The 144179-nt window shown below is 41.0% G+C and overlaps 1 protein-coding gene across 2 annotated transcripts; it reads left to right on the forward strand.

Annotated features, from left to right (window-relative positions):
- Window positions 1-2248: 2248 nt before the first annotated feature.
- Window positions 2249-65282, forward strand: ELAVL4 (ELAV like RNA binding protein 4; the record flags this gene model as incomplete). 2 transcript variants are annotated; one of them, XM_082484534.1, is made up of 7 exons in its annotated part: window positions 2249-2365; window positions 24556-24796; window positions 48144-48247; window positions 58384-58537; window positions 58921-59146; window positions 60539-60577; window positions 64934-65282. In XM_082484534.1, 7 exons carry the CDS (start codon window positions 2249-2251, stop codon window positions 65280-65282), a joined length of 1230 nt encoding a protein of 409 aa, XP_082340660.1. The 2 variants fall into 2 exon arrangements, with proteins under 2 accessions (XP_082340660.1, XP_082340661.1); XM_082484535.1 differs by having other exon boundaries at window positions 64955-65282.
- Between the last annotated feature and the right edge of the window lie 78897 nt (window positions 65283-144179).

Below are 144179 nucleotides of genomic sequence, written 5' to 3' on the forward strand. Positions count from 1 at the left end.
GTTTCATATTGATTGGATGGATTTGCCTCGGGGTAAGAGGAGTGTGGGTCCTTAAAGATGCACTTCTAGATATTTGGTTTTTTACTGTTGTTTGAAACAAAAAAGTATAGTTATAAAACACTCCTCTGTAAAACAGAGGAGCATGTGGTAATCAAAGCACTGAAGTTACCTGGAAATAAAAAGTCCTTAAATAGATTATCACAAAGACCAAAAAGCCAAGAATCCTTATTTACTAAATGATTATGTTTTTATATTAGAAGAAAGTGACACTTTTAATTAGTGTTCAAGGCATATGGTGAATGAGAAAATAAGCTTATTTCATGCAAACAGAAATCGATGCAAATAACCTTTCTCCTCATATAAAAAGGGATGACTTGAAACTCAATACATATTCAAGAAGGTTAAGTCATTACTGCATCGCTTTAATATTAGTTAAAGGCCAACAAAGAAAATCACTACTCTGCATATACTTACTCAGCAAGGATTGCCATAAGTGAAAGAATTAGGCGATAGTACTTTGTAGGTGACAAATCTGAAGAAGCCCTTGTCCGTAGAATGCTTTTATTCTTTTAACCTCAGTAAATAACTTTTTGGGTTCTGCCATAATGCAGGTAGTTGCCAGAGATGCTTTAATTCTCCAGCGATTCGTCCCAGCTGGTAAAGACATTTTGTGATGCTCTGTTATTGTTCTTTCTCACGCCTCTGTGTTGTGCTTCCGTCTTGTAAATGCTGTTTGTAAATCCTTCGGTATGAAATGACTTTTCAAATGTGTTTGTACAGCACCTAACACAAAGATCCCAATCTCATTCAAGCCTCTGGGTGTTGCTGTAGAGCGTTGAGTGAATTCATTATTTTTTTTTCCCTAAAGTAATGGAAGTATTCCTTGAGACATTTGACCTTTAAAGCACATTTAAAAACCCCCAAACCTTTAATAGCTTCCAGACTTGTAGCAGTGGGGACAGTTTGGTAACTTGGGACTTTGGGTGCTGTTGAAAACTGGATCCTTTCCATGTATTTCAATCTTGAGCTCCGATGCGTGCAACAGTGGTTTCATAAGTGAATTTAAGCCAAAATACGTCATAGCAGTATCTTATCAAGTTGTCTTCAAATTTGCTTGAAGGTAGAGTTCATATTTTCTAACAGACGCTACCCACATGTGAATTATTTACATGCTGAATTTTGTGTTTTCGTGAAAGAACACTGTCGTGCTGAACTTAATGCTAATTTTGTTTCTTCTGCACTACAGACCATTTCCATGGGCGTGCTTTCCCTTTTAATTACGTCTTGTTCTCAGAACTGATTGGACTTTATCATTTAGTGCATTTTTGCTGAATGAAATGCTCCTGTATAAATTTTAAGGTCCCTTTAAAAAAAAAAAGTGGTAAAAGTGAGGTGATTTTAGGTTTGGTGGGTTTTTTTGTGTGGGCTTGCTTCTTGGGGGGGAAAGGGCATAAAACAGTGCCAAATATTTATTTTCTTCCTCATGCTTGATAAGTGTAGGGGGGATTTCTGCTGTATATCACAACCAGCAGCTATTCCAAGAAAAAAAAAATCTTTTAAGATGGTTACTTGAATCTGTGTACACTGCCCACCTGGTGGTTATGGAGTGAACTGTTACTTTAAAGAATAGTTTAAACAACAGCCATGTTTGGGGCAGGCTAATCTTGCAAAGAGAGCAGTACATATAACAGGAGTCTACAGTGTGATAAGGGGAAAATTCAGCTCACTGACTAGATGTTTTAATGTGCGAACTCTAGGGAAATAACATATTGACTATTCTGTTGTGCGCAAGAAAATTGAAGAACCCTTTGCAGACAGAGGGCTTGCAAAGGATTCTTTCTGTTTCTCTTAACCAAAATCTGTGGCAAGATGTTTGAAATCAGCAGGACGCTTAATGCTGCTTTGTTAAATAATGAGGTAATATTTTGTCACTTTTTCTGGGCAGCATCTGGGTTTTTTTGTCCTTTTTCATATGTTTGTGGAGGATTCAGTTTAATCTTGTGAAAGTAAGAGATTTGGGGGAGAGGAAAAAAAAAATCATTCTTCAATTTATTATTTTTTTTTTCCTTTTGATGCTTTTGGAGAATTGGGTTGTCTTTTATTTGCGGTTTCAATCGGCTGCTGTTGCCTAGGACATTATGCCACGTAAGGCTTCTAAACTGCACAGAGTAGGTAGTTATTAACGCTGAATTGGCTTCTGGTATAGTCCATCTGGGCTCTGTATGAGAGAGCTTGCTAGCGGCTACTGATGCTAAGATACCCGCAACCTTTGGGATGTATGCGTGGTGGAGAGGGGCTCAGTGATATGAGATCACTTCTTTTAAGGGAAACTGTCATTAATGAGTCAAGAAACTGCTCATTTATGGTAAGGAGAGGGAGGGAAAGGGGGGGGGGTTGGGGAGCAACCCTGTGATTTCATTTTTTTGATACTGGATTAGCTGTTTAAGACAAGTTTTCTTTTTGTGGGGATGGAAGATTGCATTAAAAAATGTGCTTTGCTCAGGGGCTGGCTGGCTGATGCTGGAGAGAGGCTGTTACTGAGAATCTGATGCTTTACAAATGTGTCACAACCGTGGTGCGGTGGTCAGTCCCTTACCCCGACAGATAAATGGTACTGTTGGAAACACGAGAATAAGGTTGACTTTTTCAACAATAGGATTCTGCCTTTGTCTTTACGGAGAGAGGCCTCTGAGGACGTTTGAGCGTTTGTTTTAGCGTTCCTCGGAAAGGCTGCGTGTGTGGGGTGCTTTTGGGGAAAGTGGTCAGTGTGCAGAGTACCTGCATTTATAGATGGATAAGAGCTAATTGTTTTTCCTTAGAGGAGCGGCGTGCAATTATTGTTTCGGAAAAAATGGCTGAATCTTTTGATATGCGTAGCGAGTTTATAGTAACAAAGTAGGCTGAAGTTGTAAAGACTTAAAAATAATTTCTGGATGCCTTCTTCGGTGTCGTTAACCCCTGAAGAGACCTTAAGTAAAAATTTGCATTACAAATCTAACTTTAATATTCGGTGTATATTTGCACAAGAATGTATGGTAATATACTAGCTCGGTAGCATTTTGATGCTTGTGTGTTCAGTCTAATAGGTCACTTAAATATTTGAGTTAGGAAATCTATCTTAGGAGCTAGTTTAATCTTGACTAGTTTTAACCAAGCTACAAACATGCTCGGAAAGATGCATGGTGAGAGAAATCCTCTGCAGCCTTTTACATTGTTCATATTTTAATTGAATTCGGTGCTCATTCCACAGATGGATTCCGTGATGTCTTTAAATGTGATTTTTCTCCTTGCTTGGTCTGTTTGTGGCTAGATTTTATAAGCTTACTATATTTTGTATGTTTTATTGGTGTGTTTAGTCTGTGTGTGTGTGCTTGAGTGTGTCTGTGGTTTAAAGAAATTGAAAATGTACAGAATGTCAGTTTAGAGCTTAGCAGTTCAGAAGGCATATTTACACTTTAAAAAAAAAAATAAAACTTCTAGAACAATGATTTATCTGACTATGTATTTTTGAAATGGTTTTGGTGGTTTGTAGCCAGATTTTCTTTCTCCAAGACAGAGCTAAGTGAGCTTATAGCATGGCCCATCCTATCTGTCTCTGGTTTTAGCTCTTACGTTTTAAAAACGCTTGCAATGATACCGAGTTTCTAAAAAACCTATCTGGCTGTTGAAATGAAAGTGTGAATGGTAAAATTAAATTATTCCTATGTATGGAAATAGAGTAATACTTGGTTGCTTTAGTTGAGATGAACGTAAATTCAAGGTTAGTTGCGGTGACGGGGTGCCATGCCTTCTTACGTTGGCCGAAACGTGCTTTAGGAAAATAAGTCCCAAGTAAGAGAAAGAAATGATTGCTTCCCAACTTGTGACAAATTTTAATAAACTTGCTGTGGTCGGCAGAGGGTAAAATACTGCTGTTTGGAGGTGAAGTCTTGTTAGTTTGTTGGTGGCAGTGAGCGCGGGATTAATGTGTGCATTGTTAAGTTAAGCATGTTCCTCTCTAAGGCTGGGGGGAGGGGGGAAATTTCTTTTAAATGCCCAAAGTTTGCTGTTTTATTTCCTGTAGAGCTGAAGAATAATGAAGCGAGGTGGTGAAATAATTCTGAAATACTACTGTCGTTTGGGGGGAGCGCTCTGATAAATAGGTGTCTGCTGTGCCTTAGCGTCAAGTAGCAACAATATCAAATCCACTTCTAAGAAAAAAAAAAAAAGGTATTTTAAAAAAAAAAAAAAAACTCACAGGGCCGAAGGAAGGAAAGGTGGGTTGATTATTAAAATCGGTAGTACCTGAAAATAAATGCAGCTTTAAATGCACGTCGAAGTGCTTTTGTTGTGCCTTTAAGCCTAGAGGCAGATCATTAAATATGCATTTCTCCGGAAAGCAACTGTCGAAAAAGATAAGGTAGTTAAAATACGCCGGACCTGGGAGCCGGGCGCGCAGGAGGTAAGAAGATGTAGGCACTGAAGCATGGCCGAGGTATGACATCGCTGCGGCCGAGGGCTCCTGCGCCGGTGGGGTGGGAAGAGGTAAAAAAAAAAAATTAAAAAAAGAAACAAATAAAAATGGAAAATAAAATAAAAAAGAGGGATGCGTGTTGTTTCTTCAACCGGCCCTTAATTACTAGACACAAGCAGCAGTTCAGAAATCTGGTCTCTGTTGTTGTAGAGGTCACCAAATCATTAACATTGTCAATCTGGCAGCGGCTAATTTCAATAGCACCTGATGTCGCAACGCCCCCCCCCCCCCCCCCCCCCCCCCCCTTTCCTTCCCGCCCGCCTCCCCCCACACACCCCCACACCCCCCTTTCCGCGCGGCGGCGGCGGCCAATCAGCGCCCGGCGCCGGCTGACAGATGGTGCCATAAATGGCTGCGGAGGGGAGAGGCCGCCCGCCAGTGCCAGCAGGGCCGCGCGCCGCTCCGCGCTGCCTCGCGCTGCTCCGCTTCCCCTCCGCTCCGCTCCGCCCGCCGCGGCCGCACCGCGCACCGCCGCACCCCAGCCGGCACTAAAAGACAGGAGAAAACCCTTCCCCTCCCCCCCCCAAAAAAAAAGAAAATATATATTATTTATTATTATTAATTATTCTCGCTGCACAAACGTCTAGCAGTGTGCTTTGTGGATCTTTTTTTTTTAAAAAAAAAAAAAAATAAAAACTCCCTGAAACCTTTAGCAAAAATCTGTAGAAGAGTTGAAGCCTTTCAAGACCCAATATTTGCCATTAAGAATGGTTATGGTAGGTATTAGTAGATTTAAAATCTGATCGTAGCGGGTTTATATAGAGGTAGATGTAGATGCTAACATACAGATTTTCCCCGGTTCTGCATCATTCTGAGTCTGTGTTTTTTTCACATGAATTTAGTTTTCTGCTACTGATTTGTTTGTACATGATCTCTCCCTTTCCTCCCCCCCCTCCTCTCTCCCCCTCTCTCTCTGCTCTCTCTTTCATATTTAATGTGTGCGTATCCTTTAATAAAGGATGTACTTTGTCATTTTAAGGTAATTGCGATTTCTCTCAGAATAAAGAAAAAAGCTCGCTTCTAATGCGAGGCTGGTATGTGGCTAACAGAAATGCAAAAGGAAGAAGAGGCTTTTTTCTTTTTTAAGTGGCGGAGGGTGTGGGGGGGGAGTTAATTTCCACATTGACATTTTGGAGGTACAAATGCAGAGCAAAATCCTGGGGGGGGGGGGGGGAGTGGTGGTGATGGAAAAAAAAAAAAAAAGCCTGGAGATTGGTAATTTTCTTTTGGTGGACTGCGCAATAGGTATGGTAATTTTAAAAGAGGGTGATTTATATGAGCTTCAGTAAATGCTGCATATTGTATTTCAAAGAGTTTCCTGTCATGACCTCATAAAAAGAGGAGGAGGCTTGTATGTGTTGCAGCGCCTAGTATATGTCGATTTTGTTGCATCGTTGGGCAGCCGCGCTGTAAGAAGGAATGTCAGCTTTTACATAACGCTCTTTTTGCTTTTGACTCTGTGAGGGGCTGTAAGGGTCCATCTTTGTGATCACAGATGGAGTGGAATGGCTTGAAAATGGTAAGTGAACGGGGGAGAGCCTGCTCGTGGGGTTTTGTCTCGCTTCTCGCGTGCCTCGCGAATTTCTTTTGTTCGGGGCGGCGGATCGTGAGTCATAAAATAAAATTAGAGCCTTGTTTATTTTTTTTGTGGGGGGGATATGTCTGCCTATGTGTGTGTATATATCTATATATCTATTTAATGTGTCTAACTGTGATGGCACTTGACGGCGTTTCCATTGAACGTTGCATTTCAGTGGGGCGAGGATGGTCTCTGCTGACAGTCACGGTGTCGTTGTACCGTACCGCGTGTGCCTGGCGGAGCAGGCAGCCCATGATGCCTTTTAATCTCCGCTTCTATTACACCAGCCTTAAATACAAACCTAATAATCGCCTCTAGAATTCAGGTATTGCGTTTCCAATGGAGCCGGTGCCGTAGCGGGATGGATGGGATGGATGGATGGTGGGGTGGATGGAAGGGTGTGTTTTTTGTGTCGGGGTGGGGGCTGGGGTGGTGGTGGTGGTGGTGGGGGAGCCGTGTTGTTTTGTGCTTTTTTAAATGCCGGGAGAAGTCAAAGCCATTTATGCGAAAAAATAGTATTTCTATTTTTAGACGATATTCTCCTGGCAGAGCCGCGCTCATCTCGTCCCCTCTTTTGTGCTTTCCTTACAGATTGTGCAAAATGGCATGATCAAATACAACTGCCGGGGACTTTGGGGCGACCCGGGGTGGGGGCTGGGACCCAACCCGCACAATACCCATCCCTCCTGCCAGCCCCACGGGATGCTGGGGAGGGGGTGTCCCCATCCATCCATCCATCCGTTCCCCCCCCCCCCTTCCCCCTTAATTTAACGTTTTGCAGACTTTTGCTGCGGATATTTATTATAACCGGGGAAACAAAGCGACGGTCTTTTCCCATTCTTACAGGATTGTCTTTGTCTGGCTGCTTGTTTTGATGGGTGTAAAACAAATAAGATTAGACTGAGCAGCCGAACTGAAAGCGATAGCTGGGAGGAAAAGCCAATGAAAGGTTGCCGGGGAAACGAGCATAGGGGAAGCTGAGTGGGGGAGCAGGTGGCAATCATGTGGGAATACTGCAAACAGTGTAAAAAAAAAAAAAAAAAAAAAATCTAAAAAAAAAAAAGAAAAAAGGAAAAAACCCCAAACCAGGGGCTACCTCGATTATCTCTGCTGTTCTTTGTGGCAGTCACAACTTTAATTATTCTTTATAAATAGGTGTTAATTACATTTCTGGCTCAGGCTTACAGTGATTTCTAGAAATCTGGTTTTAAGCATCTGTTCTTTCTCCTCTGCAAAAGAAGGGTTATCTTTCTCTTTTTTTTTTTTTGCCTTTCCCCCTCCCTGCTGTGAAATTGTACGTGCAAAAAATTGCAAGGAATCCTGTGAGGCAGTATAAAAAAAAATGTAAATTATATTGAATGAAGTTGACAGAGGTATAATAGTGAACTCCCACAGCTGATAGCTTCTGCAAATCATTTCTTAGAATTTTCCAGCAAATGTCCCTATGAGAACAGTAGGTAGAATGAATTTACCCTAAGCAGTGATTTTGTGTTAAGTGATATTGGTATTTTTACAAAATCAGATGGTTATATGGCAGAATAATCAGTTCAGGGGAGTTCACCATATCCTAGGGTTTATGTGCTGAGCGGAATTTATGGGAATAATGAGATTATATTCTCCTCTTCGTCTCCAGCCCCACCTTTAGCCACAGTCTGTTGCATATCTGCTGGAGCAATATCCACTTCCAATGTCGGGCTCCTTGTGGCAACTTTACTTTTTAAACTGTGGCTGAATATTTTGCCAATTGTGACGGTCTCTCACTGTAGTGGCAAACAATAATGGGAAACAGCAGAAGTGCATCTTTAAACAAGGCTATTGGTGCTAGAAGCGCTAAAAAAGCGTAGTAGACTAGTAAGTGATAGACAGTAGTGTAAAAGATAGAAAAATGTGGTTGCCCAGAAAATGCTCATCTACCACACATCAGGAGGCACAAGAGAAGCAAAGCAAGAATACAGAACACGCCTTCCTTTCTGTCTTCAGATTTTCAGATATTTCTACTTTCTTCTTTTCTCTGGTGCAGGATTACTTTGCATGCAAGTTCTGGCAGGAATGATCGTGCTTAGTTTAAATAGGAATAAAAAGAAATTAAATCCCCCTTTTAATTTGCTTTGTTTTAAGTATTGCTTCTGCTGCAGCTCTTTTCTGTGAAGAAGTAATTGAATGGCCCTCTGAAAACTGCACTGCTTTACAATGGGGGCAGGGGGGATCCTTGAAGGGTGTGTGTGTGTGTGTAAAATTCTGTATTTTACAGTCTGTGCATGTGCAGAGAGATGTATTCTGACATGCATTGTAGTTGTACGTGAGAGTAAAATAATTTTTCCTCTGTCCAAAACAGAGATACTGTGTTCTAAATCCGTTAACTTAGTCATGACAATAAATAAGGGTGCCTTTTATTATACACAGCTGCATTGTTTGTTTTAAGAGCCATCAGCTAGTAGTTACATTTTCATTTTCTGTTCAATTTGGTGTTTCTACAAAGATTTTAAAATAATGTAATCCTTGTTTTATGGCGCACGTGTTCCTCCCCCGATCTTCCTCTTTTCTTTGTTTTAAGCTTATATTAATGAATACAGCCTGCATGTACATAGTGACATTTTCTTTTTGCGTATAAAAGATTGCATTGTAGATCCTCATGTAGAAAAATAGCTATTAAGTTAGCGAAATTTAATTTGGGCTGCTACGGATAATAAAGATCAAAATGTTAAAACCTCTTTCTGCTCAAACAAAAAGGTGGAGAGAAAGTGGTTGTCCTTAGATAGACATGACAGTTTTTTGTTTTGTTTTGTTTTTTTTTTAAATTGTTGTCTTGGTGAACTACTAGTGAGAAAGGATGAAATTTTATAATTGGATATTGATGCAAGGTGAATACCAGCCATCAGCTTAAAATCCTATCCCTGTGTACTCTACTCATCAAGTTCCCACGTTAGATGCAGGGATGCCTCTCCACTGGTGATGGGCTTGGTTGCCTCCTTTGCTTTCTTCCTCTCTATTAATTTTACCTTTTTGAGCTCTCTCAAAGTGAGCCCGAGCTGTTGTGACAAAGGATGGTTACAATGAGCTCGAAGGGGTATACTTAAAAATCCCGTTTGAATGGGTTTGGAATAGTCTTCATCATCTTTATTTGGTCCTGTTAAATATTGTGACTCTATTGAGAGAAAATCCAGTTGCGTTGATCTTGCATATATTTAATGTATTAATTTTTTTTGAAATAACATCTTCTAGGTTACAGTGAATTTTTTTTTTCTTCAACCTTCCTACTTGGTATGCTGGGAGTGTACTAATTAAATGCAGGTTATTTTCTGTGTAATTGTCGTACTGTTGGTACATAACCTAGAGCCGCTCCACACCCCGAGGATTTTTCAAAAGAAAATAAAGTGCGATTGTGTCCCATGTTCTGGCAGGGGGGTTTGCTGTTTTCCTTGGGAACTTGCACTTCCGAAATAATTTCAGCAAACACCCCAGGCAAGAAATGGGCAGTGGCAGAGAATATTATAGCAAGAGGGAGAGAGATGCAGATAACTTGACAAATCCACTTGTCTGTTTTGGCAATCTGTGTCCACTAGACAACTCATTTACATGCCTGGACACATTAAAATGTACATTTGTTTGTCTGTGGGACAGCTGACTGGATACACTCCGATGCACTGGCAAATACTGCAATGCAGTATTTTTTTCAATGTCATTGGGGTTTTTTGGGGGAGAAGTGGGCGCAAACAGTCGTTTTGCAAGCGAGACGATGTTAAAAAGCATGGTACCTCTGGAAAGGATAGCCCAGATTTTGCAAAATTTGCTAATCTGCGATGGAAAGTCACCCCTCCCCCATTGCCCTCCTCTCCCTCTCTTGCTCTTTCCCCCTTTCTTTCCCAGTAGGATGGAGCGAGAGATGGGTATGCATGTATTTTCCTGTGCGTGTTCATGCGTGTGTATCTTCCCTTCTCATTTGAATGGACTTTAAGGAAAATGCTGGGATTTGTATGAGAAGGGAAAGGGCGTTCGTGTAATGCCATACTTCCCAATTGTTGGTGTAAATGCCCAGTTACCAGCCGCGTAGGACTTCCCAGTAACTTTAAAAGCAAGGTACATTTCTCAGTTTCGAAATAATTTTGCAAAGAGTGGGGTAGCATTTCAGTTCAAGTACAATAGATTTAATCCTGAAAAAAAATCGGCATTTAATGGGGGGGACCTGTACCTCGCTTTAGCTGTTGCGTTTGCATATGTTTAACCATTTGAGAGAACGTAAAGTGATGATGTTGGAGAAACATATTCAATGACTGTTTGCTTGCTTGCTTTTTTTTCCCCTCAAATGATCAATCTTTGCTCTCTAAAATACTGGAATATTTTAGGTGCAGGGGGCTTTTGTAGGTCACTAGCTTTACAGCAAGAAGAAGAAAGGAGGGAGAAAAGGTCTCAATGTGTCAGAGGCAGTAATTGTCTAAAATTAGCCATCTAGAAAAGGCAGGAAAGGCTTGGAGGAAAGAGAAGGAGGCACAAGTATGTGAAACGGCACTGTGCTAGTCGGGGAGATAATGAGTGATAAATTTGAACTGGTGCAGTGGTGTGATGCCCATTAATTTCTCAGAACCTTGACTTTGTAGGTTTGTTACTTACTTTGTTGTTCACACCTCTAATTATAACCAGTTTTGGATGATAGCTTGGGGCACTGAAGATGAGACCTTTTGTTTGTTGTTTACTTAAATAAGTATTCAGACGGAGTTTGCAATAGCGTTGGAACATCAGTGTTAGAAACTAAATGCTTTCAGACGAGATTATAATAAGAATGCCGTTAATTTTTTGCAGCCACCTAGCATTGTCCGATTTGTAGCATTTATGTTGCTTGCATAAATTCATTAAGAACTAGCTCAATAAAACCAGTGTTGGGTTAATCTTTATCTTCTGTAACAATAATGCATGTTTTCCCTAGCCGTTCTGGAGCTCCTAATGCATGTTGCTTCTTTAGGGCCCCCAAAAGTAGGGAGGAAGTTGAGAGTCTGTCTTACCTATTGTTCTAGCCTGGGTTGTGTCTTAGGTGAGGACTTTCACCTCGATGAAGAAGAAAATCTGTAAAAGTGAGGAAATGCTGTGAACCAGTTCGGAATGCTTAATTAAACGGGACAGAAAGGCGGGGTATTAAGAGAAAAATTAATTAAAAAAACGGATGGCTAAACCTTTGTATGTCCTTTTGGGAAATGGTTTAGTTGCACAGTAAAATGCGAAGGCTGGCTTTGACAATGTTTAGAGTCATGATGTATATAAAATTCTGTAGTACGCCTTTGTTGCTAAGGCACACAATTGCGTCAGTGATGCTGTTGTGATGGGAAATTATATGTCCTTGAATTCTAAAAAAAAGTATAATTTATTCTTTTAATATTACACTTTTTTATTGGTATAAAAGTGCTTATACATTATGGTTGGTATTTTTGCTAGTCTGGAGCCATGTGCCAGTATTTTTTTTTTATTTTTTTTTTTTTCAGAATTGGGTTGGCAGTATATTTGGCTTTTGAGCATCCTGAAGTCTTGGAGGTAGAGGTGATATGATAATGCATGTTTGTTTCAAAACAGACGTAAATGCCTATGGGAGGTGGTTCTGTCATTCGCAGTGCTTCAAGAAGGTTCCATGCGTAGTGCGTCTCTGTCCACGTAAGTGATTTTCGGTGTTGGCAGAGGGCAGTGATGCCACTGGAGCCTTTCCAGTAGTGTAAGTCCTTCAGATCCAGCCACTCCGCTGCGTTCACCGAGCCGTGCAAGAAAACCAAAGAGCTCCCTCTGGTTTTCACTTCCTCAGGGACGTTTGATGAGAACGTCCCATCTGACCCTCCATGTAGAGACCAAAAGATTGCTTCTGGAGCAGGTAACCGCACTGCCCTTGGGCCCTCTCTGTTGGCCTGTAGTTGCATGCACGCTCGTTTGGAGTAGCTGATGGTTTGCTTGTTTTTTGTTTTTTTTTTTTTTCCTGAGCATTGCAAAGTACTTACTGCCAGGTTGAGTACTGTTGGAGAGCTTTTGTAGGGACATGAGGGATGAAGGAAGCTTGTCCTTCTTACTTTTCCTCTCTTTATCAGTCGCTCATTACTGCATACTGGAGAACTAGCCAAGACAGCAATACTCGCAATTTATAATTTAAGGTAGATCTGACTCCTCTTGTAACGCTATGTCTAATTGCTCAGCGAGGATGTGGAATTCGTGGAACCGGCTCTGTCCCCTTGTCTCTCCTGCTGCAGGTCAGGACAGTTGCCAGGAGTCCACGCTTCTCATTGCTATTGAAAGCAAAACTGATATTTGTGACTTTGAGAATAGTTATTGCTAGACTACACTTCCGCAGGAGATTTTTGCACTGGGGATTTTTTTAATATGTGGGTTAATTTAAACTCTATGTCCGATCTGCTTAAAGTGTGTGGAAGTCAACCTGTTCATAGCAGTTCTGGTTTGAGAGAGTCATAGTAACCACGTGGGCAAAATACTGATGGGCCTTCTGCTGAGGTGGATGGTAATCTGGGGAGGAGGCTGTGCATTTTCTCAGTCCTCCTAAGCTGACATGGAGACTCCCATAACCGTCAGCAGTTTGATGTTAGATAATATAAAATTCACAAATCAATGGCATGAAACAGCCTGTGTTTAAGTCACTACTCTGTTGTGAAGTGTTAATGCATTCTGCATTTGGGAGCAGACGTATTTGGGGGTTGTGGTTTGTTTTTTTTTTTACTTGATTGAAGGGTTTATAAATGTGACTATTAATTGTGGTACTTCTATTTATCTTCTGCTGGTCATCCCTGATCTCTGACTGTTTGTTCTATGATGTGCAGAGCTTGTGGGCAAAGGCTTGTCCTGTTGTTTTTGTAGAGCAGAAGGCACAGTCATGACACCGTAGAAGTAATAATGCATGTAAACAAATGCTCCTTAAATAAAAATAATTCTAATACTGTTCCCTGTATATCTTTGTTCCAAAGGAAGTTACTGGCAGTAGATGAGTAGGGGGAAGTTGATTTTTAGCAGAAAGCGTGAATGCTGGAAATTCTTCCTAGTATGTGTGTGCCAGCTATACTGTGGCAGTGTTGCTGTCGATTCCCTTCCTGTGAGAGCAGCTGTTCAGGGAATTAATCTCTTTGCTTGATGCTGAGGGTCCTGAAAAATTCAGTGCGCAACTACGGTGGTGGCTGTGGCCATTTTTAGCGTGACCGTTGATGGGAACTAACTCCACGATCCAGCGCAGTAGCATATTGTTCTTTAGACTAACTGGGCCAGGACAAAATTACCATTTTCTGTATTTCCTGTGCTCTGTGAGAGATTCCAGAGTGCACTTCAGAATTTGACATTGTGTTTGATAATTTATAGAGCACAGTTTATATTTAACTGTAGACACACTAATCCAAGGAAAGAGTAGTATATTTTTAGAACCCTTTTCTTATTGTCTGTGCTTGTCATTACCCAACTCCTGAAAGAAGTGCTCACTAAATGTTGATGCTCACTGGGGTAGAAATTGTTGCGTTTAATTTCCACCGTTAGTCTTTGCAAAAATGAACGTTGTTTTGTGTGCTGTTCTTCTGGTTATCGAGAAGCTTTGCAGCCATATGTAGCCATTGCGGACGCTGCAGGAGCCATGTTCTCCTCCAGCATTTCAACACCAGGCTGGAATGGGACACCTGGATGGAATGCCCCACTGGTCAGGGATGCTTAGGTGATGTATTGCTTTTAGTAATGACACAATGTCACTTCTGTCATCTTGAGTCCTTCTCCTTTGAGGTGACACACACGGATGGAGTGGATCCAGCTCTTAAGTTTTAAAAAGTCCGCTTATGACTGCTGAGGGTGGTCAGGTAAAGGTAGCAAATAGAAAGGGCGGTCACTTGATTATTTTGACTCTGTTAATACTCAAGTAAGCTCTTCTTACGTGTTTAGGCTGTTAGGACATTTCTGCCTAGAAGTCTCTAACGTTGCCGTTTTTCCAGTTGCCCGTTGACGTCTAATCAAAGCATCACCTCTGGGTGTTGCGGGGGGACAGCAGGGGTGGCCTGGGTCCCAACCTGCCACAAGCCCCTGTGCCCGAGCAGGGGCCACTGTCGGCAGGGCTCCCGCTGGCTGCTGTGGCACAATTGTGGTTTAACACAAGACTACGTTATCCATGAGGTCTGCTCATTTTTAAGAGGAGTTTTGAAGGATTTTTAGTTCCTGGGTGTTCAGGGGGTGTGTGTTTATTTGAATATGATTTTGGTGAGTTTGAATAAGATTTTATTTTGAAATTTTAGGAGGCACCTTTAGTAATTGGAATAAGGAGGGTGTTTGATTTGGCCTGTGGCGTGTTTCCCATCCTCAGTACAGAGATTAATAGAGTTTATGTCCGGGATACATTATTAGGATCTGTTAGCCCGATCTGTGACAGATACATGCATATGTACGTGATATTTTGTCCTTTATTGATGAGTGATGTATTATTAATCTGTGGTAATGGGTCTTTGAGCTTAGCATAGATGCTTTTATGCATGAGGTCATTTGAATTGAGGTATTACTGAGCTATTTATCCCGTACAGTGCATTAAAACTTATTCTCATTTTAGCCATTGTGTAGGTACTCCTTTTGTAGGGGCAGCTGTTTGCCCTGATGGTCTCACAACCAGAAGGTAACTCCTGATCACTTTTCCACCAGAATTTTCTAAAGTCTTCAACTTCTATTACCTGTTCATGACCTATAAGATGGTGATGGCTGTATTACTTCAGAGCAGTTCTTGCTTCTGTAGCAGACCTGTGGTAGACAAAGCTAGAATGAATACCTACATTGCATGAAAAGATTATTTCCATAAGCGATATTAGTGTGGTACAGGGCTGTAGGTTTACAGGTGAATTGTAGAAAAGCTGTAAATTTCTTTTTTTTTTTTTTTTTTTTTTTTTACTAATCCAGTTCAGATTTAAGAGAAACGTTGCTGTTACTTTGCAGTAAGCTAACATTTCTAATGATGGAGATGGAAACTATGATGTTCAGCTAGGTCCTATTTTTGGGGTCTCTCTTAGACCTGCAAGCAGCAGTATCCATAGAGATGTTGTTTCCAGCAGTCAAGATGTACACATGTTGATTAGTGTTTCCTAATTGCATTTACCAGTGTGTCTTCATTAAGGTCCTCTGAGGACAAAGCCTTAAAATATCTTGGTTGTGGCCTTGGTTTTGCTAGGCCATCCATTCCTGCCTAATACAAGCCTATCTTTGCATAAAAAAATGCACAGGCAACATTTTCAGAAGAACTTAAGGATTTGGTGCTGAAATCCCATTGCAGTGAACATTAATGAATCTTAAATCGCTTAAGGGCTCCTGAAAATTGTAGCTTTCGTTTCTACAATTTCAGTAGAAGTAACAGTGGTGGGGGGTTGGATGTTCTTGGGCTTCATGGAGAGCCTGCTCGGTCCTTGCTTTGCTTTGCCTTTTGATAAGTAGATGTTTTTAGGTTTCAGTATGGCTTGTAGTACAGCTTTCACTGTCTCAGCTCTCGGGTTGCAAATGATTCTAGATTATTTTCTTAAAGGGAAAAACGTAAAGTGGAATTGTGACAGGTCTACAGCAGCTGAAGACTTGCAGCTGTCTCCTTCTTACATGAACATGTACGTACCTGTGGGAATCTGTGTGTCAGTACACAGTGCAACATACGTACTCCCGAGTCAGTCATACAATTCAGTTATAGATTTGTAATATATAACTCAGTAATACAGCCAGTAAACTAAACAAGTAGGTAGTGAGTAGGAAACAAAACTCGGAGCTAAAAATAAAATTTAGAAAGTAACCAAAAATACAAAAAGACTCTCAAACTCCTTTGCTTTTCATTTCAGCATATTTTTAGGCTGTATGTCCTTTAGTCTGTGGATCTGTCTTAGATGTTGGTCTCTACCATATTCTTGTATTAGTAGTATTATTATCTAGTATCCAGGCCTTTGAGAAGCCCTCTCCAATCTTTCAGGATTTGCCTCATAGACTTAATGTTTTTGGTGTGTTTCTTTTTTTATCACCCTGCTAGCACAGATTTTAAATATGGCTTTTGTTAGTCACAGCCTCTTTTTCAAGAGGTACAGGCAGTCACTGGGAGACCTCTTGCCTTTGTGGTATCTGCCTAATAAAATGCAATCCATGGAGAAAAAGAAGATGTTTTCATCAAATTTTGGCTTGGAGCATCAGTCAGAGAAAGATGTCATCTTATTGTTGAGGTTGTTTTTTTTTCTGACTCCTCCTGTCTTTGTATGCATCTCGAAAGAACAAGAGTAGATCCAGATGAAAAGCCAGGAGAGAATAAGGAGCAATCCAGAATGATGAAATAAATAAAATAAAGCCCTTGTAAAATTTTAGGTACAGAGTTGCCTGGTACAAATTTGGCAGAAGTAGAAGAGTGATTGAAGAAGAAATAGATGTTCCTTCAGAAGGCAGAGCCTGACCATGTTGCCTTTGTTCAGGTTTAAAAATGGTACAGAGCTTTGAGTGGAGATGGCTGGTGACCCCTGGGGACACGGGCGGGCAGGAGCCACTGATGGCCATGTCCCAGCACAGAAGTAGGACACCCCCCTCCCACTGGCCTTTGTTACAGTTGGTGGCATGTGGGACACAAGGGCCTGTAAGGGGTTTTAAACTGAGCTAATTGTGTAACCCATCTAATAGACTGGGGATGCATCTGTTTTTTCCTCTCTGGGTGTTTCTGATGATGGCTTTCTCCACAGCCATGTTCCAAAGTGGTGTCTGAATGCCCTGAGATCAAGGCTGTATTCTCCCATATCTTCATGTGTAAATTATGATTAATGGCAGAAATGGTTACGAGCAAATTCTGGTGAAACCAGTCTGACTGAAGAAGGGATAGCTGGCTGGCTTTCTAGAAGTAAGTTTGTCTTAGGGAACCTAGAGGATGACCCTGATAATGGGGGCAAGTAGGAAACTTCTGTGACAGTCACCTATTATACTAATTTTCTCCACTTACTGTTTTAATAATGCTGTTGAGCATACTTGCTGTAGACTTTCATAAGACGTTTGGAGAACACTGAAGAGTAGAGCCAAGCACCTCTGAGGTTTCAAACTTGCATGGTTTCTCCATAGTCATCACAAGAAGTGAAGAAGCTGGAAATGGTGATTTTAAATGAAGCCCAGTAGAAATTCATAAAGAACCTCAAATACCATGAGTTGAGGTAGTACATAGATAGAGCTATAACTGTGTTCTGCTTCTGGAAGAGTGGCTTTGTCCTTACAAATGTGCAGTGCAGCACTTCTATCGTGCTTCCCAGAAATTGCTTTGCATGGAGTGCTTGAGATCGTATTTACTCCCCACACACATCTACTCCCCAGTCCTCTGGGCTTTGGGGAGTGCTGCGCTCTATGTATGCTAATTGTACTTCTCCAATTTCTCATACCCTTCCTGCAGGTACTCTGGGAATGAGACCATATAAAGTATGTGATACATTGCCTTTGTTCCTGTCTTGTGTGTCGTTATTGTGGAGGATGGTTTCCTCTACTGATACCTTAGTAGGTATTGGTGTTGAAATGGTTGACTTCGTGTCTCCTTTTTTTCCCCCCACTCATTCCCTTTGGTCCTTGAAATCAAAGGCAATACTGTAGAGTCCATACTTCATGGCAACAGAAGATAAGTTTATCTGAAACTCTCAAAAGAAAAAAAAAATGCCATTTGGAGCATCATAATACTACTTTGCTTTTTGAAAAAGTTGTTAGGAGTGGTGACCTTATCACTGGGCCAGGGCTGAGGATAGGGTGGTGTGTTAGGGACCTGTCCCAGCTTACTGTATAACTTCAGCAGTTTGGCTGGATACTTTCCTCTGGTTTGATTTTTCCCTTCTGCAAAACTTGGCATAAAAGTAACAGGTTTTGCCTTTCTGTTTGTTGTCGCTGTGTTGGTCCAGCGGCAGTCCCAGCCCTTACTGCCCATGTGTACAGTATCTAGCACAACCCGGTGCTGGTATCGGTTAGGTGTCGTTCAGGCACTGCTGTGATAACAAGTAGTACTGCCAATAAACTTTGCATTCATTTCACTGCAGATTGGGGATAGAATACTTTGTTACAGCATATTCATGCGAAAGCCCGTAATGGACTTAGATCAGGATAAATTTAGCTATTAAAGAAAACAATTTTGTCCTTTACACTTGAACTGAAGCTTGCCTCTTAAAACGAGTGCATTTGTGGTCTTCTCCATTTGGATCACTTGTGTGCTCTGTGCAATTATTGTGGCACCCGTAAATGGGAACTTGCTGAAAATGTTTGAATGCCGTTTCAACCTGAGCGCAGCGCACTCTGAAACCAAGATTTTGTGAGAAGACTGTATCCCTGCTGCGAGAGCCGGAGACTGCTAATTTTCAGGGCTGAGACTTTCAGCTACATCTATATTTAAAATATTAAATATGACTTACTCGAAGGAAGGTGGAGATGGAGCGTGTAGAAGTGTGTATGAGTGGGGAGCACGTCAAAATATGGAGGGTTAGATAATGATTTGTTTCTGGGATATTGGATTTGCCTCCAGGCAGATCTACTCAAAAGTTTCATTTTCCTCCTTTATTTCATGTTCATGATGTATTTATTAGGTAAATAATAGCAAAGTCTAGTTGTGCAGTACATAGGCTTTAATAAAAACGTAATTGACAGTGAAATTTGACAGTTGTGTTACAGAGAAGAAATCTGTAGTGGAGCTGCACAGCATCGTTTGCCTCTCCTACGGCCACTCCAGAGAGAAGCCCACATAATGTGTACATGAGGCTCAGGTGCTGCCCCTACTTCTCACTCCGGATGGAGTTGAGGTTTTGAAACCCATGAATACTTAAAATCACTTATTTTGAATGCCCCTATGGGAAGAAGACATGATCTGTCCTGAAGACTTTATGGTCCGGTGCTTCATTCTGCAAAAACGCAGAGGTGTGCTTCATTCCCCCAAATGCTGGGCTGGGGGATCTGGTATGGGATGTGTCAGTATGGTCCACTCCACACCTGCAGACTGACCTTCTGGCTTTGGCATGGCTGTTCAGGTACAGATCATCAGGTGGGAGGAGGGCTGTGGATGGATGGGTCAGGCACCTCCTCTAAATTGAACTTTTCTACAGGTGAGAGAAGTTCTTGTGGGACTGAGATGTGTGCTGTGCTGACTCCATTTGACAGAGCAGATATGCTGGAGTTACAGCCTGTTTCTCATTATAGAAGGAAAACCTTTGAATCCATGCCTTTTTTTGAGAGAGAGGTTTTGTTTGTTTCCCCTTTTGTCATCCTTGTTCTGTGGAGATGGCTATGGGACCTCTGCCATGGCACCATTTGTTTTCACTTGTGAAAGCAAACAACTTGCAATGCTAATTAAAGAGCCTTTTTAGATAAAGTAAGAGCTTTGCATTATTTATCTAAATTCTTTTTTATGGGAGAGTGTTCCGAGTTTGTTCATTAATGAACACTTAGAAATAATATAAAATTAGACCTCATGAATTCTTCATGTGATGTAATTTACCACGATCGTTTTTCTTGGCATTTAGGTGCTGTGAACAGTTCATTATTCATAGATAACTTTTTTGACTTCCGAGTCCTCAAAATGGATATGTCTGCGTGAATTCTCCATAGCTCTTAAAATTTTTTCAGATATTTGATGGTAGGAAAAGATTTTTTTGTGGTGTATTTAAAACACTTCTATTTAGTGCTTATAAATAACACTTATTCTTAAGATTTTTTTAATTGTTACAGATTTTTCCATACATATCAAACTAATTTCTGTTTATTGTGGAATATGGGCAGTGTAGTATATATAATTCAGTTAACAAGAACGGGTGCTAATTATTTGCTAAATACAAGTTCCTTTCAGTGTATGTATGTGACAGTCTTTCAATGTGCAGACCTTCTTTTAGGCTGCTGAGAACAAATTTTGTAAATATAAAGCACGTATATTTACATTTATTGAGCCATTGGCTATTGTTTATGCATGCAGTAGGGAGATAAGACTGTTAATCGGTCTGTGGGTAGTTTTCTAAATGATTCATTAACTGTGCTTTGTAATAGTAGATGGATGTCACATAGTTACTGTAATAACTGAAGATTAATGTCAGTTACTTTAGCTTGTTTAAGCATTGTAATAGTTGTGTTTATCCATACAGGTATTCTTTGCATTATTGTTGGAGCTGATATTTCAGCAGGAGTAAACTGAAATTGAATTAATTGTAAAAAAAAAAAAAAATGACAGAAGTATTTCTGAACTATTACTCGTAATGTAGGAGTTGCCATAATGGATATTTGTTGCTGATATTTTGTAGGAGGGGTTATACCAAGCCTTTTGGTAAGCAGTGTTTTGCAAAACACTGGCAAAGCTTATGCTGAGCATATTCCAGAGCAGCAAAGCATTTCTTTGTGAAATCTGTCAAACGAAAGTACATTGTACTTTGCTGATGCATTACCATACTGAGAAAAGTAGTACATCGAGAAGTCATTTTTAAAAGCAGCAGTCTGGTGAAATACATCCAGAATTTGAAATATGGGTTGCCTTTAACTTACAAAATTGCAGTCTTGAAATTCTGTCACAGATAGTATTTTCTTTCTATGTTATAAAAATAGAATAGTCAAATTATTGGTGGCTAAATTATCAATGTCTATCAACAGTAACTGCAATTTATTTTTCTTCAAAGATACTGTTATCCTGTGTTGCAGTGTTGGGCGTCTGGCAAGTCGTTACCAAAAAAAAAAAACCAAAACAAAATGCCTCTTTCTACCAGTAGCATGTGAATGTCATCACACATGATGATTTTACTGTAATAAGACCGGTAGTAGCTGCCCAAATTGGGTCAGGGAAGGTCTGTAAAAGCATAGGTGCTGTTAATTTTAAGTGGCATGTATAGAGGTGTAATATTAATCTGCAAGGGATAAGAGTATATTTCGTTCAAAAGAAATGAATGTTGGGGTTAAGTCACTATTAGATTTTCCACATTTATTTTGCCTGTATCCAAATAAGCCCTTGATGAGTTAGGCAGGCTTAGTCTCCTTTAATATTTTTGTAGAATTGATTTGCAGCCCAATGCTGTCTCGTTAAAAAAGTTATTATCAGTAATTAAAACATAATGAAAGCTAGCTGTGTGCCCAGGAAACTAGAGTATCTATTTCAAAAACGTTCATATTGAGATACAGGTATTGAATTCAAAATCTAAATCTTAGTGTGTGTGGGTAGGAAAAAAGCAAATGGCATGCTGAAATCTATTCTTCGAATAAATAAGGTTACTCTTATGTAATGTGCTGACTGATGTGGGATCAACAACTTCTTAATCTTAAAAACAGTCATCGGCAATAAATGTGCCGGTGCATGCACACCGAACTCCCGACAGTGGATTTGAGCTTCAGACGTGTGGGGGAGAGGACAGAATGTTTGGAGATAGAGCTGGGACTTACCTTTTTGTTACCCTTAGTAATTGAAGTCTTTACTAATGATGCGAATCAGTATGTACATCTAAAATGAGTAGTAGTCCTTTGTGCCTGTAAGAACTTTGAATGCAAGATCTGGTACGCAACTGCTTTTGCACAGAAATAACTCTGTAAATGGAGACTTGGAATTATGCAGTAAAAAAATTATATCTGAAATACTGTATGAGATGTCTTTCATGGAAAGAGGGAAATGCTGAAGAAATATTATCTTTTATATAGCAAATTGATTTTCAGTAACCTACAACTTTGCAATAATTTGAAGGGCAAATAAGTGCCTTGATTTTTCCCTTCAACCATTGAAAAATCAGGACAACCTACTTGCAGTTGGGTGAGAGTAGCTAGGAAGAAAACCTGGCACCTGGTGCGACATTAGTTTATGCCAAGTTATGTTGGTGGAGTATTAGATGAGGAAATCTGCTGGTTCGAGAGCAGATCTTGAGAGCAGTGTACTCTTGATGTTCTGAATGTGTTAAATATCTGAGTTGAATTCTGTTTATTTTCTTGGTGTGGAAGGTAAGCATGCTGAAAATGTAACTAAAGAGTGCAAAATGCGTAAGTAGGACACCAGCCAGCTCCAAATTTTGTTTTCTTTCACAGATTTTAAAAGATCCAGGGTTATTGTTTACGGTGGGGGACTGTAGATAGCTTTTGTCTGGTGCTAATAATAGATGATGTACCTTCCTCAGTGCGTTGTGCTGAAGTCCTGCTTCTGCTGTAACTGAGTCCAGTGCTGTGGTATTCCTGTCGGCTTTAGAAGGGCAGCCCTTAAAATTGCAGTTTACCTTGTTGGAAAGGATATGGTCAGATGATTTAAATGCACACAGAAAGATGCAGTTAACCACATCAGCTGCTTCACCCGTCTTCTGACGAGTCGTTGTCAGAACTGCAATTTTTTTCCCCCCAATTTTAATCAAGTTGATGTCGATACAGCATAAATGAGCACCCGGTGCTCAGCTGAAGTGCGTTGGCTGTGGGGTGCAAACCCCTGACCCTGCAGCAGAGCTTAGGGTTGGTGTCGGCGTTTGGGGTGATGGAGGAGCGGAGCTCAAAGGATGATCCTCCAGCTGGAATCCTCAGCCAAATGGATTTCAGCAGCGTCTGAAGCATTTAGTACATGTGAGTAAATACACGTAGGGTAAATCAGATTGCGAAAAGGAAGTACGGCTGATACTGGGTAAAAGGGAAAGTCTTGAAGGCGTGTATGGGGCTGGTAGAGCCTGGTGGGGGATGTCGGCAGTGCTGGGCGCCGTGTGGCTGGTAAAACTGGCAGAGGGATTCTGGTTTGGAGGTGCCGATTTCTTTCAAGAAGGTACAATTTTCATGGAGTTTACTTTCAAAACGGTTCTGCTGTGTGGTTTAAGGCCGTTCTGTTAAGAGCAATGTGCCAAGGCTGCTTTTTACTTGAAAATGGTTAAACCAAGTAGGTATTCCTGAGCTTGATAATCAAAAATAATGGGAATTCAAAACTTTATTTCCATTGATAAAAAAGGAGGGTTATTGCCTAAATGAGGCATTAAACTAACACTGGAGCATTTCAATTAAAAAAAAAAAAAGACCGAAATATAACCTATTTAGTCTGAACCACCCTAATGTAGTTAATTTTAGGACACCCTTTTTTTTGGTGTGTCGTTTCCCCCCCCCTCCCAATCCTGAATTACAGGCCTAATTTGTCACAACGTGTACCTCCCTAGATTTTTAAAAAAGACAGCAAATTAAGTCTTGAGTAATTACAATAATTGCAGGATCGGATGAACACAAGGTTCAGAGCGTGTGGTGTCTCAGCCCTCGGTTCTCCCCACGCTTGTCCCTGTCCCGGGGCAGGGGAGTCCCTTGCCCAGGACAGCAGTTCGTGTCATTGACTCTCCGGGTCTTTGATGGAGGGAGGCTGAGCCCGTGCGAGGGATGCTCTTGTGATAAGAGACAGCGGTGAAGCTGCACATTGCAGACTTTTGTAGTAGACAGCAAAAGCCACCATTTGCACTGCTTAAATTTATCCCCATTTGAGACTAAGGTGATGTCCTTCCCTTGCCAGCACTGGTGATAGAAAAGACAGGCTGGAAGCTGTAGGAAAGGCACATACCTATATAGAAAAGGCTTGATGTACCCAGGTTTCAGGTTTTTCTGCTTCCTTTGTCTGCCTGTGCAGTTTTCAGATGAAAACTTGCATTCTTCGGTCCTCAGCCTGCAGATAAACATGCAGGCAGCTTTACTCATGTGACCGGTGGCACTGGTGACAATGGGGCTACTGTCCTGCACGCGCTTTGCCAGGCTGGATTCTTATTTGTCGTTTTTTGGAAAGGTCTATTTGGGTCTCTTCTGTGAAAATTGGGGTTTTGGGTTTCAAGGTAGATGTGCTTGTTAAAATTCCAGGCTGCACCTGTGCCTGATAAGCCTTTCTTTGATTAAACCTTTTCAATTCCAGTAAATATCTGAAGACCTTTGTATCTCTGAAGATTGCAAATCCAGGGCTTTATTATTTAAAGAAGTGTCAGTTCGTTAGTGAAAAATATAACTGGAGAATATAGGTCATCACTGGAACCAGTAAATGGTATGTCTTGGGACACTGAGGTTATTAATTGAAGGCAATCTGAATGATGATACGTTGGAGATCGACTGTGCCTGGTTAATGTTGTTGTCATTGCACTCTGTGATACAGTTATTAAATAGGTAAAATATTTTACCTGTTCATATAGAGCCATACACATACTTCATCTGATTTAATGGAACTATAATTTTAATTATGATTATTACCTTAAATTATAATTAAATTTATGTGGTTTAAATTTACATTTGTGAAAATGGCTGCGTGATGAAAGCAGAAATCAGCTTCGCATTAACAAAAAAGATATTTTTTTTGAACTGCATCTTAGTATATGCTCACAGCCAAAGACTAGCATGACCTACTTTGCAACAATAACAGAGGAATCAAGCCGGGTTTTTTTGTTGAAGTATCTAAATTGGCCATGAATGCTACCTACTCATTCGTTTGTAAGTATCTTTAAAAATAGCTATTGTATCTATGAAACTTAAGGGTTTTTTCCCCCCTTCTTCTCTTATTTTGATGTAGATAATTAGCACCATGGAGCCTCAGGTGTCGAATGGCCCTACTTCCAATACAACCAATGGACCCTCCAGCAACAGTAGAAACTGCCCTTCCCCCATGCAGACAGGGGCTGCTACAGATGACAGCAAAACCAACCTCATAGTCAACTATTTACCCCAGAACATGACCCAGGAGGAGTTCCGGAGTCTCTTTGGGAGCATTGGTGAAATCGAATCCTGCAAGCTCGTGAGAGACAAAATTACAGGTAAGCGTTTTGTATGGTTGACCTCTGTATTTATGAGGGTCAGTTCACAGTTGGGGTCAGCAAAACCTTGGTGCTTATATTGCAAGTGCTTAGCGCAGGGAATACTGCAAATACAGCGGTGTAAACTTCAGGTGGCAAACCTTCAGTTTTCAGTGATGCACACTGGATCTCAAACAACTGTCAGAGAAGCCCATCGTCTTTCAGCCTCCATACAGGTCTCAGTACAGATGAGTGTATGAACATGGCCAGTCTGCATGTGTGTAGCACCGTGCAGCTTCTTGCGGTGGAGCTCAGATGATGGCATTACTTTCCTGATCATTCTGGTTTTTATTTAATGCTGACTTAAGTTGTGGGAGGGTAGTCTAAATGGCTTGAGCCAACTGACCATTCCTAATTCTTTCTTCTGAACCTCACCGTACCTTCATCAAATTTTTGCATGTTAACGGCACTGTAAGGTCAAGATGGTTCTACACATCCATTGCGGCTTATCTACCACAGCGTTCTGGAACAACAGTGGTCTGTAGCTGGGAGCAACTGCTTTGGACTTCACTTGGACATTTGTGGATACTGTTTCATGAAGTCCATTCCCTGAAAACATTTTAATTTCCCATAATCCTTTTCCACATGAAGTGACACCCGTTGGTGTAGGTGCCTTCAGAATAAGAGAAGCCTCCCATTACAGATACTGCCTCAAAGAGGAGAGAGATGTCTGCACCCTGGGCAGAAGGATGTGTGGAGGGGCGCAGGCGCACTGAGCGTACTCCGTATCCTCGCTGCCAGGAATTCACCGATGCACAAGAAGACAGTGGGGTGAACAATCAGCTTTTATAGCTTGCTTTATTGGTTAGTTTTATAGGTTGTGTGTCTACTCGCACCGTAGGTGGGGAACAGCTGAAATTTCACTGCTGTTCAGTGCATCACCAGCGCTGTTATGTTTAGCACAGAGCAGCGGCCTTGGGGAGGAAAAAGGTTCCAGAAAAGGAGCCGTCTCCTCTCGGATGCACTCCTGGCAGCTTGGGTGTGCGCTCTGTGGAGAGAGGCACCGTGCAAAGATGAGGAATTAAAACACAAATCTTCATACCTACTTCCATAACAGCCTGGCAGCCGTTGTATTGGCAGCATTAGGATGATCTGCTTAGTGCTTTTAAACATGCAATGCTTCTTTTTTATTTACTTCCTGACATATAGCAATGTTCTGGCTGAACACGAGGCACATAACAAATGGCAGTAGCTGCAGGGCAGCTCAAGTCCTCAGAAGTGTAGTCCAGCAGAGCTTTCTTTAGCACGTTGACCATGATGTATCTATTTCAGCATATCTTCTGACTGGGACACAGCTTCAGGGATATTAAAAGGAAGAAGACTGAAAAATGGAATTGACTTTTATTTATTCTTTATTTTTTTCTACTTAAAGGAAAACAAATTGTTTTAACCTCTCACTCAAAAAGTTTCCATGCAGATAACTGAAGTCCACTTCTTTTATAAGCATAGCTGGCCCACTGTCCCTGTGTGACATGCCACCTTTGATATCTGCCACCAGACCAGTTTAGCTCCACAGCGTTGGTTTTTCTCTTTTACTCTGAAGACAATCTGAGAAATTAAATTGGAGGTTATTGAGTTATTTCAGACAGAAGTGAATACCGAACCCTCATCTGCAGGAGTCTAGTGTGCCTGCCTTGACTTCTGATCGTGGCAGGTCCTGTGTGTCATGAGCTCTTTTGCTTCCCATACCCATGAAATTCATGGTGATTTCCTTGGGATATAATTTCAAGACTAAAGATATTCAGTGTTGTTTTCACAGAGAATTGGCCGTCCTTGGACGGAGAGCCATTACTTCATCGGCAAGAACAGTGTTCTCTTTGTTTCATTCTATCTCCAGGCTTTTGTCTCTGTATTTGAAGATATTAGAAATTTGCTATATGATCTTCTGACATATTCTTGGGTAGTTTTTTGCCTATGCTTTTTCTTTCCATGCAAAATGCATAAATCTTTATGATCAGTAAAATAATTTTAAAGAACCATTTAAAAAAAACTTACACAGATGCTTTGAGGAAGTCACCCCTAAGTGATTGAGGAGCCTACACGTGGTTTTAAAAAGTGATACAAGTACAAAAGAACCAAATTCGCAAAAGAAGAATTGTCCTCCGAAGCCTCTGTGCCATTTTGGAAAACAGAATTTAATCTGCCAAGGTTTTGGGGGCCTGTTATCAAGGCATTGTGCAACATTACTAAATTTTAGGATGAGTGTTCATTCCTCACGTTGAATTCGGAGCTAGCAAATCGAATGCAGTCCTCAGCCAGAAGCAGCCCATATTTTTAAAGGTTCTTAGAATGTTGAGAGTAGCAAAATGGAAATGCACTGAGGTCATATCGAGCTCATCTTTCCGGATTGTCATGTAAGTGTGTTCTTCATTAGGCTTTCTGGGGTTTTATGGTTTTTTGGGAGGGGAGGGGTGGAAGTATGCCAGTAAGCTGTTACAGGAATGTTGGGCCTTTCAGGGGTTCTCTGCTTTTTTTCATTAAAAATCAATGCAGATTTTTTGACAGTGAGAGCTGTCTTGCAGAAGAAACAGTACATTCTTAAGCTATTCTCGCTGAACTGATGAAGGTTTGAAACAACTTAGGTTTTGTCTGCTTTTTGATATTTTTTTTTTCATTGTTTTTGTTCAAAATATTGTGTTTATAATAAATCTCAGCTAAGTGTGTGCTTTTGTAGTATGCCTCTAAACAAATGTTGGAGCTCTTTCTGCTAAACATACGGGTTGCCTTCATAGATAGTAAGTTTGTCTCCTTCCTGCTAAAATATCAGGTAAATCAAGAAAAGACAATAAAAAGGTAACCGCAGAGAGAGGTTGCTTCTAGAAAAACAGAAAAGGCCATAAGCCAAGTCATCATGAAATAGTTACCCTGGCAAAACCATATTAGAAACTCTTGAATGTGTTTCTGAAGCTCGATAGGATTGAATTGGTTGCGTAAAAGATTCAATTTCCCCTGTCCGGTCAAAGAATTGCACGGATTTTGTGAAATAGCGTTTAGGCTCCCAAAACACTTTTTTCAAGGAGTTTAAAGCTAAACAAAGTCTGTTAAACATACAGGATCCCTTTGAGAGAATTTATGATCCAAACTTTTATTAACCCTAAAATGGATTAAACAGTACATCAGGAATAATCAACTGCTCCAAGTCTTTTTGCAGTCTTCGAACAGTAGTAGGGTTTTTTGAGAAAATTGATTCGTGATGTTACCCCTCGCTTTGGAAAGACACATGTTTAAACAAGCATATTCCTTTACTAAAAAAAATATGCTAATTTGGTAGTACACTGTGCTGAGTTGAATAGGAATGACAGCTTCTAAGACAGCCTTTAATTTGGTATTCAAAACCAAAATTGTAAACTTCGGTTTTGTTTGGTAGCTTCTCAGAACAGGCAGGATATACAGTAGCATTTTTAAAAGATGCTAATGACTTGAAAGAGGAGATGGAAGTCAGGCATACATTTTAATTATGGGGGAGGGGTTGCAATAGGAAAAAATGAGGTTTTTCACTGCAGAGATTTTAAGGGAATGAGACAAGGAAAAACAGACTGAAGATAGTTGCCTTCATTTGGCAGGGGTGTTTAATAAAAGCAGAACTTGTGGTTGTAAAGTGTGCTTATTAAATTCTTCATTTACACTACCTAATTAATTCTAGCATTTTAAATTAACAGTGAAACTGGTCCCTGCTGTACCATTTCATAGCTACAGCATATTTCGTCCAACAACCCAGTTGTTCAGGTTTAATCAGCTGCTCTCAAAAAATGAGAAGGAACTTGAGTTAAAAAATGAAATGGCATAAATGTTTTGGAGCAGCGTTAGATGAAGGGAGGTGACTTCATGGAGGAAGACCATGGCTTCAGATGGATGTGAGGCTTGGCGCTTACAAGTAATGATAAGCTGTACTGTATTGCAGATGTTCTTTATTTCTTGTTTTGTCCAAAGAAAGCCAGTGGTAAATATCTTCCTGACTTGGAAGATGAGGGCTTGAATTCATCAAAAAATTTTGAGAGAAGAAATGCTGATTTTTTCTTTTTTTTTTTTTTTTTTTTGTCCTGTCGGTGTAGTGTCCATCAGACACTAACTGCTGCTGGCCCAGTGAGTCGTCCTTGTCAACATAGTTTGTGTGTGGGAGATGTTGTTTGTAATTTTAATTGATTTGGTGGCCTTAGCTGAGCTCTTAAGAATTAGATTTTTTTTGTTTCTGTAGCCTACACAGGAATTCACATCTCTAACTCTTCAAATGCTTGGTATCTAAAATCTTTGGATCTCAGATCATCTTTCATATCTTACAATGATCCAGGCGCACCGTAAAGCAGAATATTTATTGATATAGGATTTCTGTGCATCACTTATCACGGAGTTTGCATATTCCTGCTGCGTGGTACAATTTGGTGTTCCTTGCGTGCATAAACAGGAACTTCATTGCTCTTCTGCCCAAAAAGCAACTCTGTTCTTCAATTGCTCCTTTTGAATTTGCAATTACTTTAAGATTATGTACAGAGATTTACGTCTTTCATTTTTATTTCAGGTATTTATAATAGTACTGATACAGACTTAAATTAAATCTGCAGTTCAGAAATAATTGTGGCATTGTAAGTGTGATATAAATATTGATGATCCCAGTGAAAATCCAGGACAGGCAAGCTATTGACTCAAAGCAGTAGCATCCGTGTGTTGTCACATGTTAGGAGAGAAGGAAATATTGACTGTTCTACCTGTAGTCCTCTAGATGTTATGGATTGTTCATTCCTCGCTCTTCAGATGTTCAACCATGTGATCCAAGAACCAAAAGCTAACAAAATGGCAGAGTCAGAAATAATGCAGCATTATGAGAGAGTATGGGAAAAAATCTTCCATGTGAGCAGTGTTCATTGCTCATTTCTCCATAGGAACTCATTAATTCCTAATCTGCGGTGGATGCTCTGCCTGTGCTCCGAGTGAGCTACCGTAAACCCTTTCTGGTCCAGAAGTATGTCCACGCTATGTTGAGTTGGTATCGTCTGCCCTCTATAAAAATTATTTCTTCTTATCTTTCCTGTATAACGAGCAGTTGACCCACACATGCTGAAAAGATACTGCTGTAAAAAGCAAAGACCCGACTGTTCTCTAACCAAGCATGTTCAGTGAATGGTGGGACTGAACTGGTGTTTGTCTGGGATGTGCTATTCAGAGGCTGCATGCTTCTTGTTTCTTGAGACTTGGGGGGCTAATTAAGCAGCCTTAATTTCAGCACCCAGAATCAGTAACCGTTCTGAAATGGGTGGGCGGAGGTGGTCTGTGTCCTCAGGAGCAGAAAGAAGCTGTTCGTTGCATGCTGTGATGGTGTCCCTCTGTGGCAGGAGGGAAGGAAGCCGAGTATGATCACGTTCCCCAGCAGTGCGGCTCTCCAGGAGGGATGTTCCTGAATCTGATGGCGAGTGTGCAGTAGCTGGAAAACACTATTTAAGCTCTCCTTAGTAAACAGACCTCTTCTAATATTGGCCCAGTGTTTGCAGCAGGCAACAGCTCAGCTTTATGTATTTTAACGGGAGGTTTTGATGCCTGACGGAGTAGATGAGCAAGAGGTCGTGATGTCCATCTTGGGATCAAGGCAGGGGACTCGGAAAGCTCATTGTGATGGCAAGACATAAAGCAAAAACAGGATTAATGGTTAAATCTAATTATAGAAAAAAGCCTTTACAGTTCATGACAATAGGTAACTGTTGCATGGTAAAGTCTGCATTTGAAAGACTCGGGCTGGAAATTGCAGAGATATTAGTAAAATTGTGCTGCTTTGTTATGGGGAAAAATATTTATTTTTATTATAAGGAAATAGTTCACAGCTACTTACGTTTAGAAGCTGCAGATAGAACATGCATTTGCTGAAAATTTTACATATAAAGGCTACCAGTGTTTTGTATATGTTTTCTCTAGGAATTTTGTAAAAGGGCGTACCAAAAGTATTTCCTACTGGAAGAAAAAAATATGACCCATATGCAGATAAATATAGCTTACTGTGAAACCCAGCATTAAGTTACCTGATCCTAAATGACTGAAAGTCTAATCTGGGTGTAAACTACTTCTACATTTGGTGTCCAATTTGCTGATTGTGCTTTGAAAGTGTCTTCCATTTTTGAGATATTACTGGTGCCAGCAGTTTTCCCGACTTAAAATACATTAAACAGATAGGATTATAGACTGTAGGGATTATGTTAGATAAGACTTATAAACTGTTTAGAAAGTATGTAAACATTTATGCCTCATGGCATAAGTCCACCTAATAACAGGGTTTAGGAGAAAAATACCTTGTAGAGGTAGTTTATTCCCTTGTTGACTTGGAAGGTTTTTTTAGTAATTCTCTGTAAAGCAGTGGTAACTAGTCACTGATCTCTGATCACTTACTTGGTACAGATTTTGTTAGACTAGGCTGAGCGTTAGCAGCAGTTGCTTTGCTCCAGTAGTAGAGAATTAACAAAATCCTTCGGAGTAGATTTTTTTTTTTTTTCCTAAACTTATGTACTGTGGTGTTCACCGTTTACAAAGTGAATATCATTCTGGCATTTGGTTTGATGGCACTACTAAATATGGTTTTTAAATGCACTCAAATTGGCTGTGTAGGGGACCTATGTAAGAAGCAGTGCAGTTTTCCGCACTGGACTTCCTTGATAGCACAAGACTTGGTATTTGCTAAAATAGGGGAAAAAATATTTATGTAGCAGAGTACTCTGCTATACTTCCTTTGTCTGAAAAGTAATATGAAATTAAGCAAATTGGATACTGGTATGGCAGCTATTTCTTTGTATTGAGCTCATGCTCAAAATGCAGTGAGGAAAGCGTGGTCAGATAGAGTAGTATAACTGCAGCTGAAAGTCAAGTGCCCAGAAAAGCAGAAGTGTAAAATGTGTTTTAGAGCTGAAAAAAAGAGAATTATTTCTGTGAATCAGATGGAATACAGAGCATGCTTCAGTTCTTGGTTATAGTCCTTGTCTGGTACCCTCAGTTGCATGCGGAGAATAAAATATTAAGACATGGAAAAACAGACCTGTTTCAGTCTTTTAAACCTAAAATCTAGAATTATTTTTAAAGACTAGATATATGGCCCTGAATGTCATTAGAGCCTTTCATAAGTTGATCTTAATTTGGTGGCCTAGTTATTTTATTTTTATAGCTTACTTCCTGAAGTGTATTCTGTTCTTGAGCAGAGAGAAACCTAATTTGTGTTGCATATCCTATTCTAAGGGCTGCAGATTCAAGACAATCCCCAAATATTGATTATCTAAATGAGAATTTGCATTAAGCGTCTGAACTAAATTCATTAGCACTGTGGGGGAGGGAACACAGAAATAGTAGCGAGTGTCTTAATGCCGGATTTCTAAAACGTGTTTGGTATGGTTTGATGTCTATTCTAAAGGCTGAGGAAGATGGTCAAATTTGCATCCGTCATTTTCTTTATCGCCTCTCTGCAGTCGTCTGGTGCCTACTCTGCGCCGGCGAACAAAAGAATTTTGATTTCTTGATTATTGGGAAAAAGCAATTGAAATGAGTGTTGGGGCAAATAGGCAGAAAGCGAGTAGGCATGACCCTTGTGCTGGGAAAGAGCTTTCTAATTAACTTCAGCAGTTTCACTCCTGAGCTTGTTCTGAAGTGTATTAAATGCCTTTAATGCATATTTAGTACATTCTTCACAATTTTAACTGCTCGGTTTGAGTAAATAACATCACCTTCCTGGCAAGTCTAGTGAGGAAGCATTAGCAGTATGGTTTTCCTCAACAGCACAAGCACACCTACGCCTCCAAAATTATGACTTCCAGATATAAGGTTATTTATGAGGTTCTTAGTGTCTGCTGACCTTCTAGTCTGAGACTTTCTTTCCATCCTTTATATCATCTGTGTTGCAGACAGCTGTCTACCAGGGAACAGCCAGGTGAAACGGTTATGTTGGTGGAACCCTCTATATGATGACAGTCCACCCTCACTGCGTACTGTCTGTTTTTCCCTTGTTCTGCCCTTCCCTCTAGAAGCACGGGCCCCATGCTTCAGCGCTCATGCACAGCTGCTTCTGTCCCTAATCCTTTTTCTTTTCTTTCCTTTTAGCCCAAGGCGGACAAGGAGAAAGGGGAGGAAAGGAATGAGAGCTCCAGTAAAACTCTGGGAGATGGGCAGCAGTGTCCACTAACCATGTGCTATCTTCCAGCTGAGGCAGGGCCTTTTGGGGCAGTAGTAGACAGCGCATGGAGAGATTCCTGTGGGGCTGTGAGGCTGACTTCCCCAGCTTTCATCCATTCCCTGCTACCCGAGGCCTTCTGCCCTTCAGCAGTACCGAGGAGCAGTGTGGCTGTGCTGTGGCCGTCGGCCCTGCCTGTCTCCCCAGTGTTCCTGCTAGACAACTTGTGCAAGAACATACGTGACCAGTGCAAAACCAGTTGGGAAGGTTTTGAAACTGGCCTAGCTCCTCCTGTCGCTTTTCACAAGGCTTTACTTTTTTTTTTACCAATGTTGCATCAGGAGTTTCTTCTTGGCTTTAAGATGGCATTTAATAAATTTGTGACCAGGATTATTTGACCTGCCTGCGGTAGCTGTTTCTCAGACTTGGTGAGCCAGGAAGTTCTTGCCCTTTCTCTGTTGCAGAGCTGATCCATCATCGCTTGATTTCCTAGCGTGCGGGTGCTTTTCTCTACAGCCAGAAGAGATCTTCAACTTGACTTCTGGGAACGGTCAACCTGAGACCGTCAGATCAGTATTGGGATCTGCTGCCCGTGGGAGTGTATATCCTCAGCACTCCCCATCTTTTTACTCTCCATATCTTCTAGCTCAGTTGATGTGCAGGCCCTATACCGATGAAACAAACTGCCTCTTCAGACTCCATCCATTCAGAACCTGCCTCTCAGATCTTCTCTGCTTTTGGCATTTTTCTAACTGACTTGAATGAGGAACCTGCATATGTGATCCAGCCAACCTGTTTCCATCTGCTTTTCAAGTGAGAGACCCTCTGCAGAGGGAAGAGTTCCTTTTGGGATATCTACTGCATGGAGGTCTTGCCAGGCATTAAATCCTTTCCTTTTCCTTTGCTTCCAGAAAACTTCAGAGGTTCAATTCCAGTGCTTTGAAACTTAGGGTGTTGTCTTAATTTGACTTATGGTTAAGAGGGGTTAATGTCTAGTCATCTTATGTTGTTCTACACAAGAGTGTACGGAGAGGGGGATTTACCACCATTTTCTACACCTGCACATCCTTAATGCCACTCACCACCTAATCTTTTCCCTTCTTAAGGGGTAGTTGCTCTTGCTGGATGCATTGGGAGCCCAACAGCCTTTGTGTGTGGCTCAGTGGCAATTGTGTGCCAGTAGCCAGCACTGACAGCCTTCTCAGTAATCCATCCCCTACTGGAAATTGTGCTGATGCTCAGCCTCTGCCTACAGCCAAGCATACAAATTTGGATTTCAGCAGCATCCTGCTTCATCTCCTATACCTCATTCCTGGAGCTGTCGTCGATAGCGTGTCACAGCCTCCACCTTCTTACCTCATTTGTGGTACAGCCTGAGTCTTGTTCAGACCCTTCTGCATCTCTGCCTGTCCGGACAGGTTTTGGCCAGGTGTGGGGTTTCACATTTCTGTGATGCTGCAACCTTGTGGTCCCTCTCATCCCATCATGAGACTTTGATTCTAAAAACCATAGGGAAAGAAAGGAAGAAAGCATCGTGTCACGGAAGTCTAAGTCCACTTCTGGCTCTGCCTTGTCTGGGGTTTGTTGGACGTAACTGCTGATCTCTGTTCTCCTTGAGCAGGATCCATCACTGACTTTGCAGATGTTCCTGTTTGTCCCTACTAGGAATTACAGCTCAAGTTACTGACTTGCAGGTGCTGCTAGAGGTGGGATATTGGACTAGGCAGACCTCTGCTGTGACCCAGAACTGCTGTTTTTAGGACTCTCACAGCATCTGTTTAATCAGTGGAATATATCAGCTTGAGGGGGAAAAAAACCTGAATGTTTTTATTTTTATTCACAAGAGCCCAGACTGCTTCTTTTTTTTTTTTTCAGTTAGGTGTTTTTTTTAAGGGGTATTGCAAAAGCAGATGGACAAAAAGCTGCATCATACTCACCTGCGAGCAAACAAATGGCAGCATCCCCAGTATGATTAATTGTTGCTCTAGTAGAGGGGCTGCTGTTTCTGCAGTAGAAGGTCTACTGTGCCTGCTGCCCTAAACAGATAATAGCCTGTGCTCACAGGCATTTTAAAGCACCTTAAATTAGATATCAACAGGCTTCCTCTTGCTCTACAGCATTCTGGGACCCACAAAATGAGGCTGCCTTTCTCTTCCATAGGATGCTGTTGGTTAGGTGCAGGGGGTGTTCTGACGTTCCCTGTTCTGAGGGCGGTAGGTAGGGCATGGTAAGATAGGACATGTAACGAGGAAGAAGTATTCTCTAGCAGTTCCTTATTTAGACTCCTCTGTTCTCCTACATGCTGTATCTGTGTCACTTCTATTTACCAGTGCATCTCTTTCTCCTGTTTCTCTACTTTTTCTTTAAATATTTTCCTGGTCTGGAAGCCGCTTTGTCTTAAACAAAAAAAAAAAAAAAACCAACCCCAAACATGAACAGCTTGGGAGCTTGACTGGTAATGGTTTTTTGCCCTTGTGTTTTTCCACTGTGTTGGAATAGCTGCTGTGTTACCTTGATGGGGTTGTTTTTTTGGCTTGGTAGGGTTGTGGTACTTGCTCCAGATTAGGTATGTTTAGGTACTTTGCCAAACTGGAAACAAAAGAAGGAAAAATACATGTTTTCCATCTCCTCTGTTTACCACCTATATGTTTATTATTGCAAAGTTTTTTTACAAGAGAAGTGTATGATAAAACATGCAGTGTTTTCCATGGTGGTCAGTCAGCAAGAACGGCTTGTAGTCAGGACATCCACAGGTGGTACATCCAGTGCTGTAAATGTGGATATTATCATAGGAGAAGGTGTTGGCTGACAGGTGAAATCTGCCACCTTTTAAAGGAAAAGATTTGCTTTTCAGCCTGGAAAAAAATTAATCGAGGAGCATATTCATGCTAATACTCTTCTCAGCAAAATTATCAAGAATTTTAAGTGATAGAACTAGGTAGTATGTGCACACAATAGAGTCATAATATTTTCTCCTTCAAGTAGACTTCATTTTCATTACCTCTATTACTTGCAAGTACCTGAAAAGAATATTGCAAACATTTGAAGTACCTTCTAAAAATTCCTGCTCTCGTTCTAAAATTCTTGAAAGTTCTTTCTTAAAGCTGAAGTTAAGTAGGCTCGCTGCTCTCTTAAGTATTGATGGATAGCAAAATTTTTATAGGTAGTGCATTTTAGAGTACGACAGAGTGGCTTTACTTTTCTCAGCGTCCTTCCAGATGCTGTGTAAGGTAATCTACGTAAATCTAACTATTACAGATTGACCTTCTTAGCTGTCAGGTTGTGCCTTTTATTTATGTTTTCGCTGATCAGATTAAAAATGCTGCAGACACAGGTTGTGTTGTTAATATTAAATTTTGTGTTCCGGTCCATAATAAATGACTTTCCTCTGTGCATTGGAAAAACTGGTTAGTAGAGCTCAAAGAGTTTAATTAGTAGGCTGTTTATGAGACAGGATAGGTATTCTGAGTCATTGTTCAGAATTACTGTGAAATTTCTTAGTGTTGTGTTGGCTTTTGTTTTTCGTTGTTTGACAGAGGCTGAGGTACAAACCCCTAAATGTTGCTGAATTAAATCATTTAATGACAAAATTACCAGGGCTTTTTGAATCTGCAGTCAACCAGGTTTCAGCTATTGCTGCTGCAGTATTTTGTTATGTCTTAATATTCATGTTTTGCACAACAAGCTCTTATTTTCCTCCGGTTTTATGTGCCTCCGCCACTTCCTTTAGCCTGGAAGTGTTACTGCCACTATTTCCATGCGAAATGCTTCCGGGTTTGAGAATGCACTGGATTTTCATCTTAGCTGTGCCTTGCCTTTCCTAATTCTTCTCCTTGCGTAGTTCTCGGTGAGAGAGCATGTACTTGGCCCCTTAACAAAAATCTCTCTCCTATAAACCAAGGTGCGTGTTACTTCGTTGAGACTTTTCGCTCTGCCCGTGCAGTTGTCTGACCCGTGGTGGCAGTGGGAGCCTTGGTCAGTGCCCAGGCTCTGTCGTGGTTCTGTCCTTCTGCCTTTCTTCTCCCCGTCGTGCTATCACCCGCTTCTACAATAGTGGGGTTTCTCAAACTTTGACTCTGGGTGCCTGGCATTGCTTTTCTTGTGCGAAAGGTTTTGGTACGTTTGCACCAAAACTATGTGTGTGGAGTCACTGTGATCTGAACTTGCTGTCCTCTTGGTTGAAGCCTGACCAGTGAAAAATCACTCAATTTCTCTTGGTTTGTGTTCAGTTTCTGCTCCATTGTGCAGTCTTTATTTTTTTAGTTACCTTCCACTTTCATCTAAATTTCAGAAACACCAACGTTTGGGAAGGGGTGCAGGAAGGGAAGACAAATCTGCTGTAATGCAGTGTGTACCTCTTCCACGACCTATTGGTTCGCACATGTTGGAGTGCCTGTTCTCTTCGGTTTCAGACCATATAATTTTTTTACCCACTTTTAATATTTCATCTCCAGTCACAGTCTTTACTCGTTTGAAGTACCTATAGGCTTTTACATCTTCTTTTAGTCACAATTTAACCAAGGGATAGCATATTTTAATGTTTTAACACTGGACACTTCTAATCTTGCATCTGAAGTCACTCTCAGGCCTTAAGTCATTCTTGATTTAAAAACCTGGTGGTTGCTGAAATTGTACCTTCAGTTTGTTGCTTTCCTTATCTCGGTACGTACATTTCTTGTTGCAGTAGAGTGCAGTCTTTAACATTCTTTACGTGCCGCTGGTCCAGCAATGCCGTATCCACTCTCCGTGGGATGTGAAAGGGTTCCTACCACACATTGTGTGCTTTATGTAAGGCAGTGACTACTTTAATTCCTGTTAATTAACTTCTTTCCGCACTGCTACTTACCATTTTTTATGTGCTGTATGTCTTTTGCTTTTTTGGAGGTCGATTTGTTTTCACTTTTTCTTATGGAATATTGTTTTACCTTAGCCTGTTTGTTTCTAACGTCTGCATTCTTGGGTTTAATTGGTCTCTTCTTCAGCATTGAATTTACTGTTCAGGCCAGAGAAGTCATGGCTGTTTCTTGTCCATTCATGCCTGTCCCCAGAACACTGGATTTTTATAGTACAGTCCCTGTTCTGTTCTGGGACAAAGCGGGGAGGAGTGCCGCCTTGCTCTTCTCGGAACAGCTGCTAATTCAGAGGCTGTGTGCTCCTTGAAGGAAGGGGGAGGAGGAGATGAAAAGATGGGAAGCAGGAGATGTCAGCTTGGGGGGGGAGAGGGGGGGAATCCGAATATTTGTCCACAAATGAAACTCAGTTGTCTTACCTATGCCAGGAGCGGCGGCTTCTGAAAATGGGCTGAATCGGTTGCTTGCGGTAGCATGAATGCACCCGTGCTTGCAATCTGGTTTTACATTTAAAGACACATTTAAAGATAGAGGCAGAAAAAGAAAAAGGAGGATTATATATTCTGCAGCATGAAATGTGCGTGGTGTTTACAAGGTATCTCCAGCACAGCTCGCAATGGTCCAATAATAAGGTTACTGTCTTAGGGTGGGGGAGATGGCAGTTGTAGATCTCCGTTCTAGTGACTGTGTAACTCTGTCCAAGTTCACCCTGGAAATCTCAATGCCGTTCAGTTTCTCTTTGCCAAAATAGGAATAAAAGTGCTTTTCCTCAGTGGTGTTTGTGAGGAAAGGTGCGTTACAGAGATAAAATGCTTCCGTGCTATGGAAATGGGAACCGCAGAAGACTCCAGCCAAGTCAGCAGCATCTGTCTCAAAGTGCCACTTGTGCTTTGCATGCAGATTAGTCCACGTCCTCAAGTACAGTAATTACACAGCTGACTTTGCTCTTACCTGCATGCTACGCACAGTTTTAACAAAGTCTTGTTTCGGGTCAGATGCAGAACAATGTGAAATACTAGAAGCCTTTGAGAGACTGTATGGCACTGTTTGCAAGAGTAGGCATGTTTTGAACTTGACTATACCAGCAATATAAAATGGTGTAGCTGCATGTTTTTGAAAGTCGTCTTGAAATTTCTGTGGGAGTAGGATTTTCGGAAGGATCTAGCGGTGCTGGGCAGCAGCAGGCTCTGTCAAAGCATGCTCCATCTTGTTCCGTTTGCTGTGGATGGATGTTGGGGCTACTCCAGAATGAGAACCATTACTGTGTCTAATTTTGAGGGATAGAAGCTACTGTCAATTGGTATTTGATTTACATGCGAACTGCTACTGCTTCAGCATCTCTGAAAATCGAGACATTAAATTACGCTGTCTTGCATTAAGGGATTTGTCCTCCTCTGTAGTTCTGACAAAACTCATGTGATCTCCTCTGGCATTGCCTGGTGAAGTCAGGCTTTCTAACGACCTTGCTTTCTGTTGTGGGGAGCTTGCCGTTGCGTTTTGGGGATTTTGTGCTAGTTGGTTTTTTTTTGAGGTCCCCATTTTCAAGTCCTGGTGGTTCTTTTCCAAATAGAGTTCCGGAGGTCCAGGGTTTGCAGTTACCTCGTTAGCACTAATTGTTTGATAGCTTCAGCTACACTTAGAGGATTTGTTTCACATTTTGGGCAACACCTTCTTTTTATTCCCCTTTTATTTTTCTAGGCTTGTTGTCATGGTATCTGGCGCTTCCCATTCAGATATTAAAATTGAGTGAGCGGTGTCTGTATGTCTGGTTCATCTTCCCTCTTATCCTCTCCCCGAGGGAGAGTTTTACGTGGGCTGTAGCACGCCGTTCGCAAGGGCTCCCTTTGGGGGATTTCTTTAATCACGTCGCAGTGTCTCTGTTGGAGAAGGCCCGGTGCGAAGAAGCCTCTTCCACTTGGACTGGGGTGTATCAAATCCTGCATGTGTGGAGCTCCCATGGGAGCCCATCGTGCAACTCGTGACTCCCCCCGAGCGCTCCAAAAAGGGCCCGTCTCCTGCGCAAACGAGCTTTCACCTCGAGTCTCTCTGGCATTGCCAGGATTAAGGCAGCATTAGGAATTTTTCTCCCTGCAGATTTCCCATGGGGAGGGCTCAGCCTTTGCTGTTTGGGCACCGGGGCTCTGTTGCCTCAGGGGAAGAGTTGGCCTGAGGAATCCTGTCCCATCTGAGCAGGTTTGTGTCAGCGTGTACGCCTTCACGGGTGCTCTGGGTAGAGCTAGGCTTCAGCCTGTGAAATACAGAGGGATTTTGCCTGAGGTTTGGCTTTAGATTTGCTTATTTGTTATGAAACTACAGCCATGTTTGTTTAGGAGGGGATCTGTTGTAAGAGTATCCCAGTGTGAGTCTGGAACCTGGCTTTCTGGTCGGACCTTAAGAAGGATCTGTTGACATTCAAATTTTGCTGATGGCTGTTTTTAACCAAGGATAAGTTGTGCTCCTTAACTGTAGGTGCACTGTAACATCAAAGCATATCTGGGGCTCTAGATTGGATTGCATTTAAATGCAGCTGATTATCCCTGATCTAGAAGGAAAGTTCTCACAAGAACAGAAGGGCACCTGAAATACAGTAATTTGGTGGAAGGCTTCCAAACAAAACTTATACCCAGTCACCTTCCTGCAAACAGCAAAAACCAAGCTATTTACTACTCATCCTTCTCTCAGATTTGCTTTGAGAAAGACTACACATTTTTCCCTAAAATATCACAAAAAGGATAGTTATATTGTAATAGAAAGATGCTTTCTTGCTATTCGTGGACACGTCCTAAATCCTAGTCTGTACAAGTATGAGGAGTCTGTATTCTAATTCTAAACAAGCTGTAGACTAAAAGGATGCTGTGATGAAGAACTTGTCCTAAGCATGGAACGGGTTACCTTCATAGTTGGGTGACAGTGACAGCGACAGCCGTAGCTTAATTGTTTGGTCCTGGGAGCACCGTGCGCAGGAGCTGCTTCTCCTGTGACTGCAGTGTGCGTCGCTGGGCTGGCAGCAGGTGAAATCCCTTGATAAAGGGATGGAGGATGAATGGAACTAATGTTACTGGTATAAAATAGCATCAGACAAGGAGCAGGGTTTGAACCGGTCTCATGATCAGATCTTGTTTTCCCTTGATCTGAATCTTCTCTCTGTAGCTTACCTGCTTTTTTTAGGTAAACAGCTCTATTTGGTAACTGTCACAGAAACAAAAAAAAAAATGAAGCAAGCAATTCACTTGACCCTCCTTGTACGTTCTGAATGTATCTTCTCAAGGGCATTGATGTAACCTCCAAAAGCCTGTACTTGATACAGCTTTTCATCTGAGCTGCAGTCATTCTTTGTCCTTCCAGGAATGTGTTGAAAACACTTCTGAAATGGTTTGGAGGCTCACAGGGTTGTACTCTGAAATGGTTCGGAGGCTCACAGGGTTGTACTCTGAAATGGTTTGGAGGCTCACAGGGTTGTACTCTGAAATGGTTTGGAGGCTCACAGGGTTGTACTCTGAAATGGTTTGGAGGCTCACAGGGTTGTACTCTGAAATGGTTTGGAGGCTCACAGGGTTGTACTCTGAAATGGTTTGGAGGCTCACAGGGTTGTAAGCTGGAGCAGGGCTTACCTTGAATGTCAGTGTTATTTAGAAGATGGAAAGCATGATGAGTCTTTCTCTTGCCCATCTCTCTCCTGCTTACTGCTTTCCTTGCCAGCCATCCATAGGTGCTATTTAGTAGGAACATCCCCAGTTCATGAATCGCTGGGGAAAGCTGAAGAGTGTGCGCAGGTCAGCTTGGAAGAGTCATGGGTGGACAGCAAGTTGAGCTCAACTGCTTCAATAGAGAGAAGCTCACCCTGGCACCAGTTTCTTCCCTAAATAAACATTTGCTGAGATCAGAAAAGGCAAAAACCAGAGCTAGGAGGCTCAGAATTCATGGCGAGCATTATTTTATCTTCTGGTCCCAAACCCGGAGTGACTGAAGGCTGTTGCTGTCTGACGGCTTCTGCCTGACTAATACGAGATGAGCTGTCAGACGTGGCCTACTTCTGAAGGAAGGGATTGTGTCAGAAAAGCATCGGTGCTCGGTGGCATTCGTGTTATGGCTGTCAGGCGGGCAGCTTTAATTAGGTTTTGCATTTGGGCAAGAGACAACAAAACCGTGATTTAAGGCAGTTTGCATTGTTGCTGTCCTGTTCTGTGCTTGTTTTCGTGAGTGACTTTATAGTGGGGACTATAGTCCTTTAATGTGACTTTGCATTCCAGAGTACTCTATTTTCCAGGAAAAAAAAAAGGATATTTTAAACTTTTTTTAACTCTTCTGGTTACAGGTGAGCAATTCAGAGTTGTACTCTTTTATATGTTGCTTTTAGAATAGTTACCAGCAATAGGAAGGCTCCAAACTTGCTGGAGAAAGTAGTTTAGTTGAACTTTCCTTGTGGGAATGATTGCAGTAGGAGCTGCGTGGAGAACAACCAGCAGGAGCAGCGTATTCGTGGAGCTTCAGAGCAGAAGAGATTCTTGGGCACTTCACAGCTCTCGCCGAAACCTTCCCTGGATTAATTCCTGCTTGAGCTAGAGCGTAGCTTTCAGAAAAAAACCTGAACTTTCAGAATTTGCAGTGGTAGAAGAGCTGACTAAATAGTTGGTAGGGAGTTCAAATAATGTTTCCTTCAAAGTCAAAACCAGTACAAATATCTTCCCCAGGACAACAGCATTTGCTTTGTTGTTCCTAATCTGGTTTCTCTTGTTTCAACTGCCAAGAAATGGGACTTGGGATATATAACTCCATGTTTTATCTGCTGGACAGACATCATTTAAAAAAAAAAAACCACTGTACTTCAGATGAGTACTAATGTAGTACTGTTAAGGTTCAGCTTAACCTGTTTTGATCAGGTGGGCAGGTTGACCCCCATCTTTTCAAATGAAACTTTCATTTGAAATGAAGAGTTTTGTTTTTAAATGAAGAGTTTAAGTCTCTTCTCACGGCACCAAGAGAATGCCAAGGCATCGGTAGCTTTCTTGAAGCACGTACGCCAGGGCTGGACACAAGGCTTCGGCAGCAAAGCATGCAGCCAGATCAGAAGCAGCAATTTTTCTTTCCCTTTCTGAGTGTGTGGCTTTTATGCCAAGAAGAACCGTTTTACCCGTTTTGGCAGCATTGCCGGCTTGAGATGTGGTTGATTTTTCCATCACCCTGTATCCGTGTCCTTCGTTTCCCATTTGGAAAGCATGCCATGGATCTTGGTTTGTTGGGTTGTAATCTTGGGTTTGTGCTATCTAAATGCGTGTATCTGTTTACTGAGGAGCTTAAATTGCTTTGTACCTTTGCTCTGCCCTCTTTGTTCTTACCCTCTCGTCCCATTGTTCTGCAGTTGATCTTCAGAAGCAAGGAGTTTGGGTTTTTCCACTCATCGATGGAAATAAGCTGTTTAGGGCCAAGATTTCTTTCCCGAGAGCACTGTAGGAAAACATCTTTCTGGTGATATCCTATTCACAATTCTGTTAGAGATCTGTTGGCTGATTATTTTTTTTAATCCATTTAATGTGTACCATGTTAATTTTGTTTTAGTCAATTAATAAGCAGTACTGAATAAAGTGCTTTATAGAAGACCAAATATATCAATGCTATTAAATTGACATTCTTAAAATTTAAGTCAAACTTGTAATCTCATCAAGAAGGATGTCAAGTTTAGTTTGACAGAATCTATTTTCCATAGACCTAATTTGATTGACATTGATTTTATTACCCCTCTCTAATTCTGTATTATTAGAGTCCAGTATCGAATATTGTGTAACTTTGCCTTGCTCAGCATTAGACTGGACCTGTAATTACTTGGGTCATCCAGTCCTCCTTTTCTGAATTTCAGTGCAAAATTGTCTTTCCTCCAGGCATCTGGAATTTGTTCAGTGCTGTAAGAATTACTGAAAATGGCAAGAGAGCCATTTGCCCCTTTTTTGGAGTCTCTTCTCTGGAAGTAATCCAGATAGTCTCATTTAAGCATGTATAATTTTAGGAGCTCCTGTTTAACATCCACCTGGGTTGCTAGTTAGAACTTCATATAGCTGCTTCAGGTGTACATAACACATCTGTTTTTTCTGTACTGTTACTATTACTATCTGCTGATGAGTCAGCATGAGTGTTAAGGGATCTTTTTTCTGTAATCTAAAAAAAAGTCTTTCGTTATTCTGACCTTTACTAGCCAGAGGTTTTTTTCTGGGGTTTTTTTGCTTCTGTTTCCTACAATTTTTCTGGTCTTTCATTGGTTTCTTTCTGTTTTCCCTTTATCTCTTAATTTAAATATGGAATTGGCCTAAGCAGACTGGCTTACAAAGGGAGTAAAGGTCTTTAACTGCCATTGCCTTTTTTGTAGTTGCAGATTTTTTGGATGCATGGATAAATGTTATAAACAGGGTATATCAATTTTTTCCATATTCTTTCTCATGTTTTGTTCTAATTTTGGTGATTTTCAGCTCTGAAATGGAGCCTTCTGAAATACAAAATATGCACATTACCAGCTTGGGCTTGGCTTTGCGTGTGGGTTTTTTTGTGTTTTTTTTTTTTTTTTTTAAGGCTGTCAAGTCCTTGATCACTTTTAACCCTATTACCGCTCACTTTAAGACCTGTTCTTTACCAGATTGTAGGAGGTCCGCTACGGGTCTTCTGCAAGCTATATAAAGCGTTCGGAAAGAGCAATGGTAATAGTGGCACATAACAAGGTGGTGTTTTAGGATCAACTAGAATATCTCTTGCCTGCCCTACTGAATCACAGTGTGCGATGAACTATCGGATTCCAAATCACAGAAAATATTTACTATTTACGGTGCTGTTCCTGGGAAGTGTAGCATGGGAATGGACTTCAGTGTCTGTGTGGCATCCCACGGAGAGGTCCAGCTGCTTGCTTCGTGCTGCCAGATTGCGTCCAAAGAAATGTTACCCTTTTTGAGTGCATGCAATGGGAGTACATGATTAAAAAAAAAAAAAACCTGATAGTTCATACTGCTTCACTGTATTCTGGAACAAATCCTTCTCTTCTTTCTCTACCGGCAACAATTTTTAGTTCTTTCACATCTAGAGTCTGTGTTTGGTCTGACATAAGGTGTGTTGCTCTTGAGAGTAATTTGAAAATAATATTTTTAGCTGGGTATATAATTTTTTTGGTTTCTTAGCTGTAAATGTTTTGCATGCTAAAACTTTATGATGTCTGCCAGCAGTCATAAAGCTTTTCACAAATTATTCTTTTTCTGGCTTTATTTTCTTTTCAGTTTTTTTTTGAGACGGAGGTGTGTGTGTCTGTCTTCATTAAATGATGGTGTTTAGGGGAGATGCTTGAAAATAGAAAATAAACCAAGCAAAATCTACCCCTGAAGTGGCAAGCACTTAACTGAAAGATTTTTCTCCCTTCAGCTTCATTGGTACAAAGTGGAGTGTATGGCATAAAGCAGCAACAGGAATTTGCTAATTGAAACAAATGCACGAAGATGTCAGTAGGCTGCAGAGGGTTTGGGATTTAAGATAAAAGGAGAGGTTTTTTTGAAGTAATGAAGTCAGTGCTCAGAACCCTGTGTAGACCCACCCTAACTTTTGTGAGAATATAATCCAGCGAATATAGCAATTAATATACTTGATATGAAATCACAACCAATAGCTTATGAGTAACAGGCCTTAAATTCTGTTACAAGTTTTCTGTATTTCATAATGTTCAGGAGTATATACTCACAAAAGGAAATCATGTTTCTGTGTACCTATTCTAAGCAAAAATTTATGACAGCGTAATTGTTTTCTTTAAGCTGGGTTCTGCGTGCATGCGGATGGCTTGCTTTGTGCTGGTACTCCTTATCCATCACCTTGGAGAAAATGTTTTTCCAGCTGGTAGTGAGAATCGGAGGTGATGATGTCCGAATAACTTGAATAACGCTACTGGAGAAGTCCAAGGAAAGGATTGAATGGTCTATGAAATTCTTGTACCATTTCTTTCCTTGCATTGCGGTTATTTCCCTTCCCTACAGCTTGTGTCATCTATGGGCTTGTTATCCACGATCTCTTCCTTCAGAAGCACTGACAGAAGTGAAAATATCAGGATGAGAGATTACTAAAAATCATTGTATATATTGTAGAGATTGGTCAGTCCATGTGCCTCGAGAATAACAGTGGCTGGACCTGGAAGGCCATGTGCAGACAGACTGACATAGATCCCGGGGCTTTGCATCAGCTTCTCCTGTTGTCTACGCACCTCTGAAGGCTGATGGATGGTTAATGGGAAAGTGGGCACAGGTGTAGGTGTATATATACACACACCAGATAACTCGGGTTATCCAAGCTCTGGTCCTTGCATCTCCCTTCCTCCATCAATAAGGTTTGTTTCCTAGAGAACGGCTTCCTTCTGCCTAGGACTGTTTAGAATTGAGTATATTAAGGACTTTTTAGGCACCGGCATCGGGGCTGTGTAAAACATCTCAGGTAGACAAGGCGAGGAAGGCAGGGCATGGAGGGTGTCTTTACAGTGCTGCTGCTCCAGGCTTCATGCTCAGTCAGACTTCAGCTTGTTCTCAGTTAATGTCGTGTAACTTGGGGAAGAATATTTTTGTGGAGATTAATTCAGCTCTCCGGGAAGACTGGGTATGTTTTTATACTTCTTTTCTGAAGTTAAATTGGTTGGATGGAATTGCTCCCTGCATATATTGTGGGCTAAAACAGCCATTTCTCATCCTTACGCCTGCATGTGGGCATTTCAGGCATGAACTGCGGTGTTTCCATGGATTTTTAAGGTCTTCCATCGCATAGTTAGCAGCTTTTAGTGCTTTGATCTGATTCCGTAAGACAGAAGTGCTCCCTGCGTTTGTGATACAGCAAACGCTGTATTTTTTTTTTTTTTTTTTGGTGGCGTCTGACTTTGAGAAGCACACAGATGCTTTTTTGTAGTCCAGGAGACAAAGAAACAAAGCTTTGTGCTTGGGAGGCAGGGTCTGTGCCTCGGGAGTGCATCGAGGCACTTGGTGTGCAGCTGCTCTCCCAACCTCCGCTTGCCCCTGGCGAGCAGGAGCTGGGTCGCCCTTGGCTGCTCCTGTGGATAGGAATCTTTCCGCGAGTGCTGCCCTTCTCCTTGGGAGGGATTTCCACGTTTCCTTTCTTTCCGCCTGTGAGCGGGAGCGCTTCCATCCCCTGCGCATCGGGGCCCGGAGGCAGGTCCTCTCTTGGCTTGCTGCTCTCCAGGTGTGTGGGAAGGAGTGCGGCCGGAATGCAGGACCACTGATTCGTGAAACTTGATTATCTATGTATGTCTTTAAGTGTATGTGCCTTCATTTAAAAAAAAAAAAAAAAAAAGTAAGAATTGCTGTGTTTTCCAAATGTGCAAAATAACTTCAGTAGGAGGCTCGAGGAGGAAGGGATCTGGAAGCGGCGTCTATCGTGTTGCATTAATAGAATTGATGCTGCAAAACCGGTACTTGGGAATTGGGGATAAGGTAGTGCTCTGGTACGGGTTCTGGGAGCCCGCTGCCGACCCCTGGCGCTCTCCCTGCGTGCCCGTAGGACGAACAGCACGGCCTCACGGCCTCCGTGTTACTCATCCCGGCTATTAACCAGGTCTCCTCTTTCGACTGCAAACGCAGATCTTGATAGTAAAACAGAAGCTGTTGAAAGGATTTTGGCTGCTGAAGTGGGCTCCTGCCACCCCGTGTGCAGCAGCGGTGGTGGCAGTGTTTTGGTTTTGCCGTGGTCTCTAAGAGGCGGAGGAAAGCTTTAACGCGGCCCCGTGCCCCGCTGCAGTGGGATCCGTCCCTTCTCTCCCCACTCGCTGAGCGAGGAAATGAGATGTAAAGGTGGTTGGCTGCTTCTGTCAGCTGCTTCAAGGTTAGTGTTAAAACACTGTTTCCTAATTTTTGCATTTTAAACACTTATGAACTTGTTTATAAACAGTAGCAAAATTATGTGTGTATATTTTTTTTTTATCATTTTTAAGAGGTGGCCTCGTTACTGCTCTGGCAGGTCAGCCAGTTACGTTTATTAGGAACTCGGCACAAAACTCTTACACAATTCTGCTGCTGCCAAGCCTCGTACGTGCTTTCCAGTTAACTCCTGGGGAAGGCGGGGGGGGGGGGGGGTTTGCTTCTTTCTGTTTTTAAAGTAGTATTTTCAGAGCAGCAATTTAAAATTTTTGTAGTGGCTTTTACTCTAAGGAGATAATGAAATGGTGAAGAACAGCATAGAGACCATAGGGGGAAGCAGGAGTGAAATGAACAGCGTAAGAAAATTGTGTTCCCACTCTTGGAAGTTGTTCCTGTGCTTAAAAAAAAAAAAAATACTGAGTCCTTTTTTTTTCTTTTTCTTGTGTTTTCAACAGGGCAGAGTTTAGGGTATGGATTCGTTAACTATATTGATCCAAAGGATGCAGAGAAAGCCATTAACACTTTAAATGGACTCAGACTCCAGACCAAAACCATAAAGGTAAGACAATACAAAAACCACTTTTAAACGCCTTTTGCTCAGTTCAGGAAGAGGAGAAAGTAGTTGAAACGGTTTCTGGCAATTTCATCACTATTTTAACCTCCATTGTAAGGGACAGTTGGTTATTGAGCTCCTCCTTGGAACAAGGGGAGGACACACAGAAGACAATCTCTTCTCTGAAACTGCTGCTCTTGTCAAAGGGGGTAAAGTAAGAGGAAGCTCCTTAAAGCACTGCAGTGGGGCTTAAATGTAGAATAAACCAGCTGTAGTGATACCGCTACCCATAAACAGAGGTGAAGTACGTGATGGTGCGTTTGTAAGTGACACATTCGTGTGTTTTAATGGGAATTACCTTGATGTGGAGCTCTCTTTTAGTGACACTCATGTTGTTATCAGGTGTTGAAAGTATGTTTCACTCAAGTTAAAAATGCCGTTCTCAAAAAAAAAAAAAAATATATTTTTTCTCAATTTCCACATCCTTAGTTTGATTTATTCTTTTAAAAGCTGGAGGGATTAGAGATCCCACTGAAGTCTCTCGTTTCATTGTTGTAATAGACCATTAGTTATTCAACGACCTTCTTTAGTGGTCTCACAAGAAAAGCAAGTTTCTACACTGTCACGTTTTTTGCTGCATGGCTGATAAAGCTTTTCTGAAACAGCTTACAGAAGATTTCCACATTCTGAATTGTGACAAATAACACAGCTTAAGGAATGTGAATCAAAAAAACGAAGGGGAACAAACAGCAGATCTGATTCAAATTATCTGGAACTGCTTTGGTCATATTTGAAGGCTGGCTTTCGATTGTAGCGTTTCCTTAATTTTTTTCCCTACTTAATTTGTATTTCAAAGCCAAAAATGTTACAGAACTTAAAAATTGAATTTTTAGTTCAGAAAATACTGGTATGAATAATGTCAGTGACTTCGTATCTTGCAGAAAAGGTACTATATGGTCAATACTTCAGTTGCGCTTACCCTTTCTCACTAAAGGTTTTGGTTTGGACAAAGTGGTATTCCCTAAAGCAAAATATTTGTTGCATTCCTGTGCATCTCTAAGGATTTTCAAGCAAGTTTTTCCCTGGTCTGTTTGATCAGTGAAGAGCCAAAATCCTGAGCTGAGGGTTATGCAAATGGTGGAGTATCTGCATGGACTGCATAGAGAAGGCTACTTCCAAACCTCCCTCAGACCCAACCAGGCTCCATCCCATAGATATGTATGTGGGCCATATATCAAAATACTTACAGCATGATTTTATAGAGTTAAATAGAAAAACTTACAGGAATGTGTAAGGCAAAGCAGCAAAATCTGCCGTCTTATCTTCTGCTGCAGGTGGATGTATGTGCTTGGCCTCAGCAGTTTCTGCTTACAGTGAAAAGTTGGGCACTAAGTTGCTCTCCAAATTGCTTTTAAAGGCGCATTATCAGGAAAAATACAATATTTTGAAAGTACTAACCTATCTTCTAAATACTTTATTAAAAACTCAGTAGAAGATGGAAAATCTAGATCAGTTTTAATGCAGCGTTGTTGTATTTTGAACGTTATTCAGCATTAGCAAAGGTGCTACACTTTTGTCATAAGTACCTGTGTTGCTTTGCCTGGTGTGTTTTGGGGTGTTTTTATTTTTGTGAGCCAGAGCAATGCTACTGTATTCATAATATTCCAAGGTTGCAGGAAACATGAGCTACAAAAAGGCCTCCAAAAACTCCAACCCACGCCAATTATTATTTTGTTTCTGTCAGGGGCAAAATTAAACCATTATGCCTTCCTGTTTATCATGTATAGTAAGGTGGTGGGTTTTTTGTTATCCAGGAATTTCCCATGCTAAAACATCTTTGCAGAATGTTTTTTAATTTTTTTTTTCAATTAAGTATAAATTTTACAAATACAAGTGGTTTGTTAGGTTTGGGTTTTTCATGCTTATTAATAGCTAGTAGACTTTTATAGAATACATGACATTTTGTTGGGCTCTTGAAAGCTGTTAAAATTTAATAATAAGCAAAGAGATTGACCTAACCTACATGCAGAGGAGCTGCATAATTTCCTCTGTGATTGGGAAGTTGTGTAGGCTTTTTTTTTTTTTTTTTAAATAAACTGGTTTTCAAGTCAGTGTTTATGTAGTTGCCTAAAACCAACCCAAGGGAGCCTTCTAGTCAAATAGCCAAGCTTTGGACACATGGACATCTAATCGGGAGTTTCCAACCCAATTTTTAATTGCTGAATCGCATGTGATTACTTCACTTACCCCCTTGGTTTTTTTTGTATTTTTAATTATGTTTTGCCCTTAGAAATATTAATAAATAAGGCCTGCTTCCCTGGTGCTGTGTGAGGGGGATAGAGGTTTCCCAATGTTCACGGTAACGGAGTAGCAAGTCATGTTTTCACCGCTCTGGCAGCGCCCGTGTCGCTGACATCCCTTATTTCCAAAGGGTCGTAAAGCAGCGAGAAATCCTACTCGGTGCCGTTGAAGTCTCCTCGCTTGCCTGTTGCCCCCACGTGCCCCTTTCTAGCATCTCGCTGTGATTCATTATAAGGTTGAAGTATTTTAATTCCTGGAATTACTATATTTAATTATCAGAGGCGATTACTTTAGTCTAGCTAGATGCCCTTTACAGTTATTAAAAATGCACTTTCGGTGCATTAAAAAAAAAAGGAGAACATATAGAAAGGGATTTGGTGGCTAAAAAATATTTAATTAAATACTAGAATAACATTGAGCTGGAAAAGTACTGAGGGGTTACTTTATTCTGTTTTCTCCCCGAGTGTGGTTGGTTTTCATGCCCCAGAGTGAATCTGTAATGTCCTGTTGATGGATGGGCTGAACCCCCACCTCTGCCCGTGCACGGGCTGACCGCAGCCCTGCAGGTAGCGTTTCTCTGGGTGCCTTTTGTTTGGAAGCTGTGTTTTGATGGAAACTTGAAATGGATAATCTGTGAAAGCCCTTTTACCAGGGCAAATTACTTCTGCTTGCCAAGGTCACCTTGGTCCCGCTGGCGGTGTCCCATCTCCCTGCTCACCGAGTCGTGGGCTCCGCTGTCCCTCGCACCTAGGCTGAACGTGAGCGGTCATATTTGCATTCATTTTTTTGACCCCACGAGCCTAAATTCCTGTTTAAAAAAAGATATATTTTCTGCATGTGTCCCCAGACCCTGTCCTTTTCACTTCTGTAACATTTTTGTGGCAGCTTAATGCGCTCTCTCTCTCCCGATGCCTTGCAAAACAGGCATAGAATCACAGGAGGAACTGGTTTTATAGCAGGATCAGCAAAACAGCTCGGCACAGGCTGCTCTCAGATGTGCGGACTAAAATAACTGAAGAAACATTCTTTTTTATTATTTCACTGTAACAATAAATAATCCCTTTTCACTGTAGCAGCTAAAATATTTATGTGCATTTTATTTAAGTCAATGATGCCCTTTCAAGTCAAAGTCGAGGGGTGACTATTTACAGAATATCTGTTTGGGGAAAGTATTGAAGGAAGTGTTGCAGCGGTAATAGGTTATACACGTTATGTTCCTCCTCAGCTGATCATTGTGCATATTTTATTTACGCCATTTCATAGCATCATCTTGTGAAGCAGAAGGACTTCACTTTATTTTTACAGCGAAAGCTTGACATAATTCTACAAAACAGCTTAGAATGAGGGAAGATTGTGTGTGTTGAAATAAATATATATTCCAGAAATTGAATCTATTTTTAGAAATTAAATTTGCCCATCCATAAAAGCATATGAAAGGTCACTGCTGCTGTTGAAGATTGCCTGGCAATTCAGTTGCATCAGATATCAGAGAGAAAATAAGATGTGTGATGCATGGGGGACAGATTGTTTAAACTGTGCTGCTTTGCCCTGAAAAAAAGGACAGCGTCTGAAAGGATGTGAAGGGAGTGTTTTACAATTTACATGGGGATTCAGGTGACCTGGCTTCATGTTGGGGGACACTGGAACAAGGGCGGAGCGGAGTTTTGAAGGAAGTTTGAAATCTAAAAAGAGCCAATGACCCCCTGAAGTGCGGTCTTGCGTCCCCTTCTCCTTCCTTTTCTCTGTTCCCTGAGAAATAGGTTTGTTTCTTCCCTCGCAGGAGCGGGTCGCGCGCTGTGACACTGCTGGAGCAGAGACATGTCTTGAGCGAGGGGAGAAGGAATCTGGGTTCTCTGAGCCTTTGATGCCTTCCAGTTCTTAAATCCATCAAATCTATCAGATGATAAAATACCAGACAGACAAGATCGTTCCTCTGTGGTCAGAGGCTTCTTTAGTTATTTTAATTTTCAGTTAAATGAACAACGTGGAATATAGCTGCTGCTATTTTGATGCTTCCTGTTGTTGGCTCAAAATGTTTATTTCTGCTTTACTCTCCTGTGTTGATCGATAGGAGTGGATGGTCCTGGTTTAAATACAGTGAATAGGGCTGTGGGAGACAGTACTCCTGTGTTTTCTGGAAATAAAGTAGTAACGTTACTGCTCAAAGATCTTGCTATTTATCTTGGCTTCCCTGGCAGTTTTTGAAATGCCAGATACTTGTACAAAATTCAGGCTCTAAATCTGTCTATGTTAATTCTTGTAATTGTCTGCAAAACTACAAACCACCCTGTCACTGTAGGGTAACCAAATAACAGCAGCCTCGGACTTCTCCATCCTCCAAAGTCATTTGTCAGGAAGATTGCCTTCTGGTCCTCTTCGGCGGTGGGGGAGGAGGAAGGCTGTGGCAGTGAGCGATGGGGAAGAGCTGCATCTCCTGCACCCCATCCCAAACTGCTTGGGGGGGGAGGGGGTGTTAAACCCAACAATTTTAGTTGCAGCCAGAAAAAGCCGTTTTGTTGGTAGTTACGGTAGCAGGGCTCTGGAAGTCCTACATTTTCCACCCATAATCTCCATAGCCTTCTCAGGGGCTACCTGCCACCGCCTGCAGCTGCTTCTCCCAGTGAAGAAATGGGGTGTTGAGCAGGGGAGGGCGTACGGAGAGGTCTGGGGATGCTCTGATTTGTGGGGGAGCTGGGGAAAACAAAACCCGGGGGGAGGGCTTAGGTAGGTGTTCCGTGAGGGGGAGGAGAAGGAGGGTTTGGGGGGGTGGAAGATACGGGGAGGAGCTGAGTGTGTTGGGCTGTGGCAAAGAGGGGTTTGCATTTCCGAGTTTCCCATGTACGCCATTGCGTTGGGCTCCCTGTGTGTAGAGGGACGCGGTGTGTGCCGCATCCCGAGTGCTCCGCCGGCTCAGCGGCCGCCTTCGGACACGCTCGGCTGTGTTCCCCTCGAGCTCCAGCGAAGCCTGGTACAGGGCAGAGGTGTAAAAGAACATTCATTCCTTTGCTTCCTTGAAAATTCAGATTACAGGCGTTTGCAAACTGCGGATTGGGGATTTAGTTGTTTTATGGTTCCTTTTAAAATTAAGATAATTGCTTGTTCTGTTTTGCGGTAGTTCAGTGTTAGTCGGAAGAAGGGTTTTCTGCTGTGACGGCTGCACCCCGGGACAAAGCCTTGGATGTGAAACCTTAAAGATGCCCCAGACATGGAAAGCCTCAACTAAGACAACTTTGGTTTTGCTCTTTCGGAGCCTCTGTGTAACCTTTTGTAACTTTGTAGTGCTTATTAACAAATCCTCCCCCACCCTTTGTGCCCATGGTGATGCTGTGGCTCAGAGGACCTTTCAGCGCTGCCTTTGAAGGTTCCGATTTGGCTCTGCTGCTTCCAGCAGGCACCAGAGTCTTTACCTGTTAGCTTTGCACGTCTTCTCTTAATTGAGATTTCTTTTAAGCGCTTCAACTTTTGCCGGTGAGTCCTTTTCATTCCACAGAGCTGGAGCAATTATTTCTCTTAGCCCTGCTCCTGATACAGCCAGAGTGCTTCTAGGTTATTATCTATGGATGTATTTCCTGAAATGATGGGACAGACAATTGTATCTTACCTGCAATCATAATTAATCCCAGCAAAATGGCATTGAATTGCTCAACAGTAAAGTGTATCATCACTCCCCTCCGTTCCCCAGCCCAAGGGCTTGGGGAAGAGAAAGGACAAAGCAGCACAAGCGATGGATTTGAAAATATTCCCGATTCTGGTCTCCAGCCTCTGGACCAGAGGGCAGAAAAAGCATGTAGCTTTCACAGGAGGGTTTCTCAAATATGTGTTTGCACAAAATACAGGCATGGACAAGGGCCTGGAAATGGCTGTGGAGAAACATCTCTTCTGGCCATAGCCCATCCTCTGGTGTTAAGCAGATTTCACTTCTGTATGTGTGTGGAACGAGTGAGATTGCGCTGCTTCACACGTGTGAAGCTCCTTGAGCGGTCGTGTCGAAGCACTTCAGTGGGTACCAGTGGAGTAAGAGGCAGTAAGTGAGGGAAGGGTTGTCCCCATTTTACGTGTTTTGACCTCAGGCAGCAGAAAGTGAAGTGAATCATCCCAGAAGTCATGCAAGAAATCCTACGTCTCGGAGCAAAAAGATAAAGCGAGGTCTTTCAGAATTGAGGTCACCAAGAAGTTTAGTATTTCTGAATGTTTTGAGCAGGGCAGGGTGGCTCTGCTGGCAGAAGGATGATGCCGTGCCTCTTCGTAGCAGATGGGAGTTGAATTTTGGGAGGAGGTTCCTAGAAATGGACTTTAATGTTTGAAAAGTCCAGGGTTTGAGAAGTCCAGCATTAGCATACGAGCTGAAGGCATCTGTTATGATGAGCAGCAGTGGAGTGGTTGTCAGTGTTTAAATGGCTGCTGTTCCATGGCCAGCACTCTGCCTCAGTAAGACAAATGGGCCGCGTTGGTGCGCGTTGGTGCCCCTGGGTGCCTTTGCTGGGGGCTCTGACTCGGAAGGACCAGACCGCTTCAATTTACGTTCTGAAGAGTCTCGAGGTTAGAGATTTTTCAAAAAGTTTTCTACGTGGGGAGAATGGGTAGGAAATCAATAGGGAAGATAATTACTTTAACTTGCAGGTATTTTCCGTGCTCCTGAACAAGAGTGTGCTTTACCATGGAAGATACGAAGTGCTGGACCTTATGATTCTGCAATAGTGTTTGGAGACGCTGGCGCAGGATCTTGAGATGGCAGTTTATACTGCAGAGGAGCCCTTCTGTGGGCTAATGTTCAATGTCAGATGAGAGAATATCCTAGCAAACATTTTTCACAGTTAATATGTATATATTTATAGAAACTAACATCAGGGGCCAGCAAGCCATAAAATGAATTGTGCAATGTTTTATTATCTTTCTTGCAAATTTCACCAAAGAACTTCTAAATGATCTTATGCAGTGAAATATAACATCATCATTCGACCTCCAACTGTCATCCAAATGGACAAACATTTTAATGTTGAGAAATGCCTGGGTCAAACAGTAGTTTGGTGTTCTTCAGATCATTTATTTGCGTTTTTTGTGGTGGCTAGGATTTCCGTATTCTTTCCTCTTTCAGCATCCATTATGGGGTGCTCTTGCTGCTGTAAGCAAAAAAAAAAAAAAAAAAAAATGCTGCTTAAGTGTGAATATAAAGAATTAATGCAGCGTCTTCACCCAGGGCTTTGCGATCTTCGGTGATAAAATGGGAGCTGGTTTTGGCTCCCATTTTAACTTTCACGGCACAAGGAGCTTCTGGTCTGGTGGAGGGTCAGGGTAGGCGATTCCTTCCTTTGATAGCTAATACACGGGAAGACATCCCGTCCTCGGTACTAACTGAATAATAGCTTGAAAGCGGGATGGCACAGTCTAACAGATCGATTTGTCATTGGCTGACCTGAGAGGGAAGATGAAAAAGATTCAAAAGCAGATAAATAATTGACATTACCAGCCTTGAGTCCATTCAGCACGCAACCTTTTCTCCTTGATATTAAAGACGGCTGAGTTGCTTTTGGCAGCTTCTTTCTTTGGGCCAGGCTCCCCTGCAACCTGAATGTTTGATTGCAGGAGGAAATAAAAATTAGACCTGAGGGGCGATAGGTGTTTACATGTGCTGTGAGTAGATGGATTTGTGAGCGCGTGCTGTCTCTCCTTCCACCGTGTGTCTGCGTGGCCCACAACAGCAGAGCATTTTCTGTTTGTAGAAGTGTATATATATAAAATGTCAGGCACTCGGTGCTCCGGGAAGTAGTGTTTTTTTGCATATCCCAATACTTTTCATCTTCCCTGTAATGTGGCATTTGGTTAATGAATGTGCCAGAGTGAGAAAACCCAAAGGAAACCCCTGGCTGTTTTCCCAGGAACTTTATTAATTTTGCAGCTCTCAGTTTTGAGGAATAGGTAAGGTCCCTACCGCTGCTCCAGAGAGGCTCTTAAGTGTTTTTTAAACTGTTATTCCTAAAGCAGGTTAAACTGTAGGTGTCTGAACCCTTACGGTACCCACTGAAGGTAAGGCATCTGCAGAGCATGGAGAGAGTCTGCTTTTCCGAATGCCCCGGCATGGGGCATGAATGAGAAGCCACTGACATGAGACCACCAAAGTCAGCACAGTCAAAACCAGTGATTTTTGGCATGGGATCTGTAGGTGAAGGCACAGTGTTGTCATCCCTGGTTTCCCCAAGCACCTGGTTTGGTCTTGGTTACATAAAAGCCAAGTGGTGCTGCCTGTGTTCTGGTCCTGGGGCATCAGAGGGGTGTTTGGGACCAGTGATTAAATGACTTAAATGCTGCACCCCATCAGGAGCTCATGGGCTGTGAGGTCCTAAATCGCTGAGGCACAAAATAGTTTCCACCTCAGTATCCTTCTCCCTTTCAGTGCCGATCTCGGCACCTGGAGGTTTCTCTGCTCGTTACGTCTGCTTGTGCCTTTGTGCTGTGCCTGAGCTTGCCTCCCTGGATGCAAATGTTTTATCTAACCTCTTTTTTTCCACATTTCTTTCCCTAAATTTTTCCACCTCCTCTCTCTAGCATTCTCTCTAAATGTTAGATTTAAAAGGTTATGTACAAACATGTAAGTTAAAGAAGTTGCCAAAAACCTTAAAATCTAGAATCTTTAGAGTTTGTCTGCTATTATGCAGAGAAGATTGTGGAAGCAAATATTAGTCATTCACATCATTTTCTGTGTTGAGTCAACATCTATTTTTAGGTGTGGAGCACATAAAGAAAACTCTTTGACACATAAAACACATAAAGACATTCATTTGACATCATTTGTGTTTGGGCTAATGCTCGGGAAGAGGGGAAGACGATTGCTGAATGCATTGTACTTGTGATGGGACCCCCACGTTTCCTTCCAAGACACGTTTTAAGACATAACACAGGAATGTACTGATCTGTTTATATTTAAATAAATCAAGGTGAAGTGCAAAATATTCAGGTTTGGATCCAAACTGTTTCAGATGTGCTGCGAAGTAATTGTTCGTGATCTGTGCTGATTATTTGCCATTAGGCTTTATCCGGGAAGTATTTTTATTACGTTAAATGTGTGTATTCTGAATGTATATATTTTAAAAGTGCAGAAGGCTTTTTATGCACATACTATAATTATAAATCTGATTCATAGGTAGAAGAGCAGTTAAGAGAGTCCTGATTTAATAATTTTCCAGCAGCGTACATGCAGTGCCTCAGCTAGATTTCCTTGTTTGCTTGGCCATAATATTTTATGGTCTGGTTCTGGGCTTATAGTGCAAGGGAACTTCTCGTGATAAATTGCAGATATTACAATGAGTGTCAGAATACAGTTCCCCGAGCAGATGTTCATTTAGTCTAATTTCACCAGTACTTTACTGTTCATCCAGAACAGATCTTGCCAGCTCAGGATGAAAACACAAAGAGAGATGGCACAAAAGATCGCATATCTGCAAATAACCTGATCTGTTTCAGACACTTGGGGGGTGGGGGGCAGAAAAACATTGCTGGAACTTCGGGGTGCTGTGTGTGCGCTAAGGTGGTTATGTGTTGGATACAGTAAATCATCCATACACCCACAACCCATAGGGGTAAATTTACAAAGCCGTGCGTAGGAAGATGCACATTAATGTACCTCTGAACAATAGCTATTTTATGTGTGCACTTAAAGAACCCTTGCGTTTGTTTTTAAGGCCTCTCTAGCTCTTCCTTTGTTCTTCCTGGCTTTGTTGGTTTTGCGGAACAGGTAGTGTCTGAGCTCAGGGGTTATTGCCTGTGAAAGAAAATAATCTGTCTGTTTAAAAGGCAGAGGGTGGCTCTAGCTTACTAACACACCTCTCCTTTTCTTCCATCCGTAGGTGTCGTATGCCCGTCCAAGTTCAGCATCGATCAGAGATGCGAACTTGTATGTCAGCGGCCTTCCGAAAACAATGACCCAGAAAGAATTAGAGCAGTTATTCTCACAATATGGGCGCATCATCACCTCACGGATTCTGGTTGATCAAGTCACAGGTTAAAAGAAAACTCTTCTTGATACGTGCATGTTTTTCTAGAAATGGCAAAACTGTAAATGCCTGCTGCCAGTTTGAATTTAAGACAATATGACTTCTAGTGTAAAATGCAGTACCTGGTTCGCTATAAGCATAACTGTTTGGAGGCATAACTGCTGCCTCATTAGAGTGGGATTTCAAAATGCAGAATGTTGTGTACTTAAAATGGTTGTAATAAAAATGGTAGGGGCTGATTTTGGAGAACACAGCTAGGGAAGGGCGTTTGTCTTTATAGGACTTAATTTTCAAGCTGTGTATTCTGTGAAGTCAAAACCAACGTTGTTTGTTACGTAGATGAGGCTGTTGCTACAAATATTCATCTGTTCGCATGTTTTTACTTCCCAGGGGTTTCTCGAGGTGTGGGATTTATCCGTTTTGATAAGAGAATAGAGGCAGAAGAAGCCATAAAGGGACTAAATGGCCAGAAGCCTAGCGGTGCTACAGAACCAATTACTGTGAAGTTTGCCAATAACCCCAGCCAGAAAACAAGCCAGGCACTCCTTTCACAGCTGTATCAGTCTCCCAACAGACGCTACCCTGGACCACTTCACCACCAGGCTCAGAGATTCAGGTAATTACCTGGAAAAGAACTGAAGTTCCACCAGCAACAACAATGTGGGGCAGGTGCTGTGCAGGAAAATATGCTTTAGTTGCGTAGGCTGACCTGATTTTCTTTGTAAAATTAAATATTCTTTCCTGGAGAACGAGGAGGAAAATCTGCTGACAGCAGTAGTCATGTTGTATTTACTAAAACAGCTGAAGTACTGTACAATCAGATCTCATGAAGGGCTCATGGAAAAAGGGAGGACAGAATAGAGTTACACTGATAATCAAATGAGCAGTGACTATCCTGTTCTTTCTCATTTTTTTGGTAATGCTTTTATTTTCTGCTATATTATTACAGTTTTGATGCAGCTTAGACTTTGATGTTAATGACAGTGGATTGGTAGCAGGAAAAAAGCTGAGTCTGTTCCAGTCAGCAGCAGTATCATTAAATGTATTAGCCTGAGATATCTGCTCTTAGTATAAAGAGACCTTGTATTAGTCTCTGGTGTGATTCTTCAGATACTTTGGGGGATGTTTTATGCTTCGCATTCCGAGTGTGCTGTTTCCATCTGATACATAAGCCAGCGTTAGCAATACATGATGTTCTCATTACTCTTATGTTTGATAATTTCAGGCAACCTAACGTTCAAATAATAGGTCTGCCTTCAAAAAAGAAAACTCGGACGTACTCGCGTAGCTGAGCTGCATACTGGCTTTAGAGAATTATTTAAAAGTAATTTTAGTTTTTCACTGATGAAAAGTGCTAATGAATTAAAGATAAAAGTCAGTCATACATTAAACTCACGCTTGTTTCCATCTTTGGCACGCAGCTGTGTCCATTGAGGTTATCAGTGAATCATTCCATGGATAAGAAGGACTTCAGTGTGCTCCCATGGAAGGCAGATTGATTATATTGTGCGAAATTTGGTGGTCATTTAGATAGACATATTGTGGAGGTTTAATACTAAATATATGTAGTATAGTGAGGAGAACGCGTTATGTTAAAGCAGTTAGAATCAAGAATTTTTCCAGTTTGAGAAATTTTTGACTGTAACATTTTATTTCCAAGTTAACTGTAAATGTAAGGTGAACAGTTGAATTATTTGCAAAAAAAAAAAAAATCATAGTAACATTGTCTAAAATAGACAAATCGGAAGTGGATGTTTAAAACCAAACCCTGGAAATGAAGGTTTTCTCTAAGACTGTAGCCAAGTTAAATGACTGTAAAAGCTGCGGTGGAAATTTCAGTAGAACCTCAGACTTAACAAAGCAGGCCGGGAGTTGTTAGGCTCCTTAGATGTGTGGGAAACTTGTTGAACGTTTCTTCTTTGAAAATGGAACGCTATTAATAATAGTTCCATTGAGCGATCTTGCCATCTGTGAGACATTAACCCAAAGACCCTCCTTCTCTTTTCAGGCTGGACAATTTGCTTAATATGGCCTATGGCGTAAAGAGGTAATTAGAATTCCACAGATTGCCAGATGTCCGTGTTGGCACAGATTGGTGCTACAATTTATTTTTTTTTTAATTCACTAACTTTATTTTTTTTTAATTCCTTCTTTTCTTCCACCAGCATGCCAAATTCTTTTTAAGTTGGGACTTCAGTTGGTTTTGTTACTTTAAAGGCCACACATGCAAATTCTGTGGGGTTTTTTTCAACTTTTTTTTTATTTACAGGTGGGCTTCTCATGGTTTAGGTGCAACAGCTATAAGCATTCAAACTGCAGCCGTCTTGCTAAATGGCACTTTTTCCAGAATCAGAACTACTCACTAAGTCTCTAATCTCATAATGGAAAACCGAACAGTCAAAAATCAGAATTACACTGCTGTTGTCTAAACCTCACAGTTAAGACCACCTTTCTACTACATGTGGCTTCGTGTGACTTGAAAACATAGCTGTGTGCACCTTAATCAGCCCGACGTTTCTTTTGTTACAGGTTCAATACTTTGAAATTTTCTCGGTGCTTGAGATTTGTTTTTTGTTTAATAGCTCTGTGTGTCCGTGTGTATGTGCATGCGTGTGTGATAAAGCTCAGCTGTTTTGTAAACATTTATGCTGTTTCATGAGTGTGTTCAATGTTTGATCTGATAGCTGAAATGAGTTGAAGTGTTGTTAGTGTTTCTTCTAATGGCACACATCAACGCAAGCCACCTTACAGCAAAACAAAGGTGTAGTCTTATTCCTGATGTTACCGTAAGATCTCCAGCCAGCCCCCACAATTAAGATGAGAAAATACTTCTTAATCTTCTGAAATGGTCTGCTCACCACACTTGAAAATTATTTGAGCTTTTTTAAAGCTCACCCTGTAAAATGGTATGGTAAGTATATCTTTACACTAGCTAGTAGTAGACAATAGTATGGGTTTTAACAACTGCCACGGTAGCTATCATACAAATCTTAAGACTACATACAAATCTTAAGACTAACAAAAGTAATAGTCAAAACAGAGGCGATGTATCTTCCCAGAAGCACTACTTCTGGTGTTCATTAGGACATTTGTTACATTTGCAATATCCTTAGTGGTAATGGTGATACGATGAGTCAGAACTTACCACCTGATTCTCCTGCCTTCTCCCCTCATTTGTTTCTTGATGTGCTGCCAGAAACAGGGCAGAACTCGCAGCCTCAGGTATCTGTCAGGTACAAGTGTCAGAAGGATGGCTTTTTTTCGGGGAGTTTTCCTTGGGTTTGCTGCTGCTTTCCCTGGAATTGGACTGACGTGGTACAGGACGAACAGGGCTTAGTCCAACTAGCGAGGGTTTGAATTTGATTTCCTTTGACCTACAGAGGGAAAAAGTTACTTATCTTCTGGGGTTGTGTTTCTGCTTTCTTAATACTCAGTCTGCAATGTTAGTCTTAAATTACAACAGTTTTTTTAAGCTGTATTGTAGGCATCTTAAATTAGCTGTCTCCTCCAGGCAAATCTTGAACTTGTACTTGCACTAGCAAACCCCGTTCTTTGCAGGCGTAGGTTCACACCAAAAAAATACTGTATTGGTAATTTCTGGAACTGCCTCTGAAACATCCACAGTGTAGTGTTTCTGGGTTTGGGGCTCGGTTTGTTCTCTCCCCGTGTTAATTATGTGGTACTGATGGAAGGGGTGAGATGTGCTGATGTGGAAAAAAGGTTTTATTGACACTAATTTCAGATCACTTGCTAGTAGCAAAGCTGCTTAGGCAATAGGTTATCTTGTATTTGTGTCAATACACTTGCACTAGTTTTGTGCATGTTTTCTTGGATTTACAGCAGCTCCTGTGCTCATGATACATAAATAGTTGAAAGCTGTGTAGCTCCTGAAGGTTTCCAGGGAAAAGCTGCTCTCCAGTGAACTGTATGAAACCTTAACCCTTTCCATCAGTGCAGCATTCCTTAAAAATGCAAAACTTGATAACATACTGTGTGACGTGCACAGCTTTGCATTATACAGACTTTACTATAACATACCTTACAGGCTAGCGTATACACTAATGTTGTGCTTTCTTAAATTTAAACATTGCAGAAAAAGGGGTGTTTGCTGGCTTACGTTACTAGTACAGTTGGCACTTGTCAGGAGTGGGCTTAAAGTCCCATCTTCTGAATTTCAAAAGAAGTTGAGGCTGTTGGCTTGTACAAGCTCTCAGCCCTGGCCGCCTTAGTTACCATGCTGTGTCCGGTGGAAGGAGCAGTATAAATTGGCCTTGTCCAGCTGTCTGTTTTCAGCAGCTGGGGACATACCACGGCTTAAAGCCGTGCTGAACCATTATGGTGATGTTACTAGTTAAGGTACGCGGGAGAGAAACTAAAGCATGTCGAGAGTAGGATGTGCAAAAGTTCAGTTCAGTGGGAAAATTGCTGTGTAGTTTTAATAAACGATGTTGGCAAACCTGCATGTATGTCTGAGGATCCGGTGCTGTGAGCATTTGTGAACTGCTCCTTTATAGCGTTGCTACACCCCAGTGACGTTCCTCGGCTTAAGATGTATATTCCAAGTGTCTTTTTTCCTTGAATATATGTATAAAGTGCTATCAGGAGTCAACATAATGGTGAGCAGCCATCAAGTGTGTAGTTTCTTTTATGGCTGTCTAATACACGCTGCATAATATTGTGCAGATTGCTAAATGCGTGTGAAAATATTCTAAGTGTAAAAGGAGAAGTTTTGGAGAGCACGAGAGCTCAGCAACACTGAGTCGTCCCCCCCCTCTGCTCCCTCAGTCATCACTTAGAAAATCCTGAGGAATTATTATTCTGTTCTGGTATTAAAACTCATCATATTGAAGGTACATGTGAAACTAGACTTTTATTAAGACGTTTCCTCTGTGCAGTTGTTATTTTAAAACAGATCCCAAAGTGTAGCTTCAGAAAGCATGTCATTTTTTTTCTTTTTTTCAAACTGATGAAAGGAAAATTATGTTGATCCTGAGGGTTGATACTGCTTAACATCTTCATTAATAACCTGAGTCACGGGCTGCAATGCGCCCTCCTTGCGTTAATGGGTGACACTAAATTGGTGAGGGAGCAGGGGCAGTCACCGTGCTGTGGCCGCGGCTGCCACTGGGGAGACCTTGACAAGCTGTGGGAACGTGGCAAAATTCAGGCAAGGCAAATGTAGAGTTTAGCCCCTGACTGCTGTCTTCAGCTACCTACAAGGGGCATTAGGAAGAAGATGAAGCTGAGCTCTTCTCAGAGGTCAACTGCAAAATGACACAAAAGTCAACGGTAACTGGTTGCAGGAAGGGAAATTCAACTCGGTATGAGGAAAAATCATTCACGGTGAAGACGGTGGAGCCCTGGAGCAGGGGCTCCAGCAGTGGAATTCCAGTCTGTGGAGACTCAAAACTTTCCTCTGAAAGAGCATGAGCAGCAGGTCTAATTTGAGAAGTCAGCCTTGCTTTGAGCCGGAGGCTGATCAGATGACCTCCATAGATCCTGTCCAGCCTCTGTTATTCTGTGGTGGTTCTGTGTTCATAAACACATTACCTGGCTTCAGCTTCCCAATTCACATGTTCCAGTTACAGATAACAGGTCCCAAAAGACAATGAGGAGGGGAAGTTGGGGTGTTACATCAGATTTCTAGGAGCTTGCCTCTCTCCGTTGACTCTCCGAATAACCTAAGGGCCTGTTGTGGGCACAGTCTCACAGTATGAAGGTATTAGTTGACATGCTCATTAATCATATTTATGCACTGTTTTACTTACTCTACAATTGCTGCATAAATCTCTTTAATATGTGGCCCGCTTTAGGACTTCTTTATTAACTGGATGTTTTCCCAGTGTATGTCAATTTTAAGGACTGTGTTAGGAGGAGAACTAAAATCTACCACTTACAGATGTCTGTAAGTTTAATAGTATTTTTAGCTACAGAGGCTACTGTTATAGCTGAATCCCGACTGTGGCATTTCATATTAATCCTTAAGATAAGTCTTTATGGTTTTGGGGTATTTTTCACTGCAAACTAGCAAGAGGTAAAGCAGTAGATCTCTGCCCTGAAACTATATTGTGATAAATTCCTACAGGCCTTTTTAAATGAACTCGTGTTTATAGCAGCATGTGCAGGCCCTTTTTGACTTAGATTGTCCTTAAGCATTTCTTTTATTAGACCTTTGTATACATCTAAGTAGGGCTTATCCTTGAAGGAGATGCATTTATGGCCAGATTTGGCCTGTTTGTTTAATGTGGCTCCCCTCCACTTAAGCAGGAGGTAGGGATCAAGGGTGGCTATATAGGATATAGCATCTTCCAGGGATAGGATCAAGAACCTTCATTAACATTGGCTTATTTATTTTAAAGTCTTGGTTCCGTGTAGCTTGTGCCAAGAGATATATTTAGAATAGACCCCTCTTTTTACTTGGTAGGTTTTCTCCGATCACAATTGATGGTATGACGAGCCTTGTTGGAATGAATATCCCTGGTCACACCGGGACTGGATGGTGCATCTTCGTCTACAACTTGTCTCCCGACTCGGATGAGAGCGTGCTGTGGCAGTTGTTTGGTCCCTTTGGAGCAGTCAATAATGTCAAGGTGATCCGTGATTTCAACACCAACAAGTGCAAGGGATTTGGCTTTGTCACCATGACCAACTACGACGAAGCTGCCATGGCGATTGCCAGCCTTAATGGATACCGTTTAGGAGACAGAGTATTGCAAGTTTCCTTTAAAACCAATAAAACCCACAAATCCTGAATTTCATATCCTTACTTACTAAAATATATATATATAAATATATATACGAACAAAACAAAACAAAACAAAAAACTCTTCAAGGCTTATATTCAACCATGGACTTTATAAGCCAGTGTTGCCTAAGTATTAAAACATTGGATATCCTGTGAGGAACAGGAAAGGATTTTATAATGCTTAGAAAAAAAAAAAAACCTTTGATGCATTGAATGTTCTTTCATAGCTGTCGTTGTTGAATATAATATACATAGATAACAATGTGCAGGGATTTTTACCCGGCCAGCTAGTTTTACTACCTTCCTTGAAGGTGGGTCTTTTTAAGATGACCATTCACTCATTTGAAAAAATAATAAAACAAAAACAATTTTTACAAACTAATGGGATTAAAAGCGAGAAAAAATTTTTGTTTTCTTTTCTTTTTTTCAAAACATTGATTGAATCGGATTGGTAAACCCCCCACATAAATTAAAGAGGAACAATAAAAATTGCAAAAAGAAGAACATAATTTTGCAACTTTTTTTATTTTTCCTTTTTTCTTTTGTATCATGTGAACTAAACAGTCTTCTGTTAGGGAATGGGGTAAAAGGGGGATACCTGATGACATAACAATTTAAATAACATTAACAATGTTGCCAAAGAGGTGGTCTCTTTGCTGAAAATGGGTTTCAAGAAAAATCTATTTTTATAAAATATAAAGAATTTTTACAAGAGAATCTGGATTTGAGAAAAAATATTTTGACTGGCTAATTTAGGGGAAATTGACAACTTTGTCATGTTCATACTGCACTGGTAACTTTTTAGAGATCAAGATGTGTGTTTTAAACTGGATTAGTAGATTGTTTTTTGAAGGATGGGCTACAAACAGATGATCTTCGTATCTTTTCATAGCATGTAATAAAAATATTAAATACAGTACGGGAGAGTGTTCTTCCCAGGCACGCAGTTACCCACAGTCAAAACCCAAAAGCAAGGAGATGAGTTGCAAGACGGTTTTTCTTTAAGTCATCAGTATGGGATATCAGCAGAACAAAAGTTAAAAAAATTAATTTTTTGATCAAAAACTTCCTTGGTTTGAGCAGTAGGTGCTACAAAATTATTTACATATCTTAGTATCATAGTTAAATGTAATGTGTTTAGAAAAAATACATTTGCTTTAAATTTGTTAAGAATTTTCAAATTCACTTTATAGCCCAAGCTAATATAATTGGGCTGTGTTGGCACATTTGGAACACTGTTTATGTTGCTTGAAACACTTATTTATTTAATTGCCGATGTGATGCATATGGCCAAAATCAAATATAGCTAGTTTGGCTAGTCTACTTATTTGTTTACTTAAACTATGGGAAGAAGCATATTATTGTGTCATTTTGTTGTGTGTGTATGTGTATATATAATATAAATATATATATATATAAAGTTATTTTTTCTTTTGGTTAATTTATTATAAGTTGTAACACTTTGCTAGTTTTGTTTGTATATGTCTTAAAATGTTTTCTTATGATACTTAAGTGACAGAGGTATCAAGGTAACTTGTGTAGAAATATTGTTTGATATATTGTCATGTTTGTTGTGAATATTTTTTCTTACTGCACAGTAGAAAAGAAAACAACTGGGTCTTTATTTTAATGTAATTCAGATTGGGGAAAACAGAGCTAAGGGAACAAAATGACTGAGGGGGTGCTCTCCCATGTCCAGTGCACTGATCATTTTAGTATGTTTGTGCTTTGTACGGTTATATATTTAAAACAAAAAAGGGTCATGCTCTTCCCTGAGTACTAGAAACAGTTACTCGCTATGCATAATCTAGTTGATAGTTAAATTTGCTATTGCTTTTCTTGTCTTGTTATATAAAATCTTTTCAATACAAGTTTAGTCTTAATGGTAATAAAACGTTATGGTTATTTATAACTTGTGCTTATTTTGTGCATTTTTTCCATGCTATACCCACTAACTGCATGTAGACTAAGTATTGTTTTTTCACACTGAAGAGGCAAACTTTTGTAGTAGACAAATAACTAAAGCAAAGGCTGCATCATAATTTTATCAGTTTTTTACGTTAACAATGTTAGATTTTAGTTTAAAGGAACACTCATTCAATGTTCAGGGAAACCTTTATACATCATCTGCTATGAATGAGCGCAGTTTGCTGGGAAAGTTTTGATGCATTTGCTAAGCATTAGTGGGGAAGGCATGTCAGAATCTTTTCTCTACGATGTGTTTTACTATCTGAATAATAATAATAATTTAAAAAATCTTTCTTAGGACCAGGCAGTTGTATACTTTAGTTATAATGAATGACTTCATGTTAACCTTGCTAGTTTAGATCATTTCTGAGGGAAAGTATTGTAAATGTTTTTTTCATAACCTTGTTGTGTTTGAATTATTTGTACTTTAATTGTCCAGACAATAAATGAAAGTGTGTAGAATGGCTATGGACTTTCCACCTTTTTAACCGTGTTCAGATGTTTTAGTAATCCCAGCTGCACCTCAAACGAGGTAGATGTTAGAGTCTGATTTCAGAAGCGAGGTCTTCGAGAGAGAAGCGTACTAGTCAAACCAGACTGAGCATGTTCATTATTTGTTTTTCCTTCTGAAGGTTAGAAAGAATCTGCCATTTAATTTAAGATGTTGAACACCAAATACCTAACTGTAACTTTATTTGAATGTGGAAGATACTGATGGATTTCTACTATATACAGTATTTTTACACAATGAAAATATTAACTTGGTCCATATCAACACTTAACAAAAGTAGCGAGCAAATTTTGGCATTAATACAGTTTTTAAGCCATCATTTAGTTGGACTTTTCTACTAATATGCTGTGAATGTCATGCAATATGAAACAGTGTACATATCTGCTGTACAACAGTATATATGATCACATTCCAAATTTGATTCTTTTCACCATGTGTTACGATGAGAGTTGATACTTCTTTCAGTTGACTTGTTTGAATCCCATTAATACAAATATTCACTTCATGTTTATGTTCTGTAACATTCACTAATTGAGAAAATGTACCTTGTAAAACTGCAGCATTGAATTTCGTAACTGAGATTAGGAAAACTATATCGGAGGGCTGGATGGACTGTGTGGTTCTTCAGCTCCTTCACCTATTAATAAACTTGTGTTTTTGTGAGATTAAGTTACCATGTTGGTCATAATAATTAATTTCAGGCCACAGAATGAGTTTGTTCTTAAATTTACAGCTTGCTTAATTCATCCGTAAATCAACCTGACCATTCCATCATAAAATGCGGAAGTTATTAATTTACTCTGTTTAAAGACTTGGCTCTGAAAAACATCATCCTTCCATCTATCTGTATATATGTATATACACACACCTTTGATATACATATATACATACACTTTGTAACATACCGTAACACGCACAGCCCCCTTCTAAAAAACCTCCACTTCCCATTGAAGAAACAACCATAGTAAATAGCGGTTGTTAGAAAATAACACCGTCTACATCAGAGCATTTGTTAGGTTCGTTGCCTAAATTTTTTCCCGTCCTTCTTTCGATGTACCTCACACTGTCAGGAAAGCGGGGGGGTCAAACTCGCACAGTCTCAGTGCTCTCAAGGCAGGAATGTGACTGTACACACTGGCATTTTGCTGTTGATGTCAGAGGCCAGCTTTGGTCCAGATTATTTTTCCACTTCACTTAAAGGTTGGCTGCTGATGTTCTAGGGCTCCTTCGTGTGAGGTACCTATTTCTCCATTCCATACAGCTCCCCTCAGTGAGCTGTACAAAAGCTCGCATACATGTCACACAAGAAAGGACCCTGCCAGCTGTATGGATCTGGTAGGTAAAATTCGCTCCCCATTTGGAGAGGACCACAAAATGTGTGCTGGGTCAAAGTGGTCACAGATGGGCCCATGTTGCACTACGCTGATCCTATGTGAGTGTTTTTAGAAAGCCTTACTGAAACAGTTTTAGCCCAGCTGGGATCAGAACCAAATTTCACTAATGCTCATTCAGAGTAATCAAGTTTTATATTTCTTCCCTGAAAGGGTAATCACTCTTTCTGCAATTAGCAAGCCTGCTGCATAAATGGAAAATCACCTGGAGGAGGGTGTTTCAAGTGTGTTTGCTTTATATTCCACTTCAGCCTACCTTGGGCACAGTAATGGGCTTTGGATGAGCAAAGAGGTGTGTGTGTGTTGGAGATGAGGGCCGCCAGACCCAAGATAGCAGCGAGCTACTCTTAGATCTTTACTGGGGGAAGTCAGCCGACTTAGTGACACTGAATTTGTAGCAACCAAAAGCAGCCAAATACTCTGGTGCTGTTACTGGTTTCCATTGGGGCGGTTGGGCAGGGGGGCCCTCCCTGGGTACCCAGATCAGCCTCGGGCTAATCAATGGGGAGAGGCAGACCAAGAAGGTGGCCCAGGGACCCCCTTTCCCCATGACCAGTAGCAGGAGCCCAGCAAGGCTGTTAACTTACATATCTCACATGACCACAGGTAGATGAGGTAAAGCCAGGTCAGCACACGACGACAGAAAAGATTTGCTCCCTGCCCTGGAGATCTTACAGAGTGAGCTTGCTGCACAGAAGTAGTTCGTTGTGCATACAGAGCAAACTGAAAGGAGATCAAATCCAGCATAATTTTATGAAAGCTCTGACAGACAAAACTGGTATCTCTCTTCTAAAAATAACTGACTTCTTAAACCCAGAAGATGTGATGGAGCTTTAGTAACTCGTATAGGGGCAAAACAAGAAGTTCTGCCGGAAGGAAATGAAAAGCAACAACCACAAAAACGGGCATACACAGACCCTGTGGGGTGCTACTCCTGGGCATTGCTGCAGCGCAGCCCCCTGGCCCCACGCTAAAGACACCACTCTTATCCCAGTTGGACTGGGGTAGTATCCCCAACAACCAGGAGAACACGTACGCGGTGCAACAGGGGCTCCTGAGCCCTTCCCCAGAACCATAGTGTGCCACTCTGATGTGCTCGGGAAATTCAAATGGGATCAAGTGCACTAAGGTACCAGGGTGATCAGGAGAATGGAAACTTACTCTACAAAAAGAGTCACTGAGCTTAAAGTGTTCCTGTTCCTATAAACCCAAAACCTATGTTTCAAAAAGCCCGTTCCCTGTAAATCTACCAGGGATAAGCAGAAAGGGCTGTAGGAAAGAAAACAACCAAAAGGATAGGTCACACAAAAGCAAACTAATTTGACTCACCCACAACTGAAAACAAGAAATCAGACTGGTTCTTTCTGACTCTCAGATTAGCCATTTTCTGAAATACTCTTTTGGTAGAAACAACTGGTAAGATGGGGGCATGGAGAGACACACACACAAAATTAAAAAGCTGCTTTTGAGGCGTTTGAAGTTTTGTCTACCACACTCCTAAGGTATCACTGAAATTTTTAAACAGCAGTCCAGCATATTTTAAAGGACTTAAAATATTTCATCTTGAATTTCATTCAGATTTTAAATGTTATGGGACTGCAAATTATTTGCAATAGCAAAAAAAAAAAAAAAAAATACAATCCTAAAACCTCTCTCCTATCCATTCCACAATAAACCCGCAGGCTCACAGCAGTAGGGTATGTAGCCACCAGTACTCGTGACCCAACTACTGCTACTCACTCTCAGGCAAACACAACCCAAGGCTGGTTCTTTTTTTCCCCCCCCCGATACAAAGCAAACCAGTGTGATAAGTGGAGCGTTGGTACACCGTCAAGTGCAGAAGCCCGCAGCATTGCACGCTGCTTTGGGGTGGATGTGAGGGCTTTGTCACCAAAACAAGTGTCTTGTCCCCAAACACTTCGGCCACCAGCCTCGAGGTCCCTTGTGCTACTGTGGTTCCCCATGGCAGGTGGCATCCCCGCACCCAGCCCCTCTTGCCATAGCAGCTGTGCAGACGGCTCCTGGCCAGCCCCGGGTGCCGTGGGGGTGCTCCTGCCCACCCAGACTTCCTCCACACTCTGAAGGACAAGAGGGACAGATTTTATTTAGTTCTTTGTTAACAACCCCAGTGGCACAGTGGAAGCACACTGGGGACACTCTGTTCAGGCCATCATCTCACCTGGCCTGTGTGGTGCACAGCACCCCCCTGCATCCATCTTTTACGGAAAATAAGGAACCAAATTGCTTAAATTTAATTTCTGATTAACCCGCCCTGTCTCACAGCAGCCTGGTAGCCACCACTCGGGCAGGAGACGGAGGGAAATAAGTATCTTTGGCCTTATTTTATCCATCCTGACCACCTGCTTAACACCACAACCTTTAAGGCCCTGGGCTCACCCTGCTTCCAATGACATGGATGAGGATCCCGTCCTAGCCAAAACCCTGTTTTCTGTGCCATACAAGGCTGCCAGAGAGGTCAGTGATGGGCTGACAAGTCTGGAAGCGCCTGACCTCCGCTGAAATTTTCTGCTCAGCCTCACATTTCTCTCTTCCTCCTCTGAGCCCCAGATGTGCAGCTTGGGATGGCTGCATGGCCGAGGCACGGGTGCAAGCCAACAGTGACAGTCTTCATAACGACATGAGACATTATCAAATTAGGAGGAAACAAAAATAAAAAATCCCCTAAACTTTGCAAATGAACATAAGGATAAAGAAAGAAAGCCACCAAAGGAAAAGGGGCTTAAACCAGAGGCCTTGTCTGTGCTGTGTGTCACCGAGTACGGCCGAACCGCCCCAGCCACCTTTTTCTTAGCAACATCTGGGAAACCTGACACTGGGGTCCAAAATACTTAATTTTATTTAAGTGACTTTTAAACACACAAGATCATTAGCTCTTCAGTCTGCGCATCAGGACTGACTAGAGCTGCCACGATCCATTTGCTTTAAAGCAGCACTTAGACTTTTCTTCCCTTACGTTTTGTTGCAATTGCACAGGTCCCGACAAAATGATATGCAAGAATTAGCTTTTTACAAACAATACAATTCTGGTTTTAAATCAGCACATGAGACACTTAATTAATTTTGTAGGATAAGGAATCTGTTGCAAATATACAGCAGTACACCCACACATCACCATCTGCTGTGGAGAATTAAATGTACAACTCACAAATGAAATCCTGCAAAGTTGGTGCAAAAAGGTCCTTGCTTGAATTTAAACAAGGCTGTGGAAACCTGCAAACACATTGCAAAAGATCACAAAAACAATAACAAATTTGTCCATCTGTGAGTCAGTTCTAGCAGGGTTGGGTTTTTGTTTTGTTTTGTTTTGTTTTTTATATTGGTGTATTTGCAATAATTGTTGCAGCTCACAATGCAAATTGTGTAAAGTGTATTTGAGCTCTTCTGGCCAGAACAAAGTCACTCATGGAGGTGCTCCCAACAGGCTCTGTCACATTACACCAGGTCTTCTATGTTTAGGGAAAAAACTAAACAAACAATAAAAAAAAAAAAAAACCACATGAAATTCCTCTTTTTAAATAGTCAATTTAGCCACAGTTTTGAAAAAAAAAAAAATTGGCAAATCTGGCAATTGTTGTGGATGTTTTATTATTAGAATTATTAACAAACACTGTTCTACTGAAGTGAGGAAAAATAAACATCAACAAGTACTGCTGCCATGAAAAAACGCTAGCAAACACAAATATCTGTATCCCTTTGACTCCCCTGAAGCCAAGCATTCAATTTGTGATTTTGCCTCATCTTTTTTTCTAACATGCTGGTTTGAAACGCGGTTTTAATTTTACACCTAGTAGAATCAGACGACACGAAGTCATGTCTCCCGATACCCTGTACTGAGGCGACGGCTATGAATCTTCATCGCCAAGAAAGGCAATGAAGTCTCCTGACCTAATGCATGCCAGTAAAATGTGCAGTTACGTATGAGAAGGCTGGAGCAGCCTGAAAGCAAAGCTCTTTGTACAGCTGCATCTCCTGCCTTCTCTGTGCTTAGCATTAACCCCCAGGACAGCCGAGACCGCTGAGCACCCGCCAGCAGCTGCGGGCTGTAAATGAGCCCGGGACCTGCTCCTCACACTCTCACCAGCTGTATACCTCAAAAAAGTTGTCTGTTGCAGCATTCGGATGACTAAAGCCATACCAGTGGTCTCTGAAATACAAATGCCCTTCTCTTTTTTTGTTGGTTTTTTTTTTTAAATAGGGTGCCAGGAAAACATGCTGACATTTTCTCGGGTTACTACTTCATGTTATCAATACAAGAGCTATAAACGCGCTGTCTCAAAGCACACATTTACATTGCTACCAAGCCCATCGGCCTCTGGAATTCTACCTGCACATCCCCAAAATCATGAAGGTATGTAGGAAATAAAGCATTCCTCTGCCCCAGCCAAAAATTGCTCTGGGTTGATGTTCTTACAGATTTTAGCAAGGTTTTATTTGGAAAATGAAAAGATTTCCTAAACCTTTTCTGAGACGCATGCGCTTTTTTAACATGTCCTTATTCCCTCACACACCTGGGAAGTACTCTCAGTACACACACACCGAGTATAATTTATGCTAAGGGGCCTGTTAAATGTTTTAACTCAGATAAAGTGTATCTGTAATTAAGAAATGCAGCATCAGAGGTACAACGTGCATGTAAATTTGCAGAAAGGATTCTATCAACTGAACGAATGCCGCTAAAGACTATTTAAAACCACAGCCTAATCAGAAAACTGCGCATATATATATATTTATATCAATATCACAAAACCCTTTGACATCCTCAGCACTGCTAACACTCTGACTAGAAACCGACTTAACACAGCTGCCTTGGGCACACTTGCATGCATAAAAAATCAAGTGACTTGATTAATCAGTTAAAGTTGCTGAATCATGGGCTTGCAGCCATGCCTGCGTAGCCTTGGCTATCAACGGGAAACCGCCAGCGTGGGATTTAGCTGAATTTCTATCAGCTAGTCCACAGACCTTGATGGCCCTTATCTTTGCCAGCGTTTTTATGAGAAATAGAAGCTCTGTCCTGAAAAACGAGCCTTGTCCAAGGGGTGAAAGTGTGTGTACAAGAAGGGGGTCCAAAGGTAAGTGTCAAAACAGAAGTGTGTCTTGGAAGAGGTAGGAAAGCTGTGAGCAAGAAATTCTTGAATCCACTTGGAAACCACCTCCAGCAAAGGCAGCCATGGCCATGCCGAGCAGCAGCTGAAGGTGGATCCCAACATGAGCAAACCGTGTTTGAAATTCAGCAGCAGCAGCAAGGAAAGAGCAGGAAGAAATGAGGAACATGTGATATGGCTGGGGATGGAAAGCAAAAGCAGCCAGGCAGTCTATCTAACAGAAAACAGCATTCTCAAAGTCACTGTAGCACCAGTGCAGCCATACCAGGAAAATGGGAGCACTTCTGGGTCTCTGGAGCATGAACTATCTTGCCATGAGTTTTCAAAGGTCAGGGAGGCTGCAAAAAAAAATGCTTTTTCTTAACACATAAAGAGCAATTTGTCCAGAAAAAAAAAAAAAAAGATTAATTTCTAGGGGTTATGGTTTTTTTACACTCACTGTGGAGGCTCTCTGCATGGCTCATCCTGCCCAGTGTTCTGCAAGTTTCTCTCCTCTTCTCAGGAGGGCTGGAGGCTTTGGGAGAAGGAGCTTCCTTCCTTTTGTCAGCCTGTGTCTGGAGAAAAGAAAAACCTCCAAAACAATTCCCTGTGCCCTGCAGGGACCCTCTACGGCAGCTCTGCTCTCTGACCATGTGCTCCAGATGGGAATGGTGCTTCTTGTCATTGAGTTCAAACCCTCCCATCCAAAGATTGTTATCCTCTGATTGGATCTTTAGGTGAGATAAACAGCCACTGCTCCTCTGAAGGACAATGACCCAGTTGCTTTCTGCTAAGAAATCAAGAAATGTTTGGTTAAAGAAACAAAACAAAAAAATCAGATGAAGCCCTGGTGAGAGCTGTGGTTGCAGCCTTCTCCACTGCCTTTCTCCCACCTGCCCACACTGCCCAGTAGATCAAGGATGAGGTGGAGAGGAAAGGCCTTAGGGGACCAGTTCAGGCAGGAGAAGAGTCCCTGGAGGAGACTATTGCTCAGCTGCTGGTGCCTTCTTGCCCTGCAGACCGTAACAGAGAGAACCATGGCGGCGCATTTGCCAAATTCTTCCTGCTAGGCAGCTGGTCAAAGCTTTCACTTTGCTTTTTCAGAGCATGAGCAAAGTCTCCATGAATGAGTGTCTAGAATAAAAGGAAAAGGAGGGCAAGCAGCCTTTGTGGCAAACCTCTTACGTTTCCTCCACAGTGTTACTCTGCTGCACTTGTGAATGATCATATTGACATATATTAGAGGAGTTCATGTGCCAGTAATGGAAGAGATTGTCAAACCACAGTATCTTATCTATTAACATAGCCGGAGTAATAATATCATGTCAGCCAAATTTAAAAGCAGAGAAGATGCTGAACAGGTTGTTCACTGCCTAAAAACAGTATATCTTTGGCTACACACACATTGAAATATGTATTTCAATATGAACTGACCGTGTGTGTATTTTCAATATTAAAAGATAAAATATTGTTCTATGCCATGTTATAAACTAAGTTTGTGCAATGGAACAGATTTTTACAGCTAAGTTAAAACCTCTTGAGAATAAGAGGCTTATAATGGAAATGCTGACAGACTCTTAACTATAGCACTGGGATCTCTCTTGCTATTATGACCAGATAAACCAACAAGGTAATTCAATGTAGTGTTCCAGCTCCGAGACACTAACACACTCCTTCTGGTCCCAGGTGCTGAGGGAAAGTTAAATATAAAACTTAATGAAACTGCAGTGACTGACTGCAGGGCTGGATGGTTGCCCCTGCACCAGGGAAAGGTGAATTTTTCTCCTGGGAAGGTGTCTGAAAGGCAGCGTGTGACCGGCTGGTTCAAGTGCAAGTGGTGGCTGGAGCCTTCTGAAGTTTTCCTCAGCTGGCCAAATGGCTGGCTAAAGGCAAAAAGCTGCAAGAATCAAACCCAGTTGCTGCGCACCTATCAGATCAAAGAATGAATAGAAATGCAGAGCACTTTTTGAACGCTCCCACCGCGCCTCCACACTGATCCTGAGGGCATGACTGGCACTCACAGGGACTGGGGGACACAGTCCTGCCATCCCTCCCCGCGAAATTGCCCCAGAACTCTTCAGTTTAGCAACTCCAGTGCTGGGGAATGCAGCTCCACTCAGAAAGCCATAGCTAGAGGGAAGCTCAGGTGTGGAGGGAATTCAGTCCTTGCTCTCTTTCCAGAGCCTTTCCCCTGGGCAGGAGGTAGCCACAGGGTTGTGCTAAGCTGGCATAGCGCTTCTCCAGCGTGTGTCCAAATAGATGACAAAGCTGCCGACAGCAGAAGTGCAGTTCATGCCATGCTTTAACGCCCAGAAAACTTTGCTACTCCTTTTTGTGCTGTGTATGAAACTACTGAGACTACTAGGAGGGGCACGCGCTGCTTCTACCTACACATCAAATCCTGAGCAAACTTCCTGAGGTTGGTGGGCTGGTAGCACTGTCTATTGTCAAGACCGTCTGACATTTCCAATTACAAGACTCTACTTTCAGCTGCTTATAACTGTCATATTTTGACCAGTAACTTGTCATTTTCCATCCTGGGCATCTGCCTCAGGCTGAATTTTTTTGGAAAGCTTCAGCCAAAACAATATAGCTATTCCCAAGGGCAAGGCCAGGGAACAATGCGCTGTTTTGTAATGGTAAAAGAGAAAAAGAACTGACATCCTCTTCTTTAAGATGCACCACAGCTCCTCACGGTTTGGACAGGGGAGTAGAACTTCGTCAAATTGTGACCTTTGCATTAAGGATGTGCCTTTTCATTACTGCCATTAAAATCTATGCAAGTGTGGCCAAGTGAAAACATTTGAAAAAAATCCAATCCGACTTCCTCAGCAAAGACTTTTTTCAGTGGGAATCCTAAAAACTCTGAGGACCGTGTCCCGCCTGGCTTGTCTTGCCCTTCGGCTTGCCCGAAACGGGGTAGCCCCATCCCACCGACCCGTCAGCGTGGAGCAGCTAATTCCCTTTGCAGCACTCACCGCAGCGCAGGCTCGCGCACTCGCCACCACGAGTTATTGGGTATGTGTTAATGCCTGGTCAGAGAATCTGAGCGAGATACCACCTATGGTCACAGCTCCTCACCACTACGCTGTGAGTACAAAGATCACCTGTGTTCTGGCATTAAGACCACGAGAGGAACAAATTCAACCATGCTGGCACAGAAGAAAGGAGGCTTGGGCCAGGATCCTGGATGAACTGCAGCCATAAGGAGAGGAAGGGACATTTAGACAAGTCTGACGGGCTGGGCGAAGATGGTGGACAGAGCAGCAGTGCAGGTATGGGAAGCTTGAGGCTGAGCAGAGAAGGGGACTGAACCTCAGGAAATGAACCCAAATAGGGGGTACTGGGATTAGCCAGGCAAAATAGACGGGGTAAGAAGAGACAGAACTGGAACAAGGATGAGACGCAGGGGAACGGGCGGAATGATTTGCACCCACCAGAGCTGCCGGCTTTCCAGGACCGGGAATGGGATCCAGGATCCTGAGTCTCACCATCAGGAGGCTGCCAGAAAGAGCTGTGAGATCACGCCGTGCCCAGTCGGAAGCAGCAGGTTTTACAGCTCCTATCTCGGCGTGGCTCTGCCTGGGTTCACAGCCCACCAGCAGGAGTTGCAGCTGGAAGTGCTCCGCACTCAGGAAATCAGACGCCAAAATGAATAGCATACATTTAGCAACCCCATGCGAAATGTCTGGGTTAAACGACCTTCCCAGGCTCACAGAGCAGACTTTTGGCAGAACCCAGATCTGCAGGGCACCATTCAGATGGCCAATGCAGGACAGCATCCTGTGCTCAACTGCATTCATCACAGCCTTCTCAACTTCCACATCAAATGAAGCATGGACCTACAGAAAACAGCATCCCTTACTAACCTGTCCTCCTAATTCATCCCAAGCACCAACCTTTCCTATACCAAGTGTGGCAGAAAGAACATGTGACACTAAAACTGCAGCATGATTTGCATGCACAAGTGGTGCAGGGATTCCCTAAGTTTTGAGTATGGAAATTTACAGTCCTTCATTATGTCCTTTGAATACAGAAATCCAGGAGAGAGAAAATGGAGGGTGTTTTCCTTCTCAAAAGTTGTCTTTGAATGGTGCATCCTGCCATCACAGAAAGCTGATGTTTACTACTGCAATACATTTATTTTGAAACTTAGTTCATCTGCTGTAAGAAATTACTCAGACCATTAATTTTGGAAGCCAATGCTGAGAGATCACGAATGCTAAGAATTCTAATTATGTTGGGTCTGGGAAATTTAATGAATAAAAGAGACTTTTCATAAGCATCTCAAGCCATAATATTTTAATGCTATTGGCATTAATTAAAATATCTGGAATTTTTAAAGGAACCCTCTCCTTCTCCCTTTAAATTTAAATTCTACCATTAGAACAGAAGCATCATTTTGCTAAAGCCACAAAATATAATGTTCGTTGTGGCTGATCATCTCATTTATAATCGTGTCACGGCAGGAACAACCTTTAGCTGAAATTTTGTTTATGCTTCAAAAATTTCCCCCTAATAACTTCTTGCCCACCCCACCCCCCTTCCCAAGCACTAGCAGGCCCGGATTTGTCTTCTGTGCAGGGATGGGAAGATAAAAGTCCAGGTGATTTGGCACCGTACAAACGACTGAACCCTCGGTGTCTGATTAATGATACTATCCATCTCAGAAGGTAGTGATTCCCTCCTTTAGAGCTTAGGGGAAAAAATAGACTAACCTTTGAATTCGTACTTCATCATCTTCTGCTGACATTTGTGGCTTTCTGCAGGGCGCTGGGGCTGCAGCTCTCGGGCAGTCCCGCGGACTCAGTGGCAGCAGCAACGCTGCCTTTCTGCCCGCATCAACCAACACAGCAAACACCCTGTGAAAGAAGGGAGGACCTGCTCTTCTGCGGGTTGCTTTGTAGGCAGGGTGGGTTCACGCAGATTCAGTGCCGTGCCCAGCATGCCCGACAAAAGCGCCGGCTTTTCTAGGGGCCACCGTTGCACCGTGGGGCAGGCAGATCGTGACTCTCGAGGCGTCTGCTGCTTGTGCTGTGACCGGTCGCAGGGACGCTGAATGCAAAGGCTAGAGACAGCTTTGGCGTGGCTCTGAGGTCTTGTGAAGTGGACTCGTTCCCTGACTTGAGAGTTCAAATGAACTCAGAAAGATAAAAGGCGCTTTTTGTCTCTGATCTTAAGCTCACAGGTTTTTATTTGGAATTATTTTTTTTTTACTTATCTAAATATACAGTCACTTGCTAGTTATTAATAGTGGGACCTCACCTTATTTGATGCTGTTCTCACTTCTCAGAGTGTCTAATTAAAGGAGGGACACAGAAACCGCCGTGTGCTGCTCAGCCACTTGGCTTGATTGAGAAAATGGAGCCGGTAGGTTTTCCAGCTGCCGACAGCGCCACGGACTGCCTCAGAGGGAACCAGCGCTGTGCCATTGCCTGGTCAAGGCAGGGCCAGCTGCAATGAAACATCAGGAGCAGTGAAGAAGCTGCCATGCCTTCAGAGGCACTTAAACAGGTATTTTCTCTTGAAAACGGCCAAAATTGTAGCTGCCTGAAAAGCGAAAACAGCATTTTGCAGTGGATCAGGGGAAGCAGAGTTTCCACAAGAACAGTAAATAACAAAAAGAGGAGGTGGTTTTTTATTTCCGCCAAATTGGGCACAGTCTCCTCTGTCTCAGAGGCGCTTGGCACAAAACAAAGCTACTCCTGTTGGGATGCCGCACGCCGGTGCATTGCAGAAAAGAGGCAGGTCATTGCTTCCTGGCAGTACTTTCTCCTCCACCTCAAATATGCCGATTCAGCAGGCTGCCAAGCTTGCTTGTGCTTATTTCTGTGCTGGGCACAGCCAGGTGTCACACAGGTGAGGTTGCACATAGACATACAGGAGGCCCAGAGGGCTTTTATCTATTTTCTCCATGTGGCTGAGAGAGCACTCAAAGGCACCTGCTGATTTTGTGTGTTCGGTGCCGTGGAGAAGAAAATCGATGTGGGAACTACAGATGGCTTCAGCGTTACAGGGTAACCCAGGCTGCTTTCCAATGGAAACAGAACCGATTTACTCTGAAATGGCTTAACTTTACTGACCATTATATTTTGTTTCATTATTCAAAGGCAAACACTCAAGAAGTATTTTGTGAACGCACCTGACTCTTTCAGGTGGAAAGAGGTGAGAACCATTTGTGTATCGTTTCAGACACTTGTTTTAGTGACTTCACACGGTTTCAGGAAGCCTTTCTTCTCTCTGATATTGAGCTGTCTTTACCTGGTCTCTTTTTTTTTCTCTATGCCTTGGGATCCAGTATCATTTCCTTGTTTATTCTGCACTCCAGTGCTATCAGCCATCCTCAAGTGTTTGTCTCATCGCGTTCGAGACTGCACCCCTACCCAGCAAAACAGCGAGGGACAAACTTTCTGTTCTCCACAGGTTTTTCTCCCAATAAGCTGGAAAATAATGTTTGTTTGGCTCATATTCTTAGCTAGCTACAGACTCCCCACCGAGACCCCCTGCCCTGTCAATTGCTGACTAATCGTGCCTGCAGCAAAAGTAATCCAAACTAGGGAGTTATTCAGCAGCAGCAGAAGGATCCATTAAACAGATTATGCTGTCTGCTCTGTTTCGGTGCTGAGCCATCGGGATCGGCCTGCCTAGGCACTGCCCCAGGGCACACGCACCCAGCGCTCCGCAGTCACCCTAGAGTGTCCCCTCGGCGGGTCTGCAAGGCTCGCGTGTGCAGCAAAGGGCCAGGCGAAATTCAGGCCAGTGAGGTCTGTGCATCGAGGGATGTGGCTGCGAGGTGATGCTTACAGGCAGGCTGGTCCAGGAAGCTGCTGTGATTTTATTATTTTTTTTTTAGCTTTCTTATCCTTGGCACACAGGCAGCAAAGCAGCTCTCTATTTGATTTGACTGAGCCTTCTTCTGAGACTTCAGGGGGAGCAAACCCCTACAGTATTCAGGCCCTAGAGGAAGAAAAAAAAAAAAAAAAAGAATAGTAGTGATGTCCTGGAGTTAATTCAGCCTCAAAACTCAGTGGCTGCCTGGCATCCCTGGCTCGGGGCGAGGAGCAGGATTCCTGCAGGCCATTGGAACAAGCCTTTGGTATTTACATACCTTCCCCTTAGAGCAGCTTGGCTACAGGCCTTCATGTCTGTCCTGGGCACAAGGCAAATCCCTCTGGGTTTGGTTGCCCCTTTGAAGACCCCATCTCAGGCTCAGCACTTTGCTTCCAGCATTGGTTTTCTAGAGGAACCATGCCTCTGTCTCTCCACCAGCTACACCAGATGTGGACTCTGGTGAGGTCTGCTGCTCCAGCTGCTCTTGCTCTCATCCCCACGACTGCCCTTTCAGCCCAGAGGTGTGAAAGGCTTCCAAGGCAAGCTGCCTGGGCTCTTCTGTTCAGTCCCTCTGTGTGCCTAAGTGTGTCTCTGGGATTGATTTTTCTTGGGCACGAGAAGCCAGTCTGACTGCAAGGATCACAACCCTCCTTCCAACCTGCTGTATGAATTATAACATTTACTGTCCTTGTTACATCTGTGAGCTTAATGCAGCCACCTCCAGCTGAGCTATGGCCGCTGCTGATAACGCACGAGCTGCTGCGTGGTGTGTCAGAAAGGGACGGTAGCTGACATGAGCTGGAGGATGAGGGACACTGATAAAATGGAGTTACCTTGGTTGGACAGTGAATCAGCCACCCCTTCTGCGCTGGAAAGCGCTGCGCACCGTTAATGCCGTGTGGCTTCCTCTCCCCGCTTTGTTTAATTGTGTGACATTAAAGCTACCGCCTAAGCCAGTAGGACAGGAATATGCAGAATGTACCTATTTACCTTGCAGGTTTTTTAACCTACCGAATTCAAATAGGTTATGTAAAGCAGCAAAATCTACACAATTTAAATTAGCCTGACTTCTGAAAGCTGCAGGTTCCAGGACCTGCAAGAAAGCCCGCAGCTAGACTGAGTATCCAAGGGAGGTCCTTCTGGCATAGAAAGATCAAGCACTGACTGAAATTCAAACATACCTTTACGCCTAGTTTTTATCTAATTTCAGTTTCACGCAAAATAATGTTGCCCTAGAAATAAAATTTCCCCATATGTCTGCTGCAGCTCTACAATGGCCATTTAGTGGAGCAGTAAAGCAAAGCGCCAGGTACTTGACAGCTCTCTTTTGTGTCACTCGCAACATGCCTTCTAATTCTAGAGAGCTACTGCCATGTACTCCAACAGGGTTTCTTTGCTTTCCTGAAGCAGCTACATGACTTAAGAGTTTGGTCATCTTTCCTGCTAATAGGAATTGTATATAGGAATAGGACACAAGTAGAAAGCACTGTACATATTGGAATCTAGCTAGCTCAGGACACCAGCAATATGATCTCCGCAACTCTGCAAAATGAATTTTTATGATTTTCCCAGCTTAACATGGTAGCATTAATATTTCATTACTAGATTTCACTATGATTTTCGTCCTGTTACTGTCTCAACCAATTTATTGCTTAAGAAGGTTATTTTTAATCTTCAGCAGTAACTGAGAATATACCCTCAGAAAACCTTTCCCAATGTGGAATTTCGTTGCTGTTTCGTGATAATTGAGGTGATGTTGTATCCAACAGCTCTTTATGAGAACAAAATACATACGTTAATTTTAAGAGGAAAGGAAGGCTTATCTTTCAGTTTCTAGCTCAAAATTTTGTGTTCTCTACTTGTTTTAATTTTTAATTATAGAATTTCAGACTCTAAGAATGGAGAGAATTAGTTAAAAAGACGGGATATCATACAGAAAGGCTGGGTTTAGCACTGAGCACTCAGTCCAGCTGGCCTCTGGGGTACTAGAGCACCGGTGCTCCAGCAATCTCCCTTTGAAAAGTAAAGGTGTTTATTTGGGCTCTGCTTCAAACAGGGTTGAGGGTACAAAGGCACGGGCAGCTTTAGGCCAGATTTGTTCATCTCTAGGCTTGTCATTTAGGGCCCTGTGTCTCAGAGCCAGTTCTGGCAGCCAGAGAATTAGAAAGGGCCAAAGACTGCAGAGAGTCTGTCCTTAACCCCATCTCACACCAACCTCGCTCAGGCACCAGAACAGGGTTTAACACACAGGGTGTTCACTAACTGTAACAGAAAAAAAGAAATATCACCAAAAAAAATCTCTCAAAATACGTTTCACAGTTACAAAACATCTCTCAATGTTAAATGTAAGTAATTAGTGTTAATTATTCATCCCCTCATCCTTATTACCCAGTTCCAGTTCCCTCCAGCCAGGTATGGGTAGTGATATTGCACCTCCCCTTAATTCGAGCCTGGAGGATGCAGGACAGGATGTGCCATTTTGGTCCCTTATTCTACCCTCTGGAGTCTGCGCTCTTTGTGGACAGCTTCCTTGTCCTCTCTAAGTGCAGGGTAATTTTCCCAACTGTTATGGGGATATATAAGATGGGAGAGGGGTGCAGGCAGTTCTCTACCAACCACTGACATGAAGCATAACCGCCCCTTCACCATTTAGGAAACCAAACTTAAGAAGAGAGGCATAGGGCTGCTGGCCCAGTCCCATGACAAGCAGACAATGTACCTGTTTATCTCCTTGGTTATAAAGTCAAAATGTTCCCCTGTGCATTGGCAGGTCTCCAGAGGGACTCTTCCTTCCTGAGCTGCCCAAACTCTTCCCTGAATTCTCCCTGGAGTGATACAGTTGTGCGCCATCCTTCGTATGTGCCAAAATGCCCGTGCAGAGGTTCCCCTGGGCTGCCTTGTACCTCTCCAAAACGTATCCTCAGCCACTCAATCAAAAGAAAAACATGGTGTTGATATAGCACCTGCAGGTGTGCAGCCTGACATGGCATTAACACTCATAGCCACTTTTTTATGATGCAAACTCAACGTGTCTTTGTTGCAACAACATCACAGTGGCCTCTCTGAACACTGCCTTGTCGTCCTCCTCTTCTGATCCATGTGTGAGCCCAAAGGATGGTCTTGTTTCTCCCACTTTATCAGTTTGTCTAGAAAATATCTGCTCTTCCCCTCTGTCATGTCATCACAGCTACAGTCACAGCAGTACCCTAACCCAAAACAGCTGAAAGGATCACTGAAAGGAATACATCACCAGCCAAGCCCAAAGTTCCAGTGCAGTATATTTAAGGATAGTCACACATGTCAACAGCACTGTATCAGACCTCAGTACACTTAAGGCATCTGCTTTTTGAGGGTTTTTACTGTTCAAGTGCTTCTTCTAAAACCCCTTCTGTGGTAATCATAGCTCTTCTAATTTGGGGACGTAGAACCAATTCAAAGCAGAACCAAAGGACACAAATTTTTCATTCTGACATTTCGTGTTTCTCAAACATGTTTCTCCCATCCTGCTGATGAGTGGCCCCAAACAGAATAGATAAAGATGAGTGCATCAGTGGTCGTAAAAGTATGTTTTGGGGAGAAACCAGGAGGTATGCTCACACTTATCCCTTTAAGAGACTCCAGAAATGACACTAATTCAAATCAAATGGCCTAACTTTGACACTTACAGCATCAAACAACTCATAAAAGCCTTCCTAGATTCTAAATATTGGGTATATTCTTCACAGGGAAGATGAGCAGCAGAGCAGATTTTCCAGTGAAAATGTTTTCTCCTGTAATCTTTCCTGATCTGAGAATTGTAACGAGTGCATGGAAATTACAAGCTGCTATAAAAATTACAGAGGCTAAAACTACCATTTTATCCTGCATTAGAACAATTTTAACATTGTTAGAGGAATACATCTCTGCAATTTTAAAATTATTTGAGTCATGACAGAAAGACTCACAACTGCAATATTTATCTTTCAGATTCATCTTAGGATGTTCCTGAAGACTTGTGAGATGTCACATTATATAGCATTTTGTGGGGACCAGAGAAAGTCACTTCGACAAGTAACGCATGTAAATTGGAGGCATTGATTATGGAGGATTTAATTTTATCTATTCTGTATTCATGGTACAATAAATAAAAAAGACTTCAGTGGTCACTGTAGGACTGCGACAACTTCTACAGAAATACAATTTATAGTTGCATATTTTTAACAGCGAGCTTGGCATACATTTGATTAAATTCTGCTTTCCAGTGCACTTAATGAGAATTCTAATTCTCTAGAGATTTCTATAGGCATGCCAGGTAAAGAGGAGTCTATCAACTCATAGCTGTGGTTGTTAGTACAAGGAGCTGGCTCCTTTGAAGAGAAATAAAATTCATAAGCATGCATGCATATATTTTAATATTGCCAAGATACATATTGGCAGAGCAATAAATAGTAAGAAGATTTATTACCCACTCTATTTCCCAATGTATACAAATGCAAGTGATACTTGTGAGGTATAACATCTTTCAGGAGTGTTTGAACTGAGTGGCTCGAGCAAACGTTATTTATTTTGGGTTCTCAGAGAATTCGAGGTTGATTCAGTCTCTAAATTTCAACGTTATCCCATTGCTTTCCCTGCCTGCCTGATGGGGAAGGCGAAGGACTCCCTCTAAGGGACACAAAGCCATCTCCTGACTGGAGGCCACCAACTTCTCTAAATGAACAGGAAAAAAAAGCAAAATACCTTTTTCTTACCTTTTTGGTATCTTTCTGCTTCAGCTCTCAGATTATGATCATTTTTGTAAGGACTATCTCACTACCACAATCATCTTCCTACAGCACCTTGGAAAATAAGTTTCATCATTCCTGGTAGGAATTTTGGGGTTGTCCAGCCAGGAAGGGTCCTTCCAATATAAATCTGGAGCTACAACCTTATCTCAGGTAAAAGGAGCTTCATTAAATTCTACAAGTGATATAGTTTTGTTTTGGCAAGTATTTTACCCTTGGCTGCAGAGCTGGGAGAAGGACAAAACCTGTCGTCCATAACCTGTTAGGAAAAACATCTCGGAGCTGATAAAATCCAGCTCTAATACTGTCAAACGTGCAGAATTTGGTGAACGAGGGTATCTCCACACTGCAACTGAATGCACAAGTCGGTTCATATAGGCAATCCTGAGCTACCTTGCTTTTACACTGAACACAATGGCATGTTTGTCTTGTTCCAGTCTGCCTTACCATAGCCTGGATATTGAAAAGTATGAGTGAAATCCTGGACACGTTCCTCTCAGTGGCAAATCCCCATTCATGCGAATGGGACCAGGATTTCTTCCATGCAGCTCTAGGTGTACCTGCCAGCTCTGTAAAAATTATGCCGATTGTTCATCTTTAAACTGGATCTGGTTTCTGGGAGCTACAGAGTAAACTGATTACTGGGGTTTTAAGTTAATTTTTGGTGTGAAAGTATTAACAAGAATAGCTAGTCGTATAACAGTTTTAATCTGCAGCTTTTAAATTAACTAAGGAGTCCAATAACCCACATTTCTGGTGGGGACCCAGAGGCATGCAGGATATTCCCAGGCTATTCAAGATAGCAGAAGGGCACCCTGGTAAGACTAGGGGCGGAGCGCAGAGTTTTGAAGCTGTACCCCAAACCTGAGCCATCGGGTCACGGTATTATTCTTCTGGTGAGCATACTTTTCTTGCTTCCATTACCATTAGTCCTGGAATTAAACTAGAACCAGTCTTCGCTGAAGAATATAAATGGACATAATAAATCTTAGTTTTTATCATTTCAGTTATCACGATCTGAACCAGTGGGGATTTTTTAAACTGACCAAGTGCTCAATTTCTAATTATTACACTGGAATTAAAAACAAAACAAAACAAAACACATTAAAAAAAAAAAACACAAAGCACATGAAAAGAACAGATTAAATATAGCTTGTGCTTATGCTGATTTTCAGAAATAGGTTAATAAACACTGCTTAGATGAAAGGAGCCTCAAGCGTTAAAGAAAGAAATCAGAAGGTCTCACTTAAGTGATTTTTTGGCAGGAATCAAATTAACGAATATAATATGGATTGCTGACAAGGTGCTTGATCATTTTCTGCAGTAAGGATTTTTTTAATGTATATACTATATTTATTTATATATATATGCATGAGTTTGTGTGTGAGTTGGTTCCATTAACACTTCATTTGATAATGATAAATGGCAGTTTTATTTAAAAGGAAAATATTAAGAAGTCCTGATTTGCAAGAGCAAGTTAGAATATATGACATTATTACGTCCTACTGCATTTTCTTCTCCTTTAAAAAACACAAGCCTTCAATGAAGGACTTGGCTAGTACAAAAGAATGCAAACAATTTATTTAGTCCATAGACAATTTCCCTCTAATTCAATTTGCAAATAACACAAAGTATTTTTTTGTAAGAGGGTGGAGGATAAAACAAAAAGGGAGACATAAAAGAGACTTAATGAGCTCATAGAACTCTTTCTTAAGCAGTACAGCATCTTAATTTCTGGTAAATTCAAGCAACCTCCATCTGGGGGTTGATTCTGTCAGTCTGTATCTGTGTCTGTCTGCCTTTATCCATCTCTCTAGGCGTTCATCGCTGTGGCTTCAGAGCACCACTGAAGGAAACGGGAGCTCTGCATGCAGTGTAGCTGCAGAATCCAGCCCCTATTTGACAATGATTGGATCTGACATTGACAAGCACTTACACCCCATTCTCTAGCTCTTTTTGTTTGGCCTTAGATACACGTGTTGTCTGGCAAAAGTTAAAAATAAAACATTTAGGGCTTCGCTGTGGTCAGTTTTCATGTGCCTCCGCAGTGCGAGGGGGAGGAAGGGGAGGGTGGAGGCAGCCGCGTCTCAGCGTTCTGCACCACTCGCATCAAGGTCAGCCAGAACTGCTGCGAGAGCAAAGTCAGTGCCACCCAGAGCACGTGGCTTGCTATAAAAGATGTTTTCCTCTTAGAAGTAATCACCTGAAAGTCCAGAGGGTCTAAGAGATGCTCAGGCATTGCCCCCACTGAGTCAGGCATCAGATTTAGCTGGCCACACCCCGATGCAACCAGCTCCTGAGCCTCAGGGCTCTTTGAAAATTTTCCATCAAAACTTTCATGGGAAGTATCTGATTTCCTTGAAAATGTCAGCATGTTTTTATTTCATTCTGCTAGACAAATTAAATACAGAAAATGGAAAAGATATTAGCAGAAATCCAGAAACCCTAATGGCTGGGGGAGGGGATAGTATTCATTTTGTCAATGAGACGCTGGTATTTTGAGCTGGAACATTTAGGATTAAAATAATGCTGGTCTGACTAGGCAAAAGAATAACTGGATAAACCCACCTCTAATTTATGAGCAGCTCAATTTCAGGTCTTTATGAAGTAAAATTGACTGCTTCCCCACCACCACCTCCCCCCCGTTTCTCAGTGCCAAAGGGGTGGGTATAGGCAAAACATCCCCCCCCCCAGTTTCCAAAGGCTGGAGAATCTCCTTGCCACCCCTGTCTGCCAAAGCTGCAGACTGTCATAACCCTGCTCCAGATCGGTGGTGCTGGGGGCACACCTGAGGGGACTTCAGGGTTAAAAACTGAAGTGGATTTATATGAATGTGGCACCAAAATGAATGAGAACAGGATGATGGGACACGGGTCACAGAGCCCTATCTGCTGCTGCAGCATGCGGACATGCTGATGAATCCCTCAGACATGTACCCATCACAGAATGAGTTACAGGGGTTCTCCCCACTGCTGCTGTGAAAGCCTTTACCAGAAACTCTTATCTTTCATTGGAAACCCTAGTCTGAAATACAGGGTAACTTACTGATGACTAGTTTACAGTTATTTTGTTTATGCAACAATATTGTCAAAGCTTAAAAACATCCTCTTCACTCCTATTGTGCTTATGGATGATTCTTTGCAGCCTTTAGTATGCAAAGACAAACTCCCTGTTCCCCCATCAAACTATTCACCTTTCTCTGCTCCTGCTCTAGGTTGAATTTTTTTCTTTCAAACACAGGTGGCTACAATTGTTCACCACAGTCATGAAAAAGTCTTACTGAAGCCTTCTAAAGGGCATTAATTTTTTCCTATCTCGACTGGAAACGCTTCTTTTGATATAATGCCAAATATATGCCCAGGTCTTCTGTATCAGTCCAACCGACAAGCCTTGCTTTATATTAGAAATTGTCATTAGTTCCCAGCTACCTGACCTGGCTACTTGAACTGTTGAACGTAGTCCCATTTATATCTTCCTGGTCCCTGAGGATATTCTGTTTTTCTGTATGCTGTGAGCCTCCTTGCTATTGACAATCCCTCCCACCTTCAGCCATCAGCACACTTCTCTAGCAGGTTCTTATTCTTTTTGTGCCTAGTTGATTAATGAAAATATTAAGTTATATTGGTCCCTAGACTGTGCCTTCAGAAACTCCATTTTTAGCTCCCTCTAACCTGGTATTTTCTCTTTCAGCATCATCTGTTATTATCTCCTTTAGCCAGTTTCTACTTATTTTACAATTCTGGGTCTAATCTTCATCTTTTCCAGTCAAACAATTCTCCATGTAGCTCTGGGTCAGAAGCTTCTCTCATAGTGTATATACATCACATCTATTGCCATTTTCTTTGTCTAAAAAGATCAGGATAATCTAAAGAAAGATTATCGAGTTAATCTAGTAAATCTGCTTTCAGTAAACCTATTCTGTGTGTTATCCTACTTCTTCCATTTGCTATGCTCTCTATTACCCTTCTTTCCAAAAGCACTCTAATGCCTTGCATACTACTGATGTCGCACTAATATGCCTACATTTAACTAGATCACAGCCTTTTTTCCTGTCTTAAATGTAGGAATCATGCCTGAAATTTCTCATACCGCTCCAACCTTAACATAGTCCTAAATACCCTTCAAGTAGAAACGCAGTTTCTAATGCCAATTCCTTCAGACTCCTGTGACACAGATCCCCTGAAACAGCGCTCCTTGAATTTTATTTCTACCTCAAAAGGCATCATTTCTATCCTTCCAAATTCATTCCCGTAAAGCCAGTTTTCTCCCATCCAAGTTCAGAGCCATTGTACAAATTGAACACTGAGGCACAAAATCATCTTATTTTTGGAAAGCTTCTATGCCAACCTTAAACCCATCCTCCCTCAAACCAACATCACTGTTATTTTCCTTGCTGTTATCTAATTTGGATGGCTAAAAAACCCTACTGTTTGTTTTACCTTCTTTTGCAAGTCCTAAGTTGGCTTCAATTCTCATTTTACCCCCGTGGGTTTGGATCTTAGGCTTCCCGTTGATCACTCTGTTTCCATTCCTGAAAGACTTTACCATTTTGAAATTTCAGAATTTTCTCTCAGTAAAAATACCTGCAATGGAACAATATCAGAAGAACATTTATTCTAACGCATTGCCAAAATTTGTTATTGTCCTTTATACAATATAACACAATTTCTTTGTATTTATTGACTTCAGTAGCGTCTTGTATTTGAAAAGTATTGCTTCACAGATTCAGTACAGCAGATTTACTGAAGCCTAACATGCGTGTCTGATCAGAAAGCAAACTTCTAACCCTGTAAGCAGTTGATATCAGGGGTTCTATATGGCCCACCCACTATGCATATTGATTGGGCTAAAATGTAACCATGCAAAGTGTAGCTGCAGCTGGAAATGTCCCTCAGTCCAAACAAAGCCCCTGGATCTGGATTTAATCTTTCTCTGACTTTATATGAAGTTTGCAAGTCAAAAGAGGTTTTCTCTAATCGTCACCTTTGAAAGCTTACTTTCAGATCCACAGTCAAACTCTGCCTTTATTTCCTCCTCCCTAATCACCAGCACCAGACCGCATAATTAGCAAGTGAATGACAATTCGGGACCCACTGCAAAGCCCAAAGTGTGAGTTCATTTGATGATCAGACCTTTTAATTGAAACTGCAGAAGGGATATGGCAATCCATCCACTTCTTCATAGTAATTTTGACTTTGTTAGGCTCGGATCTGAAAAGTATATTGTGGATTCTAACAGGGGTTTTGTTGACAGAGGGAAAAACAATTCTTTAGAGTATACACTTGTCAAACATTCAAGTTAAACCACGAGGCTCCACATTTGCATAGCCCTTCCTCTGAATATAGTCATCCCCGGAAAGGTTCAGAGTCCTGGAGCTTTATGGGGTTTTGGAGTGGAAATGCCTATGCAACGCACAAAGAACCATCCTGTTGTTCCCACAGTACAGTTGTTCCCACTGTTAGTACAGTTTAGCCTCCAAAGCAATCCCATGAATTCCCAGCTTATTTATATCATAACAAAGGCTAGACTAAAAAATTTCAGGTGGACTCAAGCACAGTAAAGACCTCGTTTCACAGAAGAACAGGTTATTTCCAATATAACTGTTCATAATATCAATCCAGTCTACTCCGAATATTTGGTATATTAGATGTGCTCTGGGATAATGTATCATTTGCCACAAGTTCTTTTGGACTACATATGATATAGAAGGTAAAGCAATTGTTTTAAGCCTATGCTTAAATGCAAATCTACCACTGAACTCTATCATATGTTAAGCCCACAATTAAATGCTGGACAAAGCAGAGTCTAAACCTCCAGTGTGCTATGTAACAGGTAAGAACGTGCCTGCACAGCAAAACTGGCACGGCTGTTGTGGTCGGTGGTGTTATAGACTGTGTTGAACAGCTATTGAGATTATCTATGTCCCCTGCTAGATTCTGTATGAGTACTGGTGTCAGAATAAAGTCACATTTGGATATATCTAAATTATTTCGGTGTAGCATTTTCATAGTCGTATAGTATATTGACTATATCCATATAGTATACTGGAATACCTGTGCAATTCAGCTTTTTACACATAGATGAGGTCTGACTGTAACTGTTAGCACCTTACAGAAGACAGGCATCATACCCAGGTTTCATATATATTGAATTGAAACATACAGGATCAATGATTTCTCTAATGACAGGATCAAGATATAGCTGCCAAGTCAAAACTGAATTCACTATTTCAGCATCATGCATATGGTCAGCTCTCTTCAGTATGATATATTTCTGTAACTCATTTTAGTACTAACCGAAGTCCTACCTTGCTTGGTAATTCAGATTATAGTTTCTGTGTGCAACAGGAATCAATTAACTTATTAAACATAGCTCCAATCTTAAGTATCGTTCCATTAGTACACATCTATATCCTGGGCTTGGTACCACTGAAAAGGCTGTTCTTGTCTTAACATCTAGAAAAGATTATTAATGTCCTGTATCCCTGGTCCTGTGGTATTGATTTGCTGCCCCAGTTATCAGGAATATGTTACTAAGGTAAGTGACTTATTTCTATCCCTTTCTTTATTGAATTGTCCTCTAGGTGAAGAAATGTGGCTCTCCTATACTGAGAATTATCTTGTTTCCATTAACAAGATGGCAAAAAATAATACACTATGTCTTGCTTCAACGTTTCAAGTAAACCTTTCCGTTTTGTTCATTGGCACAGAAAGAAGAATCTTTATTCAGATAACTGCAAGGCTGCATATAATAAATGGATACTTTTAAAATACAAAATAATGCTTGGATAACGTGACTGTTAGCAGTAACTTTTTTCTATCATGAATTTTGCTTTGATTCTTGTCTTCTGTTTCATTTAGAACTCCCAGCCCTTCATTATTAAATTATAGCCTACAAACTATTAAAATTTACCAATTAGAACTGACAGATACTTTTTCAAAGTGAAGAGTTAAGTGTTGATTTATTAAAAAAATATATATACTCACATCCCTACCCTTCACATGTAGCCAGCATCTGCCCAGCTTACTCAGAGTAGCTGCTGAATTTACCAGCCCATGCTCCCCCATGACTGCGGATACTGTGAGGTGTCAGTGTAATGCACTCGTCAAAAAGACAAATGCAACTGTAGGATGTACCCAGGAAAGTATTTCCAAAGGCAAAGAACTTACACCACAAGGAACTCGTATCTCCTCTTCTGAAATAGTCTGAATAATGCTGCTCCTCAGATTTAAGAACAAAAAACTCGGACAGGTGCAAAGAAGGACAACTGAGGCAGGAGGGATGAGGGGTGAAAGCAAGACAAAGAGGGAAATTTACTGCAGTCAATGAAAAGGTTAGCATGGGAAACACCTTAAAGAGAAAAAAATTCTGTGCTACAGGTGAGGACTGGCACTAAAGCAAAAAGCATAAATAGGATAAATTTAGGCTAGAAATTAGAAGGTTTCTAGTCAAAAGAGCAAAGATGTTCTAGAACAGGCTTCCAGTAAGAACAGTGCAGAAAAAAAAATTCAACTGCCTGTAAGATGGAGCTTAATATAAACGTACAGGATTATATGATTTGAGCACCAGTAACAACAGGGGATTGGACTTCCTGCTTGTTTCCATTGTGAATTAACAATGCAACAATCAGACTTTTACTTGAACTATATTATCAATAACAATGTGTAATTTTACGTGGTTTGTGTGTTGCTAGAGCTGAGGGCCTCTTACAAACTCCCCAAAGTAAATGCAATGAGTACAAAAGCTGCTAACAAGCTGGCGAGTTTTAAAATGTGGTTGAAGTGGAATGCGTAAAAGAGGAATGAGGCGGAAAGTGACTGAACCACAGCTCAGCCCAGGTCCAAGCTACAGCAGGTCCAAACTAGTCTGGGAAAACAAAGGATGTCAACCACAGCAAAACAAAATTCCGAGATGGCTCCTAATTTAAAGAGAGCAAAGAAAAGTATCTTCACACATAATCAAGAAGGAAGACAGAGAGTCTTCCAGAGTAACTATCACAGAACTGGGCTGAGAAAGAGGGAGCTCCCTGGTCACGAAACACCCGTCTGCAGGTGGAGCCCAGTAGTGAAGCCAGGTACCTGAGAGGGAGAAGGGAGATAAAGGAATTGTGAAATAAGTTTTGCTTCTACAAATGAGTACAGGTTTGCAGTCTGAGGGAGGATGGAAGCAAAAAGTTTAACATATAGATCATTACTCATAGCTCTGTGTGGTGGCTATGTATCTTGGGTAACAGTACTGTCACCTAAACACAAGTGTGGCTTTGTAGAACAAGCACGTGATAACTCTGAAAAGGAATTAGCAGCTGTATTTACTTTCTAAATTTACAGCTGAATATTCTGAAATCCTGAGAGTGACCCATAAAGACCCTTCAAGTTCTAGCCTAATTTCTAGGACGAGATTCTTTTAAAATGTTCCCAAACCTAGTAGCAAGTAATTAAAGATATTTCAATACTATTTAACACTTGGTTGCATTCATCTACATTCCCACCTATAGCATACTTACTATATTAAATAATAATTTACTAATACTTTTCAAAACACAATTTCTCAGCAAATGGTGACCCAATTCAATATTCTTTTCAGTGTGACACAGACAGCTACAACTACCTAGATACTATTTTCAAAACGGAGATGGAAAAGGTACTGCTTCTCTCATTGTACAGGTATGAAAAATGAGAAAGCTTATCACCAAGATCATGTTGTGTTTCAGCCATTGTAATTGTGATAGTAGGATAATTAGGAGGGTTGTATTGATGCAATAACCTCATGGTGGTGATCAGCATCAGTTGCCACTGTTGATCACGCCAAAAAAGTCAAAAGTGCATTAGAAAGCAGATGCTTCTGGTTTCTTATTCTGGTGATCAAGCTTTGTCTCCATCCTGGTATCAAATTAAAGGAGTCGGGCAGTTTTTAGGTCTTTCACATATCCATAGCATTTTGTTTTCCCTAGAAAATCATTTCTGTTGTCAACCACTGTGTTCAGTGTAAATGGAAAAGCTATTTTCTAGAGAAAGGTCACTTCTGCAGCCATTTCCATGCAAGAGATAAAAGCTTCCTCTTGTTTCAGACTGGTACTACAGTCCACCATGATGCCCAACAACTACAGTTAGAGCAACCTTCAAGGTCAGCCAAATCTTGGCAAAATTGTCAGCTAGAAGCTTGTTGTTAATGAATTATTTTGAGAAAAGCCATTAGGATCAAAGAAAATCCATATATAAAAACTACTTCTTATGCCAGGCATGAATTTTGTAACTAACGATGACAATCCTCATACTCCACAAAATGTGCACAGAAGTAATAAATCCAGTATTAAATAATAAGTTCAGTACGCCTTTGGCTATACAATGGTTTCAGTTGGCTTTCTTTTCCACATTATAACCAGTCACTGATATGTATTCTTTAGATCCATACTGATGGCAGGGAGTTAAATTTAGGAAATATACAGAGCAGTTCTTCATGATACTTTTTTTGACCAGAACACCATAAAGGAACTTATCTTGTATTTCATTGTGACAATGTTTTCCTATCATTTCACTCAAATTATCATTCATGTACAGTATTTATTTTTAATTTAAAATTAAAACATTGAATAATTAAGTACCATAGAGAATACTAATGTGTGGAACAAAGTGGGACAAATAGACTCCGTCTACAAGATTTCTATGATCCTCTCCCTATTAACATAAGCATGAGTTCTACTGGGTATTTGCATATTAGATTTGGCAAGCAATAATACAATGAGAAGTAATTTCTGCGTTAGTATTTTTTCTTTCACATAAGACAAGTTCCTGAACTTGTCAAACATAAATGCAAAATTATGAAAAAACAATCCTAACCAAAAACTCTTGTTATTAAAATGCATGGCAACTAATTATTGATCTGATGCTATTCTGCATAAAGGAGACATGCTTGGCTGAACAGAAATATTTTAAAATCATTAATATACATGTGTTTATTTTACTGAGTCTAAATTGGAAGCGGTAGATTATTCTTATTGTCTAACGAATTAGGAAGTGTGACAATACCGCTCTACAGTGCTGATGTATGATATCTTTCTCCTTATATTTATTAATTTCTGTCAAATTAAAACTAAAACACTACTGGAAACCTTGAACATCCATAATATGAAAATCAAATGTGAATTGCTATTAAAAAAGCCATAGTACCTTAGATTGCTCCAGGCAAACACACAGAGATACAATACTAAACACTGTCTTTGTATAAGAAAGGAAAAGAAAAAATCTCTTATGGGACGTGCTGCCAGTTGAAGCTGAAGCCCTGTCAAAACTGCAGTTCTTCTGTGGGAACATGGTGAAATCGAAAATCTTTGTGCAGCTGGGGTTTCTCTTCCCTTCAGTTTTCCACTTAAAACAAAAAACTAAGTGAAATTCAGTTCACTGCAGATTTGCCAATGCATCATTTCACTCTAAGGACAGATTAATAATTTCTGAACTTATTTCAACTGAATTTCATGGCCAAGATATCCTGTAATTTTACACCTCCCCACAATGACCTTTATACTGTACTTATTTTACAAAATATCACTGGTAACATTTTTTCCATTCCAACAAGCTTCAGGATACATATATCTTGATATTACTTTGGAATTACTATGGTGTGGAGTGCTCCGTAAATAATCAATGACATGTAGCTCATTCACTGTAAAATTCTGAAGAGCATAGTGCTGAAGACTGTTCATCTTTAATGCATTTTGTACAAGTCAAAGTTAACCTTTATGGAAGGTACAAGCGCATTTTGACAAATCCTTGAATCAGCCATACTAATCTAACTCTGGATAATCACAAATATATATTGTAACAATAGCAATGTACCTGCTGCATCGCGTGACTTCCCCACAGAAAATGCTGTGCCAGAACAACTCATCTCTATAGCCTGACCAACCCAAAGGTTCGATAATTTCTCTAAAAGCAGGCTCTGACGCCCCTGCTCATAGCATCCTTTGCACGTTTCCTTTCAGTTATTCATGGAGGCAAAGCAGCAAATGCTGCTCTCATAGCCGAAAGTTTTTGTAAGTTTATATCCCACTGCCAGAATACACAGTGCACCCCAATGATATGTGATGCCCGCAGAGGTATCAAGTAGTTAAAAAAATTCCCCAGAGTCTTCTCTTCCAGCGAATATTAACACACTGATACACTGCCTGCATATAGATATCCTATCTGAAAGTGCATTATTACATTACTGAAAAAAGATTTCAACATTCAAAGTCCCGTACACCGCTGATTTCAGGAAGAACCGGTTACCACCTAGGAGTATTTGTTGTATAGCATTGCTGGAGACAATTAGGAAAATTAGGACTGTTAGTTCTTCTAGAAGGTAAAATATATTCTAATTTATGCTGGTGATCCAGTGGCCAGCTAGGTGAAGTAAAACCTACTGTCTCCATGGGCACTTGAGTTCCAAGCCTCCCCTTTGTCAGCACACAATGCTGCTCTGGAGAAGATGAGTATGCTACAGAAAATATACTGTTTATGTGATTCATTAACACTTGTTTTAACACCTCTTTTGGCAAGGTATTTATAGCTTTAGACCTGGATCCTATTTGCAAATCAGGCCTTTTACCATACGCTGTATCCTATTTTCTGGTCCTTTGTGCTCTGTCAGTGTTGCGTGTGTGATATTGTGCCACCGTGATCCACTGCTCCTCACCAAGTTTCCTGTTGCCATAGGCTCTTCTGGCAGGGACAAATCGCTCTTGAATTCCACTTGCTGTTCTTCTGCTGAGGTGTTTTATTGCTTTTGTAGGTATTGATCTGATTTTGGAGTTGTTGGAACCAAACATCTCTTTCCATGAAAATATCCAGGAGAGGAATTTCTGCAGGAATGAAAAACTCCAAAACTCTTCTCTGACAAACCTCCCCTAAGCCATGCTTTTCAGAAGCAAAGGAATGATTCATATGGAATGTGCTACCAATAAAGACTGGAACAAGCAATAGTTCCTCACTATAAAACCCTATGAAAAGGCATATTCAGAGGTCTAAACCAATATCTTTACAGCTTGGAGCCTCTAGGCTATCTCTGCGATCGGTATCTCCCATCTGCTCTCTGATAGTAAAGCTCTAACAGAATACAGGTGAGACAGGCAGTACCACGATTTTGTTATTTCGGTGAAGTCACTTTGCCATGTCAAACATAAAATCAGATTTCCCTGAAAACTGGTCACTAGATCGGAGCACAATTTTCTAACTTTCAGTTGATTTTAACAAGAGACGATGCAGTAGGAAACACCAACCATCTTGAAGGGAACTGCTTCATTTCATTTACCCAACAAGACTATATTAAGATTTTCCCCTGTTTGCTCAGTAGAATATACTTGTGGTTTTGCCAAATACAGTTAATTCAGGCTATGTCAAAACTCCCTCACAAATAAGAATAATACAAAGTAATCAACAAAAGCGGGCTGATGCAAACACATCACCCCAGCCCTCAGGATTCGGGTAAAAAAGTGTCCAAACTCCTTCTATTTTGCTTCTCCTGTTATTCCTTCACCTTTATTCCCTGCCACTGCTAGATGAGAAAAGCAAGTATTTTATTTGTGTTGTGGTAGTACGTAAGAGCTCATCTCAGAAATGGACCCCACTGCGTTATGTGTTATGTAAACCTTGCAGTAACACATCACCATTTCTACCAATGAACACCGTTACAATTTTAACAATTGGTCTCACTCACATTGATCCACTCCTTTATCTCAACCTTTCCCATCACTGAAGATTGACTAGGATATAAACATGCAAAATCAGAAATAAAGATTTTTAATAGGTCAGATCTCTATGAATTAGAGTAGCTTGGAGGAGGTCAATAGAGCTGTGCTGATTTACAGCAGCTGGATATGCATCTCCCTTGGCATACTGGCCCCATATGTATATTTGGGAGGAAAAATTACTACAAAAATACTCAGCAATACTTTTATAATGTTTTACATGAATCCCCAATAGCAGCAGCTCAATAAATATTTTGAAGCTCTACTGTAAGAACATAATGAATTGTGAAAATTGTGGTGTTCTTTTGATGTAGTAAGTTGAGAGCTCTTAGTGAATCAACTTTATAATGAATTCTTTCAGATACTGATGAAAATGGTTCACTTACTAAGGAACTTAGCTTGATTTTGAAATTAATGTGGTAATTTAAAACTACTTTGGTAAAAAAAAGGTTTAATGACAGCTGAAACCTGAAAAGGATAAAAGATGGAGGCTCAATGAATAAAGCATTTGCTACTTCTGCTCTCCAGGTTTAGCCGATGGCTAACACGAGTGCTGTTTTCCAGGACTATTAGTTATTACCACATAACAAATTGTTCAAGTCCAGCTCCTCATATGGTGGACAGACACTCTATGAAAACTCCCAGGTAAACTCTGGCTGCATTGGAACTGGTGCCAGAGCTCCATTATTTTCTATGGTCTCAGCTTGCTTCTAACCTTCATAAACTAACTTGAATGACAAAAATTGAGCAACAGAAATTACAGTAAACTGTGGACCACCCGTTCTCTGTCATCTTATAACCTGGAGTCACACAAAACTGCAGTATTCACACTTGATGCCTAAAATTATCATCAGTAAGGACACATTCCTGATATGATGTAAGAGATGAGGACAAGCAAAGGATTATTTTCAGAGGCCTGGATTTGGTCATCAGTGAAAAACTGTTCACATGACCAACAACAGTCTAATCTTATTTTCTCGACGCATTAGGAAATGATTCATTATATAATCTTATTTACATCATGGCTATCCAAGTCATTCTCTTACTCTTTTTTTAATCCTTAAATCCCAGCTAAATGGATTATGCCAGTACAATTTGTGTTTGGAAATCCTACCTCTGATTGCCTTCTAGGCAAAAATAAATACCGTCATATGTATTGACTCTAAACACTGGAGTCAAGCCCTCATCAGGGGTAAATGAGCATTGCTTGTTCAGATGTATAGCGAGTTGCATCCATTTTTTGTTTACATCTATTGAAATATTGGCTAATATTTTAGGCAGAGAGAATTTCAGGACTTCTCAGGTATTTTCTAACCTGAATGTGGTTAAGCATCATATTGCATCAATTGGTCCATAACGATTAAATACCTATAACTATTAAATATGCATTAAAAATAGCTCTCAATGACACCATGTTGGTACCCAGGTCGAAATAAAAACAGTATGTGCAGTCTGAACAGTGTAAAGGAGTAGAGGAAGATCTCAGGTGGATAGTAACAAACCTTAACGTGTGCATCTTTCCTACTTTTTTAAGTGACCAAATTATCCAAATAATCTGGAACATTTCAAAGCAAAAGGCATATTTTTTTCCCCAAAATCATAGTAGTAGCTTTGTTCTCAGAGAACAGGGTACATTTTTTCAGGATACAGTGTCCAGTTCCAATATAAACCTTCTGGGAATTCTGGCCCACATTTTTAGCCCTTGTAAATCATCTTTGTACCATTCTCGCTACACTTGTTTCCAAGGATTCTGGAGAAATCTGCATGTCACATTTTTCCTTACTGATAACTGCAGAGGGTAAACTAGTTTAATGATGTGTGGCTGCTCCAGAAACCACCTCTGTCCTTCCCTCCAGCATATTTAAAACCAGTGAGGGCTAATGACCAAATTCCAGGATTTGGTCATTAGAAACTTAAGTTTAGTTGCTCCATAGAAGAATTGCTCTTGCTTCTGGGAAAATGGGATTAAGATGGGCTTGTCATTTGAGACTTTTATTTTGTTATATGGTCACTATGACCGTGGTATCCAGTGTGCTCAGCATTTACAGAGAACCTGTCATCAATGAGAAACTGAGGCAAAGATAAATTACATGACTTGCCCGGAAAATGAACTCAATTGAACTCAAACTGAACTCAAATTTCCTAAGTCCCAACCTGACACCCTAACTACTGGAATCATCTTTCACTAAAATAATAAGAATTTTAGAAGAAAATGGTGTGCTATACCCATCCTCCCCTGTATTTATCTAGTATGATATTTGATTCTGTTTCTTTACTCTGTTATTAAAAACTTACAAGAGACTGATCTAAAGTGTCTTGATTTAAGATAAAGTTCATAATTCTAAATCTGTCTAAATATAAGGTATATAAATTTGCATGAAATCCTAGCAGGATTATATGACAAAATGTTGGGGGGGGGGGAGGGGAATAAACCTCAGCTTTGTCCAGAAAATAGGATCATACATATTTTCCTGAATAAAATTTCCTTTCAAATTACTCATGGATTGTTGGTTTGGGAAGGCTGGCTTGTTTGTTTGTTTGTTATGGGAGTATTTTCTTTTATTTTTTTAGGAAAAAGATGAGTTTGTATCTTATCTTGGAGAATATCAGAGCAGCAATTTAGTCAGGATTTTTAGCATTCACAATATTCCTACTTTGCTATTCCCAGACTGTCCCTTTTGAGATTTTTCTCTGTATTTATTAAATAATACAAATGACACTAAAATAGGGATAATCATCGAAACTCTGAAGGATATAGCTGTTTATAGAATAGTTTTGGTAGCACTAATGGAAATGTGAAGGGCATAAAGGAAATATGAAATCTAAAGCAGAAGAGAAAAAGACAAATTCCAGTGAAATCATCCAGGTTCGCAAAAAAAATTAGTGTTGGTATCTTCACTTCGTATTGCAATGTCCTCCTCCTCTTTCCTCTTCACAGAAAACTAGTATACACACAGTAAATAATGGCGATATTAACAAAGAGATGCACTAAAACTAAAAATAGATGAGTTGGTAATGAAGTAGCTAACATGAGAGAGGAAAAAGCCCTGGATGTATTTGACTGATCCAGCCCGTGCACTCTCAGTTCAATAGGCAGCAGCAGTGAAGAAGGTTAGTAAGATGCATTAAGATAGAGGTATATCTGTAACAAAGCCAATAAAATTATATTTTTACTTTATAAGACCCTGTGGTGGTAGACCAAATTTGGAATGTAATGTCCAATTTTGGTCATAAGAGTGGAAGACAGATGTAGATAAAATGGAGAAAGTACAGCAGAGGGCAACCAAAATGATTAATGTACTGGAGAAGGCTAACACAGTAGCTGAGGGAATGATGAAATGGGAATTATTTAGCCTCAAGGAAAGGTGATTAGGAGGTGAACTGACTGAAATATTTAAACTACCTATGGGTTATTATAAAATTAAGCTTGAAGATCAATTTGAAGTTTCTTGACAGACCAGAAATAAGAGATGCAGGATTAAATACACTATTCTCACAGGTCACTGTGGTACACAAGTTAGCTGCGTGAGATGCCTGCATTTGGAAACTGCACTACAGTCTTTGTGCCTCAATGTGTAGGTCCACAGAGTCTTCAAATAACCTGACATAACTGGTGGGAGCTGAAGGCTCATCATCTACAGCATCAGCAGCAAACTCCCTCACTAGCAGAAGTCTTCTGGGTGAGTAGAGACTACACTGTGCAGATCATATCCACTTGAGATGGGGCTGCCGGCTTCTTTTCATACCTACATAGTGGCTAAATGTCTGGTTCCCAAATGGACCAGCTAGTTCCCTGCCTATAGGACTGATTTCTGAGGTAACGTGTTCAGCATCATCTTTGGACGTCTGGCTCTGAACCTGCGGGTGGGATCCATCTCACCCAGTTTCAGCCATCTAATGTAAGGCAAGGCACCAACTTTAGACTACTCACTTCAGCTCCCACTGCAGTCACTGGAGAGAGGAAGAGATACTGCCAATGCATCCTAAGGCATGCACCTAAGGTAAAATTAATTGCTCTCTGGAGGTGCCTTTCTCTTTCCATTGTCTCTACTGGCAGACTCGCATCTAACTAGGCCTGAATCCCAGTGCTAGGTACCTTTTTGGCAACCGTTACCATGATGCCTCTGAGTTATGAAATGAATACTAGAGTCCATAAGCATACAGAAAAAAAAAAGTACAAAATTGGGGCCAGATTTTAAACCAGGTAGATGGCATTGAAGACGAGATCTAAGTCCCCAGGGTAAAGTGAGAGAGATGATGAGGAAAGGTAAAAAGTTCAAGCTCACTTATAGTCATTCAGGAGTCTGGGAGTTAAGCAAAAATTTTTGATGAACCAATAGTTCGGTTTGTCACTGATGGATGAAGTCTCTGAATCTGCATTGAGACAGTCCTGACATGGTACTTAAGCAATGCAGACTAAGAAAAATAAACTGTACCTGAACAAAGAAAGGAAGAAGATACAGTGGCTATTAACAGTGAAATATGATGTTTTTAATTAGCAAATGCTAATTGTAGGGCTGCATATACAGTGGAATGGCAACATCAAATCTCAGGTGAAAGTGGGTGATAGCAAAATGCTATTAATCTGAAAAGGTATAATGAGGCAAACAAAGTAAGAGAAAATGGAAAGGCTGATTGTTCCTTCCAGCAAGAAAATATTATTATCAATAAAAAAATTAAGTGGAGCCTATTTTTTCTGTACCGAAAAAAAATTTATACAGTATATGCTGATTGAATTATATTTTTTGCATTGAGAAGCCTAAACATGAACAATATTAATTTTCAAAAATAATATGGATTTGAGTAAATCATGGAAGTCCAGTAAAGTAGCAAAAAACCTGTAGAAAAGTGATGGATTCCACAGCAGTGACATAAGCGGGGTGGAAAAGGAGAAGAGGAACATGGGAGGAAAGAATTAGAAAGAGAGTTATATGTATAACTGGATATCCAAAAGATAAATATGTAAATAAATATGCGGATAACAAAAAAAAAAATGTATCAAGCAGGATGATCTAGTTTTACAGTTTTAAAACTACTTTGCCATTAATTGTAAAAAATTAATAGTAAAAATGTATTTTCTGATGAACTCACTCTCTTTCAGAACCTTTTGGGCTTATATACCACTTGCGTGAGATGCAAGGGATCATAATTCTCCTGTACTTTGTTTCACAAAAAATGAACAAGGCTGATCAATAAAATACAAGTTGATGCACAATTAGAATTCAGTGATCATACCATTAGATCTGAAATATTTGTAAGGAAAAGGTAGTAGCATCATGTAAGCACTCTTGTTACAGTTAGACTTTTAAAGAGCATAGAACAAACTAAAAAATGTCTTCAATAAAGTATTTGACAGAAAAGAGATTATGGTGTACGGGTAAATATTTAAGAACAGATGAAGATGATAAAACCAAAATTAATTCCATCAGAGCCCACCAGATTTTCAGCTGAAGAGTTTGGAAGCTAAATACAGTTTTGCTGGAGCATAAAATCACAGATAAACAGGAGTAGCCACAAATACTGGAAAAAAATATTAACATTAGTGTCTGCACCATACCCAGTCTATTGATTTTTTTTTAAGGTAACATAAAATGGTTTGATTTTACTGTGTAGAAACATAAAATGAATGTGAAGAGAAATTGCAGATATTGGGATTATCTATATTAAAACAAGATGAAGAGAGGTTATGATAAAAGTCCAAAAAGCATCTTAACAGCCCTTCTCAGTTCTCTGTGATTGTTTGTCCGTCCATAATTACAAAGAAGACACAATGAGACTGAACAGTTGCAAATTCAGAAACATTAACTTGATAGTTTTGCTTTCTCTGGTACTGCTACCTAACCAAGACTCTCAAAATGCACTGCGGTAAATAGACAGTATATACAGGGTGACAGCAGTAAATATGGGGGTTTTGATGGTTTTGAAGCACCTTGCTTCAGAGCCTGTACCAACCGTCCCCTAGCAGGATGGGTAGGAAAGGATGACTGGCTACAGTGATCCCATAGCTCCAGGACAACTGCACCTTCGCCTGTAGGAACTGGCACTGATTGTTGTTAGAGGCAGGATTGGACAACATAAATCCATATATGAGTCAAACTGGGCAGTTCCTACTTTTCTCCTTTGTGTGTGTTTTTTAGAAGAGAATACATGATAGTATAAAGAGGAATGAAAGAATCCATCTATATTGTAAGTACCAAAATTGCACACATGTGTTTGTACAATATATACACATTTAAGAAACACTTGGGTTTTGTTGTGAAAATGTAATTATTATGAACTTACATACATCTAGACAGAAAGACATGAATCCTATCCTTACTTACGTCTTCCTATCAGAGAAGAAGGATGATGATCTGTCTCCTATTAATAGCTCCAGAAAAATGGCAGCGTGTTTCTGCTCACACTCTGACAGGGAAGGACTTGACTGCTTGAAAATATAGGGGTTGCCAAATGTGCGCTCTGAGTAAAGCTAGGGTTGGTCTTATGAAGCTAGGGCTGGTCTTATAAAGCTGGCAGTCCAACTGCAAGATAGAAAATGAGCCCTTGGCAATATCTCATAAGGAGAGGACGAAAATTATTTTGTGTATTTTCTTAAAAATGTACTCTGAATGTGTTAGATAGCTGCAAACAGTGGAGGCTCATGACAGGGCTCTTCAAACACAAAAAGGCGCATGGTTGGGTAGCCCCCGGGAAAGTCTCTTTCATCTTCCACAGGACCAAACCTGAATAAAGTGTTGATTTAGTAGTAGTTCTCCATTCCCCAGCTCCGTGCCATCTGGAGAAGCATGCAAGGGGAGGGTCAAGAACCAGAGACATCCCATGAAGTGCTGCTGTGGCTTACAAGGTTGTGCATGCTCATTCACAAAGACTGTGCTGCAGGGAGGGATGGAGGGCCCTTGGGTCCAAGGGCTGAGTGTCCTTTATGTTGTGTGTCAGGCTACAGGCACAAGCTCACCCTTTGTATTCATATCTACGACATGGCCTTGCCTATGACACAATACCAGTCACTGGACTTAGAGGTTCTGCGTTGGGTCCAAGAGAACATGCTGTGGCTGGTTAAAGTATAAAATGGCATACGAGGTTTTGAGATTCTCGTCCCTCCTATGCCACTAACCTATAGCACGATGGAAAGCATGACAGCTAAACACTCCGCGCCTCAGTTTCCCACTTACAAACGAGGATAGTGTAGAGTAGGATAACATCATTACAGCCTAGAGTGTGCTTTGATACCTCAAGTAGGTAAACACAGTTTAACTGTACAGCATTATCAATCCTACATGTGGGAAGGAAGAATTTTGGCTGTTAACAAGGCCCTAACATTTTCCTCCTGCCTTTCAGGCAGGAATGCCCCAAACACGTGCCGAGGAAATAACACTGTGATGGCAGCTGAGGGAGGGCCATTGGGTATTGAAGTGTGGCTTTGTCAGTTTAATAAGCTGCTGCTCTTGCAAAAATGGCTGCAGTCTCTAAACTTAACCCCTGAGAACTTCAATTATTTTATCTACCAATCTTTTGGATTACTGACACCCTCTAAGGGAAAAGCTGTTGTCTTAGATTAGCCAAAGCAGCTACAATGCTGTCTTCCTTAGAGACGGAGGGTGACTTAGCTGTCTTATCCTTGGAAAATCTATATAATCCAAAGATTAATCCAGAAGACCCTGATCTCGTTGCAGCAAAAGGCCATTCCTAACAAACTGCTTTCTCTCTAGCAAAGCTAGCTCTTCACTTTCTTTTTCAGCCTAGAGTAAAAAGAGCTGTAATTGTCCTAATAAAAGCATTTTAGCATCGCGGATAGCAACTGTCATAATATAATTTCTTGCCTAGATAAAATTTATCCAGAGAGTGAAATGGTTCCTACATTCCTCCCTAAGAAAAGAGAGCTAATTGCTATCAGTTAAACGAAAGCACTGAGGAGACTAGATGAACAGCTTTCTCTTGGATCTCCTACAGGTATCTGAGGCTACAAAATACTTGGTCCTGTATGTGTGTTGACTTCAAAATCATCGTGGGATACAAAATAATGCACATCGCCTCTCTGAGCCGCTTCATTAGCCTGATTTACCTCCAAGGTTCCTGTTTCAGGCAAGTCTGCTAGTCTTGCATACAAAAGGATCAGCCACAGTACTCTGCAGCGTGAGCCGAGTCTTTTGTCCTCCCAGTAAGAGGGAATACAGAAGAGTACAAAACAAAAACAAACCTCGCCTGCAAAAGTAGTCTGTCAAATTAGCAGGGCACTTCAAATACAAAGATCTTCAAATTCTCACTTTTGCTCTATTTTAGAGACAGAGAAGAAAAACCTCATTCAGCAACAAAACACGGTCCTTGACATACCACTTTTAAAATAACTAATTGATCGATCTTGCTCTCCCTCTGTCCATCTTTTGAAGGGAAAGACTGAACGTAGTTTGAAAAGAAATGTCCGAGAACTGTGTGACAAAACAGAAGCCAGATCTAAAGCAAACAGTAAAAGCGGAAAATGTCCCTGCTCCTGTGAACGCAGCGGTGCGGGAGGCAGAGTCCCCGAGCAGGGCGTGGGAGCTTTGCAGGTTGCCCAGAGGTGCGCTCTAAATGAAGGCAGGTAAGTTATCTCACCTGCTCTTCCTACTGATTGTGGGACATTTTAGAGTGTGACCTTCTGAAATGTACATAAAATACTGTAGATCGCCTCCTCTCCCGAGGGCATCCGTAGCACAAAACCGAAGGCAGCCTCACAGTTGGCAGAAACTGTGTGGGGCTTTCTGTTTACATTTATTTGTATACAGACACTGGCTTGTTTGCCGTTTTTTCTAAATTACTGCCCTCTGCGTTTTCTTCGTTTTACATGCACTGCAGTTAAACCGCTTTTTCTGATAAATATGGAAACTTGATGACTTGAAAAAATCCTTCCGTGTCAATTCTGCAGTTCATATTCATGCTGAGATTGTATCTAATTTTGAAAATCTTCACACTTGTGCCCTGCCATCATGTGTAATCTTTTATGCATGGCTACCTCCACTGCTGCCGAAGCAGTTGCTATGCGACAGATGAACCTGCTCCGTGGGGCCCTGACATTAGTAAAAGCAAATTGACCACAGGAGCACTAATCTAGCATGAAAAGCAGTTGGTGCCGTGCATTTCCTAGAGAAGGATTACCTAATCAACAAGCACAACCTCCTTTTAAACGTGAGCTGAATTACCTGGGTCTGGATTTCCCTGCTTCACACCTTTTTGCTACACCAAATCATCCTGAAGAGTGAAGTCTGCGAAGGTGCATTACTCAAGAGGAACAGGGACTCACCTCCCATCAGATTCTTCAGCTCTCACCCTGGCCTGCTTGTACATTTGTCATCTGGGCTGATAGTTGCTGTAACTTGTTTCTCCAAGGTTACCAAAAACTGGTAATGAAGACAAATAGTGACAAAAGATGGACAGACAACAGTGAATGTCACCCTCTTATCACCTCACTGATAAGCCGTATGAACTTTAGGTGTCAAAAAAGGGTTAGATGCGAAAGCGGTCACCTAATCCGCATGGAAACCGGGTATAATGTCTTCCGCTCAAAAAGCACCGCAGCAGACTGCTGTGTTTCTTGGAGAAAGTGATCTCATGGGAATTATACTTTGCCAGCCAGATCACTACTAACATCATTATTAGTCATTTAACCCTGCATGTACTGGGCAATTTTCTTTGAATCCATCACCAAACATATGATTATATTAGAGAACATGAGTCCTGACTCACATAAAGGTTCAGTTGACCTCTATCCTGGATGTTTCTGAGGAGAATAAGGCTGATTATCTGTAATCTGCTGATTTCTCCTAGAAGTAGACTTTTTAACCCTTGTCTTGTCACAAATGAACGGAGTTGCTGGAAAAAGTAACTTCAAAAGCCACTTTTGAAATGGCAGCCGTTTTATAATGAGAAGCATTTTCAGGAAGATTACAGGAGCTCCAGTGTTGGAGGATGCAAATTTGCCCGGTTGAGGGTATCTGCAACTTCACTACATCCCAGTGAAATTCGATTTATTGCATAAAAGGCAGATTGCCCCTGCCCTCCTGTTTTCTATTGCGGTGTACCAGAAAGAAATATAACAATCCAGCATGCAAGGCTACACGTGTCAGAATACTTTGCACCCAGATGTGACAGAAACAGCATCTCAGGTCCATGACTTCAGAGTACTACATTCAAGGTTAAAGCCGTGTCTTGGCTGCACTTTGACTACAGCCCAGTTCGTGCCAAGGGCTCAACATGCTTAGCTCTCAATGCAGATAAGGTGGCTCAAATTTCTCAGGAGATATTTGGAACAGGACAGGATGAGAATTTGAAGACATCTTCGTGGGGATAATACTGAAAACTGATGCATCATGAGGCTTATAAAAGGATGTCAGATAGGAAAACAGAAGTTACTTCTTATGAAACCTTAATCTCTTCCTTACCTCTTTGTCTCAGCTTCTGAACATAATAGCAACTACAACAGAACTTGCTGCCCTTAAAATAATCATTTCATTTAGCTCATCAAATGAGTTTTATTTCTAGTGCTGCTGCTGTTTATGACCAAACTCTTGTTAAGCCATACGGTACAAGGGTTACTGACTATTCACTGAGTGACACCAAGTGACTAAGTGGTACAACTTCCATTAACCTTAATAGGATCCACGCAGCTAAATCCCCACCCTGAATATTTAACCTCCACTTTCTCTGTCTCTTCTAGTCTGTACAAACTGCATTGAAGGGCGAAATAAACAAATGCATATATACTGTCTTTGGCATAGTGCTTAAGCGTACACAGCCTATATTCAACGTACCTTCACGCTGAGCTCTGACGGGTCCTGCCCTCGCGCCTGATCATTGCCCCGTGCACATCAGCAAAACAGTGACTCACCTTGTGAGCCTTGCCCTGCACATGCATACAAAGTTCTTCGTATCAGATGAGCTTCACTTCTCTGCAATGTTATACTAACAGCCTCTGGTGCAGGATTATCTACTGCCACAGATAAGGAGCTATCATGTTCCGTGCTTGTAGAACTTTTATTCAGAACCATTGCAAATGAATCAAGATCAGATGTAGGACCAGTGAGAACTTGGGAGGTAGGAGTTCGGTTCATACTCATACAGAAAATTTTGAGTTCATACTGAACCAGTGCTCTAGCGCAGGTCTCAGGGCATCAGCAGACATCAGCAAGTGGCAACATTATGGACTGGATAAGTTCAACAAAGCTTTTCGAACTTCACACTGTACTTTTTTGCCATATACATTGACTGTGTGAAGGAACCTTTGTCCCACAGAACCACAATCTGGTGACTGGAACTTGGTCCATAAAACAAACAGTAGTTTTAGGTAGATCCTGACTTTCTATGCCCAGGCTTCACAGAGGTCACCACGTGCTGTAAATTAGTTGCCACCCCAGAGTTCTCACCCAGAAGTAGCTGCACAACTGTAGTTGGTAATACTGTAGCTGTCTCCTACATGTGCAAACACATGTTTAAAATGCACAGATGTGCAGGGCCCTTATTTACCCTCTCAAGCACCAGTTGGTGTAAAACAGCCACTGGCTTCAATTGGCCTCTTGTAACTGGAACACAAGAAACTTGGATTCTCTTTCCAGCTTTGTCCCCTGCTTGCTCTGCAACCACAGCTGTGTCATTTCACTTCCCCGTGACTGCTGGTTTAAATATTTCTCTTATCTACGAGACACTGATATTCTTTCTAGGCTGCACTGAGATATACTTTAAAACACATTATAAAAAAGCTAGGTGTTATTTGTGTTTAGTTGAAAAAAAAAAAACAAATGGATATGTTAGACCCCCTCTATTCAGCTCAGGAGACCCAGGAGACCCAATTCTTGGCCCCAAGGAATTTACTGAGTATTCTGGCACTCACTGGGGACCTGGATTTACCAAGGAATGTCACATTTTTTGTACAACTCTCACCTCCAAGTGGATTATTTTATCCATCAAAGGTCCAAATGCAAGGTACAGAACTAGAAGGTCAATGAATCCATGCAGCTTCAGTTGTTGGCCACTGCATCCTTGAACTTGCTGACAAAGGCAGCAAACATCTGCTAAGAACCAGATTCAATGCTCTTAATGTGAAGCCACTACAAAACTGCTCCTCTGCCAGTTAGAGCTCATATTGTTTTCATGGCCAGTTAAGAACGTCTGTTCTTGCCCCGGGTTTAATTACTTCTTCTTTCTCTGACTTCTTCACCCACCCTTCCCATAGCATGTGTGCACACAATTCAGTATATATCCCTATAAAGAGAGGAAACTATATCCAGTCTTGACTTGAGTAGGTTCAGCAACCTTTTAGAATGTGCTACAATCCAAGGAGAAGAGCTGTGCAAGGTGGCCTCCATGGGAGCCAGCTCTAGTTCTAGAAAGCCGTAAAGGTGCTTCAGCACAGCATTTCACCTGAGCAAAGAAGCACTGCTGCATTGCAGTGTACTTCAGTTGAGGTTCAGGGCTACACTAATGCTGCTGTTCCCATATTTGAGTGCACCATCTGGATGTACTAGCATGGGCAGGTGCTAGCTCAAGGCTTTCTTTGCCGCAGTTCAATACACAGAATAGATATGTCCCCACTTGCCAGGAAGGCTCTCCAGTTCCCTCTTGACACCCTACTGTCCTTTCCAGCACCTGTTTCAGCTTGACTTTGTTTTCCTTGAAGGTAAGCAATGAGAATTATACACATGAGATTGTTCAAAACTCATGAGTGTTTTGTACAATGATCTTAATACTTCCTTCTTTCTCCTGGAAATACCTTTCTTAATGGATCCTGCGATCACATATGGGGCTTCTGCCCATTCATGTTAATTTAATCTCTCCCATTGTTCATCAGAGCTTTTTTTCTGCCCTAACAGCCACTTCTCTTTTTGGAGCAGTGACACAAATTATCGTTAAGCAGGGCAATGCTCAAACCCTCAAGGGCTACAATTAGGTTTCGGGGTTCCGTGTGGGAGGACTGCACAAGAATACTATAATCCTTTCTTTATTCTTTAATGATCATTACACTCTCAGTGTATTAATAAAACTCATTTCCTATCCTTCTGGATATGCAAGACAAAAGTAATTAAAACAAAAATTAAGAAGCTCTTGTTCTATGTAATAACAACAAGGGTCCAAATTCAGCTTTCAGCAAAGCTCTGACAGCTTGATTCTGTGCCCAAAAAAGTCACTGGAAAATATCTCATTGACTCTAGTGGGGCAAGGTCAGGCTCACCATGAAGTAGCTGAGAGTTTCATATTTATATCCGTAGGCAAAACTTCCCCTCTACCTCTCACTGTGAAAAGAGCAACTTTCCCCTACTCCAGAGATTAGCACCATTTGTGAATTTTTCCACCTGGACTCTGAATACTTGTGTGTTACCTGGTCCCTGCTCCGATCTCACTGTGAGACAGGAATGCAAATTTTCAGAAGGCATCCCATGGTTTACAAAATTTCCTTTTTTTTTTTTTTTTCATAATGAAAACAAGCCCAGATATGCTATATGCATTTTACAGTAAAATATTTCCTATTTCAGCATTTTTTCCTTCTGTCTCATATTTTGGTGTCTCTGAGAGTTAAGTTTCTATCCCTTACTACATGGCCAAACAACGACTGGGAGCAAGGCTGGGAGCAGAAATGCATGAACTTCAAACTCAGAGATGGAAAGAGAGAAGAATATAAAAAAATCTGAAGCCCAAACTTATATGTTTCATGTGATGAAAACTAATTATAAAATCAGAATGCATTACCATAATTGTTTATATCTGTGTTTTAAGGAATTTGCTGTCTTCTGAATCTAATAAACGAAGGAACTGAAGCTTGACTGCTACAACAGTTTTTAATCTGTTTGGAAATTAGTCCAAACAATGAAGAAATGCTTTCCAGTATTACAAGAAAATGTTACAGTAAGGAAAGAAAATGGAAGGGAAAGAGAAACCTTTTTTTTTAAAAAAAAAAAAAAGAAACAAACAAAACTGCTTAATTATTAATTGGGGATAATTAGGAGCAGAAAGTGCCTGGCTCATCTGCAGTGGAGGGTGGGAAACAAGGGCATATGAAGCATTGCCCTGGCTCTCTGACCCCACACATCCCCAGCAGATGCCATACCTTGCTCCCCAAGGTTGCTGGGAGCCAGCAGCATTTGTGGACTGGCTGGAAAGGGTTGGCAGGTTACAGAGAGGGTATTATGATCCTACTCCTGACAAAACGAGGGCCCCTGGCATACTTATGAGCTACATGTTCTCCCTGAGCTTCAGTAGTAAATGAATATGGCACTCTTGGTGAGCTACATGTGAAATATCTGTCAAATATCACCATCTCTGTGTTTTTATCGCTCTCAGCAAGGTAATATCTTCAAACATTTTCTTATACCTCTACAGCTGAGGCAGATTAATTTAAAGGATGAAACACCAGATAGAGAATAAATGCTTAAGAGCAACCAAAACAGAGAGAGGTTTAGTATAACTATGTTTAGTATTAGCACAGACCCTTCATCCCGTTCTTGGCCATAAAAGAGAAATTAGTCTTTTTCCCATACATCTCACTTCTACAGCTGTTCACCTCATCACATTGTGCATAGAATTGTTAGAGATCCCTAAGATTAAACAAATTTTTGGCAAAGATTGCAAAGTACACGGTTTTCTGTCAGATGGGGAGGACTGTGTGGGAGGTTAATATTATCAAGCACAGCCGATGAGAGCAGTAACTGCACAAAGGCCTATAAAGGCCCTAAAATCAACAGCACTTGCGAAATTCATCTCAACCCAGTTTTCCCCAGACATAGTCAGGAGGCCTTCGTTTGCTTACTGGTGAGAACGTGTTTGTATCAAGTGAGCTCAGCTAATTTCTGTAGTTCAGGTTCAGCAAAGTCTCCAAGATCTGAATGAGCAAAGAGAGTAAATAAATGGTGCTTTTATCCTATTCATGACCTTCCAGGTGTACACACGAATGCAGCAGTGGGGAGGAGCAGCCCAGCTGTTAGTGTTGTTACCTGTATTACACCTGTACTGTACATCAAAAGACACCTTTGGTTCCAATCTTTCAAAGCACCAAAGCATGCGTGGTTTTCAGCATGAGTAAGCCTGCTAATTTCATGGTACGTCTCATCTGTCTAAAGCTGAGTGTCACTGATCCCATGCATGGATTCTATGGCTCCAAGTCCAATATTTAGCACCCACTTAATTTTGCACAGAAGGGTAAACTTAGTAACACTGCACTGTAATATTGCAGGGACTCAGAAGTGCTCCAGAAACACTCTGAACAGAAGCTGTATCTCTGACTCAGAAAGAAATCCTCTGACATTTTGCCTGTAGAAGCCAGCTAAAAATATCCTTTTAATCATGATTTGGCTAAAATAATCTTTTGCAAGGGTGAAACAGTGAGTGTCCAAACCTTGCAGTAGAATGAATATGCAAAAAAGTCCCATCGTTTTGCCCAGCTGAGGAAGCAGTGCTCGCTAAAGCAGAGGTCAGCTGTTTATTCACAAGGCACGGTACAGTGGTGTGAATTTCTCACACTTCTCAGCCAATGTAAAGTTCTCTCCCCCTTTTCTTTTTGAGGATGAAAGTAGCATTTGTGTCTTGCTGAAAAAAAAAAAAAATGAAGCTTGCTAGAGGACATTCTGTTTCTAATCCAGCTTGCGTGCATCTCCCACATGTTCCTGAAATTTCTGCGGCAATAGGTGTTTGTTGTACTGCTGTATGGAATATCAAATAGTTTTATAATAGCATCTCCTCTGATGTTTCATTACTCTTAAAAAGAAAGTTGCTTTAGAAGTGTTTGCTTTCTTTCCTTTTTGTTTCAAGATTTGAAAAGGCAGCTGCTAGAGATTGATTTGGGTTTTTTAAAATACTCCATTCCTAAATAATACAGCATCATGTGCCTCTCAGATGGAGATCATGCTTTGGCTGTATGCTTAACTGAGCTGCTTTCCTTGGGAAAATATCACAGCTGGGATGTCACCTGCTTCTAGACTTTGATTTCATTTCTGAAAGACAGCAGTCCACCATAGCTTGTTAGCCCTTTAGGCAGGAATTACGTGTTACTGACTCAGGCCAAGCACAGTGTTAGCCCTCAATAATAATAATGAGTTGTGAAAGGATTTAATAACTGGATGTGTGAGGTAAAGAATATTTGAAGAGCAAAGGTTGACAATATTCTTAGGGCTAATGGCATTATTTCAGGGGAATCTCTCTAAACAGCATGTATGAGAGGAATTTGTCCCCTATGGACCACACTGTCAGCTTTCTTGATGCCAGCACATACTTCATTTTTTCCCAGCCGTAATTCAAACAAGCATTTCTTCTTCAAACCCTTTGGAACCATGGACTTTTTAAAAGCACAGCCTCCCAGGAAGAGTTTAGCGCACCAAATAACATCAATTAATTAAATATAATAAAATAAACTATGAGGATAACAAAGCCAAAGATTGACTTGTAACACTTTATGCAAACCTTGCTATTTAAAAAGTGCTACAGATTTTGTTGTACACTATTCCAGCTAGAAGTACATTATAAGTAATCACAATGTTGCTGCCGCAGAGAACACAACTTCAGCTGCTTCCTGCTTGATATAGCGAACATTCAAATCACAGTGGAAAAACTTTCAATCAGAATCTCTCCATTTTCCTAAATATTTTCCAGGTGCCCTGCATAGCTGCTCTCACAATTTATTCTGCCCGCTGCAACAAACTGTTTGTTGTTGCTGCAACAGGAAGCACATCTGTGAGGATGCAAACACCTCATGCATGGGAAGAAATACCCTTTTGACCTCTTTCATCCTCTTAATTTTTGTATTCTTCTCATCAAAATATTTGTACGCTGAAATCATCATGCAAAATCTCAACATTTTTGCATTTTAATCATATTTATACATCAGCTTTCTTTCCTCTCTCCCATTTTCTTTTGTACATCTTCCTGTGCCTGTAAATGCCCAGAAAAAGCTGTAGAGTATATCCTTTTGGGTCCCAATTAAGATTCTGAACTGCTGTTCTCTGTATGATAACAACCTGAAGTGCTGACAACACGCTACCTGTCAACAGGCAAATGAAGGCCAACCATCTGTTCTACTATAAATTGTCTCCATTACTCTCAACTTGAAAATCCGCTTTAAAGACTCCCCAATTATCTAGTAACCTGAGCCAAATGATGCAATGTTATTTTAACTAGAATCGTCATTGTGTACAAGAAAAATAAACATAAAAAGCTCTGAACAAAGAAGGATTTTTGAAAAGCTGTTTTATATCTGATTTTGTGTGTACGACTCTGATGCACGTGCTGGAGCAGCTCGGAATCGCAGAAGCAGAGTATCAGATTACTGCTGGTTGAAAACCTGAATTTCAATTGATAGAGAGACGGCCGTACGCTCCTGCTCAGGAGCCTTTTGTCTCAAAACACTGTAATTACAAACCTCCTGCAAATAGCTAGAGCTCCCTGGGATGCGCAGTACCCAGCGTGGCCAGGCACCTCACGCTTCCCCAAAGATTCCACCTGTCCCTGGGGACTGCAGGCTCAGTTGTGTAGCTCCATGCAGAAGTGTGTCTGTGTAGCACAGGCTCATGAATAAGGTCATTAGCCCGCCGGTGCAAGAAGTTCAGAAGTGAGATACCAAAGGAAAAGGCCTCAAACGGGTTTGATTTGGGCACGCGTCTAGTTTAGTTGAGCTTGCATTTGGTTTCAGGATTTTTGTTTCCAGAAGTAGAGATAAGCAAAGCCAGGCACTAAAGGAAGGGTTCAGCTCTCTGGTTCCCTGTCATAGAATCGTCATAGAATCATAGAATGGTTTAGGTTGGAAAGGACCTTGAAGATTATCGAGTTCCAACCCCCTTGCCATAGGCAGGGACACCTTCCACCAGATCAGGTTGCCCAAGGCCATGTCCAGCCTGGCCTTGAACACCTCCAGGGATGGGACCTCAACAACCTCTCTGGGCAACCTGTTCCAGTGCTTTAACACCCTCAAAGTGAAAAACTTCTTCCTAATGTTCAATCTGAACCTGCCCTCTTCCAGTTTAAAGCCATTCCCCCTCGTCCTATCACTACATGCCCTAGTAAAAAGTCCTTCCCCAGCTCTCCTGTAAGCCCCCTTTAGGTACTAGAAGGCCACAATAAGATCTCCCCAGAGCCCTCTCTTCTCCAGGCTGAACAGCCCCAACTCTTTCAGCCTCTCCTCATAGGAGAGGTGCTCCAGCCCTCGGATCATCGTTGTGGCTCTCCTCTGGACACGCTCCAGCAGGTCCATGTCCTTCTTATGTTGGGGACTCCAGAGCTAGATGCAGTACTCCAGGTGGGGTCTCACGAGCGTGGAGTAGAGGGGCAGAATCACCTCCTTTGACCTGCTGGCCATACTTCTGATGCAGCCCAGGATATGGTTGGCCTTCTGGACTGCGATCGCACATTGCTGGCTCATGTTGAGCTTCTCGTCAATCAGCACCCCCAGGTCCTTCTCCTCAGGACTTCTCTCCAGCCATTCCCTGCCAAGCCTGTATTTGTACTTGGCATTGCCCCGACCCAGATGTAAGACCTTGCACTTGGCCTTGTTGAACTGCATGAGGTTGGCTTGGGCCCACCTCTCCAGACTGTCCAGGTCCCTCTGGATGGCATCCCTCCCCTCCAGCGTGTCTACCTCACCAAACAGCTTGGTGTCATCAGCAAACTTGCTGAGGGTGCACTCGATCCCACTGTCATTGTCACCAACAAAGATGTTGAACAGTACAGGTCCCAGTACCGACTCCTGAGGAACGGCACTCGTCACTGCTCTCCACTTGGACACAGAGCCGTTGACCGCAACTCTTTGAGTGTGACTGTCCAGCCAGTTCTTTATCCACTGAGTGGTCCATTTGTCAAATCCATGTCTCTTCAATTTAGAGACCAGGATATCATGTGGGACAGTGTCAAACACTTTGCACAAGTCCAAGCAGATGATATCAGTTGATCTTCCCTTGTCCACTGCTGCTGTAACCCCTTCATAGAAGGCCACCAAATTTGTCAGGCATGACTTACCCTTGGTGAAGCCATGCTGGCTGTCACCAATCACATCCTTGTTTTCTATGTGCCTCAGCAGAGTTTCCAGGGGGATCTGCTCCATGATCTTGCCGGGCACAGAGGTGACACTGACTGGCCTGTAGTTCCCTGGGTCTTCCTTATTCCCCTTTTTGAAAATAGGGGTTATGTTTCCCTTTTTCCAGTCAGCAGGAACCTCGTCATACTGCCACGACTTCTCAAATATGATGGCTAGTGGCTTAGTGACTTGATCTGCCAGTTCCCTCAGGACCCACACATGTATCTCATCAGGTCCCATGTGGACTTGTGCACCTTCAGATTCGTCAGGTGGTCTCGCACTTGATCTTCAACTACAGTGGGCGGCTCTCCATTTTCCCAATCCTCGCCTTTGCATTCTGCGTCATGGGCAGTGCGGCTGCAGTCCTTTGCCAGCGAAAACTGAGGCAAAAAAGTCATTGAGTACCTCAGCTCTGTCTCTGTCCTGGGTAACCAGTTCTTGCGTTTCCTTCCAGAGAGGGCCCACAGTTTCCTTAGTCTTTCTGTTCTCGCTGACATACTTAAAGAAGGATCTTTTGTTTGTCTTAATGTCCCTGGCCAGATTTAGTTCTATCTGGGCTTTAGCTTGTCTAACCCGATCCCTGGCTGCTCGAACGATTCCTCTGTATTCCTCCCAGGCTACCCACCCCTGTTTCCACTCCCTATAGGCCTCCTTTTTCCTTTTGGTCATGTCCAGGATTGTTCATCCATGCAGCCTCCTGACTTTTCTGCCTGCCTTCCTCTTTGTAGGGATGCATTGCTCCCGAGCTTGGAGGAGGTAGTCCTTGAATATTAATCAACTTCCTTGGACCCCTCTTCCCTCCAGCGCTTCATTCCATGTCAGATTCTTCAAGAGGCCAAAGTCAGCTCTAGAACATTTCCTATTCCTTAGGCTGTGTTTAAGCCTTTGTATTGCTTGCTGGCTTTTCTCTTTCATGCATTCCCTGCTTTCCATCTCCCTGCACTATAGGCTTGCAACGACTTTCTAAGTACTGGAATTGCAAGCTTCTCCTTTCCTGCTACACACTGAGGGAAACTTGACCTGGCTTGCCTAGTATGCCAGAGACAACAAGCGTGCATAGCTTGTACCTGTGCATCATAAACTGCATAGAGCTGCAACTGGTGATGTCCAGGGACCAGTTTGCCTATGGTACACTACCCCAGATCATTTCAGGAAAGCAAGGGTATGAAAATCCAATTTTGTCTTGTTAAAGTCTGCTGGGGAAGGCCAAAAATGAGCTGGTGAGTCCCGGCCAGGTTTCCAGCACGTTATTACATCACTGACACATGTATGGAGAGTGTAAAATAGGATGCAGAATCAGAATTTATATGGATATAAATAAACTCATAGACTGATAATCTAACCCAGACTTTCCCCGTTTGGTAACCAAAACTTGTATCAGCAGTTGGTTCAAGCAAGCAGGCCAGTCTTAAGAGCTACCCAGAGAAGGATTCATCTAGTGAACATACCCCCAGACCCCTGCATGCAATAATGCTCAGGATTTTGGACACAGGACACATAACACCTCTATTTTAGTCATAAAGCCAGAAAGCTAAGTAGTGTAACTATCAAACTACAGTGAAAACATATTTGAAATCTAGCCATAATTTTTAATGCCTAAAGATTACAGATGGCAAAGATATCATTGACTTAAGGGAAAGAAATAGAAAAGCACATGGGCTTAGCTTTGCAAATGCAAGAATTAGGATATGGGATTCTACTGGAAAACCTGCAGGCATCCTCAGAACAATCTTCAGGTGCAGATGGTAAATTAAAGCTTCAAAGATAGCAAAGAAGAAAATCCAAAATAGGGAGACATAGGCATGTAAATGTTTTCGTTACTGTGATGACTTTTACAAAGCCATTCACCTGTATAATGCCTTATTGACAAGACAAGAGTTTCAATTCGCAATACTTAAATGACACAGAAATACTCTGAAAATCTCTGAAAAAAAACACTTAGCACCTAAACAGCAATACTTGATCCTAGGCTATAACTGTTAAATAACTGTTTTGTATACAGCCTAGTATTCAGGAATAACAGTTTGTGCTCTATGGTACTTATTAGGGAAGTTAAACACAAGGGAGTCAGTGAGGAAGAATGAGATGACACAGTTGTCTTCATTATGAAATGCATTTTGAAGGTTAATATTTCTTCTTTCACACAAAAGAAAGGCAGGAATTTATAGACCGTACTAGATATTTCCAAGAAATTAGAATGAGGCAAAGATAAAAGTTAGTTTAACGAATCAGAATCATATCAGTGTGACCATTGTAATATATGAATAATGTAATATATGTATAAATGAGGAAGATCATTGTCCTTCAACATAAGTAAGTTGCAACCCTCAACAGTGGTAGGAATTGGCATTTGGCATGACCCTTGAGGCATTGTTTTCAGCTTATGGACTTTAAATTGTTCCTCCTACAAATTTCTGGGTAATGGAAAGCCTGCCTCCTACTTTGATTACTAAATTATTGTGGGTGTTGCTGGCTGGCTGGCTAACCTGGTGGGAGATTTTGTTTCTGGTTAGGTTTGTCATTCTCCTTCCTGAAACCTGTACCCAAGATTTTTATCCAGTACAGTTCTGTTCGCCTTTGCTCTAGCAGCACCATGCAACTGTCTGCATTTGCTGCTGGCATTTACAACTTCCTACTGTTGTAGGAAGCCATGTAGGACATTGTAGGATAGCCATAGGAATTGACACACACAGCCCTCCTTAGACAAGTCTTTTAAAAATAATAAAACACTGCACTCTCTGCAACTCTGCCAGGTTCTTGTAATATATAGTCTGAAACAATGCAGATGATTACTTAAATATAATTGCCAGCTCTGGCAAGCTGTATCCAGTAGGTATTCAATGAGCTTCATATTACCTGATGCAATAAAGAATCTAGCTGCACATAGTTCCTCCTCTAACCACCTCCCTGTAGTGAGGCAATCCTAAGTGAATGGTCAAAGTTGGTAAAAGTTCATTAAGTAGGTGACTAATAGAAGAGCTGGTCTACCTCCAAATAAATTCTGTTATTAACTTGAGCCAAATTGAAACAATATCATATTGTGTTACATTTTTGTTGTCTGGAACAAATCTGGAGAGAATGTAGGGAATTAATTTTATTAAATTTGTACTGAAGTCCCAAACCAAGGACTATTTTACACCTTCTAAGAGATAGCGTGTGGACAGCATCCTTTCTCATTGTCTCAAACGAAAGCAAGGCTAAATCGTGCACTAAATCTAACCCAGTTTAGATCTCACCTCCAGACAACCAGAACTTTCTGCTATTTCAGATCTACATTCAATACTCACATCTCTAGTCACCAACTATTTGGAGATTTGGGGCAAGGAATGGATCTCCAAGGATATGAGTCTAAACAAATAAAGCCAAGAACTTGTCTACATGACATGATTTTTTATTCTGTGAACTACAACTACCTCATTTCTTGTTGCTCCAGTCAGGAATAGTTCATAAAGGACCTGGATATCACCTCCTAAACAAACATGTCACAACAGCATTTCAGCAAAAAGTGAAATATCTCATGTATAAATACCTATTAACTGATGTAATGTACAATAAGGAGAGGAGGAAATGTATATTCAACTATGTGACAGGTATTTCAAAGCACCACATAATTAGCTTTGTTTGGTTATTTTAATTTTGTTTTTATTGGCAAGATGCAGTATGAAAAAATCTACTAATTAGATAGGAAGTTCCCCTGAAGACATCTATCAACTGTTTCTATTAATACAGGCAACTGTGAGCAAGTAGGTAGGAAGGAAAAACATTCAGAAACAACTTTTAGTTAATTAAATTGAAGTCTGGATGCAAAATACTTTTCCCCCATCAACAAATGTTCTGTCATATTTTGCAGAAAATTGGCTAAAAAGTTTTTTTTTCTGGACTGAAAGATAATCCTAAAGCTGAGGATCACATCAGACCTTTAATTTCCATCTACTTTATTTGCCATAAGTTCAGCAAAGTAACACTAAGTATATTATCTCTGTAGATTGCTGAACTCCATGGAGAAATCCACTGTTGCTACCAGTAAGAGGTGTGTATACGCAGTTACAGGCATTACAAATGTGGAGGATGGTAGAACTATTTTAGCACCTGCACTCCTTGGCCTTACTTAGCTATAGAGTACATAGTACAGAGTGTGGAAACATCACCAGCTACCGAGCGTGACCTCTCCCAGACAGAAAGTAGGATTGAGAAAACCCACAAATTTTAAAAGACCTTTTCTGATACTCAGGCCGGCCAGCCAGTAATTTGCCATATTGCTATCCAAGTTTATATTCTGCAGGCAATGTTGATGGTCAATTGACATTAAATGGTGTAGGAACGCATTAACAGACGCTAAGGAAAGGTTTCAATTCGATGGGTTTCAGTAATATGTAGCCATAAGTTAAGGGCAATGTCCTCTGGTTCTAACAATGCTGCAAGGTAGCAGGGAATGAAGCAGCGCAATAGCATATGACTTAATAGACATTTGCTCAGTATTTAGTCTTTGCTCTGGTCTGCCTAGGCAGCCCAGAAATGGCAGAAGATAGCCACATTCTCTTCACTGCGTAGGCTGGAGCTGGAGCAATCCTCAGGGGCCCCTTTATACGGACCCTATGTAGATGCCTGGCACTGCATTAGCATGACGATTACAATGCACAGTGTAATATCCCCAAATAGCTTAGCTGGGATGTTTACCTGTATGCGCTAGATCTAGAAACCTGCCTGGGCTTGGAAAGGGCAGACAGTATGGGCAACCACCTGGCAAGGGAAGAGGTAACATGGACAAAACACCCAAGCAGCAGAGGTGCTCTTGGATCCCAAGAGTCCATACAGCCTAGTGGCCGGCCTCTGGGCGAGCAGGCAGCCTAACATGGAGTCTGGATAAATGTGAAAATCTGAGGGAGTGCCTCCTTCAAACATGGCGTGGGGACTCCTGTGAGGCAGGCAGAGTGCAGGCTGCCATGGGAAGGGAAGGATACAGAGCCGGTTACAGGAGATTGGCAAGGCAAGGTCTGTTAAAGGAGAATCAGAGTCTATTCTCCCTACAGACCTGGTACTGAGAGGGGTAGTGAATGGCCAAGACTGAAAAGAAGCACTACTTTAATTCCTGATGTACACATACATAATGCAGATAGAAGTAAAGGAAGAGCTGAACGGTGAATTTGCTAAACAGATTCAGCACACAGTGCTCTGTGTAGCATTTCTCTTCACATTTATGAAATAAGTAGATCTCATGCTTGTTTTGCTTCCCTTCTCTATATCTAAATTCATATTCTTTACCACCTGCGTGTACAGAATGGAATAAATAATGATTACCACTGTGATAGAGAGCTACTGCTAAAATCCCAGTAAGTCATCAAATGGTTGTTACGTACAAAGATAATGCAGTCAATAGTGGGGCTTTTTCAGCAGGGTTAGGCAGCAACACTATATGTGCATGTTTTATTAGTTACAAAAATGGGTATTTCAGTATAAGCACCTCATGTAGATCAAACTGACAGACTCCTTTGGGATTAAGCCCCATCACCTTCTGAATGCAAGACAAGCATAAAACCACTGCAGCAACGGGAAAAAAAAATCAGCTTGAAAATAATTAAACAGCAAGGCAGCCACCCATAATGATATTCAGCAGAACACATTAGGGACAGTTTGCTGGGAATGCACAAGAGCACTCCAGTTGTTTAATTAACATTGAAACGGCGGTTCCACAAGAACTAAAAATCCTGTTAATTTATGTGTCTCTTAATGATGCTCATTTAAATACTGTCAACTTTTCTCCAGTTTAATATTCATGATTTCTAGTCATTAAAACACCAGGCTCTGCTCGTGGATTCACCGAGAAACACAAATTGTTTGATGATGATGTCAGTTCTTAAAAAGTTTTTTTCCTCTTAAAGTGTAAATCTCTCCGTGCTCATCACTGGGATCATTGTAGTTTGGTCTATAAATACCATTTTTATCATTCATACAATACAATAAACTGCAATGTTCTCTCTCACCTTCAAAGACGAGCCCTACTTGCATAGTCAGGAGTTATTTATGTAAAGGTAGTTATCTTTTTATGACGGAGCATCTCAGCTGGTTAATGTAATGGCTTTATATATTGGGATACTGGGCTCAAGTCCCACTTTAGATTATAAAAACTATTTTCAGCCAGGGTAGGAAACATTACATTAAAAATAATTTTAGTGTTGAAAAGACACTTGCAGCTGGATATTAAAAAGATACTGCCAATGTAGGCAGAAGTCAAATTTTGACCTCCCCAGAATTAGTATATGCATGGTGTGAATGAACACTTGCTTCCATGTAACTTGTTTACCCTGTCCTTTCCTTGTGTTGGCAAGTTTAGATAGTATCTGACGCTGTCTCTTTGGCAGAAACTATAATGTAGTCTCCTGTGACTGGGACTTGAACAGAAATGTATTATATATTGATCTTATACTGTCAGAGAAAACCCCTAAACTCATAAATTAAAAAATATGCCTTAATTATACAGTCAATCTTTCACCTTTATCATGAGAATTTAGATTTCAAGGAAAAGCTGAACATTTTCAGCAAAGTAAAGAAGGTAGGGAGCAGGACATTTGGGACAGGACAAGTATGGACGACTAAAGATGGACATTTATTTTCCTACTATTTTTCTTCTAAGTACCAGACCATAATATCTTCTTAACTTCTTTTGTTGATGTCTTGTTTTCCTAGGCAAGATATATTATTACTTTTACTCTTCTTTTTAACACCCAAATAATTGGAAGTCTCTCTTATTAGATGTTTTACTATTTTTTCTAAGTGGATTGTAAAAAATACTAATAAAGGGCACAGGTTCAGGCTTAAAAGAGGCTATATACAAAGGGCAACTGAAATCTTGTTAGCACACCAATTCCCGCCGCATACCGATAAGACCTAGCTGAGTTCCCTGTCTTAGGTTTTTTTTTATTATTCCTGTCAGATTTCCAGTAAACACTGAAATGCAACAGTGCCATATAATTTTTCTGAAAGACAGTTTGTTTGGCATTTTAGACAGACATCCAACACAACAAAATGTACTTTATTATACAGAGAGAAAAATATTCTGTGAACCAGGCAGCACAGAACTTACACTACCTGATCAGTAGCAAAGCCAATATTTATCACCTACTTCAGCTCATTTCATTCTTTACATTTTATTCTTTCCCTATTGTTTCATATTTACAATCCGCACTTCATAACTAAATAGCTTAATGTGGTTTACCTCTGAAAAAAGCAGTCATAACTAGACATAATCTTAATTACCAAAATGCTATCCCATGTCTGAAATGCTTTTATGCAGTTACTGTTGCTATTTTCTTCCAGAAGTATTTCAATTAAGCAAGTAATCTGTATTAACTTATTGTGTATGCATTTTAATGTAATATACCTTATTTTCATCATCATTCATCCCTAAAGAGATCTTTCTATTTATTTTAGTAGTCTAAATGTTCTTTTTTTCAGCTAAAGATTCTTTTTTCATTATACCTCATGAAGACCTAATTATTAAATGCACTTTCTTGGGACTGTAATTTTGGAATACAGCCTGATACACAGTTCTATCATGAAATATATGCCCATCTCTATTCTACTTTAATACATAATAGATTCTCTTCAGTAAAAATGAATTATAGCTCCAGACTGATCTATGAATGATCTATGCAATTCCAATGTCCCTATTTTTTTTCATGCTGATCACAGAAAAAAAAAATACTTGTTAACATCTTAATTTTCTTGGGGGAAAAAAAAAAAGTTTGAAATCACTGGAAAAGGATACAGGCAAAATATATTCTTTCTGTCTATGGTAACATCCATCTGTTTACATGACTACAGATTAATTTGATAACATAAACCTAGTATGACAACTTATACAGCTCTTCTATTTTGGTATTTATACCTACATATTCAACAATTTTGACATTGCTTTCAGTAGGCGGTTATCCTTTTTTGAAACTTAGGCATCGCCTGTAAACTGGTTCCCAAATGAAAGCTTCCATTACATTAAATTGGTATTTTGTATAGCCAGCATGAAGTAATCAGCATATAATGTCTATTCCCAGTACATTTATTTACTAAACTTCTTCAGTGTCCCTAATCTTTGGCACTAATGGTTCAATAATTAAACAAATTATAATGAACAGTCTTGTCTTGTTCCTTGTTTTTGAAGCACTTGAACCCAAGGCATGAGGAAAGTCATTTCACATGCTAATTCAATTCTGAAAGGATTTTTCATATTTCTCCAATTAAACACAGGGATTCTACTGAGGAAAATACTTTCTTTGTACCTATACATTGAGAATAAGCTTCCTTTTTAGACTCTGATGTGCTAAATGTCACAGAGGAATTTTCTTGTACTTACATAAGGGACTTCTTTTTCTAAAACACAATTTGGTTTGCATCAGCATAAGCTTTCTTGCCTCTAACTCCACCAGGACCTAGTGGAAAATACTGATTTCTATTAACTCAGGAGGGAGGTTGATTTGGCTCATCCTTTTTTGGGAGGAGTTTCAAAACTATTAGTAAGAGTGGAAAGTTGGTTGTTAAGTATTCCGTTTCCGACCAGAGAAGAGCCTTCCTGAAGAAGGAAGATGCTTGGATCCCAAATATTTCAGAGAGGTATCCAGAAGGTGCATGACTCTTCCATATTTTTAATGATAAAATTGTCACTTCTATGCCTGTTTCACCAGACTGTGTACCTCTGTTACACCGCCAGATGTTTTGAAACCCTGCAATATATCAGCAGATCTTCCATGTTTGCATATTTATTAAGACGCATTTTTGCATCTTAAGATGCATTTTATGAATCCCTTCATTTTGCTCCTGAGCACTCCTTATTGTTCTTATGGCTATCTCAGATCATCCAGTAAAAATATGTCTGACTGCTAATGTGTCTAATTTCTTCCCCATTGGGAAGGAAAAAAAAATGCCAAAGACCATTTGTTTGCAAACAGAAGATCTTTCCAGGTTTTGGCTCTTGTTTTCGTCAGTAGTGGCTCTATCTGAGAATGGATGTTTCACTTTTCTTCTCTCATGAAAGTCTATCTCATTATTGTTCCTGCAGACTGCAAACTTGTTGCTCTAAGTTTATGTTTGTGTCTATGTCATGTTTTTCCTAAATCCACTATGGAAGCTAATATATATTCCTTTATAATTGCTTTAAAGGCCTCCCTCCTAGAATTCTGAAGATAAATTCTGTAAGGGATTGCCCTGCATATGATTATTGTGTGATTTACTGGTTTATTCACACTTTCTTTCAGTACTACTTAATCTTCATCTTTTCTTCTGACATGGACTTTTTTTTATGAATACCAGTGCATAGGTGTTCGAACTCTAAAATTGAGAATTTCACATGATAGACTTATTGATATCAAAATTAAATCACCTGGAGTATGTATTTTGAGAGATTCAGAGAATAAATTAAGTATATTCCCTTAAAATGTAGAAATCTTCCAATGTCCCTCAACTCTGCGTTTTATAAACTGATTCCAACATTTAAGCTTTTTCAGAGAAGCTTCTGAGATACTTGTTTATGTATCCTGTATTGGACTGATGAGTCAACTATTTGTGAATCCAGGGCTGTTGCAAGCACTAATCAAACACTAAAAGTGGCAAGATCCTCCTCTTTCCAGTAAAAATTTTATATTGGTAAACATTACTGACAAAGCCATCTTCCTTCCAGATCTGGCTTGATCCTTTTGCAATCCTGCACTACTTAGAATCATAGAATTTTCTAGGTTGGAAGGGACCTTTAAGATCATCAAATCCAATCATCAACCTAATACTGCCAAGTCCACCACTAAACCACGTCCTTCAGCACCACATCTACCTGTCTTTGAAATACCTCCAGGGATGGTGATTCCACCAGTCCCTGGGCAGCCTGTTCCAATGCTTGATAACCCTTTCGGTGAAGAACTTTTTTCTAATATCCTATCTAAACCTCCCCTGGTGCAACTCGAGGCCATTTCATCTTGTCCTATCGCTTGTTACTTGGGAGAAGAGACCGACCCCCACCTCGCTACAATCACCTTTCAGGTAGTTGTAGAGAGCGATAAGGTCTCCCCTCAGCCTCTTCTCTAGACTAAACCCCAATGCCTACTGCCTCTGTAGGCATGAATAAACACACAGTTTTTAATAGGAGCAAAACACTCCTTCTATAGAGAGCTCCCAACAGCCTTTTGATGTCATTAATTTTTTCCCTTCAGGTGAGTTTCCTGATGAATCGCTAGCCACGTTTCCCCTGTTTATTGCATTTTGGTTTGTGGTTTGATGTGGTTTGGTTTGGGTTTTTTTAATAAAAGGTATATTTGAATAGCTTGCTTTTGCTCCATATTTAAAATCTGGTGTGCCAATTTCTTTTTTCACTCTTTCTATACTTTATATCAACATTAAGCTTTATCTTAGCCGGACACACACACACACACAGAGAGTTTGTATCTCCATATCTGCTAATCAGACTTTTTCTGATTATATTCAAAATCCTACCCAATTATAGCATAACTTTAAACTATACATGGGAGCTATGCTACATTTTCACTTTGCTCTATATTTTATGGTATCCATATTAGTAATTGCAAACTTTCTTAACATTAACTCTTGTAGTTGTTAGTTGTTATTTGCTAGAAATTTGTTTCTTAAACTGTATCTTTATAATTTTAGCACAAAACTCATTATATACATTTTTTGCCATCAAGGCAGTATTTTTTCACACTACAAGCACTGTGTTTTATTACATTCAAAAGGCGTCCCAGTTCCCTTTCTCTTATAGTTAATGAGCCCTCAGGTGAAATACACTTAACTTGAGTCTAATCAGTGCCTATTTGTTCCTGCTTCCAGCAATGAGGTCAGGAACTTTTGGACTTCCCCTGGCACACAGAAAGCATAGGTTTGACTTACTTGCTACATATTTAGGGTTGTTGAGAACTCTGGAGCATAGTCCTCCTATGGAGATGTTTGCAGATTTGTGTTAATAAAGTCCCCTTGGTTATGCTCCACTGTTGTTTCTTTTGATGTCCAGAAAACTAATGACTATAATAATACAGCTCCACTATGCCTGGATGACTTCATTTATTGCATCATCATACCCTGATACTTTCTGAATTTTATTTGACTATATCAGTGTAAGGCTTTAGGCATCTGCGTGGCAAGTGGCAAATGAGTTATATGTCTGTGGCCACCCTTTCAAACACTAATATTGTCCTTACACCCTTGTCTTTCAGTTCTAACCATTAGGTCATAGACTTCCTCTTGCTTGTTCTTTCTCTGTCCCCATGACTCTTGCACAATTAGCTTTACATTGGCCCACTTTCAGTTGGAAGTGTAGAAGGTATCCCTTGCTACCACTGTAAAACCGCCAATTTTGGAAAAATATTCTCATTGAAGGTTGGAGGTGGATGTTTGAATCTCCTCAGCTGGAGCAAAATTTAACCTAAATTCCTTCATTCTGAGAACATTCTCATCACAAGCCTTTTGTTGCTTTGTCCCGTTCCCTCCCATGCCCCTTGTGCATTTTAAATGTAGGAAGTATTACCATCTTTGGATCCTTGTTCAGAGAGTTCACTGACTGCAGACCTCAAAGAGCTCCTTAAATACAAAAGAGCCAGGGTTTTGGATGTTTCCACTGGCACTGCATGTTGCCTAGTTTAAGTTCACTCCTATTACTATGTTTGCTGTTTTAACTCTCTTCAGCCCTTGTACAGAAAACTCAAGCACCTGTCATTTCCTTTTGAACTCTATTCCCAAAGCTAGGAACAAAATTTTTAGTGCAACGCTGAGCATCAAGAACCCTAGTCCTTTTCGGGACCTGTCCCATAACTCTGGCATCTTATTGTCCTCAACTCCTAAATCTGCTTCCAGATACCCTAAGAACCATCTATTTCCTGCCCCAGGCATACCACTAGTCCCAAAGCAGCACGTCCTTGCCTAGCTCACCTGGGGACATCTAGGTCTGTAGAAGCAACTGTCAGAATACTGTTATAAATTTAAGTTTCTTTAACAAAATACCCAGAAAGAAGACTCCTCTTTTCTTTAAAACAGTAATTAAATAACCATATCTCCTCCCTCATCACAGCCTATTGAGGGAACATTTAAATAGGACAAGGCAAAATCTTAATCTATCATAGCATAAAATAATGACATATTCTTTAGCCTGGGCAGAGAATGGTCCTACAGTATAGTGATTAAAGGATCCATTTATAAAAGTTATTTCAGTTAGTGCATGAGTAAATATTTAAGTCAAAATTCAGCAATGTGCTTAAGCACACGTTTAAATCACACAGCCTTTACCATCAAAAAGCGTGGTGTGCACGTTTTACTTGTCTGCAGTTAAACATTTTGTGATTCTTGGCATGCTCATTTTAGTTTATTTTAGTGGGTCAGAAACATTGGAAAAGATGAAATGAACCTAAAAAGATAGAGTACACTGTAGATTGGCAGTTATCTTCCCCCCCCCAAGTAAAAATCAAACTAAGATTCTAGAATCATAGGCACAAAGCTAAGGAGAGTACAGGCTTTCATCTTCTGGACCAGTAATCAACTTCACCAGGATTTACTTGCAAGAATGAATGATTATTTGATCAGCAAGGACTTAACAGACTTCATGTACTGCTCCATACTTTGTTGAACTGGACCTTTGTGTTCATCCCGTTACAATGCTAAGCATGTTTTGACTAAAAACAGGTTTAGAATGAATTCATAACTGTTTGTATAAAATGCCATGCAAGAAGTCTCAGTACAGCCTGCACCACTCCATGTGAGGAACTGGACTCTCACATTTTCAGGAGATATGCTGCTCCTGCTGACAGCCAGTCAATGCCAAGAAACTGCCTGTCAAGAAAAATTTCTGTGCGGATACAGTGAAGATTCAGAGATCAGGTTTTATAAGGTTTTCGCCATCTCCCTCCCACCCTTCATGAAGCAGCAATGTTCTTTTAGAAAGAAAGATTTGAGTGAGAGGTACTACCTTGCAGCAGAGCACCTGGATAGTCATAAGCTAAAATATTCCCCTGATATCAAGGCATGGCCAGACACAGGAGGTATAGCAGAGTGTCTAAATAACCATTCCAGACAAGAATCTGCAAATTACCTGAAAATGGTAATACTTCCTAGAGGAAGATCAACAGCATAGCAATTTACAAACACATTTCATTTCAGTTATTTATTTAGAAAAATTAAAGTAAAATCTTTACCCTTCTAATTGACCATAGGGAACAAAATATTTTGTGAATGTAAATTACAGCTGTGATTAAAATATAAGCTGCACTTTCTTAATATTCATAGTGATGTCTGCTACAAGCAGCATTAACATAAATTCATATATTTTCTTATCTCTCCAAAACCACATTTTTATTAAAATGAGAAGTTTATTATTTATTATTATCTTGGTGGGAGTTGGGGTTTATGCCTCTATAAAGAATATAAACTGTCATATTTTCTTTATCCTATATTTGCCAGGTTGCCTTGTGGTTCATTTATTTGTTAAATGTATTAGCCTACTCCAGCCATTATGCACTTTATAAACAACTGTGAACTAATTGGTATTCATGTGTAGGGAGTATTTTCTCATAGTAGTGAAGTGATACAGTGAAGTTTATAACCAAATGATAGTTCAGTGCACTTGTTTTTTAAGTTCAAATACTAAAAAAGGCCAAGTTAAAAAATGTTGTAAGAAATATTAAGCGAATGTTTAGAAAGCATTTTGTTCTGTTCTCTGAAAAGACAAGCAAAAGAACATGACAGTAAAGCATTGCTGATCAAACCAGTCATTCAAGAACTACATAATCCTGTCTCTAGCTATGTGCATGCAAACAGCTTAACCCTTCCTTGAACTCTCTGTAACTCCTTAAAACAGCTTGAAACAACTTCTATTCACAAATAACACTGTCTAGCTCGCTTAAAACTTGACTCCGGCTTGGATCCCTCGCCCCTGGAAGGCTGCTCAAGGCCAGTCTTGATTCTGAATAGATCCATGCAAACCAAAAGCATAGTCAAGACTCAAGTTCTCAACAAGAGCAATCTCTTATTACAGTGTTTTTATATGAAAGTGTTTTCAAGGAGCAGTTCCTAGTAGTCCTTGCCCAAGCCTGTGACTTTGACCAGCAGAGGCAGCGAGTTAAATATTTGAATATACTGAAAGATCCAAATTACATTCTTTTATGAATATACTTCTTGCCTGGGGCCCAGCAGCATCAGCAGGCAGCAGAAGCTATCAGTGGCAAACAGTCTCACTTCAGGAGAACAATGTCAATGAACTCAGGCCCCTGAAGTCACTTTATTTTGATCCTACCTTGTGCCCTGGTAAGTTGTTCATAAGACTGTCGTGGTTAAACCCCATCCAGCAACCAGGACCACACAGCAGCTCGCTCACTCCCCCCAGTTTAGATAGGGGTGAGAAGAAGACCAGTAAAAGTGAGGAAAAAGTTTGTGGGTTGAGATAAAGACAGATTACTAGGTAGAGCAAAAGCCACGCATGCAAGCAAAGCAAAACAAGGAACTAATTCACTGGTTCCCGTCGGCAGGCAGGTGTTCAGCCATCTCCAGGGAAGCAGGGCTCCGTCACGCCTAACAGTTACTTGGGAAGACAAACGCCATCACTCTGAAAATCCCCTCTTCCTTCTTCTTTCCCCACCTTTATATACTGATCATGACATCATATGGCATGAAATATTTATTTGGTCAGTCAGGGTCAGAAGTCCCAGCTGTATCCCCTACCAACTTCTTATGCACTCCCAGTCTACTCGCTGGCACAGCAGTATGAGGAGCAGAAAAGGCCTTGACTGCTTAGCAACAACCAAAAACATCAGTGCACTATGAACATCACTCTCATCCCGAATACAAAACATAGCCCCACATCAGCTGCTAGCAAGAAAGTTAACTCTATCCCACCTGAAATCATGACATTGTCCAGCCTCAATTCCTCTGCTGCCAAAGGAGTTTTAGTCTTCCTTGCCCAAAGAATAAAACCTTACGACCCCCTTCAAACATGTTAGATATAGCATTGTGTGGTGGCTTATGGCAACCAACCTCCCTCACCTCCCCCCCCCCCAACCTGAGCGTTTGAGCAAAGGGAAATGTGTTTGAAATGCCAAGATGAAGTCCAGTGACTTCTTGAACCACTCCTCAGTAGCAAGGAGAGGGTTTCCATTAAGGGGCAGGTCACCTTTCTTTCTGGTGTCAGGTGATGAGTTTCCTGAGTGTATCCATGTTGACATTTGCTGTTACCCATAGAAAGCAGAAACATAGAATAGAGTCATTAATTGCTTTTTGGCTCAGTTCAGTTTTGCTCCTTGGCAATTGTGTGGCTTTAGCAGGTAGAAATTACTACTGAAACCTTTTGAACAAATATTAAACATCAACAAGTTTCCTGGTGTATAAGTAAACCCTGTGGTTACACGGAAAATCTTACATCTGTGTTTACTTCTGCTTTAAAAACAGCTTCACTAAAATTTGAGAGTGAAAAATTGCCTTCTTACTTTTGTTAACATGATAGAGCATGTCATGATACCCACTCCATTGTGTACTCTGTCCTCTAGGAGGAATAGATTAATGTTGTTATTTATATTATCATCATACGTAACAGCCTTAATCATGGATTAACACTGCATTGTATTTTTGCCATACAAGCACAGAACAAAAAACATCTCCATGTTTATAGTTGCTGTTCTACAAATGGTGAACTTTCCACAGAAAAGAGAAGTATTTCAAGTTAAGTGACTTATTTATTTTGCATCACATCAGTTACTCATAACATGCTTAATACTCATAACATGCTGGTCTTAAAAATAAAGTATTAACGTATTAGCTGTCTTCTTTTTGTTTTTCCTTTGGTTTGAAAATGGAGCTGATTAGACAGGTTCACCTTTGTTTGTACACAAGTTCCAGTCAATACCACTTTCAGGTTTTCAAAAAGCAAAATGATGTCTGACATGTCCTTTACTATAAGGGAATCTTTCAGCATCTGAGTGATTCCATAGAGATTTAAACAAAAGCCAACAACCACAGTAATGTTACTTTCATTTTAGGTCTGTAAGTACCTTATTAAAACTGATGTCCTATCTAGAGTTTAAGCAAAGGTAAATGCTTTTGATATCTGAGAGGTTACCCAGTTTCTAAGCCCTGTTCTGAGCCTAAGGAGAATATATATCACCATTTTCCTAGACTTTCTAGAAAATTCCACAAAGATGGTGTCACACTGTGCTATAGGTTTAATTATTCGTCATCACCACTAATAGAAGTAGGGATGTTTGTGCATGTCACAGTCCCTGCAGTACAGAATAAATAACCTAAAGGGGATTGGAACAAGCCACAGGGAGATTTTAGAGGTACTAAGCATGAAGAAAAACATTGCTTTTGACCAAGATGAGGTGTTCCATTTATAACAAATACCAACACAGCCATCTGATTCACAACTGACGAGAAGTTTTGCAGCTGAAATCCATTAACTGAAGGACTACGACTCAGAGCCTCAAAAGTGTTGAGCCACCTAACTCCCACAGAAATCAAGTCATCTAAATACCTACAAGGGTGATGGCCTTGTCACCCCTTAATAAGAGAAAGTCTTATAAGGCTGCTACAGGTTAAGAACAACCAGAAGTTGCAGAAATCACAGTCAGCTAATTAACTGCTGTTTTCTGCAGATCTATTAGTACTCCTCACACCTTTGCTCCCAGATCTCCAACTGGTAGTTTCAATCATCAATGCACTCACACTCAGGCTGCATTAGCAAAAGGCAGCTGGCAGGTGGGTCTTGGATTCTGGACTCATTCAGGAGCGCACATATCTCAGAAGCGCAAGAGCCCCGCTTCTTCCCAATATATAATCTTTGCAGTCAAAACTGCAGAAAGGTCTGCAATGTAACTCCAGATGAGCCAGTGCAGAGATGAAGGCCATATGCCTTTCACCAGAGGTTGTGCCTTTGCTTCGCATGCCTGAGATTTGTCTTGTATGACCCTAGATAGCCATCCATTCCTTCATTTAGGGAGGACCTAATTTATCTTTGTACTCCTCCTGCGCCCCAAGTTAAAGGACAGACACATTCATAATGCATGGCTTTGTGATGTGTGCTCTGTGACACCTACAATCTGTGAACCAGACACCAAAACTCCTTGAGAAAAGCACTTGCTGAGAGCTGAGTCCATAGCCAGTCAGATGTTACATCCCTCTCCTTCACTCTATACATTAGTGGTGAGGGTAGTCTTTTCTACCCTCTGTCCCATAGGTTTCACTGCTGTCAAACTTTTCAGCATCTGAGACATTATATACAAACACACATCTGTCCCAAATCCATAACTTCATACCCTCTGCAATGTCATTTTTGGTTTAAATGTACATTCAAGCAACGGAGATTTGGAAAACTTCCGATCATCTTCAGAGTGAGTGAAAAACTTAACTGGCAACTACATTACAAATGCATTTAATCCATTAGTCTCTCTCATGTAACTGAGATTCATAAATGCAAGGCTTAGATTTGTTCCTTCACTATCTAGCAGTTCATGTTTTCTGACGAGTCGTCTTGCGTTTCTGATTGCTCTCATTACAGGCTCAGGAAAGAGCGCAAGTCACTTTTTAAAATGTATCCACTTCCTGACACTCTTTTCAGAATAGCCAGAACACCACTCCTCTTGTGTTAGCAGGCTGCGGCTCTCCTGAAACGCAGATCACCAGCTGGCTCAGGGATGCACATTATAAACCCCCTCTCTCCTGCCTCAAAGGCGCTCTAGGATGGAAACGTAGCCGTCCACCCGCCTGGTATGGGTGTGCTAATGGGATCATTTTAGGTGAATGGTCTGTGTTCTTCACTGGTTCTGTGTCCCTTTCTGGTCTGCTTGGAGGTTACAGCTGTGAATAAAACCTTGAACAGGGTATTTTTCCCAGCAGATCACAACAGCTGAAATCAATAGGAGATTTTACAGTAATGCAGTAACAGTCCATATAATGAGGCTTAGGCTGGAAAATTTCCAGTGAAGACCTGTGCCTGAGGAATTCTGTACCTCTGGTTTAAGAAACAAACAAAAAAAAAAGGGGGGGGGGGGGGGGGGCAGGGGCAGGAAGCTTTCATGTTAAAGATTTTCACAGCTCAATGTAAAATGTTTCTCTTAACTTACACATTTCCTTACCGGCAGTGGCTATAGAATTTATCAATAATGTCATTCATGGAGGCAAAGGCTGTAAATAACCCACCTAAGAATGCAACTTTAAAAAAGGAGGAATGTGAAGCCCTTTTGGGTAGAAGAGATGTCCTTCTGGATTATCTACGTGACACTCCAGTGTAAAATTAAGGGCTCTACTCGAAATGCATGTCTCTCAGCTCTTTCTCCTTCTCTTTGCCAAGGCTTTCAGAGAGGGTTTTATTTTTTCCTTTATGATACCCTGAGGAAATACCTCTTATGTTGGGTCAGCATCTTGAGCTGTCTACAGCATTTTGAAGACTAGTTTCCAAGAGTGTTCCCTCTGAGAAAATCAGTAGAAAGAAAGGCACGATGTGAACATACATTAGCTGGCTGCAATCTACTATCTCCCTGCACGGCTGCTTTTAGTGCACAGAGTGGGTCCACGCTGCCTGGCCCGTCCAGTGGAACTGCCCTTCATGAGCAACAGGAAAAGTCACTACAGTGCAAGTGATGCACCACGGTCTAGCTCCCCTGACCAAGTTAATACGTTCCTGGTTACTGTCCGACAGCACAAACTGGGAAGATGTTTCGGCCAAGGTCCCCTCTAGTCCTCTGAGGTTGGTCTGAACAGCCCGTGTTATGCCCAGATGTTGGTGAACAAATACTTCATGCAGAGGTGTAAGTTTCTAGTGCATCCCTATTCCTTTGACCAAGGATATAGGCTGAGCTACAATGTTGCCCTTAGGTTTTAGGAGACCAACACAGATGAGATATTTCTCCCCTTTTTTCACTAATTTTTCTTTAGCAAGATCTCCCAATGATTGTTTGTAATGACTCCTCTCGACAGATGAGTCCATGAGTCCAAGGGTAGTCACCCTTGAGTGATTTGTAAAAGAACTGAAAAAGCAAACAAAACACTTTCCATGATGTACGTCACCCACTAAGCAACCCTGCCCAGGGTTGGAAGATTTCCTTCCTGATCTCCACAAATGATCAGCTTGTGCCTTGAAGCACTGGCCTGGATTTGATTACACTAATCATTATTTCAGTTCATGTAACTCCAGACTACTAGTGATACCCAATGACTTTGGCACACTGGGAATTCAATCAAACGTTTATACTAAGGGGGACTATTTACTTCAGCCCCTAGAGGTACCACTTTAAAAAAACTTCCTGAATATCACTGAAATTAATATTAAGACTTTATACCTCATGTATTTTTGAGGATTTATATATGTTGAGATATCATTTTTCCTACCACTTATCCTCTTACATACTCCCACAATATCTCATCTGTGGCATTTTCCCAGATGGGGCCCACAGCAACGTTCTTGTAGCTTTTGGCTCACTTAACATTCTTGCTTAACAAAATCCTTGATTTGACGAGGTCTTCTCTGCTACAACACCCAGCTCTACAGAGCGCCAGACACTGCCTTTTACTGATATACGTCCCTGTTTGCTACATGACATCCTCTGCGCACAGCACACCCCAAAAGCGGCCATGGGCCCAATTCTCCTCTGTCCCACGGTCTCCAGAGCAAAAGGAAGCAGTGGGTGTACCCACACAAGCCACTGCCAGAGAAACAGCAGAAATTTGGCATTCTGCATCTGTATAGGCAACAAGACAAAGTGAAAGGCAGAGGATAACTGGGCTCTTTATTGCTTCCCTACCATAATTTTCCCATTTTCAAAGGCGTTCCAAATGGAACGATGGGGCTGACAGCCTGTGCACTCGCTTCGATGGGCTCTGTCTTAGATTTCTATTTTTGGGTGTGAAGACCTAATTTTCAGAGGCAGATAATTTTTGAAACTGAGCCTACATCCCTTTCACTGCTCTTGATTTACATGTGATTTGTCAAACAATTAAAATGTGCATATTGTCATTACAAGGCCAAAACATCGCTTCATCTCTTCTTAATATTCATTTTCCCATAGCACAGGTTTTCAACAAGTGAACTTGGCACTGAACAAAGCCGCCTTGCCACTCCTGACTGAATGGGGCTTCCTTCAGTCTCCCTGCAAATGTTCACATGTGGCATTTCATCTGATTTCATCTTTGTGTACTCAAGCACAGCCTCGGTGTTTCCTTCTTCAGTTTCTTCCTCCCATCGTGAACTACTTTTCTTCCTTAACAGCCCCTTAACTTGTACAGGCTCTTCTATCTAAGCCATTTTCTTATTTATCTTTGAATTGAGCTCTAGTCATGCAGTCTGTGACACAGAGATTTCTTATAGGTATCTCACAAGCTCTCAACATTTCTTACATTGCTCAAGTCAGCAAACAGGGCAAAACACCTGCCAATTATTTCCCTGAACTAAGCCAGATTTCCTAAGTCAATCAGTGTGTTCCCATCCAGCTATGTAATCATCCTCTCCTTATCTCAACCTGCCAATTCATGCTGCACTTCTGGCAGATCAATTTGATATTTAGATACTATTGAGCATCTCTTCACACAATTGTGTGCACACAGGTGTGCCATGAGCTTTTCTTCACTTGTTACAAATGTGTCAGGAACCTCAGCCACACGTCTTATCCAGAAACTTTGCACAGTGGAGATAACAAATCATCTGCCAGTCTCCCAGGAGGAACTACAAAAAATGGCCACAATGGGCAAATTTGTATTCTATGCTGTTGCAGACCTCATAAACACTGCAACATAAGGTTATTTTAAATAGTGTTTTTTAAGGAAAATAAAAAAGCAGGAAGAAAGATTGGGCAGTAGGAGAATGAGCTAAAATTTTAGAGAATCACAAATAATTTTCTGCATATTAGACAGTGTTCCTTTTACACTGTATCTGACTGATTTTTCTAGGAAATGTCAACATACAAGTGATTGCCATGTGTTCCCTGAAAATTGATACTATACTTAGGAACACAAGAATTAAAAAAAAAAAATCTGCTAATTAATGAAGAGCTTCCACTGCCAATTACTACAGCTGAGGTCTTTACCTACAAAAATTTTCTAGGGTTCTTTATTTTTAAAAAAATCTAATAATAATAATCCTAAATAATATTAGAATTTTGCATTGTAAGTAAAGCAGGAGTTCTCAGATGTGCAAAGTAGCCGTTTGGTCCCAGACTTTATCTCAAAGGAAAAAGCATTTCGTGCAGTTTATTCAAGACAAAGCTGGCTTTTCCATCCTGAAAATTTTTCTGCAAGTCTATCTTCCATCTGTGCCTTGGCTTTGTCCTACAAATCATAGGCAGTACAAGGCACTGAACTTCAAAACTGCAATGTTTTCTTATTTAGATACTACATGTCTAATAAATAGCCTTTCCCTGTCCTTCAGTGAAACTATGTGCAGTTTCAGTACAGAAATGGTTCACAGATTACACTATCTAGACAGTACCCTATCAATGCACCCACTTTACCGAAATGTATTTAGAGTGTTTACAGAATACTTCACTAAACATCTAGTTCAGACTTCCTTCCTCACAAGGTGAACACCCTGCCTGGGAGTGTTACAGCCAAGTCCCCCAGAGCCAAGGTCATAGCTGCAAGTGACTATCCTGCACGAATGATGTCCCAGCAGATCTATAAGATAGCCCATACAACTCACATATTGTCAAAATTCAACTTCTTCCAATTTTTTTATTTCATTAAAAATTCCTGGGAAAAAAGCTTGGCCAGACATTGTTTTCCAAATGCGGCTATTCTTAGTTACCGGCAAAGGCGGGTAATCTTTATCTGTCTCTGGTTAGGGTGGGACTTGCCTACCCACTAAAAGGTAGAATAGAATAGAATAGAATAGAATAGAATAGAATAGAATAGAATAGAATAGAATAGAATAGAATAGAATAGAATAATATCCATTGGAAGGGACCAACAATAATCATCTAATCCAAGTACCTGACCAATTTAGGGCTGACCACAAGTTAAAGCATGTTATTAAGGGCATTATCCACATGCCTCAAGCACTGCCAGGCTTGGGGCATTGACCACCTCTCTAGGAAGCCTGTTCCAGTGCTTGACCACCCTCTTGGTAAAGAAACACTTCCTTATGTCTAGTCTAAACCTCCCCTGGTGCAGCTTTGAACCATTCCCATACATCCTATCAGTGGATACCAGGGAGATGAGATAAGCACCTCCTTCTCCACTTGTGCTCCTCAGGAAGCTGTAGAGAGCAATGAGGTTGCCCCTCAGGCTCCTCTTCTCCAAACTAGACAAGCTCAAAGTCTTTAGCCGCTCCTCATAGGACATTTTTCCAGCCCTTTCACCAGCTTTGTTGCCCTCCTCTGTACATATTCAAGGACCTTAACATCCTTCTTAAATTGTGGAGCACAGAACTGCACATAGTACTTAAGGAGAGGCTGCACCAACACTGAATACAGCGGGATAGTCACCTCTTTTGACCAGCTGGTTATACTGTGTTTAATGCACCCCTGGATGCAGTTTGCCCTCTTGGCTGCCAGGGCATACTGCTGACTCATATTGAGCCTGCTGCCAACCAGCACCCGCAGATCCATTTCTGCAGGACTGCCCTCAAGCCACTCCTTTGACTCCTTCTGCTTTTCCACTGTGACGTGAGCTATTCCAGAGGAAGTTGTCATACACTCCTCTGAAGATGCTTACGTTTCAGTGGTGACTGATGCAGAAAGGTCAAGTCCCAAGGGTACGTAACCAGACCACATGCAAACAAGCTCCCAATGACCTCAATAGGTATTTGCATAAAGAAAAATTTTCTTATGGACAAGCAAAACAATTTGAAATACGTGCCACGATACTTGTGTTCACCTTCTACATAACTACAGAGCACCATTATTATAACAGGAATATGGTTCTACAAAAAATCAAACATACTGGCTCCATGCCATACCATTCTGTTTCAAAGATCTCTGCTAAAAAGTAAGCTTATACCTGCATGGCCACATCTGAGATAATGCAGCTGCCTTTCCAGTACCTACAGCAGGATATTCTGTATAGTAATTCTGATGACAGATGTTAACCTTTTGGGATGCCCAGTAACACTGCGTCATGTACCACACTGTAATACTACTAAGAAAACACCAACAGTCTCATGCACTGATTACTGCCTAACAAGTCTTTGTCAAACACTTAATGAAGCACATATTGGGTCTGCTGATCTGACTGTCAATCTATTCTAAATGAATCCACATGCCAAAGGATTTAGGTGCCAAAAGCTGGAAGAGCTTTCAGACTGATTTTTTTTTAGCCCTGACCATGATAGCTGCGCAGCAATATGCCATCTGAAGTAATAGTTGCTTGAAAACTCAGAATACCAGGTAGTTCAAGATCATAGATCTCTGTCACTTCCCCTGAAATCACTCTTTGGCTCTACCACAACATGCAGAAATGACAAGCCTACTAGATCCCTTTTTCCATTACAGAGCAGAGGTATTAATTTTGTGTTGTAAGCATAACCTGTGACCAGTATGGGAAAACAGTAATTACACTATTTGTTTGGGTTTATTTTGCTTCTGTCCCTGTTTTGCACAGCCCACATGCAGCTGAACTAGCAAAGCTTAAGAGGGAGTAAGGGCCTCAACATGAATGTTATGAAGGAAAAAAGGTTGTGTCTCATTGATCTTACACTCTTCTAGCTACTCAGTTATGTGGCACACCAAACCTGCCGCCTTGACTTAACTCTAACTGAAGGATAGTAATGGGGGAGAGGGCAGGGAAGGGCATGAATAAACAAAGGCTGCCAGGAACGTGGGAGGCCAGGCTTTCTTAAAACAGAAATGAAAAGATAAACTAATTACCAAGTGCGAAATTGATAAATGATAAAGCAGACATCATTTAAAAGTCCCTGATTTAAGCACAGATATTCCGTATGCATATATGAAGTGCTGGGCTTTCTACTGCTGCTCCTGGCTACTCAGATCATTTCTGCTGTAAGCAAGGGCAAGGCATTTATCCCAGCCACTGGCCTTTCCTTTCTCATTGATTAAGGGAAACAAGGTCAGCCACCCCAATCTGGCCTTTAAAGCAGAACTGCCCATCACTCAGAGCCTCCAGAATCATAGGACAAAGGTTCTTTAAAGTCTTCTCTGGTACAACCAGGAAGGATTTTGTATATCCCAGCTTGAAGATATGGGGTGAAACCAGGATCTCCAAGCACCTTAACTGATCCCAGCAACTCCACTTTTAAAAATGCTGTCAGAAGGCCTTGGCCCAACCAGACATTATGCAGTTGTGGATGAAAGAATATCTCCCTCTGGACTACATCATGCTTGGCTTTGCAGCCACTGAACAGATTGAACTGCAAGGAGTTTTCACAGGCTGGACACCAGAGAAGCTAACATTGTATTGATTGAGGCCAGCGTGATAAAGGAATCCTTCTAAAAATGTAATAAATACCTGCTCAAATGACAGTGAAACCCCAGCTGCATATTTAACACTAGCCCATGGTTATTCCAAATCTTCATTAAAGTACTTCAGGGAAAGAATGGCCCCTCTGTAGCACTTAGGGCCAGTCATTAGAATGACCCTGATAACCCAGACTCATAAATACATGGATGTAATAAACACACAAAATAGAAGGCTCGCAAACATATGTAAACAAAAAAAATCCAAAAGGGAGACTCAGTTATAGGACAAACCTGCTAAAGTTACATTGAAAGACTCATTTAAACTGTGTGAAATCAGGAAAACTCCAAAGTTGGGACGAAACATCATCTTTCACTTATCCTCTCGTACCTGCGCATCACAGATAATAGTGCCTTCTCTTAGACGAGACTCTGAACAGTGGGTGACCTTATGTACCAAGTGTGCTGCAATAACTAAGTACAGCAGGGGTGAATTGAAGATGACATTTCAGCCTTTAACTGAATTTCCACCATTTCTTCAATTTACGCCAGACCCTTACGTTATTTCAACTTATCTTTTCTCTGACAGCATAGAGGTTCAGACACCGTGATTCATATACACACACATAAACATGCACGTACATGCATCAATCCATTATTGTATTACAAAATTATCTGCACAATCTCTCATTAAATATTTGTATTCAGAAAGACTTGCAAGAACTGCTCTTTTCCACGCAGGAACCCTTTGCAGCCCTTGACCAAGGAACCTTGGGAGCACCCATGCAGCCAAAACACCTGGCTTCGACTGATGCTGCACCATTAAGAAGAGTCAATAATTTCATAAATCCAGCAAGCAATTGCAAGTCACTTTACTTATAAATGGCTTTTTGAGGGATTTTTTTGCATTTTTAATGCACTGTTTTCCAAACAGATCTGCTCAACAAATGTACAGAAAATATTGGCTGAATTGTATATGCACCCTGAGTAGTGATGAGACTGACTTTCCCTAAGCACAGAATAATAACAAAAGGAAAAATAGAGAGACTAACTTTACAGATAACTGCTGCAGGAAAAAAGCTAATTTTTACAGAAATGGCTCAGCACTGTTAGCATGTTTGTACAGTATACACCTTGGCTGCACATCAGCTGTTATTGGATAGCAGAAGCTGTATCCATCTGTAACTTTTGTTAAAATAGAATGCCACTGCATAATTATATTTGTATTTTTTAATTTTTTTTCCATGGGATACCAGTATATCTTTCTTTCTCTCTTGGAATACACACAATATGTGAAATCTGCATTTACAGCTAAAAAATGGGCGCAGAGCATCAAAGCATAGCATGGAAATTAAGCATGATAAAAACAGAACAGGAAGAAACTGAAACATCAAATGTTTCTTACTTCATACGTTTGCCACTCATAGCATCTCCAAATTAAAAAAAAAGACTAGAAGAGCTGTGTCTGTTTCAGAAAAATATAAATATCAGATATTTCCATATTAAAACTATATACATCTCTAATTCCAAAGCAAACATGGATAATTCTGTCTTCCCCCTGTCGCACAGAACACAGACTTCTCTAGAAAGGCTGTAAGTGAACAATTCAGAATAAAGCTCTCTACTTCAGGTAGTGCCTAGTTACTAAAAGAATTGCCTTGATGTCTTAGCCTTGATGACCGAGGAGTAGCAGGCAGACAATACTTCCCATTTTGAGCTTCAGTCACTCTTGGAGCTGGCTCAGTTACAAGGAATAATTCTGATTCTCAACAAGTTTAACACATTTTCATGCAAGAAATAATTTACTCTGTTGCACCCCCTAGTGGGATTACTTTATAGTAATCAGATTCTCCCGATTTTGTTATTTTTCTATTCATAGTACACATGTTAACTAAGGAAAGTCACAAAAGGATGCACTTAGGTTCCCAAATTAATGTAATTCGAGGTTAACTGACATTTCTGGGTTTTGTTGACAGTTTCCAATAAGGAATAGTAAGGCACATAGCACATACATACACGTTTGAAATAATCGTGAATTTCAGTTTCTGTTTTTTGAACTAGGTTCTATTTTCAGTTTAAACCCAGAGTAGAAAGATTTTCCATTCCAAGAAAAAATTACTCATTCTTTTTTTAAGGTCAAGCCATATGTGTAATAAGGAGAGATCCAAAGAGAGGAGGAGAAAATGTGGGGTTTGTGCATTATTAATACTAGCTATCTTAGATGTGTTCAGCAA

This window comes from Vanellus vanellus (genome assembly GCF_965231255.1).
Source record: "Vanellus vanellus genome assembly, chromosome: 5".
NCBI classification, from domain to species: Eukaryota; Metazoa; Chordata; class Aves; order Charadriiformes; family Charadriidae; genus Vanellus; species Vanellus vanellus.